The sequence below is a fragment of the Ambystoma mexicanum genome, chromosome 2q (genome assembly GCF_040938575.1).
Source record: "Ambystoma mexicanum isolate Mex_15411 chromosome 2q, UKY_AmexF1_1, whole genome shotgun sequence".
Taxonomy (NCBI): Eukaryota; Metazoa; Chordata; class Amphibia; order Caudata; family Ambystomatidae; genus Ambystoma; species Ambystoma mexicanum.
In genome coordinates, this window is record NC_090924.1 from 188,019,434 (window position 1) to 188,163,612 (window position 144,179).

The 144,179-nt window shown below is 44.9% G+C and overlaps 1 protein-coding gene across 1 annotated transcript; it reads left to right on the top strand.

The window, feature by feature from the left end:
• Positions 1–11,177: 11,177 nt before the first annotated feature.
• LOC138568929 (cathelicidin-related antimicrobial peptide Bf-CRAMP-like) lies at positions 11,178–93,809 on the top strand. The gene is made up of 4 exons (XM_069646701.1): positions 11,178–11,508; positions 74,930–75,034; positions 81,337–81,420; positions 93,279–93,809. The coding sequence occupies exons 1-4, from the start codon at positions 11,338–11,340 to the stop codon at positions 93,354–93,356; spliced, it is 438 nt and encodes a 145-aa protein (XP_069502802.1). The 5' UTR covers positions 11,178–11,337; the 3' UTR covers positions 93,357–93,809.
• The last annotated feature ends 50,370 nt before the right edge of the window (positions 93,810–144,179 follow it).

Here is a 144,179-nt window from a genome sequence, read left to right on the forward strand (position 1 = left end):
GCAAGGAGCCTCATACGTAAGCACTGGGACAAGGAAGGGGGGCGTGGAGGTAATTCTGGGCCAATTTTGGAGGTTGGGGTAGGGGATGGGAGGGAGAAGGGATGTGTGTGTGGGGGGGTGGGGTTGTGCAATAAATCATAATGGTCGTCTATGTCCATGCTAAGCAGGCATGATATGTGGTATTAGTGGCTAGAGAGGCATTTTGGTGCAGCCAGTCTAGTCATTCCTCAGTTTGGTATTACTTTTTTTAACTGGGCATTTCTGATAAGGCAGTCCTGCTAAGTGGAATTACCTGGCTAGACTGGCATTTTGGTTCTGCCAGTCTAGCCATTTCTTACTGCGGCACTGTATATTTTTCTGGGCATCTGTGATAAAATGATATGATATCATATGATAAGTCATATATAACGCACCTGTACACAAGTGTTTTTAGGCACGACAATACAAGAGAAGGAAAACTGAGGGAGGACAAGACAAATGATCTTACTAATCCTTGTGTCATTCAGATCGTGCAAGTGCGAGAACAAGAAGTGCAAGGGGAAAGGGAGGGGGGAAGTGCAATGGAGAGGGGAGGGGAAAACAGGGCAGCAATGCTCTGAGTAAGTGCCGCCAGGGCAGCGCGGCTCTGGGTAGTGCAAGGAGAACAAGGGACTGTAGGGTTACAGTTACAGCCCTTAACTGCATGGTAGGCCTGGAGGTAGTGGAAGGGTGACTGATTAAGAAAGAGCCTGGACTCAGTGAGACAGAGGGTAGCCAAGCAACCAGTTGGTACAGCGGACAGGTAGGTCAGGTAGGTCAGCAGGGGAGGGAGAGAGAGAAAGCAGAGGAGAAGAGGAACGTTTTGAGCATCTTCAGGAACTTCAGGTGGTCCGGCTCAAGTTTGGGAGGGTCAGGGAGGCCATTTCAGAGAGAGGCACCTGCAGGGGAGAAGGATCTGCCCCCCACTCTCTGCCTGGAGAAGCATCTAACCCTTAGGGCTCGAGAAGTAAGGTATTTTGGAAGATAGCGTTGGATGTAGTGTGGGTCCCAGCCCCAGAAAGCCTTGCGGACAATGAAAAGGGTCTTGAACTTGATCCTTGCAGCCACCGAGAGCCACTGGAGAGATTTCATGGCTGGAGAGATACAGTCCCTCGGCTTGAGGCTAAGGATAAGTCTTGCATTCCTGTTCTGGATTAGTTGCAGAGGGTAGTAGAGGAAGGCAGATTGAGAAAGTGGCTGTTGCAGTAATCCAGCCTAGAGAGAACCAGAGCTCTGGAGACAGTGAGCTTCTGGGGGAAAGTGAGAAATGGAAGAGTCCCTTTGAAAAGGTGCAGCTGGTAGTGGGACTTCTTGGTGATGTCCGAGATGTGAGGAGAGAAAGAGAGAGTGGAGTGGAAGATGACACCAGGAAAGAGCAAGAGTGGAGAGTAGGCTGAGCGGAGCCTAAAGGAAAGCTGAGTGTCACCCGCATAACACTAAGTTAGAGAAGAAGGTAGAGATCAGGTGGGTCAAAGGGGCCAAGTAGAGGTTGAAAAACCGGGGTGCAAGGATAGAGCCCTGGAGAACGCCACATGTAGAGAGAGGTGGCGGAGTGAAAGGGACAAAGTTGGACCTGGGAGGGGCAGTCCAAGAGGAAGGAGGTCAGCCACTCCAGGGCCTGGTCCATGATGCCCAGGTTCTCACAGAGTCAATTGATCAGGATGGCATGGTTGACCGTGTCGAAAGCAGAGGAAAGTTCCAGGATGATGAGGACAGAAGGAATGCTGGAATCAAGGTGAGAGATCAGATCTTCACAGGTGTTCAGGAGAGCAGTTTCCGTGCCTCTGGCAGCTCTTAAGCCAGACTAATGGTCATGGAGACAACTAACAGATTCAGTGTGGAGAGTAAGATAGCAGTTGGCCAGCTTTTCCAAGAATTTGGGTGAGGGGAAAGTTCCAGTGGCAAAAGAATGATTACAGAAATCAGCCAAGGCTGGATCGTGTCAATGTGGTCCTTGATGGTTCTGGAGGAGTAGACGAGCACCTGTTTCGACGACACTTCCAGAGATGGGACTTGTCTAGAAACCTTGTCAGGTGTTAGAGAGAAAGAGGAGAAAGGAGGAGAAGAGGGAGAGATGGCCAAAGGGGGCAGAGAGAGGAAGAGGGAGAGGAAGAGGAGATAGTGGACAGAATGTCCTGAGTTTTAGCTGAGAAGCGAGAGGCCAAAGCCGTACAGAGGGCCTGTTGAGGGAATAGGAGAGGTAGAAATCGCAACAGGATTGGCCAGTTCCTTGCAGATTTTAAAGCGTTTGGCTGTGTTGTTAGAGGCCGCAGAGACGCAGGCTTGAATGTGTGCTCTCTTCTTGATGAGTCTTATTGCTTCCACTGGCATTTTGGTGCAACCAGTCTAGGTATGTCTTAATGTGGCCTGGCACGCTTTACTGTAATGTTATTATGTGTCTACACTGGTCTACATTGTGCAGCCAGTTGGACATGTTTTCATTGTGGAATGGCATTTTTAATAGCAAAGCATTAATGTTAATGTGCACTGTTGGTGACTTACATGTTTTGAATTGCTGTTACCCTACACAACAATAGCAAACACTGTGGCTTTTTAGTCCATTTTTCTCAGAAATTGTGCTGTGTATATTGCATTAAAACACATATTTATATCTTTCTCCTAGTGCAGTGTGTGGCATATCCCTTCAGCAACACGTTTGTGCGTATTGCACAAGCATGGTAATCTAGGGCGGCCCAGAGTGTGGCGCGACTCGTGATTTGTTGCTGAGTTGGGGGGGGGCCCTCAGCATGGCTTGCAGGGGGGCCCCCAGAGCTTGTGTTACGCCACTGCCCAAGGTCACGTCCACCATGTTGAACATGGTGGCTATCGGGTAGGTGATCGTGGCCACTCTTGCTGTAACCACAATGCCGGTCCCATCAGCCTTTGTTATTTTACAGGTTAGATGCAGCAGCGTGTCGTTCAAATCCAGATACATCTCGGCTGACACCGATAAAAAGAATTCTATGGGTGATAGCAGAGATAGAGCTGCCAGGAGCAAGACCTCCATGTAGAAACTGTTATCGATGCTGGTCTGGGTCGGGGATACGGTGAAGAGATCAAGTTCTGATTTCACCTATTCCCCAGAGGCTCTGTGTAAGAAGGGCATTGTTCTTTAAAAATATCACCATCCGTGTGTCTGCTAGGGATAACACGCTTCTTCTTCTTACTCGGCTGTAAACTTCGGGCTTTTGATCTGCTTTTCTTGGTGGGTTTCGGGGGGCTGTGCAGCAAGGACGCTGACCTCTTCCTCTTAATGCTCCTACGTGGTTTATAAATGAGTCCTGATCTGCCCTGGCCCTCCTTTTGTCTGTTTGGTGAGATGCTCAGCAACCGCCGTTGTCACACTTCCCAAGACATCTTTTGCAATATTGGTGGCAGCCATTTTTACGTGCAGTTTTGCCAATTCAAATCCACAGCGTAGGAAGGGAATTGCGTGTCTAAAAAGACGTCTAAAGATACTGCCGAGCCCCGCAACGTTTATGACGGGGGAGCCACAAAAATATAGCTGATCGCTGTAACCGGCCTGGTTCTTGTGATATTCCATATAGGCCCTGGAGTCTCTGTAGTTCTTCACCACAGCCATTATAATGCTCTTTTATTAGTCTTTCAACCGGAGCGATCTGAAATGCAACCGCAGCCAGATTTTTCCATATTTAAAAGATACAAACTGCCCCAGGTCATCTCTCATATGTATGTTGATGGTGTCGAAATGGTATTTACACACAGGGACGAAATCTAGCTTGTTGTATTGAATGTTCACAATATCGTTTTTTTTACTTTAATCGCCACAGTTCTAAGCAGCGGGCATAGCTGTCCCCCACCCTTTGATACTCCACGATATAGCTGTAAAGCAGTAATCTATAAAAAATGCTGTTATTATCGGTGCAGGTAGTCCCACGGTTCTTTACATCCAATGTTTTGCATGCTTCCCAATATGTTACGCAATCTTTTCATTGCTGAAAACCTAACAGATGCGTGCGGCCCCTGTAAAAATGCCTTCTGCTGTTGCGGGTCTAGGTGTAGCTCCGTATAGTCGTACTCGAGTATGATTGATACGGCCTTGTTGATGACTCTGACAAGTTCCTGTATTTGGATAATATCCCTTGGGGAAGCCGCCCAGCCAGAGCATCGCAGGATTTGTTTGTTCTATGACAAGCATGGCTACTCCTGGGACTAAAGTGTCCCACGATCGGACGTACAGAACTTCAGTGAGCACCAACGTCCATTGACCCTGCAAATGTACAGGTTTGGCCAGCTTCACGGTAAAGTTGGATATTTTGTTCCCAGGGAATGTCTCGGCTGAATCGTTGCTGAATCGTTGCTGGGGAGCGTAATATAGAAAGGTGCATATTCTATGCTGCGCTGTTACACACCCATGACCTCTATGGATCCGGCGGGCGGCACCGAACGGTTGTATTTGTCAGGCCACCTCAACCACCTGACTTTCTGGATCTCCTCCCTGTAAAAACACCTTGAACAGCCACGCCCAAATAATCAATTAGCGTGTATATATAGAGGCCCTCCCTTTGAGTCATTCCATATACAATAAAGATCTTGTTGCTGTAGTTCTGCTCATATCCCTTTGTAAAGACGGCCTTGTGTTTTGAGATCCACAATTAATCCCCCTGTTAAAGTGGTAGAAGTGTTTTTTTTTAAAGTCTTTTGCTGTACACTTTTTTCCAGACCTCCAGGGAATTCTGCAGCGTTACACCAGCGGGGGTGGCTTTAATAGTTCTATGATGCGTGTTGTTATACACATTTATAAATGCGGGTAACACCTTCATATATATATACGGCTGTTTTTAGTTGTAAAAAATCATCAGAGCCATGTTTTAAACGTTTGTTTAAAATGTTCTACAGTAGAGGCTTTAACTTCGGAGTGGATTATCAAGTGATGCACCCTGTGTTGCTTTAGAAGACTCTGTAGCAGCTTATTTAAAAACTCCTTACCAGCATCTGTCTGTAGTTTAGCGGGGACTCAGCCTTTGTCAAATATGCACTTAAAAGCCATCGCCATGCTGTGACCTGTCTTGTTCTTTAAAGCCTCAACATAGGTGTATTTTTTATAGAATGTTGATGACGGCTGGAATAAGAAATCATCATTGTCTTCACAGAACTGGCTCAAATCCAAAATATCTGACTGCCCTTGTTGATCGATGTCAGATACCACAGTCATTTTTCGTTTAAAATGCTTTTGGGCTGGTTTGTGTAGCATGTAGGCCTTCTCCCCTAAAAACCACGTCCCCATGACACCTTCTCACAGTTCTAAGCAGCGGGCATAGCTGTCCCCCACCCTTTGATACTCCACGATATAGCTGTAAAGCAGTAATCTATAAAAAATGCTGTTATTATCGGTGCAGGTAGTCCCACGGTTCTTTACATCCAATGTTTTGCATGCTTCCCAATATGTTACGCAATCTTTTCATTGCTGAAAACCTAACAGATGCGTGCGGCCCCTGTAAAAATGCCTTCTGCTGTTGCGGGTCTAGGTGTAGCTCCGTATAGTCGTACTCGAGTATGATTGATACGGCCTTGTTGATGACTCTGACAAGTTCCTGTATTTGGATAATATCCCTTGGGGAAGCCGCCCAGCCAGAGCCTCGCAGGATTTGTTTGTTCTATGACAAGCATGGCTTCTCCTGGGACTAAAGTGTCCCACGATCGGACGTACAGAACTTCAGTGAGCACCAACGTCCATTGACCCTGCAAATGTACAGGTTTGGCCAGCTTCACGGTAAAGTTGGATATTTTGTTCCCAGGGAATGTCTCGGCTGAATCGTTGCTGAATCGTTGCTGGGGAGCGTAATATAGAAAGGTGCATATTCTATGCTGCGCTGTTACACACCCATGACCTCTATGGATCCGGCGGGCGGCACCGAACGGTTGTATTTGTCAGGCCACCTCAACCACCTGACTTTCTGGATCTCCTCCCTGTAAAAACACCTTGAACAGCCACGCCCAAATAATCAATTAGCGTGTATATATAGAGGCCCTCCCTTTGAGTCATTCCATATACAATAAAGATCTTGTTGCTGTAGTTCTGCTCATATCCCTTTGTAAAGACGGCCTTGTGTTTTGAGATCCACAATTAATCCCCCTGTTAAAGTGGTAGAAGTGTTTTTTTTAAAAGTCTTTTGCTGTACACTTTTTTCCAGACCTCCAGGGAATTCTGCGGCGTTACACCAGCGGGGGTGGCTTTAATAGTTCTATGATGCGTGTTGTTATACACATTTATAAATGCGGGTAACACCTTCATATATATATACGGCTGTTTTTAGTTGTAAAAAATCATCAGAGCCATGTTTTAAACGTTTGTTTAAAATGTTCCACAGTAGAGGCTTTAACTTCGGAGTGGATTATCAAGTGATGCACCCTGTGTTGCTTTAGAAGACTCTGTAGCAGCTTATTTAAAAACTCCTTACCTGCATCTGTCTGTAGTTTAGCGGGGACTCAGCCTTTGTCAAATATGCACTTAAAAGCCATCGCCATGCTGTGACCTGTCTTGTTCTTTAAAGCCTCAACATAGGTGTATTTTTTATAGAATGTTGATGACGGCTGGAATAAGAAATCATCATTGTCTTCACAGAACTGGCTCAAATCCAAAATATCTGACTGCCCTTGTTGATCGATGTCAGATACCACAGTCATTTTTCGTTTAAAATGCTTTTGGGCTGGTTTGTGTAGCATGTAGGCCTTCTCCCCTAAAAACCACGTCCCCATGACACCTTCTCACCATCGGTTCACAGGTTACGGCACAGGCTGTCAACCCCTCCATAACTACTACCACTTCATTCATTATAATATATTTCCGACAGCTTCAGGTCAGACATGTTCACCCCATAACCGCTCAACATAAAATCACAACCAGGTTTTATAAACAGATTTTTATTAACATTTAAAACATGTATTTTTATGCAAAATATATTCACATTAAAATACTAGAACAATCGGTCCTGATACAGGCACTGTAGTACATGCAATTACCGCACAGACACATTGCAATCCACCGCCTCGATAAGCAAACATGTCGGAATTCCATTAGGCATTCAATTAGATGTACTTTATCCCCGCCCACTCGAGAAATGTTTTCGCAACAGTGTTTCTAACAGCCATCTTACACAAGCGTCCAAACTGCTACTTTTCAAAATGGGGTTATTTGCCGATTCTGAAGCCCATAATGTTTTAGATACGCATTGTTCAGCCCCTACGTCAATCCTTATCTGTGTCAGTGGCTGCGTGAAGCGCAGCAAGTCTACCAGTCATTTAGGGCTCAACACATAACATATATTTCATAGCAAATTATCCATGTAAGATATTTCCAAACATTCGTGATCATCCTGCTGGGGATCATCCGTTTTATGTCTGTAGCACCATCTGTAAAAGTGTTGTTTTAAACACCCCCCAGCCACTATGGCTGAAAACCCCTGGATAGCTCAAAAATCAACACGGGACAGAGCCTTCATGTCTGTATCGGTCTCCATTGGCGAGATACATTCCTTAAACAGACTGATATCCACCGGAATTTGAATTAATTTTGAGCAGCACACACAATTAATACAAAAATGTTTTTTAATGCTATCAGTCTCCATTAGCGAAACACAGTACTTACATAGGCTATTATTACGATCCACCAGGTTTTCAAGTTGGTTTGAACAACAGCCACAATAACTATTGATAACCTCTGGTATAGCTTTGCGCTCCTCACCCCCGCACACAGGACCCTGTTTTTCATTAAGACCGCAGGTGGCGGGTTCAATCTCTGGCATCATCACCACCTCCAAAACCCTAGATTTAGAGCCCATGTCTTCGGTACCAACATTGGCCGTGGATGGTTGCTCCAAAACCACATCATCATTGTCCCAAAACTCTTTGGGTTCATAGTTGGCCATTAAATCTTGAGCATCTTCCATTCCATCATACACCGTAAAACAATCAGAATGATTACTATCGTCATAACCCCAGGAGCTTCCAGGGGGTGTTATCCCCTTGTCGTAACTGTAGCTGTTCATAATCGTTGTTTCCTGAATAGCACCTGGGAAGCTGAAAGAGCGCACATTTTTTCCCAGGCCTACCACAATCGCTAAACATCTGGTTTGTAAGCCCCACCTCCTTCGCCGTCATAGCCTTATGGCCATCCCTCTAGATCAAAATTGATACCAAACATTCTTGGGATTCTTAAAATATATAACATGTATATAGATATATTGGGGTTCTTATAAAATGTATGCCAACTTTATATGAAAATAATATAAAATGTATATAAAGTTTAATAATTATTGGGGTTCAATAAAATTGCTAAAAAAATCTTTCAGAGTCTTATCAATTTTATATAAAATTTATATCTGCTTCCTATCACCTCACGGCAGAGCCCCTCTGAGATGGCATCACTGTGTCACTCTCCAAAACTCTAGATTCACAGTCCCCGTCTTCAGAGATAACTTCACTCTCAGCACACGATGAAGCAACACCGCCGCCCACTGCTTCCATCTTTATATAGATTTTCTTTAAAAAAGAGATCAAAAACATTTTAACATCCCACTGATATTGATATAAAAAATGGTTGATATCTTTTTTATATCAAATATATGTTATGTTTATATCAAAGGGTATAAAAAGGGGGCGGGATAATACCGGAAACAGGGGCATGGCCACCTGTCACAATGTTGATGGAGACAAAAGGGGGGTCCTTCTACCACTCATCTGTGATAGTGGACGAGATATCTTTGAACCCAAGGAGTGATTCCAGGAAGAGGCCTAGTCAGGTGTCCGCAGTTCCAACTTCTTCATCACTGTGTCCACTTGCTCACTTAAGCCGGTGTCACCCCATTCACATACCCCTGTGTTGTTTAGTTGCAACACCCACTACACTTCTCTAATGAAACTACATCCATGCATTACTTTCATCAAGTGCAATCAGTGCAGAGAATGGGCTGGAACAAGACGGAGCAGCGCTCTGGCAAATAATGGGCCTCATTACGAGGAAGGCAGTAGAGGGTTAACGGCGCCGGTAGAGCTGCCGGCGCCGTTAACCCTCTCCCGCCTCATTACGAGGTCTGCTCGCGGGTCCCGCAAAGGATGTCTGGTAAAACCAGGCGTCCTTAGCGGGAGCCGCTAGCAGACCAGGATGCTAACAATAGGCCCGTCATTAACGGGCCCGTTGTTAGCATCCTCCCCATTCCCATTGAGCCCTATGGGTGCTCAAATGGGAAGGGAGATGGACCGGGTCCGGGTCCCGGGAAAGGGAATTACCGGGCCCTCCAAGGTCGGAATGGCCTGGTAATCCTCATTCCTGGAACCCGGACCCAGACCCGGTACCTGGTATGGGGTAGCCATGCCACTAAAAGCGGTATGGCTACCTCCATACACGTAACGAGGCCCAATGTCTTGCCGGAGAGCCGCTCCGTCCCCCAGCCAAAGGGACCAGCACATGATTCGCCCAGGGGCCAGCACATGACTCTCCCAGGTCCTGCTGCCTCACACAGCAGACCAGAAGACTCGGCAGGAGCTTTGCCTAGTCTTCTGAAACGAGTCTCAATGTTACATTGCACGCTGCAAGTAACCCGTTTTTCAATGCTTTCAGAAGAATCAGCGTTGTAGGCAGAAACTGACAAATTCTCACATACAGTGTTGCAGCTGTCCAAACTTGTGCGTATGTCCTGCAATTTACAGACATCTCTTTATTAGGGTGAATATTGTGACCAATTAAAACAGAAGAGTCCATTATTCACTTAGGGCTTCTTACTGAATCTTGTAAGGCATGTAACATTTTAAATTCAGGATATTATGATGTTCCCATAATGCCCTTCGCTTTTATGCAAATTACTAGGATTGGGATCTATGAGGAGATACTGTGTTGCTTAACCTGGCCTGGGGCCCCATCACTTGGCCTTGGCCCTGCCCCCTCCCTCACACAGCCCCGCCCTCCCAAAGAGGTGACAGTTCCCTCAATACATTTGTTCCATTTCCAGCCCTGAATGGACAAAGTTACTGAAACCTCATTTATTAACGGGCTGCCTACTACAGTGTAGCATTTCACAGCCCTGTTTCTAGGAATGCTACATCTGAGTTACCCTTTACCATACTTGCCAACCCAACAGATTTAGGCATTAGGCTACTGCTTTTTTAGCAGTCCTACCACCTACAGATTTTGATGATAGATCCTACTGCTTTTTATGGTGTCAGGTAATTTACGTGACTCTAAGGCAGGCTACAGGATAAAGCATGCAACGCATTAATTAGTCTGTACAGTGGGCTGGTAGGTGATTACTTTGATTGGGCTGAGAACAATAGACTGACCTGACAGCTAGTGACTCTGTCCTGCACTCTTGCCAGTACAACCCTTAGGTGAACCACCAGAAAAGGCAAGTGGCAGAGCATAACACCATCACACAGCATCTGCCTATCAGACTGAGGGGGGGTAGCAGTCTCCATGTTTTTCAGTGTTCAACTTGCAGTACAGGAATACATATGTATTTCCCATGCTGCTGCTACAGAGCAGTGGGGAATGTTGCCTACCAGCTCTGTGTTATTACCTTCTGTGTGATGGAATTTGATTTTAACTTACCATTCAGAATTATACATTTTTAACATTTGAACATCTTTCCATTTTCTGCTGTTTGAAGGGTTGTGTATTTTAGAATGATTCAATGGTGCCAACAATGTATGTTTTGTATTTTCCTGTGATGTCATTGTTATGCGAATTATTATTTTTGAAACTTGAAAAATCCTACATCTTTTTGGTCACAGAATGTAGGAAAGTATGCAGCTTTAACCATGCCTCATGGGCTGCCTTGTATTCCGTTGATGGTCTTAGAAATGGGAGCTGCATTCGCGCTGTGTTCACTAACGCCACCTCCCACTATGAAGATGGTTAGCATCTTTTTAGGTCGGCACTAAAAGGCTGCTACTGACGAAAACCGTCGCCGCCACCCCCACCGCAGTGTGCATACGGCGGTTGCCAACTGTTCCCGCGGTTTACATTCCAAAACGCCACTATCAGACAGGTTTAGAATTTGGTGGTTGCTGGAAACAAGTTCTTACCTCAGGACAAAATAGCAGCAGCTGAAAAAAACAACGCAATATGAAGCGAGCCTTGTGCAAGGCCCGACTCATTTCCCCACTGCTGCCTGTTGCAATTGAATGGATTACAAATACACAAAGAAAAAAAAAGCTGTATTTTGGCAACTCGCTCCAAGACTCCTGTTTGTCCATAGCTCCTTTGCAGTCCCTCCAGCAGAAGGAGCACCACCGTTTGGAGTAAAGGGGCTTGTTTGAGTCCGGTGTGCACACACAGGGCTCCCCGGACCTTAGCAGACCAAAATGGAGGTCTGGGTGAGAATCTTACCGGCGCTCGCTGTGGCTTCGGCAGCCAGCGTACCTTCTCTTCGAGGCGTTTCCTGGAGCGTTGAAGACGTGGCTGACGTCTACAATAAGGCCTCCACCACAAAATACATCTTTAAACTTTTAGAAAATGACGTAGAGTATGTTGTGGTAAGTCTTAAATACTTCGTTCAGGCCAACGCAACCCTTTAGTCGCCGCCAGGCTGATAGAGTAAGAACCGGCGACACTGGCACTGAAAAGACAGCTATTTCAAGTGTTTCCAAGCCAGGCATCTGTCTCTGAAATGACAATATAACAACTTTACTATTGTTTGGGAATCCAGCATTGCCATTCTATTGTGTGATTGAATAAAGGAAGGAATTAGTTAATTGTGTAGACGTTTTGAAAATTAAGAATGCAGAAATATGGGGGCATCTATGTTATGTTATGTTATGTTATTTGGCATTGATATAGCGCTCTATATATCATTGGTATGATCTCGAAGCACTGGTAGGTTGAACGCCCTCAGGGACTGCAGTCCAGGTCAGTAGAGCGAGTAGAGAGAGTTAGTGTCATAGGGTGGGTGGGTGCACCAGTTATGTGTGCAGCTGGTGTATTTGCCTGATGGTAGCTGCATCCGAGCATCAGGCGTGGTGGTGGAGATATCAGTTGAAAGTGTGCAGTCTGGTGGTTGGACACTCAGACATGGTAATGGCTGCGATAGGCCTTTAGGACGCTTATGTGAGCAGCTAGGCCGGTTTGTCATGGGATATAGCTGAGTTTTATTAGAGTGATGAGGTGGTCATCGGGTAGTCTTCGTATGTGAGTAGATAGGCCGAATTTATCGAGGGGTATAGCTGTACTCTAATTGAGTGATGGTGTAGAGAGTAAGAGTACTGATATGATATCATGGTTCAAGCATAAAGCGCCTAAGCATATCCGCTTTGAAGCAAGTGGTGAGGTACGGACCGTGGGGACATGACAGAACGGTACATGATGACCGGGAGGGCTGGGTACACATTGCAGTGAGCTGTGGTAGGGACAGACAGCCGGCATGCAGGGGCCTGGGTCACAGAGAGAGATATTGAGACCAGAGGGGCGGGTATACAAAGACATAAGGGGACTGGAGGGGCTGTACAGGCAGTCACTATGTGGGACTGATGCTGGACATCACGGGACAGGGAGGCATGCATCGATAGCACAGGGGCTGAAGTGGTAGGACACAAATAGGGACATTGCAACGACTAGCGAGCTGGTCATACAGTCACAGGGCCAGAGGGTTACGGGGCGGGGCCTGAGTGGCAGGCGTACACAGCAATAGCACGGGAGCTGGACGGTAGGGGCGCTCAGGGACAACACAGGGACCAGAGGGCTGGGTTTACAGTGACTGGACATGGGGCCTGAGGGATAGATAGCGACTGGAAGGATGGGTTTATGGCAACAGGACAGGGGCATGAAGGCAGGGTACAGGCGACACACGGGCACTGTGGGGCATACAGTGACATCATTGAGACTCGAGACGGTGGGATACTACAGACAGAGTTATAGAGATATCACAGGAGCAGGAGGGCAGGGGGACACAGGAGCACGCAGTGGTGGATGCTAGGCTTACAGCGACAGGTGTAGATAGCGCCAAACGGGTACAAAGAGGCACTGAGAGACAGAGGTCTGGGCTTACAGAGACAGGACGGAGGGGCAAGAAGGATACCTAATGACGTTGGGAAGAGGGCAGGGAACACAGCAACATCACGAGGACTAGGGTGAAGGGGGATACATAGCAGCATCACAGGAGCAGGGGTAGAGGTATACAGTGACACACAGGGCACAAAGAGACATTATGGGCACTAGATGTGTTTTCGAAGGAACTAGGGGGCATAGAGGTGTTGGGTATGATATGATATGATATGATATGGCATTCATAACGCGCCTATACACAAGTGTTTCAAGGCGCGATGAGGCAAGGGAGGGGAACAAAGTGAGGACAGACAACGATCCTACTAGGCCAGGTGTCATTCAGATTCTGCAAGTGCGTGGAAAGGAGGCAGGGACAGTGCAGTACATGGGAATAATAACAGTAAGTAAGTAATGGCCAGCAAGTGTCAAGTGCATGGGTAAGTGCAGACAGGGCTGGACTGGGAACTAAAAGAGGCCCTGGAAATAATTACTGGGGACCTAAAGAGGCCCTGGAAATAAAGTTCAAAGTGGCCCTATATGACACATTTTCAGCAAGCCCAATGCTTTTCCTATGAGAAAATTTGGAAATACCACAGAAAAGAGGCCCAGGGTGCAGAGGCCCACCGGGAAATCTCCAGAGTTCCCTAAAGGCCAGTCCACCCCTGAGTGCAGATATCAGGTGTCAGGCTGGTAGGGGGACTGTAGGGATACAGTAACAGTCCCAAGTGCCGGGGTTGCCAGGTGGGCAGTGCAGGAGTGTGATGCTGGTGGGGGAGGGACCTGGGCCCGAGATCAGAGGGTGTACAGGTAGCCAGTGCAGGTTCAGGTTACAGCCAGGAGGTCAGCAGAGGAGAGGAAGAGAAAAAGCAGAAGCAAAGAGAAAGGTTTTGAGCTGCTTCCAGAACCAGAGATGGTTCTCCTCAAGTTCAAGGGAGGAAGGGAGGCTGTTCCTGAGAGAGGCACCAGCCAAAGAAAGAGATCTACCACCAACTTGCTGGCTTGGAGAAGCGACTGACCCTGAGGGAGTTGGAGGCAGATGAGCGGAGAGCTCGAGAAGGAAGATATTTAGGGAGAGAGAGTTAAAGGTATTGCGGCCCAGGTATACAACAATAGCACCGCGCAAGGGGGATTACAAAGGATTTATGGGTAGTAAGTGGGCAGTGGACACGGGGATAGTACAGGGACAAAGGTGCTGGGGGAGACATCACGGGGACCATAGGGATGGGCAGACAGTGATAACCCGGGTAAAGATAGGTACAGGGCGACGGTGTGCTGGAGCGGATGGGGCATTTACTGGCAGTACTGGCCAGAGGGTACACAGCGGTCTCATGGGGATCCAGGGCGGGTCACATAGTATTTTGTCTTTCGGTGACTTGGAAATCCAATATTTTCTTTATTTTGAGGTTGGTGTTATGGAAAGAGCCACATTTGTACTACTTTGCGGAATGTCATATATTCTTGGGTGTGTCGAATATGTGGGGGAAGTGAGTTCCACAGGGTCGGGCGAAGACTGAGAAAGCTGACCCTCCAATCCTGACAGAGTTAGTGGTAGGGATCACTAAAAGGAGGGCAGTGCTTGATCTTAGGGTGCGCAGTGGGAGGTAAGGTTTTAGCTTTTCTTACAGGTATAAAGGGCCGGTCTTGTGCACTGCATGATGAGTGATGCAGAGGGTCTTGAAAGAGGCTCTTCGTCTGACCGGGAGCCAGTGGAGGGTTTGGAGAGCAGGGGAGGTGTGGTCTCTTGGGCCCAGGGTGAGGAGCAGCTTAGCAGCAGTGTTTTGCGCTCTTTGCAGTTTGTTAAGGTGGTATGCCTAGGTATAGGGAGTTGGCATAGTCCAGTCTCGACATTACAATCGACATAACAGCTGCAAGTCTGTTCGGGAAGGAGAGGTAGTGATAGATGCATCTCAGAAGTTTGAGATGGCAGTGGCATCATTTAAACACATTGTTGATCTGCCGTGAGAGGGTTAAACCAGAGTCCATAGTGCAGTCTAGGTTTTTTACTATCGGGGTTTAAGTGGAGGTGCTTTATTGTCATCCATCTGTCGATATCTTGGAGACGTACTTCAAGGTCAGGCTGGGGGTTGGTGTCTGAATTGTGGATTTTAAGGATGATTTGGGTATCGTCAGCATAGTTGCAGCGCGAGATGTGCGGGCGGATGATTCCAGGAAGGGTGGACATAAAGAGGTTGAATAGGAGGGCAGATAGACATGCGCCTTGCGGTACTCCAGTATTAACCAAGTGAGCAGCTGAGACAAAATGGGAGAGGAGGGTTATTTGTTTCCTGTTGCTGAGAAAGGAGGGAATCCACTTGAGAGCGGTGCCACGGATTACAAAGGAATGGAGATGGTCAAGGAGGATTGAGTGGTTAAATGTGTCAAAGGCTGCAGAGAGGTCGAGGAGAATTAGAGCAGCACATCCTTCAGAGTCTGCAGTGACTTTAAGATCATCCCAGATCGAAGTCAGCATGGTTTCGGTTCAATGCCGTGGTCTGAAACCTGATTGTGCGGAGTTGAGGAGGTTGTTGGATTCAACAAAGGCAGTTAGCTGTGAGTATGCTGTTCGGTCGATGAGTTTTGCAAGGAATCTGGTGTTCGAGATGTAGTTTTTGGGGTCGAGGGATGGCTTTTTAAGGAGAGGCTTGACATGTGCAATTTTGAAGGCATCGGGGAAGACGCCAGAGCTGATGAAATCATTCAGTATGGTTCTCACATGTTCCACATTGCAGGTGGACGAGCATATTTCTTTTAGGACAAAGGCGGGACAGGGGTCAAGGGGGAGCCAGATGGTTTTCTAGTAGATAGTAGGTCAAGGACTCGTCACTGGAGATGGGTCTGAACGAGTTGAAGGAGGGTGAATAAGGGGTTGCTTGGTTGTTGGGTGCAGGGAGAGGAGGGACAGTTTGTTGTTAAGGGCAGTCATCCTGTCTAGAGCGGTGGTGTAGAAGTGTAGCGATAGTGAGTCACAGAGCGATTGTGATGGGGCAGATTGGGTAGAGGCACACGTGGGTTTGACAAAATCAGAGATGATGGGAGTTCTTTGGTGCTCTGAGACTCTCAATACAAACAAAGATAGTACTCACAGAACTGGTCCCTTTTTCCCTTGGCTTCTGAGTTCGTTTCTGTAGTATCGAAGTTGTGGTATGCCTCCCAGAAGGCGCTGAAGAGACCAGAAAAATTGGCTCTAAGCGCCTCTTGGGCGACACCCTTGGGAAACCCTCCGGGGAATAAAACCCGATGTGCTTGGATTCCAAAAGACGTGCAGGTCTGGTGATGTTCCTAGTACAAAGTCCTTTGCACTGTTGGCCGAATTGTCCAGCTGAAGTAGTCAGGAAACACAGCTCCGTGTAGCCGAGTCTCGTGAAGGAAGGTCCGGAACAGGACAATCTTCTTGAGTCTTCTTGATGGAATCCAGGGGCAAGGAAAAGTAAACAGGATGCTCTATGGGGCAGGACGGTGCCCGGAGCAAGGTGTAAGGGAGCACGGAAGTCAAACAGGAGGTGGGAACGTAGCCCGTAAGGAACAAGCGGAGGCTCGCCGGGCAGCAAGAATTCCTGTGAGGAGGAGCAAGGAGGCAGAGCGATGCCAAAGCACAAAGAGGTAGGAGAGAGGAGGATACGGCAAGGAAGTACAGCCACGGGAAGGGAAAGGAAAAGGTGGATATAACTAAGAGTTAGGAAAAAGGAAGACCGTAGTCAGAAAGGCGGAAAAGATTGAAAAGGCAGGAGCGTAAGCTGCTATGAAGCTGCACAGGATGTGGAGCGAGTAGCGACGCACCTACCTGGGTCTCAACGAGACTGATATAGCATTTGGCTTGAGGAGGTCGCCATTTTGGAATAAGCTAGACCTACCCGGAGCATTAGGAAAAACGGAACCAAATAGCCGCCATCTTGGTTTCTGTTGAAGGTAGCGAGGATGGTGTAATTTCCATATTTTCCAGTATGAACGCTGGGATTTCCTAACAGGTGCTGTTTCACAGTTGAGAAGTCTTTTTTTGGAATAGGCTTTTTGGGCATTTCGGATTTTGGCTTTGTAGTTACGATGGCGGAAGGCGAAAGTGGATCTGCTTAGATCTGTTTTTGATGCTCGCCATTTGCGTTCCAGAAGTTTATTTTGTTTTTTGGCGATCCTCAGCTCTGGTGTGAACCATTTGGGAAATGGTTCATTGCGTGAGTAAGTGGGGCGTGAGGGGGTGAGGGGAATTAGTGATTCTTTGAGCCAAGAGTTGAAGGAATCAATGGTTAGAGATCTGTTAGGGGTGGGGGGGGGGGGCGTTGTAGGGGATCTGAGAAGTAGGGCTTCAGCAAAGTCAGGAAGGATCTTTACTTTATTCCAGCATTTGAGGTCTTGGGTGGAGGCCTTGGGGGGTGTAGCGGGAGGGACGGGGTTCAGTATAGAGAAAGGGATGACAAAGTGGTCAGACCAGATAAGGGGTATGGGGGGATAGATGAATCAGGTCATGGCAGCTGAAGATTTCATCTAGGGTGTGCCCCATAGAATGGGTTGGACCGTTCATATGGAGGGAGAGGTTGAGGGCATCAAGGCTGTCGACCAGAGGATGGGTCATGGGATTGGTGGGAATGTCCAACCAGATATTGAAGTCTCCCAGGAAAGTCAGAGAGGGGTGATTTACTTGAATTGTAGCTACAGAATCACAGAGGTTGTTTGAGAAATGTCTGTCGTAACCGGGAGGCCCTGTAGATGAGTAGGAAGCTGTGGGAGAAAGTCTGAGGTAGTGAAATTTAACTGGAAGGGATTCGCATGATCGAATGCATGTCTGTGATTCAACGATTAAGACAGAGAAGTGAGATTTGAAGAGGACCGCCATGCCGCCTCCTCTGGAAGGTCTGTTGAGCGGGATGAGCGAGTAGCCAGGGGGAACGCTTTGTGTGCAACAAGGGCAAAGTCATCAGAGAACCAAGTTTCAGTGATAAAGACTAGGTCTGGATTGTCTGAGGAGAGGAGGTCGAAGATGCTGTGTCTGTTTTTCGCTACAGAGCGGGCATTAAAAAGGATGCAGTTGACTATGGCATGGGGGTTGGTTGGGGAAAGGTGGGTGATGGGACATTCTGGGATGTTGAAACTGGGAAAGGAGGGGTGGTGAGGGGGTAGGCTGCCAGCAGGTTTTTAGAGGAGGGCCATGGGGTTAGATTGGTTACATTGATGGAGGCTAGGAAGAGTAGGCGGGTGGAGGAGGATATGTGAGGGGTGTGGGTAGAGTCGTGGAGGGGCAGGCTTGTGGACAGATGGTCTGTGGATGTGAGGCAGATTCAGGGGCTAGGAATTGGAGTGAGTCTCGAAGGGATTGGGGGGTCCAGTGTGCAGGGAGAGAAGTCGAGAGAGAGGGGGTGGAAGCAGGGCAAGTGCAGGGGGGATTGTGATGGGGTAGGCAATGGAGGGATTGGGAGGTCGGGTTGAGGCAGAAGTGGTGAGGAGTAAATAGCCGCAGAGGGGGACCAGACTAATTTTCTGCATTTCACAGGTTTTGGTGAATGGGGGTATGAGAGAGAGCAGGGGGTTAGAGTGTGATGGAGATGAAGCTACTGTTCTCACGAGGGTGCGACATGCTGCTTTTAGAGAGGGGAAGGAATATGAGGCGGGGTGGTTGTTGGCAGGGGTCAAGAGTGGGTAGGTCTGAGGTGCGTTTGGGGAGATGGGGGTCAGAGGAGGTTATGGTGGGGGGACGGTGTGGGGGATAGGGAGAGTGGTTCTATGGTGGGTTAGGGAGAGGCATTTGAGGGTAAGGGGGGGCGAAAGGGAGGGAGGAATGTTTGATGGGGTGCAAGGAAGGAGTGAAAGAGTATGAGGGTTTGAGCTGGTTGGAGCGCCATCAGGCTCCTCTGGATTGAGATTTTGATAGTGGGTGAGGTGTCTTGGCGTGGGGTATTAGGGAGTTCTCAATAGTGGTCAGAGGGGGTTGGGGGCGATGAGTCTGGATGGGAAGGGTGGAGGGGACTAGGCTTCTGCAGAGGGAGGTTCTTTGCGCGCCAGAATTCACCTCTGATTTTAGAGTTGGATGGGGGTGGTGGTAGGATAGTGGGCGGGTCGCGTTAGGCTGCAGTGAAGGGTGTGGGCAGGCTTCAAGGGTTGAGCTCGCGGCGGGAATAGTGCAGGGGTTTAAGAGGGTGGGTTGTAGAGCGTGGGTCAGGGGCCAAGGTGGATGAGTGAGGAGGGGAGGGCGGGAGCGGGGATTCTAGGAATTAGGACATGTGTGAAAGGGGGATTCCTGTGACCTGGGGTCTCCATTTGGTGTTATAAAGCTGGGATTGGTGATCTAACGGTGATAGATGGGCCCCAAATCTACTAATCAAGAAGTGGGATAGGCTAATAGGAACAGTTTATAGATAGGGATTTATAGACTAGCGGAATACAATACAGAGATCTCTTGGGGGCACTGTCTAGATGCGGGAAATGTTTACAGGAACAGTTTGTGAGTGTTTGAGCGGCTCAATATAACAGTAGTAGCTAAGGACCAACAGTTCTAGTTGTGAGTGAGTTAGAAACAAGACAGTAATCTCTTGGATTTACTATCTAGGTGTGGAACAGGCTAAGGGGGTAGACTGGTGGAATAGAATACAGTAATCTAGAGCGCACTATCTAGTTGTGAGACTTTATTAAGAGGGCAGAATACAACATAGTCATCTTTGAGCGCACAATCTTAGGAGGGCAGAATACAACGCAGTAATCTTTGAGCGCACAATCTAAATTTCAGGCAGTCTTAAGAGGGCAGAATACATTACAGTAATCTTTGCGCGGACAATCTAGATGTGAGGGAGTCTTAAGAGGCAGAATCCACCACAGTAAACTTTGAGCGCACAACAATCTAGATGTGACACAGATTTAAGGGCATAATCTAACACAGTAATCTTTTCAGTGCACAATCTAGATGTGAGGCAGTTTTAAGAGAGAAGAATGCAACACAGTAATCTTTGAGCGCACAACAATCTAGATGTGACACAGTCTTAAGAGGGCAGAATACAGCACAGTAATCTTTCAGCGCACAACAATCTAGATGTGACAGTCTTAAGAGGCAGAATCCAACACAGTAATCTTTTAGCGCACAATCTAGATGTGAGGCAGTCTAAAGAGGGCAGAATACAACACAGAAATCTATGAGTGCGTAATCTTAAAAGGGCAGACCACAACACAGTAATCTTTGTTGTGACACAGTTTTAAGAGGCAGAATCCAACACAGTAATCTATTAGCGCACTATTTAGAAGTGAGGCAGTCTTAAGAGGGCAGAATACAGCACAGTAATCTTTGAGCGCACAACAATCTAGATGAGACACAGTCTTAAGGGCAGAATCCAACACAGTAATCTTTTCTACGCACAACCTAGTTGTGAAGGAGTCTTAAGAGGGCAGAATACAACACATTAATCTTTGAGCGCACAACAATCTAGATGTGGCACAGTGTTAAGAGGCAGAATCAAACACAGTAATCTTTGAGCGCACAATCTTAAGAGGGTAGAATACAACACAGTAATCTTTGAGCGAACAATCTAGATTTGAGCCAGTTTTAAGAGGGCAGAATAAAACACAGTAATCTTTGAGGGCACAATCTAGATGTGAGGCAGTCTTAAGAGGCAGAATCCAACACAGTATTCTTTGAGCACACTATCTAGAAGTGAGCCAGTCTCCAGAGGGCAGAATACAACACAGTAATCTTTGAGCACACAACAATCTAGATGTCATACAGTCTTAAGAGGCAGAATACAACACAGTAATCTTTGAGCACACAACAATCTAGATGTGACACAGTCCTAAGGGCATAATCTAACACAGCAATCTTTTCAGCGCACAATCTAGATGTGAGGCAGTTTTAAGAGAGTAGAATGCAACACAGTAATCTTTGAGCGCACAACAATCTAGATGTGACACAGTCTTAAGAGGCAGCATCCAACACAGTAATCTTTGAGCGCACAATCTAGAAGTGAGGCAGTCTTAAGAGGGCAGAATACAACACATTAATCTTTGAGCGCACAACAATCTAGATGTGACACAGTGTTAAGAGGCAGAATCCAACACAGTAATCTTTGAGCGCACAATCTAGATGTGAGGCAGTCTAAAGAGGGCAGAATACAACACAGAAATCTATGAGTGCGTAATCTTAAAAGGGCAGACCACAACACAGTAATCTTTGATGTGACACAGTTTTAAGAGGCAGAATCCAACACAGTAATCTATGAGCGCACTATTTAGAAGTGAGGCAGTCTTAAGAGGGCAGAATCCAACACAGTAATCTTTGAGCGCACAATCTTAAGAGGGTAGAATACAACACAGTAATCTTTGAGCGAACAATCTAGATTTGAGTCAGTTTTAAGAGGGCAGAATAAAACACAGTAATCTTTGAGGGCACAATCTAGATGTGAGGCACTCTTAAGAGGCAGAATCCAACACAGTATTCTTTGAGCACACTATCTAGAAGTGAGCCAGTCTCCAGAGGGCAGAATACAACACAGTAATCTTTGAGCACACAACAATCTAGATGTGATACAGTCTTAAGAGGCAGAATACAACACAGTAATCTTTGAGCACACAACAATCTAGATGTGACACAGTCCTAAGGGCATAATCTAACACAGCAATCTTTTCAGCGCACAATCTAGATGTGAGGCAGTTTTAAGAGAGTAGAATGCAACACAGTAATCTTTGAGCGCACAACAATCTAGATGTGACACAGTCTTAAGAGGCAGCATCCAACACAGTAATCTTTGAGCGCACAACAATCTAGATGTGATAGTCTTAAGAGGCAGAATCCAACACAGTAATCTTTTAGCGCACAATCTAGAAGTGAGGCAGTCTTAAGAGGGCAGAATACAACACAGTAATCTTTGAGCACACAACAATCTAGATGTGACAGTCTTAAGAGGCAGAATCCAACACAGTAATCTTTTAGCAAACAATCTAGATGTGAAGCAGTCTTAAGAGGGCAGAATACAACACAGAAATCTAAAGGTGCGTAATCTTAAGAGGACAGACCACTACACAGTAATCTTTGATGTGACACAGCCTTAAAAGGCAGAATCCAACACAGTAATCTTTGAGCGCACAATCTAGATGTGAGGCAGTCTTAAGAGGGCAGAATACAACACAGAAATCTATAAGTGCGTAATCTTAAGAGGACAGACCACTACACAGTAATCTTTGATGTGACACAGCCTTAAAAGGCAGAATCCAACACAGTAATCTTTGAGCGCACAATCTAGATGTGAGGCAGTTTTAAGAGAGCAGAATGCAACACAGTAATCTTTGAGCGCACAACAATCGAGATGTGACACAGTCTTAAGAGGGCAGAATACAGCACAGTAATCTTTTAGCACACAACAATCTAGATGTGACAGTCATAAGAGGCAGAATCCAACACAGTAATCTTTTAGCGCACAATCTAGATGTGAGGCAGTCTAAAGAGGTCAGAATACAAAGCAGAAATCTATGATTGCGTAATCTTAAGAGGGCAGACCACAACTCAGTAATCTTTGATGTGACACAGTTTTAAGAGGCAGAATCCAACACAGTAATCTTTGAGCGCACTATCTAAAAGTGAGGCAGTCTCAAGAGGGCAGAATACAGCACAGTAATTTTTGAGCGCACAACAATCTAGATGAGACACAATCTTAAGGGCAGAATCCAACACAGTAATCTTTTCTACGCACAACATAGTTGTGAGGGAATCTTAAGAGGGCAGAATACAACACATTAATCTTTGAGCACACACAAATCCAGATGTGACACAGTGTTAAGAGGCAGAATCCAACACAGTAATCTTTGAGCGCACAATCTTAAGAGGGTAGAATACAACACAGTAATCTTTGAGCGCACAATCTAGATTTGAGGCAGTTTTAAGAGGGCAGAATAAAACACAGTAAGCTTTGAGGGCACAATCTAGATGTGATACAGTCTTAAGAGGCAGAATACAACACAGTAATCTTTGAGCACACAACAATCTAGATGTGACACAGTCTTAAAGGCATAATCTAACACAGCAATCTTTTCACCGCACAATCTAGATGTGAGGCAGTTTTAAGAGAGTAGAATGCAACACAGTAATCTTTGAGCGCACAACAATCTAGATGTGACACAGTCTTAAGAGGCAGCATCCAACACAGTAATCTTTGAGCGCACAATCTAGATGTGAGGCAGTCTTAAGAGGGCAGAATACAACACAGAAATCTATGAGTGCGTAATTTTAAGAGGACAGACCACAACACAGTAATCTTTGATGTGACACAGTCTTAAAAGGCAGAATCCAACACAGTAATCTTTGAGCGCACTATCTAGAAGTGAGGCAGTCTTAAAGAGGGCAGAATACAACACAGTAATCTTTGAGCGCACAACAATCTAGTTGTGAGAGTCTTAAGAGTCAGAATCCAACACAGTAATCTTTGAGCGCACATTCTAGATTTGAGGCAGTCTTAAGAGGGCAGAATACAACACAGAAATCTATGAGTCCGTAATCTTAAGAGGGCAGACCACAACACAGTAATCTTTGAGCGCTCAATCTTAAGAGGGCAGAATACAACACAGTAATCTTTGAGCGTACTACCTAGAAGTGAGGCATTCTTAGGAGGCAGAATCCAACACAGTAATCCTTGAGTGCACAATCTTAAGAGGGTAGAATACGACACAGAAATCTTTGAGCGCACAACAATCTATATGTGAGGCTGTTTTAAGAGGTCAGAATACAACACAGTGATCTTTGAGCACAGAATCTAGATGTGAGGCAGTCTTAAGAGGCAGAATCCAACACAGTAATCTTTGAGTGCACTATCTAGAAGAGAGCCGGTCTTAAGAGGGCAGACTACAACACAGTAATCTTTGAGCGCACAACAATCTAGATGTGACACAGTCTTAAGAGCAGAATTCAACACAGTAATCTTTTGAGCGCACAATCTAGATGTGAGGCAGTCTTAAGAGGGCAGAATACAACACAGTAATCTTTGAGCACGCAACAATCTAGATGTGACACAGTCTTAAGAGGCAGAATCCAACACAGTAATCTTTGAGAACACAACAATTTAGATGTGACACAGTCTTAAGAGGCAGAATCCAACACAAAATCTTTGAGCGTACAATCTTAGGAAACCAGAATACAACACAGTAATCTTTGAGCGTACAAACTAGATGTGACACAGTCTTAAAAGGCAGAATCCAACACAGTACTCTTTGAGCGCACAATCTTAGGAAGTCAGAACACAACACGGTAATCTTTGAGCTCACACACTAGATGTGACACAGTCTTAAGAGGCAGAATCCAACACAGTAATCTTTGAGCGTACAATCTAGATGAGTGGCATGCTAGAGTTGGAATTAATTAGTCTATGGTATATACTATTTTAACGTAATTTGGTCTATGATGGTTAGTAGGTGTGTCGGGGACTAATGATTATGTGATTGGATCATTTGTAGGGTTGGGGTCGCCTTGGCTATACTTGCCTTATTGGTTGTTCCTGGTTGGTCGCTGGCCACTGGCTTCCCCTGCTGACACCTGCAGACACGATCTGAAGCCGCCTCATTGGAAGCCGCCCTTTGCCTTGGGGTCCTTAGCCACAGGGGCTGCCAGGCAGAGGGCTGCCTTGGGAGGGTCAATTATGACCAGTTGAATGTACCAATCAGGGATGGTGGGCCGGCAGGGAGGCGGGAGGGAGAGGCAACCAGGAAGGGAAACAGCGAGGGATGCGGGCCTGGGAGGCTCAAGATTACCTTTTCAAAAACAAATTCCGGGCACAAATGGGCAAGTGGTGATGATCCAAGGACCGCAGCACTCACCTGCTTGTTTGTTTGTAAAAGGAAGCAGGATTAATTTACTAGTTTTAAGGGCTTTTGTTCATTAATGTTTTCAAAAATATGCATATTTCTGTGTAGCAAAGTTGCAGGAATATACATCAGGCTACCAGTTCATGATACCCATGTGGAACATGTGGCACATATTGTTTGACTAATTTAAAGCAAAGTCTACATTAAATAATGGGAATAACCTATGTTTATACTTTGCTTCAACATAGTATCATGTGTGCACTTTTATCTTGTGCACTATGAAGTGCAAAAACATGTTTAAAAATGACCTTAACTTTTGTTCACTTTGTCATGCCGAAAAGTTTAAATGGCCACCACAAGTTATACTTGCTGGAGACACTTAGAAAGGATTCCTAAGAAAAGTCACTTGTTTTTAACTAGTATTTTTTTTTTGCTATGTAGTTTGTCAACAAACTTTTAGCATTGTTCAGGATAGTAGCTGTTGTTGGAGTTGCTGATGATGGTCACTAGGCGACATTGCTAAATTTGATGAGTGAGCACTGTTAGGTTCTGGTTTTTGAGATATTGGAATCATGTTTGTTATTTTCTCCCAGAATTTCATTGTTCTGAAGATAAGTCGAAAGGAATGACCACTTGTGATCTGTTCCCATCTCTCAGACTGGTCGAGGTTGACGTGTTCTCTCGGGAGCACCTGGGCAAAAGTTTTTTGTGTCTCTGATAGAGAGGCACATTCCATGAAAAGGTGGAATAGTGTGTCATGTGCGGTGTAGTTTTTGCAAAATGCACTGCTTTTCCTCCAAAGGGATTTGCTGGGTGTAAGTGAGGTATTCTCTTGTAGGCAGAACATTAAATTGGAAGCGTAAGAAGATGTCTTGTATGCGTTTGCAACGAAATTTTGTCAGGTACTTTGGAAGTTCGTTCAGCACTCTTGTCTCGTAGAATGTAGGTAGTGAGAGTTTGTATTTGTTCTTGTTCTCACATGTCTGGATCCAATCGAGTTCCTGAAGTCTTTTATTTGCTTTGAAGGGATGATTTGTCAGCATATCGTTGTCTATTTCATGGTGTTTTAGGATTTGTTGGCAGAATTCTTTCCATCTTTTGATGGTTGGATTGTGGACGGTAGAGGGAGTGCTTTTTAGGAATTTGATCGAGGGGATGTTGTTGTCGATGATAGTCTTTCTATAGAATGAGATGTGTTTCCAGAGGTTACAGGAGTCAAGTGACTGTAGTCCTAGTTCAAAGCAGATTCTGGTTGCCGGGAAGGATTTCGGTAGTGCCAGTACTTTCCGACAGTATCTGCCCTCCATTGTTTCCCATATTTGTCGTGGGAGGTTAAGGAGGCTCTCACTTCCATAGATGAGTATTTTCGTCACTTTTTGCTTGTAGAATGTGAGAGTTGGAGTCAAGGAGAAATGAACGTTTTTTTTATGGATAATGGTGCTTTGTCATGCTAGAGCGAGGCATTTGTTTTTCAGATGCTCCATCCAGTATTTTTCTGGTTTTGACTGGTTTAAGTGGATTCCAAGATATTTAGTTGTTTTGACTGTTTCCAGGCATTTTTTGTCAAGCGTCAGACAGTAGGTTGGTGTTTTTGAATTTTTCTTTGCAGTTAATGACATTACGTGGGTTTTTGAGGCTTTAATCTTCATGTTGTTGTCTTTGACATATTTCTCTAGTGTGTTAAGTCTTCTTTGCAAGCCTATGCAAGTTTTGTCCAGTAATACCAAGTCATCAGTGTAGAGAATGTACGGCATCTTGGTGTTGTTTATTTTGGGGGGAAATGCATCCACATTTGCTTGGTTAGTCATGATGTCTAAGATGAAGAAGTTGAAGAGTGTTGCGGCTAGTGGGCAGCCTTGTTTAAGGCCTCTGGCTGTTGATATGGAGCCAGATACTATGCTAGCAGATGTGAGATGGACCTTTATTGAGGTGTTGCTATAGAGGGCCTTGATAGGTTCCAGTATCTCAGAGGGACATTTCCAGGTTTGTAGCTTGTTCCATAGTTTATTTCCGTTGATACTGTCAAAGGCCATCTGGAGGTCAATAAAGGCGGCGTGTATGTGAGTTCTGGTTCGATATGCTTCTTGTTTTAAGATATTCAGGATTGTCAGGTTTATGTTTGTCCCAGTGTGTTTGACAAATCCAGTCTGCCTTGGGTCAAAGATGTTGTTTCGGGTTGTCCAGGCATTCAGTTGTTTAAGTAGAGTTGAAGCAAATATTTTACCTAAGGGGTTGAGCATGGCAAGGTGTCTGTAATTTGAAGGTAGGTATTTTTCTTCTTGTTTGTATATGGGCACGAGTGTGGCAGTTTGCCAGGTACAGGGAATGTTTGTTCTTTAGATATCAGGTTGAATAGTTCAAGGCACAGATCAGTCCATGCCTCAGGATCTTGTTTGATGATGTGGTTGCTGAGGCCGTTGGGTGCGGGCGCTCTCGAGGTGTTGAGGTGTTTGATGAGGTAAAGTATCTCGTCTCGTTCCCAGCGATTAAACCACTCAGTAGATGTGGGGGTGGCATCTGGGGTCTTAATTAGGTCTTTGCAGAGGTTGGTGAAATGTATTGTCCAGGCTTTCTCTGAAACCTCGGAGTGGAGGCGTGCTTGTGTTGAGTTGTTATTGTTCAGTATTTTTCATAAGTCTCTGGTATTTCTGTTTCCCAGTATTCTCAGTGTGTTTTCGGCATCATTCTGTAGTATGATTGCTTTCGTTGATTTCATCCAATTCCGTTGGTTTTGTTTCAGGTCGTGAATTCTTTGCAAAGCATGTGTGGGTTCTGTTTTGTGGATATTTCAAATCTGTTTGTGCAAGGTTCTTTTTTCTATTGCGATCAGTTCGCTGTAAGCATGGTTATGTTCGAAGTGGGTCTTGGTGGGGGCTTTCTTGGTGGTTCGGTAGGCTATCAGGAGACACTCGTAATCGATTTTATTTTTGGTTGGCTTTAAGGAGAACTGGAGTTTTTCTTTTATCGTGACTACTTGGTTATTCAGGATTCGCAGTTGGTTTGTTCCCTGGCTGATTTCAATTTTGCCATGTTTTTGTTTGCATAGGAGTAGATGGCTTTGGGACCAGGTCACAGCTATTTTGTAGTAGTCCCTGTGTTTCGTATGAATGATGTTTAGTATTCTTGTGGCCGCTGCGATCACAGGTGAGGCATAGATGTAGTCGGTGTAGGCTATCGAGCTTCCTCTCCACCATGTGTGGTGGGGAGGTTGGTCTCCTTTGGTTTTTCCATTGAATAGGGTCAGGTTTCGGTTGTCGATCTCTTTGGTCTAAGTTCGTGTTTTGTGATTCATTTTGGAGAGATGGGTTCTTTCTCCTTGTGCGTTGAAGAGGTGTACATTCATATCGCCACAGAGGATTAGATTTGTTTTGGGATATTTTATTCTGGTGTTGTCTATGTTGGTTAAAAGGCCATCAATAAATGTGTCCTCTGGGATTGCTTTTGAGTTCCAGTATATGTTGACTACGGCAATTTGTTGAGTAGAGTTAAGTTTTCTGGAATCTGTGGTGTCTAGTACAGTTATTTGTATCCAGTGGTTAGGGTTAAAAGTTTCTACCAAATGTATATTGGCTTCTATTTTCCACATAATTAAGAGGCCTGCTTGTAGTCTCCTTTTTTGTCTGAATAGGGCCGGGTTGAAGGAGCTCAAGTAACTGTTGCAGAAGGGTTTCTGTGTGAGCCAGGTTTCTTGTAGACAGGTGAAGTCGTAGTTGTTTAGGTCTTCATTTCCTGGTTTGTATAGATGGGAGAATCCTCTGGTGTTCCAGGAGCATGAGTTAAGCTTCTGTGAGAGTTTTCTCGGGGATAGTTATAGTTGGGTTTGTTTTGTTAGTTGGCGGTCCGTTGTTGTGTGTGCTTCGTTAGTTGATGTGTACGAGCTGTAGATAGCTCTCTAGGGTCTGGGACTCCTTCTTGAGTTTTCAGGATGTTCTTTGCATCTAGCATCTTGTTTGGAAGAGGTCCTTTCATGTTTTGGTGCTTCTTCGGAATTTATAGGTCTTTTTTCCTTTGTCTTACGGTATGAGGAAGTGTTTGTTTTGGACATCGTGCAACTGAATCCTAGCTGGTGAAAATAATCTTTTGAGTCAAGTAGTTTGTCTAATGTGGATTGTTTGTACAGGCAGATCTTAATTGCGTCCATTTTGCTTTTGTTAGGAAATTTGATCAGTTTTATGTCGTCTGATCTCATCTTTCCTAGAGTGGGGATGGCATGGAGCAGGCGAAGTAGGTTTGCTTGGTTCATGATAAGGCTGTCATCGGGACCTTGTGTTCTTTTTTTTTATTCAGCTGTGGGGTCTCTGTGCTGACAGCAGGGGTCAAGAAAAATAGTGAACAAAAGCTGTTTCGGTGGTTTGAGGGCAGCATTTATCGATCGCCTGTTTCTGGATAAGGTTTTTGTGATAGAATTGCTTAGGGAGGGGTTGTCAGAATTCCAATTTCCTTCTGAATCCGAGATTTCCTCGCATGATAGAATATCGCCTGTACTTGAGATGTTTTTGCCTTCGTGATATTCATCAAGTATGTATAATGATGAGCTTTCTTTAGATGATAGAGAGTTGTTGGTATTTGAAAGGTGGTCACCCTCAGGAGTCGTGAAGTTTATCAAGGTTTCCATTATTTGTTTGTCTTCATTTGCTTGTTCTTCGGTGGATTTAGATTTCTGTGTTTTGTTGGTTTCAGTGCGTTTTAAATCAGAATTGGTTATCGCTTTCTCGTTCTCTTTCTGATGTTGTGAGTGAGTAGGCTTGGGTGGGAAAGTTATGTTTGTCAGAAAAGTATGCAATCCTTTGTTGTTTCTTTTTTTGGCCAGCTGTTCTTTTGTTTGTTTTTTTTGATTTTCTATTATCTTCCTTGAAGTGTCGAAAATTGCAAAGGATCTGGTTTCGTTGTTTTGAGTGAGTGGAAGGGGTATTTTCTGCTCTCTTTGTTGTAGGTTGATCCGGGTGTGGTTGTTTTCTTTTTCATTGGGTTGATTGTTTCATCTCTTTCCTTGTCTTGTTGCTCTAGCTGGTTCTCGTTTGTTGTTTTATGGAGACAGGTTTTGTCAAGGTGAGGTGTGTGAAGGATTTTCTCCTTAGAGCAGTTAGGCGATGTGCGGTTGGTCATTTTTTCAAGTTGTTTAGCAGATAGCAGTTTGATCAATGTTGCAGTGAGTTGCTCCTTTTCCGCGGGTCTGCTGTTGCTAAGTCGAAGAATCTGGCCTGCCATTGGGCTGATGCTTTTGCTTCTTGATCAAGACGTAGTTGGAGTTTGGCAATAAATGACTCAGTATGGACTTGCTTCATATGCGATAAGGCAATGAGTGTTGCCTGATCCTGCATGGTGTCTTTTAGAGTTTCATATAGTTTGATAAAAGGGATCAGTGCTTGGCTAGAAGCTGTGAATAGAGAGTTCTGGAGTTCAGCCATTGTGGTCGGAATTGGAATTTCTGGTTGTTCGCAGATGTGATTGCATTTGCATTTTGATTCTTCTGCATTGTTGGGGGTCTTAGGGTTTGTACATTCTCGTGTTGCTGGTACTTCGTAGTGCTTTGTTTGGTGTGGAACCTTTTCGCATAGATTAGTTGACTCGGCTGTGTTTTTCCCATCAATTTCAGTGTTTGATTTTTCTTGCTTGGGTGTGGAGGTTCCATCAGGATGGTGTAGATTGAGCCTAGCAGGGGTGAAGCTTCCGAAGATTGAGTCTCGTTTTTCCTGGTTAGATATTATTGACTCTACTTCGTCAGTGTCTAGGGAAAGTCTCGCTAATCTTTTTTTTTACTCGATAGCTTCCAATATTGGTATGATTTTGTAATTTTGAGAGGCTCAGGGCATATGTTTCTTGCCATAGTTTTTTTGCAAGTATTGCTTTTGTCTTTTGCTGCGTTACCATTGGCTTTTGGATGTTTGCATCATTGGTTTTTAGGTTGGGTTGATGGTGAACAGGTAATTTAAATGTATTGCTAGAGTTGGGTTCTGTATATCTCTCTGTTTTAATTTTCTCGCTGGTGAGCTTGTCGTTAGGAAAGAGGGGTTTTGTGCATGCGATCACAGGTGTAGTGTAGCAACTAGTTGTCATTTCCGTCTCTGGCGTTTGTCTTGTGTTAGGCGATATTCTGAGCTCTTTTGTTGTCATATCAGGGTTATGTATGTTAGTGGGTTGGAGTTCATCGTTTCTCGTTACTAGTTCCTTTGGGTTGCACTCGAGATCTTGGTGCTTTTGTCGAGGTTTATCTTGGAGTAGGGGATGTGGTCAGGTCGCAGAAGGGTGATCCGTTTGTTGATGGGGATCTTTGTTGTGCTTTCAATTGTGCAGTCATGTGCGTGGTTGAGGGTAGAGCTGTCGCTCTTGGTATTCAGGCTTTTCCCAACTTCTACGGTGGATTGAAGGCGTGCTCGGCGTCTTGTGAGCGGTCCAGTTGAGGCAACCATGTCTTGTAGTAGAGGAGAAGTACTTCTTTGGGTGCAGATGATTAGTTGATGAGTGTGGATCCAGAAGGGATAATCGTGTCAAAGGCACAGGGCCCGCAGTCCCCATTATCTGCGCAGTTGTTGCTACAGTTAATGCTGTGATAGGGGGGGTCGTAGCGTGTATCTACTGTAGATTTGACTTCCTAGATGTCTGGAGGTCGCTTGTAGATTTCGGTTCAAGAGTTCAGCTGCTGAAGGATATACGGGTCAAAGACATCAGGCCCACAGTCCCCGTTATCCTGGCTGCGCTGAGGCAGGTTTTTCTTTGTTGCAGAGTGGCGTCAGTGGGTGTCGGCTGTATGTGCGGAATGCGCCGTTGTTTTCTGGAGATTGGAGTTGAGGCCCCACGGGGGGGTAGGTAAATGGAAATCAGGTCAAAGCCGGAACGCCCGCAGTCCCTGATTTTGGTAGTTGCCTTGCCGGGATGAAGATTAAATAGCAGGTGAAATGGCAGTGACAGCGGCGCAACCTCTGTTGACTTGATGTAGAGTGTGTAGGCAGCTAGGGCAGTGGAAGGGGGGGAATATGTGCGTGTGGGATCGAAGCAAAATAATTAAAAAAAAAGAACTTAAAATTGTTTCGTATTCAAGATTGGGGATTCAATCTTACCGCGTTGCCTGGCTCAAGAGGCAGGGGTGGCCAACACAGTAACCAGCAAAACTGTGAAAACAGTACGTGCGCCTTTCACTGGCACGGGCTTAACGCTGCAAGGGCGGACTTTGTCAGCTGATGTAGAACTCCTTCCTGGAGTGGGCGGAGCCGAGTTGGGGGCTCGTTCTCTTAAAGTAACAGGCAGTGCAACCAAGAATTTCGTTTAGGCAGCTTGTGCCGTACTCAATGCAACAGTATCGCTGGTTGGAGGCGCAGGCCTGGTAGTATCAGGAGTCGCAGTGTTGATAGGTATATTTCACACAAATCACGCGGAATGAGAAAGAGCAGCGAAAACAGTACGAGCGCCCTTCACTGGCGCTGGCTTAATACCGCAAGGGCGGACTTCGTTAGCTGATGTAGAACTCCTTCCTGGAGTGGGCGTAGCCAAGTTGGGGGCTCATTCTCTTAAAGTAGCAGGCAGTGCAACCGAGGATTTCATTCAGGCAGCTTGTGCCGTACTCAATGCAAAAGTATCGCTGGTTGCAGGCGCAGGCCTGGTAGTATCAGGAGTCGCAGTGTTGATAGGTATCTAGTAACTAGTGTTAAATACAGGAGAATTCCCAAGGAATGCATTGGTTTTAAGCCAGCAGGAAAATGTCATGCTGGCTTTAAACTATGTGGATTTTGAAGGTGGAGTGGGGTTACATGGGTTCTGTTCCTCCAATCTGCCCTCAAAAACAGAAAATGCCCCGAGGGTGCAAAACGGGTGTCAAATGAGGCAAAACAGTTTTACTCCTGTCTTTTTTTGCCCCTCTTTTTATTTTTTTGTTTTAGCCCTGAGGGCGTCGACAATGAGGCCCTTGTACTTAATGATGTAAACGAATATATCCTCTGTGTTTTTTTGAAAAACGACTGCATGGGAAATATCTATGTGCAGGACTCACAAAACAGAGAAGAGGAACATTGGGTCCATTTACAAAACTGTTCGATGCAAGAGCAGGAGAAGTGTAGCATATGGAGCTCTTTAACTTCTGACCCTTACGTGCTTTTCCGTCTGTGCAGGACATGAGCAGTTTGAGCCTTTGCAATTCCTCCTAATTCTTTGTTGCTCCTCCGCTAGAAGAAAAAAGGGTACTTGCTGAGTTTTCACTGACAGCTGAGCAATGTAAAGTGATATCGCAACATCAGTAATACACTTTATTTGGATTTCTCCATTACACAATAGAAAATACACAATGCAACAATATCAACCCTCACAATATCTTAAATAATAACCTTATATAATACATGACAGCCTGCAATTTCCGTATAAGAGCCTGGAAATAATGTTCTTATTATAGGTAAGTTGTGACCTCGCAACTGACCAGAAATAAGAAAATAACATCAGAGCTGTTTCGTAATAAATTATTACGCTTCCGTTATGATATCGCAATGCCTGCTGCTTAATCCAGCAAAGAGAATTCCAGCTGTCACTGCAGCGCTTAATTAAAGCTGTGAAAACATGTTCAAAGTCCTTGAATGTAAAATAATGTTCGTGACACTTTACAATGATTAATTGCAAAAGAACGTTTTACGGTATAATGTTTAATTTGTGCATTGCTGAAGTTGGACACATGAGCAAGAAGATGCATAGTATTACTTATGTTAAAGCACAGAATTACAACGGCTGTTTAATGTATTTAAAACAAATGTTTCATGTGTTTTTCTGCAACACATTCAAAGCTGCATATTAGCTTTTTGAAACCCAAACGCGTTCTACAGGGATTATATGGATCAGTAAATGGTACATCCTTTACATTAGATCAAGACAGGGGCCAGGTATCAAAGGAGTGACAGTGAGGGGCCATGTATTACAAGTGATAAAATCCCCCCTACTGTATGTAAAAAGGATATTGCAAGTCACCACAGAGTTCTGTAACCCTATAAGGGAACTGGGCCTTCTGCCTCGTTCCTCTATTTGGTCACGGAACTCCTTAGCGACTTGCAATAAACCTTATGAAGTGTGTTAGGGGGTACTTTATCCCGAAATCGCGTCCTTTTGCCGACACCTGTTTTTCCGACGGGTGTTTTGCCGCAGGAGTTTTGCCGAAAATTCCCATCAAAATTTTTGGGGACGGGAGGTGGGAAAGGTGTCACGCTCACCTGATTCCCACGGAGGTGCCTGTCTGGCTTCGAGTGCTGATGCTTCTTTTATGGTGAAACGCAGGACTCTGAAGATGGACTCACTGGCTCGCAGGAATATTCCCCTGTGCGTGAAAAGGGAGTATTACCTACTGACGGAATAATGCTCAAACCTCCCACTCCCTTCCAGCCCTCCACGATACCCTTCCTCGATTCCCCGTGAAGTCTCACCTTAGGGTCTGGAAGGATGAGTTCTCCATCCTGCTTCTGAGGCAGGGGCGCGTTGAAACCCAGTTACTTCACTGGATTGAGGTTTGATGGGAGTTCAAATAAGCTTGACTATTCAGGTAAGGCGCTGTAAGAGTTCTGTAGCAAGTTCAAAAGTTCAAGCCTTATAATAATGTTCATTGTCTTATTGCAGCAAGCGCTAATCGCTTATGTCTTTTTTTGCCCTTAGGGGCCGGGGTTCGGAATGCCGGAGATATGGCGCCGACCCGAAGTGAAACGTGCAGTTCCAGTAAATGACAGGTAAGTTCTGGATGAGCGTTCGGGTAATGTCTTTGCATTCGCTCATTCAATGTCTTTGTCTTTTTTCCCCATAGGGGCCGGGGTCCGGAATGCCAGGAAGCGGCAGGACCCGAAATGAAATGGGAATGACCCAACAGGTAAGTCTTAGAAGGAAACAGAGCTTTTCCTATTCCCTTCCTTCTTTCACCTTGTGTTCTTGTCTTTTCTCTCTAGGCTCTGGGAAGTGGCTGCGGATCCGGATGATCGCTGCTGAAGATGGAGGTGCCCAGGAAAGGTGAGTGAAATGCAGCGCTGCAGCGATCGAAGCGAAATGCTTTTAAAATGATGTCTTCCCTTTCAGGATCGTCGGTGTGAAGTCTCCGTGATGCAGCTTTAGCAGGTAAGGTCTTCTTTCTCTCCAATTCTCTCTTAGCAGGTGACCCAGGATGCTGACAGGCGTGGCTGAAGTCCAGATGCAGGAGCTGACACGGTGAGCGTCCAGCTGCGAGGAGCAGAACAACGCGAAGCGTGAGTTGCTGATCGGGCGTGGTTTAAATAGCTTTGGAAGAAGTTCCAGGTATGTATCCTTCCACCGATCAGGTATGTATCCTTCCCTGACCACACCCAGGGGAAAGTAGGTCCACAGGTAAAGTAGTTCCATTCAGGCCTCTAGAGGGCCTGGATGTAGCAGCATGGTCTGCATCAGGTAAGTGCACCTTAAAACACTTGAACACATGTCTAGCTTTATGAGCCTGGCGCCTAAGGCGCCAGGACAGGGGTTCAACATGAGCCTGGCGCCTAAGGCGCCAGGACTGTGTCCAAAGGGCCCCAGCTTGGGCCCGCTGGCACTTCCCTGGTGGAAATGATGCCTGCCTCTGGGGTTGCTGGGTCGGACCTCGCTCCTTGGAGGTAGGCATCATGACAGTACCCCCCTCAAGGCCCCTCCCAAGGTTGTTCCCTCCGGGGGTTTTGGCTTGTTCGGAAATATCCGGTGGAACCTTTGTATTAATCGAGGTGCGTGAACATGGTTACTAGGCTCCCACGATCTCTCCTGAGGTCCATATCCCTTCCAGTCAACAAGATAGAAGAGTTTGGACTTTAACACCTTGGAGTCTAAAATGTCTTTAACTTCGAATTCTAATTCCCCTTCAATTTGAACTGGGTCTGGAGGCTTGGACAGTCGGGTCCCTGGTTGTACTGGCTTCAAAAGTGATGCATGAAAAACTGGATGAATACACATATTAGATGGTAAATCCAGTTTAAAGGCCACGGGATTGATTATAGCCTTGATGGGATAAGGTCCTATGAATCTGGGATTGAAAGTTCGCGGCCCTTGAGGGGTAAATGTTTCGTTGCTAGCCATACCTGATCTCCTACTTGGTAAGGAGAAGTTTTAATTCGGTGCAAATCAGCGTTTTCTTTATACTTTTTCTTGGCTTGCTGTAAATGAGTTGCAGCTTCTTTGAAGGCTTGGGTTATTGTGGAATGCAGATGATTTACTGCGGGCATTTCCAGGGTCAGAGGTGGATCTAGATCAGAGGTCTGAGGATGGTGACCATACAAAGTATAAAAAGGAGTTTGTCCGGTTCCAGAATGCACTGAATTGTTGTATGCATATTCTGCGATCCAAAGGATGTCTTTCCAATTTAACTCGGATTGGTGTAACATGCACCGAAGATATTGCTCGAGAGTCTGATTGGTTCTCTCGGTTTGTCCGTCGGTCTGGGGGTGGTGGCTGGTGGATAGCCGCACATCTATTTGTGCTAGTTGGCAACACTTCTTCCAAAAATGGGAGATAAATTGACTTCCACAATCCGAGACTAATATGGAAGGGAAACCATGTATGCGAACTATATTCTCCAGAATTTCCTTGGCCAAGTTGGAAGCTGAAGGCAAACCTTTTAAAGGGATAAAGTGGGCCATTTTGGAGAATAGATCCACAATTACAAGGATAGTGTTGTAACCAGCACAAGGAGGCAGGTCAGTTATAAAGTCCATTGACAAGGTGTGCCATGGTGCTGGTGGAATATCCAAGGGTTGAAGTAGGCCGGCTGGCCTTTTCTTTTGACCCTTGTTTTGGGCGCAAATTCCGCAAGACAAAACAAAAGACTTTATGTCTTTTCTCCTAGAAGGCCACCAGAAGTGGCGTTTGATTTTTTCCTCCGTTTTAGCGATACCAGGGTGTCCTTCCATTAATGATTCATGATGATGGGCAATAACAAGTTCTTGCAATTCTTTACTAGGCAGAAACAACCGCTCCTGGAAGTAGGGTAAGTCATCCTTAACGGTGTAATGAGGACCCTTTTGACTCCATTCCAGTAAGGCTGAAGAGTCTAGAAGTTGTTTAACTTGTGTTTGGATGTCCTCAATAGTTTGCAATGAAGTTAGGCCTAAGATTCTTTGTTCTGGTATGATTGGCACAGGTTCTAAACTCGAATTGGGTTCTTCCATGCCAATCCGGTATAAGGCGTCCGCTTTACCATTCTTGCAGCCAGGGCGATAGGTAATTACAAAATCAAATACCGCAAAGAATAGAGCCCATCAGAGTTGTCGTGAAGATTGAGCATTGGCTGTCTTTAAATACTGTAAATTTCTGTCGTCCGTAATTACGGTGATGGTGTGTCTTGCCCCGAGAAGGTAGTGACGCCAAGCCTTGAAAGCAGATTTAATAGCCAGTAACTCTTTGTCGGTAATTGTGTAGTTGATTTCAGGAGGAGAACATTTCCTGGACCAAACGGCCACAGGGTGTAGTTGGTTAGTTTCTGGGTCTCTTTGAAACAGGACAGCTCCCATGGCCGAACTGGATGCGTCGGTTTCCACAATGTAAGGGAGATCTGGGTGCGGGTGCTTCAATATAGGTGCAGAGGTGAATTTGGTTTTCAGGTCCTGAAAGGCTTGTTCGGCCTCAAGAGTCCATTCAAAGCGTTTGTTTTTCTTTAGGAGAGCTGTGATGGGTTGGACTGTTCGGGAAAATTCTGGGATGAATCTTCGATAGAAATTGGCGAAGCCGAGCGTGCTCTGAACTCCCTTCACCGAGCTAGGAGATGGCCATTTGAGGATGGCGTCCACCTTTCGCAAGTCCATTCGGACTCCTTGAGGTGTCAGGATAAATCCGAGAAACTCCACTTCTGTGGTATGAAAAACGCATTTTTCGAGCTTTGCAAATAGTCTTTGCTGGCGCAATTTCTCAAGAACTGCCCTAACATGTTTTCTGTGATCGGATTCTGAAGAGGAGTACACCAGGATGTCGTCAATATAAACAATGACACAGACGTCGATAAGTTCCCGAAGAACATCATTCATAAAGTACTGAAAGGCGGCAGGTGCATTGCACAAACCGAAGGGCATCACCTGATATTCGAAGAGCCCAAATTTGGTGCGGAATGCAGTCTTCCACTCGTCGCCTTCTTTTATACGCACCAGGTGATAAGCTCCTCGGAGATCTAACTTGGTGTACACACAAGCGTCTTTCACCTGGTCGATAAGCTCAGGGATCAGGGGCAGAGGATAACGATTCTTAATCGTTATGTGATTTAGGGCGCGATAGTCTATACATGTTCTAAGGTCGCCCTCTTTTTTCGGCACGAAGAACAGAGCTGAGGAGACAGGAGACTTGGACGGGCGAATAAAACCATTGGCTAGGTACTGATCTAAATACTGACGCAAATGTAGGTTCTCAGGTTCTGTAAGAGCATAAATCTTACTACAAGGTAGTTGAGCATTGGGTACCAGATCGATTTGGCAATCGTAAGACCGATGGGGAGGTAACGTGTTAGCCTGTTCCTTCTGAAAAACGTCTTGGAATTCTTGGTATTCAGACGGTAGCTGTACAGGGGTGGAAGTTGCTGAGGCTAGACCCATAACTGGATTTCTTGGGTAACAAGTTGGTTCACAATCAGGAAAACTTATCTTCTTTGCTCGCCAGTCGATTCTGGGATTATGTGTTTCTAACCAAGGAATTCCAAGAATTACTTGAAATTGTGGGGCCTTGATCACATCAAACACGATTGCTTCCCGATGTCAATCCTGACCCACCAGTGTCATTTCAACAGTGGAATGTGTTACAGGCCCTGAGGCAATTTCGGTTCCATCTACTGTAGTAATGACATCTTGGGTTACTTTCGGGCGGAGAGGGAGCTTAATCCTGGAAGCCAATTCACGGTCTATGTAATTTCCAATAGCTCCACTGTCGATGTATGCTTTTATAGCATGCAACAGCTGAGGCTGTTTTGTGTCCACTAGCACCATTGGCATGACAAAATGCGAGGTCAAAGAGTTTGTTTTCAAGCTCGGCAAGCGGACCCCTACGCTTGTCGGGCTAGGTCGTTTCCCGAATCAGGTGTCAATAAATCGTTATCAGTGGCTCCAACCACCTTCTTCGGTGGTTTAACTGGACAATTTCGAAGAAAGTGACCGGAAGTCCCGCAATACAGGCAAAGTTGCATTTTCCGCCTTCTCTCTCGTTCCTTCTGTGTTAATGGTCCTTTAACACCGCCGATTTGCATAGGTTCGGATACGTCGGTACTCTTGGAGTTAGCGTGGGTTTTGATCGGTACTCGGGTTTCGTACTTGAACCGATCTGCTTTTCTATGTTGAAGTCTGTGATCAAGTTGAACCACCAAGTCTATGTAGTCTGCGCAGACCTGGGGTGGATCTACTATCTGAGCTAGAACATCCTTAAACTCTCCGCGCAGGCCTCGATGAAAAATGTGATCCTTTTGTTTTCTGGCCATCCAGTTTCCACAACCAGTCTATTAAAGGTGGCAACGTAGGACAGAAGATCCTGATTACCTTGTCGTAAGGATAGCAGTTCGTTATCAAGGGCCTGTCCTTGAGAGTGTCGAGCAAACAATCTTTCCATGCTGGCCTGGAAACCCTGAAAATTCTGGAGAATGGGATCATCCTGATTTACCAATGGAATAGACCAATCGGCAGCACTGCCACTGAGGTAAGATAGTATAAAGGATACCTTGGTCTGGTCGTTAGGGAAGGCTCCGGGTCTGCATAGAAAGTGTAAACGACATTGGTTCATAAAGACGGCATATTTCTTGGGATCCCCCGCAAAACGTTCAGGCGGGGCCAAAGGCATGTGTCCAGGTAGATTGATTTGTACCGGGTTATTCAAACCCATTGATGTGGAAGTATCTCCGGAATTAGGTAAAGGAGTGTGCCCTGCCTGGGCCTGCAATAACCTTTTGGCCAGGTCATCTGTTCTTTCCTTAGAACGGATCAGTTCTCTTTTGAGAGCGTTAGTCTCCTGGCGGGCTGAGTGCATTTCTGCCCGTAATTCCCCCAAAAGCTGGGCCAGCTGATCTGTCTCGGAAGTCTCCATAGCGCCCGGGTGGGAAATTATGGGTAGGCTTTGCGTTCTGTCACGCTCACCTGATTCCCACGGAGGCGCAGGTCTGGCTTCGAGTGCTGATGCTTCTTTTATGGTGAAGCGCAGGACTCTGAAGATGGACTCACTGGCTCGCAGGAATATTCCCCTGTGCGTGAAAAGGGAGTATTACCTACTGACAGAATAATGCTCAAGCCTCCCACTCCATTCCAGCCCTCCACGATACCCTTCCTCGATTCCCTGTGAAGTCTCACCTTAGGGTCTGGAAGGATGAGTTCTCCATCCTGCTTCTGATGCAGGGGCGCGTTGAAACCCAGTTACTTCACTGGATTGAGGTTTGATGGGAGTTCAAATAAGCTTGACTATTCAGGTAAGGCGCTGTAAGAGTTCTGTAGCAAGTTCAAAAGTTCAAGCCTTATAATAATGTTCATTGTCTTATTGCAGCAAGCGCTAATCGCTTATGTCTTTTTTTGCCCTTAGGGGCCGGGGTTCGGAATGCCGGAGATATGGCGCCGACCCGAAGTGAAACGTGCAGTTCCAGTAAATGACAGGTAAGTTCTGGATGAGCGTTCGGGTAATGTCTTTGCATTCGCTCATTCAATGTCTTTGACTTTTTTCCCCATAGGGGCCGGGGTCCGGAATGCCAGGAAGCGGCAGGACCCGAAATGAAATGGGAATGACCCAACAGGTAAGTCTTAGAAGGAAACAGAGCTTTTCCTATTCCCTTCCTTCTCTCACCTTGTGTTCTTGTCTTTTTCTCTCTAGGCTGCGGATCCGGATGATCGCTGCTGAAGATGGAGGTGCCCAGGAAAGGTGAGTGAAATGCAGCGCTGCAGCGATCGAAGCGAAATGCTTTTAAAATGATGTCTTCCCTTTCAGGATCGTCGGTGTGAAGTCTCAGTGATGCAGCTTTAGCAGGTAAGGTCTTCTTTCTCTCCAATTCTCTCTTAGCAAGTGACCCACGATGCTGACAGGCGTGGCTGAAGTCCAGATGCAGGAGCTGACACGGTGAGCGTCCAGCTGCGAGGAGCAGAACAACGCGAAGCGTGAGTTGCTGATTGGGCGTGGTTTAAATAGCTTTGGAAGAAGTTCCAGGTATGTATCCTTCCACCAATCAGGTATGTATCCTTCCCCGACCACACCCAGGGGAAAGTAGGTCCACAGGTAAAGTAGTTCTATTCAGGCCTCTAGAGGGCCTGGATGTAGCAGCATGGTCTGCATCAGGTAAGTGCACCTTAAAACACTTGAACACATGTCTAGCTTTATGAGCCTGGCGCCTAAGGCGCCAGGACAGGAGTCCAACATGAGCCTGGCGCCTAAGGCGCCAGGACTGTGTCCAAAGGGCCCCAGCTTGGGCCCGCTGGCACTTCCCTGGGGGAAATGATGCCTGCCTCTGGGGTTGCTGGGTCGGACCTGGCTCCTTGGAGGTAGGCATCATGACAAAAGGGTAAATAAAAGGTGGGGGGCGGGTAAATACCATTTTTTTAATTAAGGGGGCACTCAAGGGGACCCACCCGGGACCCGCCCCAAAAATAATTTAAACTGATTTTCACTGAGAGCTGAGCAATGTAAAGTGATATTGCAGCTTCAGTAATACACATTATTTGGATTTCTCCATTACACAATAGAAAATACACAATGCAACAATATCAACCCCCACAATATCTTAAATAATAACCTTATATAATACATGACAGCCTGCAATTTCCGTATAAGAGCCTGGAAATAATGTTCTTATTATAGGTAAGTTGTGACCTCGCAACTGACCAGAAATAAGAAAATAACATCAGAGCTGTTCCGTAATAAATTATTACGCTTCTGTTATGATATCACAATGCCTGCTGCTTAATCCAGCAAAGAGAATTCCAGCTGTCACTGCAGCGCTTAATTAAAGCTGTGAAAAAATGTTCAAAGTCCTTGAATGTAAAATAAGGTTTGTGACACTTTACAATGATTAATTGCAAAGGAACGTTTTACGGTATAATGTTTAATTTGTGCATTGCTGAAGTTGGACACATGAGCAAGAAGCTGCATAGAAATAATTATGTTAAAGCACAGAATTACAACGTTTTTTTTATGTATTTAAAACAAATGTTTCATATGTTTTTCTGCAACACATTCAAAGCTGCATATTACCTTTTTGAAACCCAAACGGGTTCTACAGGGATTATATGGATCAGCAAATGGTACATCCGTTACATTAGATCAAGAAAGGGGCTATATCAAAGGGGATGACAGTGTGTGGCCATGTATTACAAGTGATAAAATCCCCCCTACTGTATGTAAAAAGGATATTGCAAGTCACCACAGAGTTCCGTAACCCTATAAGGGAACTGGGCCTTCTGCCTCATTCCTCTATTTGGTCACTGAACTCCTTAGCGACTTGCAATAAACCTTATGAAGTGTGTTAGGGGGTACTTTATCCCGGAATGGCGTCCTTTTGCCGACACTTGTTTTTCCGACAGGTGTTTTGCCGCAGGAGGTTTGCCGAAAATTCCCATCAAAATGTTTTGGGGGCGGGAGGTAGGAAAGGGTAAATAAAAGGTTGGGGGGTAAATACATTTTTTTTTATTAATGGGGTTTCGGGGGGGGACTCTGGGAGGACCTGCCCGGGACCCGCCCCAAAAATAATTTAAAATAATTTTCAATTAAGTTTTTCGGCAAATCTCCCAACGCAAAACACCCGTCGGAAAAAAGGGGGTCGGCGAAATTACATGGAACCTTTTATTCCATATATAAAAACAACACACACTTGAAACAAAGTCCACAAATGTAAAACTACAAATTCTCAGTCCCAAACAATCTAACATACAAAACATGAGTTAGACCGTAAAACCGAGATAAAACCACCTTGAAAATCCTACTGTGCTATCAGAATTGAGCTCCAGGTTTCATAGCTGATAAAACATATTCGGATGGATTATAAATTAATGTCAAACCATCATTTTTAATTAAAAAGCACATTGCTTCTTCACACGTTTTTTACTTTTTATAGTTAAAAAAAGTAATAGCCAAAGCTTTCAGCTGCTAAATACTGCCTCAAGTCTTCAGTGTGGCCAAAGCCGCAGGTTCATTTAGGTGTATCGGTTATCCAGGACAATCAGTTGTTGAGAGGTAATACATTCAGACAAAACTGTAGCTCAGTGCTTCGACTCACTGGAAATCGTATTTGATACAAATATCCCATTGGCAAAGGATAATGCCGTAACTCAGCATATGTGGACAGAGTTGCTTTTGGTACTCTTGTTCAGAGAGGAATTGCCATAGCATGTCGGTGCTGGACTGCCCATGTGGGTGGGACAAAGACTGATATGCAAATGAATATTTCCTATCTGTGAAAGGTACAGTGAGCAAAAAGCATGTGCTGTAAACTCTCATCTCTGAACAGGTTATCATGCCATGTTCTTTCTGGAGAGGAGCGCCTGCTACCTTTTTTTGAAATATTTGCAAGGAACTTGGGGTTGGTCACCCTAGGTTACCTGTGGGCAACCAGACGTGGACTCCCTGCTCACTGTGCTCAGAGAGGCACAGCTTCATCTCACTGATGAGGCCCAACAAGGCTGAAACACGTGTCTGGGGTTGCTGTTGGTACTCTTGTTCAGAGAGTAATTGCCATAGCATTTCGGTGCTGGACTGCCCATGAGGGCGTGACAAAGACTGATATGCAAATGGATATTTCCCATCTGTGAAAGGTACAGTGAGCAAAAAGCGTGTGCTGCAAACTCTCATCTCTGAACAGGTTATCATGCCATGTTCTTTCTGTAGAGGAGAGGAGCACATGCTACCTTTTTTTGAAATATGTGGATAGAGAGGACAGAGAGTGTATATGTTGCATGTCTAGATCCCTAGCCATCATGCTTTTAACGGCTGATTTGAGATGGATGAGTGCACCCGATTTTGAGAAATCCCACTTGGCTACAAGATGGAACCTGTGTGCAGAATGATGCCACTTATATTCGTCACTGCATGCAGAGAACTTTATTTCCACATTGTGGTTAACGAGGAAACCCAATAGTATTTTCATGAAATAGTTTAAATATCTTGCTTGAATGTACCATAGACTCCATCCTCAACAACCCAAACTGGGTCCTAAGAGCGCATCCTGGAATTCCCGGTCGAAGCCCTATTAGCTTATGTAAAAATATATCCTGGACTGTCTCCAATTGTTTACAGCTATGGTATCCCCAGACTTCACTGCCATTGTGCATCATAGAAGAAACCATACCTTTATAGACCTCCAGACATGTATCCAATATGTGTGCTCCATACAAATGATAACATCTATTAAGCCCCTTGAGTCTGAGTGAAGCTCTCTCCACTTACTGCTTTATATGCCTGACACAGGATCCATTTCTGCACAATAGAACCCTGAGGTACCAATAAGAGTCAACCTCCTTAATTAGTGCCCCATTCAAGGACCACCACATTGGTCTACCAGGCTTGCCAAAGACTACTTGTTCTGACTTGTTTTTATTAAGTCTCAAGCTACGTTTCTCTAAATAATTGTTAGCGTATTGGAGCTCCTGTTTGAGCCTTTTCGGGGTTATGTCTGTTATAACATTATCATCAGCATAAAGGGGTGCGCTGATCTCTACAGACAAGGGGTCTATCAGCCATGTTTACTCCCTAAAAATAGGCAAATACTCCAAAAAAATAAACATAAAAAAGTAAAAATACTCCCAACAAAACATAGGAACCAGACATATAGGACCTTGTGCCCCTGCTTTCACCCAACTAGCTCTGTGGATAGGTTTGGACTAGCAGTGAATGTAGTACCAGTGGAAGAAACTACTATTCTTAACCTTCTATCACAGGTTTCCCCTTTTCTCACCTGTTTTCTCTGTTTTGCGGAGTCCTTTGTCGGGGTTTTCTTCTGAGCAGTTCGGGTCTTGTACAAGCCCGCTCGGCCGTCTTCGGATTCCAGGATACGTTGAGCTTCTTCGTTCTTGATCTATAGAAACTCCAGGAAGCTTGGAATGGAGGCAGCACACGGAGGCGGTCTGCGCGGAACGCAGAAGAAACAGGATCAAGGAAGGTAGAAGGAAAGGAGAAGGAGGAAGGTCCGGGAACCAGGAAGCAACACAGTTCAGGAGAACGAACTACAGAGCACGTCAGGCCACAGCTATCGGTAGCGTTGAGACGCGCGGAACTGCAGGGGAGTGGCTAATTTATAGAACGTGCTGCATTGGACATAAAGGTCGATAGACCGCGTTCCGTGTATACGGCCATGTTGGGTGTACTACAGCGAGGAACCCCCGATGTATCAGGGACCAGGAAGACCAGACGCGGGCTGGGATCAAACACTTCAGCACGTGGTCCGTGGAACCTGATTGGCTCTGCCCCCTGCCCCGGGTGCTCATGAATGTTATGCTGTTCATTTCAAAATAATCTACAATACATATTTGGGTGAGAGGCTTGGTAAATTTGCTTTATATGACAATTGCTAATGTTTTTGTTTGTTTTTTTGTTGACAATGTATATGTTTCTCAAATTGTAGGTACAGATGTATAATTAGTGTTCAGGAGAGCTGTGTTATCTGCGTTTCCAACCTTGCCTGGTCCTGTGTATATCACCTTCTTTCTCAGTCGCCTCACTCCATCGTAGTGCCCACGTTGAGAGTGCCTGAAATAGTAACCACCTTAAGAAGTGCTACCTTAAAACAAAACAATTATTGGCAAAGCCAATCATTTTGGCTTTGGTATGCATATTGCAAAGAAGGTCCGTGAGGCATCAGGGAATGAGGGTTGATGAGTTGTGTAGGGAAGCGTGGTGAGGGAACCAAGGGTGTGACTACTGAGTAAAAGAGTGGAGCTTGCATGACACGGTCTGCAGATGAACGGACCAGTAGAGAGAGGGTTATGCAGTGCACTTGGAGAGTCTAAAATCAGCTTCTTTATTGTGCTTCAGGAGATGTACGACAACTTATATCTGTAAACAGTAAAGCAGAATTTCGAATAGAATCAAAAGCCGTCAAGTAAAGAAATGCAGAACGCAGAGATTTCTCACAGCAGGGTGTAATATTGCACGTGTGCCCGTGTAAACTGCGAGGAGCTCACGCTAGTGAAACCTCCAAATTACATCTGAGAAATTGTTTCTACTGGACCCCTTTTTAACATATGGGTTTTAATGAATGAATTCACCCAATACAATATAATCGCCCCTGGGACTTTCTTGATGTGAATTTAGGAAATGTACCCATGTGGGAGGAACTGGATGGCAGAAGCTATCACCCAAGATCTCTACTTATAAGAAATCAGGAGATCTACATACACACTTCTGTGAGCAAACGGATCCAGTATAAACCATTGTAAATAGACAAATGGACGTTATATAAGTTAGATAAGTTATATAAGTTATATAAGGGCACAATGTGTTCATGCAACAAACAAGATCCAGTAAAGTCTAATTACAGCATTAATGGGATATGTCAGTTGGCTTCTGCAGAAACCAGCTATAACATGATTGATTCTCCTGATAAAATCACCCCTGGACCTTTCTTGATAGGATTGAGCTTATGAAGGCTTTTTTTATGCGATTTGATATGCCCGGCGACTTGGATACTTGTTGTATGCCGTTACTTGTCACGTCTTTAGAGTATATCAGAGAAAAAACAATTCTGATAAATTAAATCCTCGTATGTGTACTCATCAAAGAGAAGCGCCAAGTTATGGTTCAAAACCTTTTCATTTAATGAATGAGTAGTTAGAGTGAAGATCATTTTTGCCCTGTGATAAAACGTGTTTCGGCTCAAGTGCCTTTTTAAAATCTGTGCATTATTGACTCTCTCATCTATGCCATGTCTTGACGTATGGTCTCTCATGTAATATTGGGATAATTCCCTCTTTCACATCAGTTTCTGCGTTGGCTCTCCTGTTTCTTGATAGGAGTTGAGTAGTTGAACAGACACCCATCTGTGGACAACTTTATCCAGAAGAAAGCATTTGGTTATGGTCAACTGAAATACAAGGGCACCCTGTTTTCGGGTCAAAAGCATGAGACAGCAGAGGCCAATTACACACAGAGTAGGATAGCTCATTCGATTCCTGCTGGATACAGTTGTGACATATGTGTTATGTGTTTCAAAATTGGATTTCCCCTGATAATATGAAATTATATCTGGACCTTTCTCCATAAACATTCTGGATATGTACAGACACCCTGTGAAAAACCAGACCCAGCATTAGTCATTTGGACATAGTCAACTGGAATGTAATAAAGACCACCATGATTTCAGGTGAAAAACTTAATACAGCAAAGCTAATTACAGCAATGGTGGGGTATCTTCTGCAGTTGTATTGTGGACCATAATAATGTAATTCCCAGTAATAAAATAGACTCACCCTTGGACCTTGCTTGATAGGAGTTCAGGAAAGGATCAAACACCAATCTGTGAGAAAATGGATCCATTGAAAGCCATTTCGAAATAGTAAATGGAATATATATATCTGTGCCCTGCCTTCAGGTGAAAATCTTGAGACAGTGAAGGACAATAAAGGAGAGCGGTTGGATATCTCAGTTGACTTCGAATGGCTCCAGTTGGTGACATTCACTTTGTTTGACACTCAAGCAACATATTCAAATGTCAGAAAATAAATAAGCACGGTTTTTATGCACACGCGCAAGAGAATGTTGGGCAACATTTGACATCCACACTTTGCTCATTAAATGCTGTACAGGCATATGATCATATCCTGAAACACGCTTATACAGTTCTACACTGAAAACCATTTCTCTTCCGTCTCATAATTTGAATGTTGCCTTTCCATGCATTTTCAATATGTGTATTACGAAATACATTGCACTTTATCTGCACTTACCTTGTGCCATTTTTGCAGATGTGTTTATGTTTAAATGAATGTTTCTGGCTTCTGGACTTTAATTTTTCAGTTTTGCTGTTTTTGTATAAAATGCAGCACAGAGAGGAATGGGCAGACATGGCATGGTTTATCTGGTTGCTATCAAGAGTTGCATATAGATGCAGATGTGGCGATTTTAATATCTTGAAATGGGGGCGCCGAATATTCTTTTGCACAGGGCACTGTCTGTGCACAGGGCAGCCTTGAACATTCAGGATGTGAGGTGCCACATATTGGGGAGGAAGGATAGATCAGGGGCAATGCTTTTGTCCTGGAAGCAAGACAGCACAGTGCAACACAGGTTTGAATCCCGATTCCAAGCTTAAAAAAACACTTTTGGTATTAAGCGCGTTATAAATGAACAATTATTACTATATTACAAAACAGCATCCTCCCAATATGACTTATGCATATTCGATGAGTCTGGCTATGGTGATGATGCAGACAAAGAAAGAGCGAAAGCTGTGCACAGCTTCATAGGTAGTATAAAGTACTGTGCATTCCATTTTCTTCAGAACCTCAAAACAATACAAGGTTTGCAGTGTTGGGGGTATATGGTCGTACAATGGGTGCCAGGAAGCAGTCACACAGTCTTTTTCTACAGCCTATGAAAGCAGCTCATTAGTTAATATGGAGTTCTAATAGTGGCTCCCTTAGCAAAATTGAAACATGCGGCAAGAGCTATGCTGAGGTAATCTTGCAAAGGCAAGAAGTGTTTCTGTGAGGGCAGGGGAAAGAATGGAGCGTTCGAATGAAGCAGAGAGTTTGGTCTCCAAAGACAACTCATCGTCCAATAGTAAGCCAGGATTCCCCAATGAAGAGACACAACTAGGATATGTTTCAGAACTTGGTGATGGCAAAGAGTTAGATCCGGTTTAGGGTCGGGAAGAAAACAAATATCTCGAGTTTAGATCGGTTTAGCCAGAGCCCAGTGGAGTAACTTTGCTGAAAATGTTGGGGGTTGCGGGGACGTCATCTAAATGAAAGGAGCCATGCCAAATGAGTGGGACAAAATGGCGTGCCACAAAAGTTTGGGGGGGAAAACACCCTTGCCCCCCCTACATTTACACGTATGCCAGAGCCTGTAGTAAAGGCAACCAGCCAACCCAGTTCGGTGTGTTCGAATATCTCTAACCCGCATATCATGGTTGGGTGTCAAAGGGACAACTAGAGGAGTGCCCTCACCATAGTTGTACAGTTTAGCGCTGACGGCTCAATGGTGGTAATCAGAGGAAGAAGATAAACGTTAAAAAGTCAGTGGGACAGGGCAGAATGGTACATGTTGACTGAAAGGGAGGCTTGCAAATTGCGGTTTATCTGCCTGAAAGAGGATATAGCCACCTAGCTTCAGGCTGACACAAGTATCCTACTTCCCACAGCACTTAGCCTGGAGGCGGCAAGAAGATCAGGGTATTTTTGATGTATAGGTATCGAGAATTAGGAAAACAGGAGAGATGATTAGGAAAAGTCAAGACGATAGGAAGGGTGATTTAAGAAATGTTATGGACTGGCTCTTCGGCTTCTGGCACGCAAACTAGTTAGAAAAGTAACACTATAAACAGAAAAGACACAATAGTTTTTACTTTAACTTGCTTCCCTGTGGTCACATGCACTTATTTTCCCCATACGGGAAAAGGCAGACATGGAAAAAAACACATTATGGGCCTGATTTTTAAAAAAGTGTTCTCTTTGCTGCTGGTTTTTGAGTGAACTAGATTGAGTGCATAATACTTATTTCTGTGACTTTTGCTAGAATATTAATCAATGTAGTATACGCTATTGAATCCATGGACAACAAATGCTGTCTGTCTGTGACTTGGATCTGTATAAAACAAGGGCTGGGTCAATAATGAATTCCACTGGGATCGGGGTGAGCCTCCAGATTGCCCACTGCCCCAAAACATTCCAAACCAAGCCCTATTTCTGAAAATTAGGGCTGCATCACATTTTCTGCTTGTGGGTTAAGGATTGAACACATATTGGACCCAATAGCAAGCTGTCATTAGCCTGATAAGACTCACTCAATGGAAAGCAGCACTGCTTAAGAGAATGTTTGATTGAGCACTGTGAACAATTGATCAGTGGCATTTTCATAACAATAACATGCTTATTGACCGTGAAGTGGAGTAAACTTTTTTGAGTTAACAAAATGAACTGAAAGTTGATGCTGTTTCAGAAGCTGGCTGCATGACGAAGAGGGCAGTTAGGAGATAATAATACCTTTGTGCTGTTCTGGGCGGTGTCACAGAATCAAACCAGGGTTCATGTAGTTTTGCAATCGAGTCAAAACAGGTTTGCGGCAAGCAATGTAGATCTAAGTGGTGAGCCGGCATCAAGTTGGTTGGAGTGGCGGCTCAGAGCAGTTCAAGTGCGGTGGTTCGAGTGATGCAGTTCGGAGGGCTTGCCCAGGTCAGTTCGAAGATCAGTCAGGTTCAAGACATGGAAACTGCTGGATGATTGCCGCTCAGCAGTTTGTGTCGATGTCTGTCAATAGTTCAAAGCTGTAATCTTGATGTTCCAATTTCAAGCAGGTCGAGTCCTAGGTAAAAACTGGTTCGGGTCGATGTGCATCACCATGCTTCTAGCCATTGAAGGCAAAAGTCTGGAGATGAGCAGTTGGTTCGAGCCAAACAGGTGACAGGCTCAGCTTGGGGTGTTGCAGTGTGGAGCTGCTTTGAAGCTACGAGCGGGTCAAAGTTGAGAGAGTGCTAAAAAGCAGCACTGGCAGGTCCTGTTGGTTCAATGGCTAGTAAACATTATTCAAGGGAGATTTGGAGAAGTTTGACAGTGAAATGCAGAGATCCTTGTGGTTCTGACTGTCATGATGCTGTGTGTTTTCACCCAGGGGATCAGGGTCAAGACAAGTCCTTACTCTAATTTCCCTCAACTTTGGGGGGACTGACAAACATCTGAGGGGGTTATTCACCTTCAGTGAGGTCATGGGCACCTTTCCAGCTGACAGAAAGGCACGTATTACTCTAGCAGCAGGCCATGCCCAATGTACCCTGGGGATCGTTTGGGAGCAGAGCTTGCCTCTGCCTTGGACACTCAATCTCCACCAAACTTGCAGAAGACTTTGGAAAGAATAACTCTCCAAAAAGAGGATCAAATATATTATTCCTCCTGCCTACGATGGTCAAAAAGCGAAACAAAGAACGGATGGAAGACCCCCTCTATTATAGAGAGAAGTCCAGAGGTGACTGAGCAAAAGCAAGCCTACCTTAAGGGGTTCAATCCATGTTACAGTGACAAGTGGCCTTTCCCTCCTTGCATCGTAATCAAAGTGCTTTGTGCTAAAGGAAGTGAAGAAGATAGGAAGGAAGTAGAGGTACAGGGAGAATCAAGATGGTGAAACTGTTCCCCACTTGTGCTGAGCTCCCTCTGGCTAGACTAACTCCACCCCCTTCTTACACCCATAGTTTCAAAGGCCCTTTAGTATGCAACACTGTGGTGTAAGGCTGGTCGTTTTGTTTAAGGGCTGCCCTTTGATTCTTGTTTTCCAGGAAAGCTTCTGCTAGGAGACTGTCCAGATGCAGAGCAATGTTAGCTGATCTCACAAAGGATCGAAGGAGAGGCAATATCTTTCAATCTCTTGTGCTGCTGGCTGGCAGGGACAGGCTGTCTGACCCTAATACATGCAAGCCTACCACAGCTGGTCTGGTCTCACATTGTTGATACTTGTATGATGAAAATCAGATGTGACTTCCTTTAGTTATTTGATTTACAATCCACCATATGCTAAATGCAGATATGAATTCATGTTTAAAGGTATGTTTAAAGATTAAACTGCCTCCAGAGTAATACATCCCCATACCTATATGGTTTTAGAACATAGGCACAAATGCATCCTCTGTGCTAAAGTGACTTGGTTGTAACAGCCACTGTCAAAGGGACACTTGTGACCTCTGAACCTGCCCTGTGCCAGTGGAGAGCAGGCCCTGCAGATCAGGTTACTGGTGCAGAAGGGCACATGTGTCACTATGCTTTTGGCATGGAGCTTAGAGCTTACAAGAGGGGGGGACTGATTAATAAACCACCCTTTCAGAGATGGAATCATTAAAAAATAAAAAAATAAAAATGTCAAGGCTTCTAGACCCTTGCAAGATGGCAATTCTTCACATCCCTCGCCCCCCAGCCAACAAGATTTAGAACCTACCTTCTAAGGATCAGGTTCAACCTCAAGGCGATAAAATATACTGTTGCCATGTGCACTGAAATGCTCAGATTCAGACTTAGGCAGCATGTCTATTTTACATTTCTGTAGAGATATGGCCCAATGTTCAAGAAGCGAAGGCTTCTCAACTGTGACTCCGTTTTCTGACTCCATCAGCTGCCTTTGAATGCAGGAAATGGGTTGACCAGCAGCTTATTAGCTAAGTTGACGCTGATTCCAGTTTTACAGGTCCCTTTCTGGCTATTAATTACTCACCCATAGTCTGGGATTTTTAGGTCTGAACATTCCAGTGCTGAAATGTTGTATGGCAGGAGGAGGCCTGCTGATTTTTTTGCAGTGTCTGCACAGCTACAGCTATGACATGTGGTGCCCTGTCAGATATGACAGCTTGGGGGGAAGTTCCAACTGAGAGAGTTACTACCCTCTCACAAAACCATCCAACCACAATTAGTGGATTTAAAAGGGCCTTCTGTGTCCCTCCTGTCTTGTGGGTACCTAGGAAAGACGGGATAGAGTGCATGGTTTGTACTATTTCTGTAATCAACTTGGGATTGTAAAAAGTATCTGACAAGCTGTCAGACGTCCTAGTCACATCTAAGTGACCAGCAAGTGTGTCAGGAGCCAAGTCCACCAGGAACCTCCTGGGGCACGGGTAAACAACTCCTGACTGTACCCCGCCTCAGAATTATTTGGGATCCATATCTTTCAACTGCTCAGGGCTTTTGCTCTGCGTCTGTTACTGGTTTTGGAAGAGGTCAAGGCTTCTGCTCTACACCTCGTTTGCTTTTTGGAGTAGCTCAAGGCCTCCTCCCTGTGCCTGCACCCCTCTCTACCTCAACAGACCTATGAGAGTAGGACAGTACCAACACAAAGTGAAAAAGAATTTCTGCTACTTATTGGTACTCCCAATACTACAGTAATTTGTTAGGGGTATCAAAAATCCAGGTCTGGACTCCACCTGATCCCGGTCACATAAGTATGTGTACAAATGTACAATGTTCAAAAACAAAACCACACAACATGACACTTTGGAAAATGATTGAAATGGTTATTATTCTAAATGTCTTGTATTCAAACAGCAGTGAACATCAAAAAATGTGTGACTGCAAAAAATGCAGACTACATGTGATTGCTGCATCTAACACTGAACAAATCCCTAGTATACATACATTTGAGAAAAATACATCACATTTACGGTTAATAGAAGAACACTCAAAATACTAGATTGCCCCACTGGGGGTTAAGAGTTCTCAAGGCAAATAGAGCAAATTCTGCCTGGGTTGAAAGAACAACTAGAAAAAAGAAAAAGGGGTGTGAATTTGGAGATGTGAAACAGAACTCAGTGTAAAGAGAAACTCTGCGACTTGAAAGTTAGTCACGTGTAATGGAAAAGAAACTGAGTGAATTAGAAGTCTGATTACAACAACCTTTTTTAAACTGATGTAGCAATTAGTAAATGAAACTAAAGCTCAGCACCCGTATTGAATAACACGAGGACTGCAATTATCTTATTTCTCAAACACTAGTTGTTTCCAGTCCTAACTGTTGCAAGGAGCTGAGTGAGTGGAAGTTCAACTGGGCCATTTTTTCGCTCTTCCTTTGATAAACAAGCTTCCGGCTCCCCAATACAGATGCAAACCAATTACGTTATTTGAACTACTTTTTGGTGAGAGTTCTTACTTCTCAAAATGGTGCTGCAGGGTCTTGAAACAAAACCAAGTCACTTGTTTTTAGACAAATTAAACTTGCAGCTCCTGTACTGGAGAATTCATAACCGTATGGTCCATGAACAATCGAAACTTTCATTTAGTCTGCCTAAATCACAAACCAATTGGGCCTCCTTGGGTCTGCCAAAAACAATGAGGCCTCATTGGGTCTGCCAGTACCCTTGTGCCTGACAAAAGTCAACCTGGCCTGGCACGTCAGCTTCAGACACCTCACTCTGTCCTGCCAGGACCTTCAGGTCTGAAACGTTCCTGTGAGCATCTCTGGTTCCCTTTTCTATAGGCAATTTTTAAATCACTAAATCTGGTGCTAATTCCATAGTCACCTCAGTGACTGCTGAGCCCTCTCTCACAAGAGTAGGCGCCTCAGGGGATTTCAGGCATGGACCAGGAGTAAACAGTGTGTAACGCTCACCTGGTATCCACAGGGACGTCACTCAGCCGGTCCTGGCCTCTTACGACCTCAAACCCTTCCCTGGAGGCTATTCGACTGGTGACTGGGCCTGAAACACAGGATTGGTAGGGTTTAACTCCCTATTGTCTCTGTGTGCTTGAACCCCTTCCTCCCCAGGGTCCAACCCTTCCCTTTGATTCACAGCTCACCTTGTTTTCTTGGATGGTGTGCTCTCCGTCCTGCTTTCAGTGCAGGGGCGTGTTGATTGATGCGGGCTCGTTGGTGTCTAGTTACTTCACTGGCGAGAGCCCGACTGGTAAGTATAATGAGTCTTTGAACAGTTCTCTAACTTCGTTCCTTTCCTTCTTAGATGATGGCCGGCGTCCGGGGATGGTGGCGTGCTGCTGAGATGAGTGGCACTGAAGGTGAGTGAGAGCGCGATGCACCCTTTTCGTATTTGTATTGAACTGTGTTCTTTCTCTTTGTCTTTTAGGTGCCGCGACGTTGTCAGCGTGGCTGCCGGTTATGAAGTACAAATGCGGTGAGTAAGCGCGGTATGCAGCACCTCTAGATGTTTCCACGCTAACCTGGAGTGTCTTTTCCCCCTCACAGATGGATGAGAAGTTCCGGAGACACAGTTCCCCCAGAGAGGCTGGGATTCAGGTAAGCGTTTGAAGCTTGTACTGTATTTGAAAAAAAATAAGCGAAGAGCTGTAGAATGCTTACTAATGCCTTTTCTCTGTTCTTTTCCTCTTCTTTAGGAAGCGGCGTGCCGGGATGGGAATGACACCGCCGAAGATGCCCGCAGAACAGAAGGAGCGTTGAATGATGGGCAGAAGGGCTGCAAGGTAAGGCTGTTCCTAACGGTGTTCTTGTTCTTGCAGGAGCTGAGCGCAGACGAAAGATGCAGGCCCACTGGAGACCGATCCGAACACGGATAGTGTCACGCTGAAGGTGCAGAAATCGCAAAGCATGCTTCTCAATCTGGGTGTGGCTTAAATAGTCTCTGGGTATCCCAGGTGCCTCTGGGCTGAACCACACCCAAAAGACTAGACCGCACATGCAGTTCTGGGAACCGAAATATGTGGGGGCATCCATCTTGTCCCCATCAATGCATTACATGTCCAATCCCCAATGTTATCCTATGGGAGTGAGTGAGTCTGGTGCCACAAGCGCCAAGTCTGACTCCAAGTGAGTCTTTGGAGGGATGCAGAGGCCATTGAGGGCCATGTAGGTGATCGTGGTCTGGCTCCAGCCTGACATCTTGGAGGGCTGGGGACAAGAGGGGCAGGAATCATGACACAGTGTGACTGCATTGTGACAGTCTCATTAAACACTTTGCAGAGGAAGAATAGATGCTGAATGTGGCAATAGTTGTCCAGGTCTTCGAGGTCAGGTGTGGCTTTCATCAGAGGGGGTGAACAATGGATGGATGTCATCAATGAAATTGATCTTTAAGTAAAGCTGCATGTCATCTGTGTATTGTTTTATCTCAACGTTATTGGCGAGGAGCTCTTCCAGAGGTTCTTCAAGAGGTTGAAGTTGAATGGGGATAGGATGGAGCCATGTGAGACTACACAAGTTAATGGGTTCTGCTGGGATTCTTTGGCGCCTATCTGGACATGTTCTCTGTTGGTGAGGTAAGAGGAGAACCATTGCAGGTCTCTTCAGTTGAATCCCATGTTTATGGTGAGGATGTTGAGAAGGGCTTTATGGTCAACTGTTAAAAAGGCAGAACATAGATAGAGTAGGATGAGAAAGCAAGGATCTCATTTTTCCTTTGTAGAGCATCATTGACGTCTTGGATGGTGGCACACTCCCTGTTGCACCATAGTTAGAAACCAAATGAAATACTGGCTACGTGGAAACAAGTAAACACCAGCCTCTGTCATTTCTGCTCACAACCAGACACAATCGAAACACGATCAAAACACTCAAGCATTTGCTTTTAATATGCAGAGGCGTGGATGCGGCGCGCACCCTCTCTTGGGCCGCCTATTTAGCAATGCTTACTGCTTCGATGAAGAGGAGAGATGGAACAACCTGATGAGTGGAGAAAAAACCAGATGGACCATAGCTGTGGTAGGATTCTACGAAGGCCTAGGTCTATTGAAATGCCCGGAACCTGAACAAATAAACCCCACAACCTGAGGCAAACAAATCTCTCCTCTAAATGGGAGAAGCTGGCACGATCAGGACTTACTGTTTTGACTGCAGACTGAGCGATGGATCCTCAAAGAGGAATCTTGTAAAAATTGTTTTTCTTTTTAACAATTGAATCAAGTAAAAAAAAACAAAAAAACAAAAAAAGCAAATTGGTAGTACTGAAGTAGATTTTAATAACTGATCCCTTTGTGCAACTGCATTGTTACAGTCTTCTGAATCACTTTGCAGAGGAATGGTATATGGTTGATGGGGCAATAGTTGCCCAGGTCATCTTAGTTGAGTGTGGCTTTCTTTGGCATGGGGATGATCTGTCCCAAATACAGTGCATCAGAGAAGGTACCTTGTGTGAGAGATGTATTGATGATGTTAAGAAGTGGTGTGAACTTGTAGCTGGGATGATATTCACATTAGAGGAGGGTGGATGCAGTTTTTGTGGGTGGAATTTGAAAGTTGCAAGACTGTTAGTCTAGTCTTCTAGAGTAAATGTCATGAATGATGTCCATCTTGATATTTTGTGGGCTATTAATTTTGGCAATGTTACTCAAGTACTATTTCTGTCTATGGTATGTTTGAGGCTGTTAGCGTGTTTCCTTATCCACTCAATCGTGTATGTGAAGAAGTTGTTGATGGAGTTGCATTTGCTGGTGGACTACTGTTTTGCAGGATCTGGCAGGGGTATAATGCAGTTTCATGGCATAGAAGACTGAACTGTTCCTGTTGAATGCTTCGATGCTGTTTGTTGTGTTATAGTTTTCTTTGTCTTTGGTTATGAGTGTCCTGCATGGTGAAAAAAGGGTTCTTAGGTTGATGAAGTCTTTAATGGTATTTTTGCAAGCACCTTTCTTGTCTGAATATGGTGCACCTGCTAACAATGTGTTACTATGCGTATGAAGGTGCTAAGGGATTCTTTTTGTTGAGAGTGGTGGTCTCAGTTAGAGTGTGGGTGAATGAGCTGACTTGGGTTTTGTCATTCTTCAAGGGGTTAGGTTTGGAGGAGAAGGTAATGAGGTTTCGTTCAAGTGTGTCTACAGGAAGATCTTGAAAGACTGATGAGTTATCTTGGTCAGTTTAGATTGGCCCCATTGGTCCAGTGGGGTGTGGTGGACCAGTGTGTATAGGTCCGTCTGGTATGACCAGTCTAAAGCTTGGTTGTGAAGACACACAGTGGCTGGAGAGGTGGTGAATACCACATCAGTTGCTTTGCCCTTTTGTGTGTTGATTTTGTGGGGTGTTGTTCGATGCCAATGGTATAACGTAGTTTCTTTGTGGCATGGCTCCCATGGCCTTGTTGTTTCACTGATCACTCAATGCACCTGGAGATCAAGCCAGTCTTCCCCATGAAATATGGCAGCATGGCTGTGTCTGCGTTCCTTAGGATTGGTGAAAAGAAGTAAGTGACCTGAATCAATCTAGAGCAGAGATTGCCAGGCCTTGCAATATATCATCTGGCCTTGTTACCACGTGGCCCTGCTTTGGGTTCTGCAGAGCCCTGTTGTTCCCCATGACTGTTTGCTTTCCAGGAGCTAGAATAGGACTTCCCAAGATGGCTACCTGGCTGTACATGTTCCCTTCATATTTACAGCAGGCACAGTGCAGATTGGTTAAAGAAGCACATGACCCACAGCTTTAGCTAGTAGGCATCAGAACAAAGGCTCACAAATAAGAGCGCTTTCTGTTATGGACCATTTGTGACCTGGTGGGATGCTGGTCCTTGCACTATACACCTTCAGTCCAGCGTATATAACCTGCTGTAGCCACTATGCAAATAAAAGTGCCTCCTAGCCTTGTTTGCTTGATGGATTTCATTCTCACATCCAGTTTCCCTCTTGCAAGCTCAGATCTAAAGAGACATTCTCCACCCTTGTCCTGTGCAGCACCTGCCTTTAAATTCCCACACATAATATAACAACCCCCTACAACATTACCAGTCTTGTGATTTCCTCCTGTGGTTCAAACACTTCTGTATCACTTGGTTTTCCTAATCCAGCATCCCTCTTATCCACCAATGTCCTGCCCCTCTGGAGGCCCTCTTTGAATTTCTCAGCCACTCTCATGGTGGGTGCTCCTTCTCACAGCTCTAATCACAGTCTGTGTTTAGTTGCACCTACCTTTATCACAATGTCTTCTACCCCAGTGCACAGTACACTTTTTTTTTATCTAGGCCATCTAAACATCAAAAACCTGGCCCATATTCCTCAAATCTGCATCTTTCTCATTGTATATCCCCGCTGCAAATGTTCTTAGCCTGCCCAAATGTATGACATGACAATGCAATTTCCTAAATTCCTTTTGAAAATCTAATTGTAGATAAATGTGCATCTATTATCCCAACCATGTAGCAATGTGTTTATTCATCTAAAGCGGCACACTTGTGTTGTATGTTAAGACATACAGTATCATCAGTGAATCCCAACAATATCTGAACTTAGCTGGCTGTGTGTTTTTGTGCCTATATGCTTCTCACAATACTTCTATCCAGCTTACTTTACAATTAAATAACTCTTGTGGTGCAGGTGGTGGCATAACCCATTATAAATGTATCCTTGATGCGTCTACTTTCGATCTTCTGAACTCTCACTTTACAGACTCCCCTGATGAGCTCACACCTGGAACTGAGAACATAGGCCTTGCTGGTTTTCTGACCCTCGGAGTCCCGTAGTCCAATTCTAAGTTCATTGGCCTGCCTAGTTTTCTTAGTAGTAGTCTTTTATATTGTGCTTTACCCCATAAATATGGTCTGAACACACTTGTGGTGGGAACGCCCTTGGGGACCAAAGTCCAGAGTGTGGGAACATTCTCTGAAAAGGCTTACAATGCATGGGTGCATTGGATCAAGATAAGGAATTAGATGGCCTGGTCGGGCTCGAGTAAGCAACCCAGGAGATCAGGCATTTGGAAGGGTGCTGCGGGAGGTCAGGAGAATCTTTATGTGTCCAGCTGGACCACATTTTTGTCGTAGGCCGTCGTTGTATTCTGAAGGCCGAGGTGTTGAGGCTTAGTCTGGTCTAATGGAGGCGAATTCTACGTGCCCAGTCAGGCCAGATTTTTCATAGGTCATTGCGCATTCTGATGTAAGAAGTCTGTTCCACAGCAATAAGAGTGTCAAACAATTAAAACCTTTATAGGGGATATGCACTGCCAAAGCCAATAGGATTCGGGAGGGGTGCCTTTACGGAGCCAGGACAGCCAAAGTCTGACAGTTCTAGTGCTGATGCAATCTTCTTAGAAAAAGTTAGTTGAACAGTCAATAGTTCATTGAAGAAAAATCCAGGAGCTCAAGTGAGCCTACCTGATGTGCACAAGCTGTAGGCCTGCACAAGTGAATTGCAGCAATTCAAAAGGATAGCAAGGAGCATTCCCCAAGCTAGGAAGCACTAGAATTGGCAAAAAGTGTTTAAACTTAAAGACCCACAGTACATTAGAATTGAAGCAGCTGTTCCAGCTGGATTCCTTCTTGATGCAACGATGCAGACCCTTGTTCCTGGACTTTGGTTTTGGTGAAGAATGGAAGGATGTCTGACGGGTTTCTGCAGCAGCACTATCAAGAGGGACTCTTCAGCACTGGATTCCACTTACTTCAGTGGCTCTTTGTGGATTTCGCACCTTTTTCTTACCACCAAAGATGAACGAATATCCCCAGTCGGAATTTCCTTGGTCCCTCAGTCCTGACCTCTAGTGAGGGGACTATGGACAGACACACAGAGATGCCTGCAAAGTTTCAGCCAGATGTGTCCTTCAGAAGACATTGAACTTGTCAATGGTCCGGGTACCCTGGGTATTGGAAAATTGCAGCCCAGGAAGGTCATAGAGACACAGGGGTTGGCCCAGAATGGAGCAGTTCTTGAGTCTAGCTGGTCTCACCAACCTTGGGGAGAAACTCATCCTTGGTGGAGCTTCTCCGTTGATGGGCAAACGGGGTCCTCACAGTTGCAAGGATTTACCTGTGCTTTCACAGTCTTGGAAGGTGCTGCTGGCATCTCTTTGTGTCTTCTTCCTTGGATTTTGTGTTCCAGTGGTCGACTTTGCCTGTAGTCCCACAACCCTCTCCTTATATACGAAATCCCATTAATTCACAGCACTCAGCTCTCAATCACGTAGGGTGGTTGTCTTCTAGGACCACCACCCATCCAGATAGAACTGGTTTTGTTCAGGCATGCCTGCAAACAAAGGCCAGTGAAGTTTCAGGGTCCTCCCTCACTTCCTGCCTTCCCAGACACAGTGGAGCCTGGGGCGGGGGGCTTCCGTGCTGAAGCCCGCCAAAGGCAAATCACACAATGGACTCAAACCTGATCTAAACAACAGACTAAAAGCCCAGAAGGAACTAACACAATAGAAATGGCTAAAAAAGAAGACAAGCGCCATTTTGGTAAAATTGTCACCCATGGGTGCTGTACTACAGCTGAGAAATCACCCTTCAGATACATTGCACAACAGGTAGTAAAAAAAAACACTTCCACCAGCCATTCAAGTTAGTTAGTGTAACAAAATGTTACATGAGAAGTGGGTTAAGGAGTTATTTTGTAACCCCCCAGCACTCCACATAAGGTGGTGTCTACTGGACCCACAAAGGAAAAAGGTAAGCAAGACAAATGTTTTCCTACTATTCTTGGGAACTGTAGTTCACACACGAAGATGTATTTTAGCATTTAGAGGAGTCCAAAGGACTCCTCAGTGGCACTGTACAAAGGGCGATGTGTGCCACTATATAAAAAGCAGATGCCTATGGAGTTTACCAGACTCCATTAAAACATAAGGAACACAAATTCTTAGTTAGAGGGAAAAGGCATGAGTGGGTGGCAAAAAGACCCACTCACTCAGGGGGTTAAAATAAAAAAGGTCCCAGATTCCACCAAAGGGCTGGGGGTTGCTAAGACTAAAGGGAATTAGCAGAGAAACTGAAGATTCTCCCTAACACATGTTGTTCCATTTTGTTAACCAGTGACGTCACAAAAACAAGTTACATCCCAAAAACCTAACAGCAGAAAGGATCGGTCAGTGAGGTAAACTACATAGAGGTTCTGTAAGGGATTATTATGATCATTGGGTAAGCCATATGGGGTGGCTCGTCCTGAGACCACCACTGTGTTTGACAAATACAAAGTTACAGGTTAGTATAAAGGTGATTGGCTGGTGCAACATACTGTATTCTTAGCGTGGAAGGTTTTTAGGGATTGGACAGAATGGATCTACTCAGCCTTGGAGCTTTGGACAGTTACCAGGCCAAAAGTAACTATTCAAGGTATTGGGTGCTGCATGTTCCCAATAAGTTGCCTTCTCCGATCTCCTAAGCCTCATCGCAGAACACTTGGTTTTGAACCTGTATAACTGTTGTATCCTTCTATCTTTGGTTTGATGGGAACACCCACCTCCATCTGGCTTGGCTGAATAGGCTCTGTCTTCATCATGTGTAGAGATACCACAAAATGGAGCTCCGTTGCTTGTAATTAAGAGGATTTTTGACTGTGTCCTTCGCAGGTGTCGTATCTCATCTGTTAAATTGAAACATTCCTTCCCTCCGTGCCGTTGGCAAGGCTGTGCAAGTGTCTGATCTGAAAGCCTGGTCTGCATGATGCAGTAGGATCAGCCTGTCAGCCTTTTCTGTGTTCTTAGTTCTTTCTTCCTGCTTTCCCCATTCACTTCCAATGTTCCTATAACTTTTAACTTTATTCGCATGGCCCTCCCTGTTAGTTGTGATTAAGCGCCAGCAAGCAGTTCATATGTATTCTTAGGCGCCTTGCAGTTTCCGTGTAGCAAAAGGTATATGTGTGTTCATCCTCTAACTATGTGGGTCATAAGCATTTGCTTCGTGTCTTTGAGCAATAAACTAAAGTGTTTGTTTAGCTTTGTACATGGATGCCTATGCGCTTCATGTCTAACATATCTATGAGATTATGTCCATTGGTGTTCTTTGAGGGTGAGGCCAGTTGACTTGTTCAATTGATGACAACTCTATCTCTTCAATACTATAATCCGGGTATGGTCTGAATAGTTATCTGAGTAAGTAGTGCTTCTCACATCTGCGATACATCAATGGCGGGGAGAAAGGGTCTAGACGTGATGTACACCTCTCATTTCTTTTTCGCCGGACTGAAAGTGGGATGGGTGTAATGGGAGCCACGTTTGGGTCTCCCTCTTCAAAAGGATTATTGATATCCTATTTTTTCAAAAACCACCCCAACACTCCCCCCTGCCTGACCTTTGTCCTCTACGTGCGCTCTGAGGCCCATGGGCATGTGGCGCATTATACAAATTAAAATAAATACATCAATCAAATAAACTTGAGTTCCCACCCTCCAGTCCAATTTCACCATTATAAAACAGTGTGATAAAAATAATGGGTCTAGGTGGGTGATCAGCTGTCCCAGTTAGATACCCAAACAAAACACTCACAAATAAACATCTACAACAATGGAACCAGTGTCTTAAGTGGGATGAGAAGGCTCAAACAAGGGGTGTGTCCTAAATTGATGGCGTGGCGTAAGGGCCAGGGGCAGCAGATTATTCAATGCATGTCTGCCGCAAAACACTCCATAGCCTGGCATGTTGTGGTCTGGGTCCTAGTGGCTCAGTCAGTACTGAATCATTTGTAATTTCTTGCATTCAAATGAAGACTGTACTTGTAAAATGCCTATTAAATTCTCATTCAGATTGCACCAAACTTGGAATATAAAAATGAAAAACCCAGTCACTCTACCTGCATCTACATGTGCCTCTTGTCTCCAATTTGAACGGGAAATCAGGCACTCTGTCAGTCTGTTCACTTGCTTTGCTGCAATGGGGAATAATGATTCCTGCGGCATGCAAGACCATACAATACATCTGCTGCCAGAGCCTGCTATGGGGGAGGGCGGGTGAAAGACTGTTAACACGTTCTCAACTGCGTACACTCAGACACATTTTAAAAAGGTAATAAGCGTTGAAGCACCGCAGGAAAAATAATGCTATTTTCAAATGTGGCTACAACTCTTCATAGAAAATTCAAACAGCATGTGGTACTAAGGCCCAAGAACAAGCCAAGTAACTCTTCCACATATTACAGGCACAACCCAGATGATGATAGCTGGTTTAAAAACGTTTCACTTTAAAGAGCTGGGAGGTCGCGAGTCTCCTTTCACATTTTTCACTGGTTAGACGAGAGAGACCTGAACAGTCGCCCACCGTCTCTATCCTCTTTTATCAAGATGGGTGAGGAGCCAGGGGCGCACAGCAATCATTGCTGTTTTGCGCCTTCGTCTCCCTTTGTCGTGTACCTGCACTTGCGCCAAACCTCCAGCATGAAGGCTTTGGAAAATGATGCGCCTGATCAAACAGAGGAACAGGCATCACATAGCATTCAACCGCACAATGCTTCTCGAATGCTTGCTGGGTCTAGTTTGGGGCTAAAGTGAGCCCCAGCAGGCCCCTGGCTCACTGCCACTTTATGGAGAGTACCGGGGCTCTGCCTCGACTAGCCATAACCGACTTAAATCCCTGTATGGAAGTATTATGGTTCTAGGAAATCACAAGAACCTGCTTGCCTTTGATGCCATAATCCGCATCTTCTAGTGTTCTCAGACCAGATCCTGCTCATCGGAACCTAGATCTTGTAGAGACCCCCTTCTTACACACTCTCCCTTTAACCCATGTATGTGGCAACACAGAGGCAACAAGTAAACAGGTGTTCAGTGGCAGTCCCCGACCACCACACAGGAGGGTCCCTTCACACCACTTCTCTTTTCCCCAGTTAAACAGTTTAAACCTACAAATATCCTAAACTGGGGTTCACTGAACCCCAGGTCTGCATTCAATCACGCCCCAAACATTCATGACCTTCTAGAGTGTGAGCAATACCTGACACTGGGACTACTTCCCACCAGTCCTCTAATCAAACCACCACCTTTTACTTTCTTCTCTCCAAGCACCAGCTTGCACATCTCTGTGGTGGCCCAGTCCCGCTCTATGGCAACCTTGTCCCACTGTTTCAGTTCCTTTAGTGCTATTCTCCTCTACTCCAGCAGGAGCTTTCTAGCCTCTACCTCATTAAAAGCCAGTACAATTACTGGGCCACTTAGAGACTGTGCTGAGGTGTGGGACCTGAGGGATGCCACACTAGCCTCTGACATCACTGACACTCTAGAGTGTTGAGGAACTGCGCTTGCCCCCAGTGGGATGGTTGCGAGAAACACTGCTCATGATGTCTTACTCGTCACCTTCCACTTCCCCCTCCGTGAAGGTCTTTTCCGTTTGGGTAGACGGGGCCTAGCCAGACCTTTGGGTTCTTCTTCTCAACTGCCCTCGCTTCTACCCAAGCTTGGAGGTTGGTCAGCAACTCATGTTTATTAACCTTAGTGCTGTGGGAAAGTCCCCTCTCTTGACATAGGACGAGAAGGACAACCTTGCTTCTCCTTTTCACAGTCTCTATGTCAAAATCCATGATTATTACAAATACCTAGTTGTGTAGAATGTTGACTGCAACAGTACTTTTATCACTGGGTGAATTAGCTGTGCCCAAGGCTCCAACTAGATCCGACCACCTGCCACCAATGTGACGAATCAACTTCCGGGGCAGCACTGGTCCTAGGATGAATATCAGTTTCTAAACCATCAATCAGCCCCACACCTCTAGTACACCATAACAGATCCAGACAGATTGGAAAAACAAGCAAATTATAAACCTCCTTGTCCAATTTTGGTAACGTGGATGAAACAGCAGGCTTATATCTGCAAGGTCGTGGATCATTGGTAAGTTGCAACACAGCGAAAATGCAATTATTACCCAATGATAAAAGGGAGTGTCCAGTCAAGGTTGTATGAAAATATCTACTTTATTATTATCACAACAGACAGTGGTAGCACACTACAAAATACAACACACCCTGTAAAGGAATGCAGAGGACAGACAGTTTCAAGAAGGAAAGGGGATGCACTCTGGATACTGACAGGAGGGTAGTCGGTATATTAATTAATCACAATAGTTCAATGATACTTGGTTTCAACACAAAGGGAGCAATGGCTCATAAAATGTCCCTAGGGCCCTTCAAAGTAGGACCAGGGGGACAGAACCACAATGTACCTTGTGCTTGCAGAGGTTCTTGGTGCTTGACATTGGTCGAGTCGGTTTCAGGGCCCTTTGAAGCTTCTGTGACAGAGTTCAAGATGGGAGACAGCTGCGGTTATCAGGCGGCAGGCAGTTGGGCCAGAAAGGCTGGATGGACAGCAGCAGGCTGGCCTACAAAGCGGCTCTGGGTCAGGAATCATCTCAGTGCTGGTCGGCGGGTCTGAAGCACTGGTCAAGGCATCTTGCTTGACATTAGCAACTGCAGAGTGACTACAGTCAGTGGTGCAGTTGGTTGCAGCTCGAGGGGCTCGACTGGCTCGAAAATTACCTTTAAGGCAGATGCTGGTTGATGATTGTCGATGTACTCCTCCTAGCTTCTTCTCTGGGCTTGCATCTTCCTTTAAGGCAAACGTCCCAAAGCTGAGGAGAGTGTTGCAGGCAACAGCCTTGTCCTTAGTTTGGTTCAGAAACTCTCTGACACTTCCCACCTAGGAAGCTTGCTTGCAGAGCCTAGCAGGGTACGCTGCGTGCTGGCTGTGTACTAGCTGTGTACTGGCTCTGGAGCTGCTGGAGGGTCCTCTGGATTCAGTATCCCCCTCTATTCCCTGGGAGATGTATAGAGGAGTGATCTTGCTTCCTTCTTTGGAAATTCTGGGCTTCCTAAACTGGCGGAAGCTGTAAGACAGACTGTACCTTCAGCCAGGGTCCAAATTAGTTCTTCTTGCTACTCCTCGCAAAGTCTTCAGATGATCTGCCAAAACAAGGGTCCCAGCCCTCTTTTAGAGCCCAATGGTCCACAGTGATTGGTGTAGGCTAAGCCTACCTTAATGAACCAATTATGGGTCCCCACCAACAATCTCATGCATGCATGAGGTCATAACAACAGAAAAGGTAAAGGCGTGAAAACATGTAATACTAAGTCCCACCCATCTTCCTCTCTTTTGTGGATTAAAGGGTCTCTCTAGTTAATTGAGTTCTGTGTGGTTCCTGATTAAAGCGGCATGCCTCCCTTAAAGCTGCGGCGAGACCAGACTTTCATTCGCTGCCAAACCTCATACTTCTACCTTGTGAATGGGGTCCCCCTGCAGGGTTTACTACTGTAAACAGCTGTCCCGGACATTACAGGTCAATGCCCTTTATAGAGAGAGGAGGGGGCAGGCTTCAGGTTGACACAGTGCATATCAAAAGTTTTTGGGATTTTCCTGTGCTTTGTTAGTCCTGCGACCAGGCCTCCTGTGTGCCTGCTTAAATTAACTCTGATTAGTATGAAAATCTGCCACCAGCAGCTAAGAAAGGGCAGGGCGGATGCATGGAGCCTTTGTTAGTTAATTGGGCTGGCCATGGCAGGAGGAAGGTTTTTCCCTCCCCCTTCTTGAGAAACCTTGATGTACTCTTGGCTGTCATATCCCAACTATATATGACAGGGGGGATGACACCTCTTGGCTGTGTCCACCCAGAGTACACGGGTCTATGTGTGTGTCGTGCGGTGAGCATAGGAAAATGCACGCGGATTAGCTCCACACATTTTCTGGAGGTTGATCTACCATCATTAAATTTCATTTAAAATGTCAAATAAGGCCACCATGTGGATAGTAAAATTCCTCACAGCAGTGAACCGCGATGGGGGAAGCAAGAGATTGCAAGGGCTCTTAGAAATTTAGGGGCCAAAAGAGGAGAAAGACCCACCCTTTTCTAAGAAACTTACCAGGAGACTCCACAGAATGGGTCCCGGAACACAAACATGAACATTGACCTTTCTGAGACACCAGCACAGTGAGCCTGCAAAGAGAAAGTGGGTGGGGTATAGCCCCTAACTTATGGCTTTTCACTACACACAAACGCTCTGTGTGGGGAACGACAGGGCCTGTTGGCTTAGGAAATAGGTCCAGTCCTGACAGACAACGCAGGATATAAGCATGGAGCAGAAAGAAGTGTGGGTTTTTCAGTGTGAGGTCAGAGGTGGATGTGGAGGATGGTCAGAGACCAGGAGGAGGAAAGAAGGAGCGGCAGAGTGTTAGGGCAATTTGTTGAACAGTTGAGGTATTGGCTGAGGAGAGAAAGTGGTTCTGCAGTGTGAGTGTGCGTGGTTCTGTGGCGAGTGGGTAGAAAAGTGAGTGTAATCAGTGATTGTGAAGCGACTGATTCACAGTGAAAAGAGGGCACTTGAGTAGTGGAAGGAAGAGTGGTGGTTTTGAGGGAGGAGTAGTGTTTTGGAGGGAGAAGTAATGGTTTAATGGGAGGAGTGGTGGTTTAGAGAGAGTAGTAGGTGTTTGGATGGGAGAAGTAGTGGCTTGGTGGGAGGACTAGTGATTTGCAGGGAGGAGGAGTGGTTTAGAGGGAGGAGTAGTGGCATGGAGAAAGGAGCAGTATTGCAAAGGGAGGAGTAGTAGTGTGGAGGAGGGTGTAGAACAGTGAAGGAGATAGCAGCAGCAGTGGAAGGAGGACTAGCATCAAATGGTGGTGGCAAACCCTAGGAGGACTGAGAATATCAAAAGGATCGAAGAGTGGTGGAAGGAGTGAGCCAGAGGGGATGAGACCAAAGAGTACTAAAGGGAGAGATGATAGTGAGTGCATTAGCCAAAGCATATATTAGAGTATTTGTAAAGCACCCTCTCAAATCCCATTAGAGCACTAACAACAAGATAGAGTAGCGAAAGTTAGGAAGTCCCTTAGGGAGTTTAGAAAACTGGTATTTAGATCATCATATCTAACACAAGACAGCTTTTAGAGAGTTTGGGCCTCAACATATGGTAGCACTAACTCAGGGTTACGGAGGAGGGTCATAACAAGGTGAGAGAGAAAGAAGAACAGCTCTAGGCCCCACAAATAGGTACCATCTCTGTGACCTGGAATGGTTTTTGTTCCATCTCTGACACATGCTTCAAATCTCAGTCTTGAGGTGTATTTGTTTTGTCTATTGCTTTTATCACTGAGACTGTTAATGCCAATACACACTGAAATACTTAATAAGACAATTCAACTGATGCATAGTTTGCCATGGCATAAACCTAATTTCCTTCGCAGTAGGATGGTCAACATATAGAATGACACACACACAGCTGTGTAATATAGGGAAATTAATAGTTGTGTAGTTCTCTGTATCCTATAAAGTACAAAGACGTAGGAGAGGCTTATCTAGAGGCACAGAACTATGAAGTAACTTTTAATATATTTACATGTACGTGGGAGCGTGTTATTCTTATAGATACCAAAAACAAAGAAAGTAGTGTAGAGGAGCAGGTAGATGCTATTGTGCCAGTTCCCACCCCCTCATCGCCATCATACTGGAACAGTTGGAGAAGAGCCATAGATGGGACCTTCCACATCGTTCCTATGCCGCATCGAGTGTATGAGCAATGTTATGCACTCAGACAGCCATATAGAATGTACCCTTGCACTGAACGTGTGGAAGGGTGCTGCATGGAAGAATGCTATATCGAAGGATGTTGCCTCTCAAGACGTCAGAAAGCATCTGTGGACATCATGGACGTACGTTATTATGAAATCTGAAAAGGACAAAGTGATGTCATGAAGCAAATATATGAACCTATGTTGAAACAATGTGAAAATACTAAGTAATGATCTACCAATCTAACTGAAGCACTAAGAGTAACATGTACCTAAAGCTATAAATATGCAGTAATGCAAGGTAGAAAGACACGGTATAGAAGCTTGCTATGGATGAATATATAACGTGGCAAGGACAGCCATATTAGGATAATGGTCCCTGACTCACGTTGAACATTACCAAGCTACCTCAGAGACAGGCCGAGGCTGTAAGAATCAGGAGACGCATGAAAACAGTTTTGTTTGCAGAGACGACAATGATCAAGATTAGTCTCGAGTTAACAATGCTATTCTCAAAGGATAAGCACAGAGCACAAAGGGAGCACATGGATACACTCTGACTGTGGGACATTCTTCAGTAGATGTAAGAAGACGAAAACATATGTGAGAGCCAAACTGTTAGTCAATTAAAAGTGTATTAAGTTCATATGAGATAGAGTGAGCATGTATCTAGAGGCCAAAAGGAGCAATAACGGTGTCCGGACATTTCATCGAAAACAGGACATTTGGTCGACGTAAATTTATTTATTTATATATATATTTTTAAGGTTGTAGTTTAGGGAAAAAAGGGTTTTTTAGAAAAAAAGGGGGTTAGGGGCGGGACCCCCCCCAAAAAAGGGGGTAAAAATAAAAAAAATAAAAAATTCGACCATTTGGTTTTCGACGAAATTGGTTCGACCAATTGTCCAGTCGATCAATTTTTTTCGATCAAATGTCTGGTAACCGCAATAACACCTTGCATAAATTGAATCAAAAAGCAGTAATGGAAGGATGGAATGGACAACTTTGTGGAATCTTCACATGTGACTCAGAAGGTGAAAACAAAGGCTACATTAGAGGGGGGGGGGTCCAAAATATTTTAAAGGCTTATACATGTGGTGCCATTTTATGAATCTCCAGAAAAAGTGTGCAAAAAGATTTTAGACCTAGATATGAATGTTTTTGGAAAGTTTGGTGGGATTTTGTCAAGAGGGCGCAAATTAAGAAGGGTGTCTGAACATTTTTCTATGACTTATAAATTTGTTGCCATTTAAGGAATGTGGACAAAAGCTTTCAGAAAGATTATAGACCCAACCTTGAATGTTTGTGCAACGTCTGAATGGATTTAACAAGTGGGGGCTAAATTATATGACTATTTTATGTACGTATATTTTGTATATTTAAAAAAAATAAAACATGACGGATTTGCAGCAAACTCGTGTGAGGAGCATTGTGAAGGATCTGAAAGCATGGTTTTGCAAACGTGTGTGAGTTTTATTTTTAGAAAATGTCATAATATAGGTACAAAAATATTGATATACCTTTTGTGACTGAGGTATAGTATGTGGCCATGGTTAGTGGCCAGATTGTCTGGGTCCCAAAGGCCATGACCCGGACAATCTGGCTAATGGCCTTAACCACGAGGGACGAACAATGGGGTTAAATTGGGCATGGCCACCAGGGACTCACTATGTGGTAATGTTTTTTGAAATTGGGATAGGTTTGAATGGTAAACAAAAATCTGCTCATGGAGACAGGTTGAAGTGCTGGATGGGATTGCAGCAAATATGTATGAGGAGAGTCAGAAAGAACTTCAAAGCATTGTTTTGCAAATATGTCCTGTGTTTATTTTTTTGAAAGTGCGAAAGTAAGTACACAACACAGTGATATATCATTGGTATCTGGACAATGGGCCTGGCTGTCAGCAAGGAGAAATGTGTACTGTAATCTTCTTATTGGGGCATGCAGCATGGCCAAAGCTGTAGGGTTGAATGGGAAAAAATATTCTGCTTGTGGTTCCAGCCTGAAGTGGTGGACGAGATTACAACAAACTTGCACGATGTTCCTGGACCTGAAATAATGTTTTTGGAAATATGTCTTGTGTTTTATTTCTCTAAAGTGTAAGAATGTAAGTAGAAAAACTAGTGTTATACATTTGGTATCTGGGTAGTGGGCGGGTCCCTCTGCAAACGCAAATGGGTACTCTGATTTGCTTATTGGGGAATGCAGCATGGCTGAAGCCCATGCCCCATGGATTTGGAGACTGGCCATGTCTGCAAGCCATGAGCACTGGCCATTGGATACATTATTATGGTATAGTGAACACTGAGCTAGGATGCAGGGTGGTTCAGTGAATACTAGGGGTGGTTTGGTTGTGCTGGGGGTCATGGTTGAGCCTTAAGCCGTAGACAATTGAACAATGATTTGCATCCCCAGCATGCGCTGCTGATAATGACAGACATACGTATGTGTTGCAAAAAATATGTTTCTTAAAGGAGGTTTATAGTTCTTTCATATATATGAAAAGAGGAATTATTAATAACGTACATACAGTGATGTAACACCATGAAACATTTCCACTTATAAAAACCTATTAAATTGACAGAACAAACTTTGTTAAACAGATGTTACAGTTATGATGCGTACCACCCTTGGGACTCTTCTGCTCCAGTAGTTAGCCAGTGGCGTCCCACCTTGGCATCCCTTGACATTTCCCTCCTGGGTTCTCATGAGCACTTGCCCATCCTTACTGCCCCTTCTGTTTATGCACTTCTCTCACTGCACAATGCTTATGTGCATTTATTTGAGCACTGTGTACAATGTTTTGTATAAGTGAGGGAAATGAAGATGCAAATGATTTGTAGAAGATTGTTAAGTGGCTATAGGTGTGTGGAAATGTAATATGGTCATAGGGTTGTATGGTTATATGTACAGATTTTGGAAGTGATTGGTGGATGGATGTGTCACTATTTGAAAGCAGGCATTGAGGGAGTATTGCAAATATAAAATTTAAAAGGGCAGAAGGGCTATCCAGCACTATTGTGTGCTCGTGCCATGCGGGTCTTTTAATGATCCATGGCCTGGAAAGGGGACTATGGAGACAGCGGATAGTTATAAAGGTCCCTCGATATTGGTCCTTATTGTGTGCTAGAGAAAGGTTTTTGGGACAGAACATAGTTTCTGTCCTATATTGGTCTCTAGTATACAATTGTCCATTAGTACCCGGCGAACCGTAAAGATTGTGTGTTCTTTTCACTGATTCGTTCTTTTCTGAGCCTTACTGTATGGTTTTCCCTCTGCGGCGAACATGCGCCGGACTCCTTCATTCTTTCACCTCCCCATGAAGGCGCTTGGTCCGCCATTGAAGGGGAGAAGGGACTACAAGTAGTCCCTTCTCCCATTCCATGGTGGTATTTCTTTGTTTACTATGGCCACCACGGAAAGAGAAAATGGACTACTTGTTCCTGTCCATGGTGGCCATTTTTTTTACTTTTTGTTTTTCGACTGGAAAGCGCAACATATCTTGCAGCTGAAAAGAAACACCATCAGTACCCCGATGTAACGGCCCGTGGTACTAATCGCAATAAGCCCCTTAACTGCGGGCCATTACTGCCTAAGGTAATGCCCCTGGGGCCTTCGTTAAGGCCCTCGCTAAGCACAGGCCTGTAACTATGGCCCCTGGGGCATTACCTTATGTGGTAATGGCCTGCAGTCAAGGGGCTTATTGCCTTATTATTACCATTAGCATAACACAACTTGCTATTGGAAATGTTGGAGAATTTTATTGAGTCTAATTACTTTACTGAGAAATGTAAAGTTGGTGGAGTCTATAAAATAATTATTTTTTAGGTATTTCTTTAACTGCGAAAGGTGTTACATCTAAGGTAGGGGGCAGTGTTTCTCATGCTCCTTGATTACAGCTTTAAAAGCACTTTGGAATTGCTCCCCCCTGCAGAGTGATATGTTTCAGTATACACAGAGTACTGTTGTTTTCGAAATATATGGCTCAACAGCCTCTTTTACCGCTTGCAAAGTTGCTGGTGGGATTTTGTGTCCCACAGAAGTAGGCTGTGGTTACAGTACTGGTTGATGAAGATGAGGTGGAGGAAGACAGCGTACTACTTCCTAAGAAAGTAACAACCTTTCTGAGAGCATTGCGGTGGTTGGATTTGGTGATGCGGCACATGGAGGTGGTCCCATAGTAGTACTGTCCAGGTAGTCCGTGACTCAGTACAACGTTGCACTCAGTGCATTTTGACTTTGGTAGCTTTAGCCTTTGGGACATTCCCAACAGTAGTAAAGAACTTCCACACCCATGATTCTCTCTGGGTGCTAGAGGCAGACACTTCCTATACCTCATCTTCTTGGTCCGCTTCATTGTCTTTTGAAGTACTGCACTTTTTTTGTTGTCTAGGTCCTCCAGCTCGTGGTGGTGGTGTTGGCTCTTGGGGAGGAGGCATGGAAACAGCTGATGCTATTTTTAAGATAAATAGCAGTTTTGCTAATATTCTTTAAAGTATGTGCCCTGTGCTGGATTGTTAATGGCTAATGACTAAGAATAGGTGTAGGAGCTGTGCAAGGATACATTTTCATTTTGAGCTTCTAAGTTCCTTCATGAGCTGAAAGGTGCAGTTCTGAACTATTCACGAAGCATGCACCCGTCCGCGAAGTGCAGACGCATTCGCGAACACGTCATCATGCTGCACGCGTGCAGGTGGTCATGTGACACTGTCCGAAAAGTCTGCGATGATGTCAGACGTTTGCGAACATCACCAAACACAATAACTGTGGAAAAAGTTGCAAAAATAGTATAGAAGTGTTACAAATTATGCTAGAAGGTGGGGCATGGCAGAGCTTTAAGGTGAAACTTTGAAAATTTGACACAAATTTTGCTATATTAGGTTAAGTATTATATTAGCAAGTTGTAGGAAATTAAGGGTGCACTGGTAAAAACCCATGAAATTCACTGAAAAAACTTTGTTAAAGGGATGTTATGGTTAAGTTGCACTAACAAAAACCTATGAAATTCACCGAAAAAACTTTATTAAAGGGATGTTATGGTTACGTTGCGCTAGTAAAACACTCTGTTAAAGGGACACTATGGTTAAGTTGTGTTAATAAAAACCTACGAAATTCACTGAAAAAAAGTTGCTGAAGGGATGTTATGGTTACAATTAAAACCAAAAAAAACCATACATTTGCCAGTTATGACAAGCTAAGCAACCGTAACTCACGCCACCACCGTGCACTGCTAAGACTCACACCCAGGACATGAAAGATGGCATCACATATTACATTAATTTTGATTAACAGTCTCTAGAAGGGGTTGAATTTATAATGTTGGAAACAAGATGTTAGGGGTGATTGGGAGACCTGTCCTTAACTACTTAATGTATTAAAGAATGTACTCATGCAAACAAATCATTACATTCTAGTGTTATTGTTAATAGAGGAACCTAATCATACATACATATAGGCCATGGTTGTAGTATGCACCATCGAAGTACAATATTTTTTAATCTAGTAATTGTCGGTCTTAAAATAATAAATGTTAAACATGGAATAAATAGGTAACAATTGTATTAGTTGAAAACATACATGTAAAAATGCACAATGCACAATGCAAAGAATTTAGAGGCACATACAGGGAAACTGAACTAAGGATAAAAGAAAGAACAGCACCAAAACATGACAATAACATTAGCGTTAATCATCATGTACACATATTAATTGTGTGTTTGAGGTGTGCTTATTGCCCCATGTATGTGTACTATGAGCTCAGATTAAACTCTAAGGAAAGTACTTTAAGAACATATAAAAAGGTTAATGTGTAGATATATAGCACCTTCTACATTTTGGAAATTCTCATTGTCCGTAAAAACCAAAAACTAGCCGAATCATGTCAGTAAACAAAAACAAGTGGCCCAGTTGTGTGATGTCATCAATGACATTTGTGATGTCATCTTTCATGTCCTGGGTGTTCATTTTAACAGTGCAAGATGGTGGCGTGAGTTATGGTTGCTTGAAATTTGCCAGTTACCATAACTGGCAAATTTCGAGGGGATTTTCGGTTTTACTTGTAACCATAACGTCCCTTTAACAACGTGTTTCAGTGGTTGAACAGCAACTATAGGCTCCCTACCCCTTAGGCCGATTCAGAGGTCTCTTTCCCCCTGTGGCAAGTGATCCATTCATGCTAAAGCGTTGCCATCACATCAGGGTCTACTGGACTATCAAGAGACTTCTAAGATGGTATGTACAGGCACTCCACTGATAGTGGCAAGTTCTATTGGTGCATCTTTGCAGGGCTGTCGACTTCAGAACAATATGTTATGTGCTGTCCAAACCATGAGGGCCAAAGAATGACTCACCCAACGTGCACCTATGAAATTCTTTAATCATTTATTTTAACATATGATCAAACGTATGCATTATTTTGTCTGTTGATGACCATTTTATATTTAAAATGTTCTCAGACTGAGACTACAAAATCCCAGCAGCTGAAGTTTATGATGATGGAGACCGAGTGCTTGAAGTCTGAGAACAAAAGCATTGAAGAGTGTGACTTCCAGGAGGACGCAGTGAGTACAACTGCATAACATGGCATTATGGTTGTGATTGCAACAGTGTTAGAGCAAAGCACAACAGGGAAACAGTATCTTTGTGGAAAAACATATTATTTCAATGCATTTTTGCAGGAAGACAATGTTTGTCCTTGTCCAACTTCTTTGCATTGTACCCAATATCTCCTTTCAACACAACAAGGGAGTGAGCCAGACCTTGCCAGGCTGATTAAGGGAGCCTCAGGATATCGGGTGGCCATTATCGAAATGGATCAGCAAATGGCAGGGGGGTCACTAGGATGGCAAAAGATCCAGGGCTACAGCCCTCACACCACCACCACCACCCCAGCAACACTTCCGGTTTTAGACACAGACAGAGTCGGACTGGAGCATAACATTGTCTTGGGCTCCAATGAAAAAGTAACCCATGGTTGCAAATGGCAATTCATTCCTTTTGTAAAAGACTGTTTGAGTAGTACCCAAGGGGTAGGTTTTTGATAAAATGTGATAAAATTGTGCATTTTAAAGAGTATTAATTCATTAACACTGGTTAAAACTACTAGCTGCATGGTGAAGTAACTTATCAAACTGGCACACATGGGCCAAAAAAGTGTCCCACTTTAGCTTAAAAAAGTGTCCCACACTAGCATTTTGCGTTTTTGGTTCAGCATTGCCCTATTATTGGTCACTGTTGCTATGCAGCCTGCAATGTTATTTTGATCACTGTTGCTCCGTAGCCTGCAATGTTATTTTGGTCACTGTTGCTCTGTAGCCTGCAATGATATTTTGGTCACTGTTGCTCCGTAGCCTGCAATGTTATTTTGGTCACTGTTGCTCCGTAGCCTGCAATGTTATTTTGGTCACTGTTGTTCTATACCCTGCAATGTTATTTTGATCACTGTTGCTCCGTAGCCTGCAATGTTATTTTGACCACTGTTGCTCCGTAGCCTGTAATGCTATCTTGCCCAATGCTGCTCAGTAGCTTGCAATGATATTTTGGTCACTGATTGCTCCGTACCATGCAATGACATTTTGGTCACTGCTGTTCCGTAGCCTGTAATGCTATTTTGCCCACTGCAGCCTGCTCTCTATGTGTAATAGTGGACCGTAGTGATATCTGCTCACTGCTGCCTGCCCACCGTGTTAATTGCAGCCTGCTGCGAACCCTGGCTTCTGCTTGCCCACCCGCACCATGCTGCCCAATCTCACAAGTAAGCTTGCCTGGAAGATACTCACGAGTCGCTCTACCTCCATCACCACAGCATTTGCTCTCTTACTCACTAAAGCCACCTACCACCATATCATTACACTCACTAACTCTCCCTACATTCAGTCACCACTGCACTACTACAATCCCGCTGCCCACCTTCAAGCCATCATGCCCAGCCTCATCACCACCCAACAACTTCTAAGCCCACGCATAGCCACCTCATGCTCACCTTCCACCAGATGCACCAGACTTAGAGCCAGAACTCAACCATTAGATCTCATTTACTTTGTCATGTCCACAGCTCCCCGTAATCTCTGCATAGGCTCCAGTTCCTCCCTCAATCACACCACACACCTCATGCACACTCACATACAAAAATTCACACCCACAACACACACTACACCTGACGCAGGCCGCATCCATGCCAGCATCAAGCCCAATTCCGCACCCACTTCACACCTTAAATGTGCCCTCCTCAACGTTCGCTCACTTTCAGCACACGCCCTAGAAATACATGATCCCTTTCCAACCAGAACCTCGACTTACTGGCCATCAATGGCTACATGAAGCATGCGCCTTGCGGTCGCTCTCGCACTCCCCCCTGACTACACCATTTTCAGACAAGACAGACCAGGTCGCCCAGGAGGAGGAGTAGCCCTCATCTTTAAAGAAACCCTTGCCATCAGACCCATTAGTCATTTCTGGGATAGCAATTCCGACATCCTATTTGTCAAGCTTGCACTGTCCCCCAATAACACCACCAACATACACATACTATAGAGCACCCCCTGGCCTCCCATCAGACTTCCAGGGACACCTCACCCACCTACTCAGCGATAACATCAAAGGTTCTACCAAGACCCTTCTTCTTGGAGACCTAAACTTAGGATTTAATGACTCCAATGACAAAGCCGCCACCTCCCTCACTAAAGAGATCACCGACCTAGGATTCACACAAAAAGTCTCAAGCCCAACACACTCCAAAGGCCGCACCCTTGATTGGGTTGCAGACCACAGTTGTTTCACCAATGTCACAGCCAACACAGCCTTGCCATGGACAGACCACAACTGTATTGAGTTCACCTTACCCTTTTCTTCCATGCCAAATATCCTCACACCGGCCCCCACTGCTCAAGTAAGAAGCTCAAACAAACTCCCACAGGATAACCTACAACCTTATCTTAACATACCAGCACTAGCCCCAACTTTCTCCAACAATCCAAACACCTTAGCGGACGTATACAAAGATACCCTCTCTACAGCCATCAACTCCATAGCACCACTTGAATACAAAAAGAAAAAAAAGTTGCTACACAAAAATTCATTGTTCATTGAAGAACTACAGTCATTACGCTCCCTTAAAAGGGAGGCTCAGAAAAGCTGGCAAACCAACCCCAGCGACAACACCAAGAATTGCTTTAACCTCATCTCCCGCCAGTATAAAGATGCTATTAGTAAAGCCAAAGCAAACTCCTTCAACGTCCGAATCTCCAGTGCCAACTCACAATCTAAGGAAATCTTCGCCACCTTCAATGAACTCATCTCTCCTCCAAACTCTCCAGATGAGATCATCAAAGATGAAGCAAGGTGTGCCAGTATCCAATCTGCCATGCTCAATAAAATGGAACTCCTCCAAAAAACAAAAACAAAAATTAAGGACCACTACAAAGCTCTACCTCACCATGCCGAGCCTACACTCACTGACCCCACCTCCCCTACACCAAACTGTACCAAACCTCTTTTCACTTTTAGAGACATCACTGAACCCAAAGTCATCAGCCTCCTCAAAAACCTTAAACCCTCCATATGCAAAGGGGACATCTGTCCACCCAAGCTCATAAAGGACTGCGCGGAACCTCCTTGCCCCACTCCTGACAGCCTTCATTAATGCTTCCTTTAGAACAGGCACCATTCCCACCAGCCTTAAAGAAGCATGGGTACTCCCCCTTCTGAAAAAGCCTACACTAGACCCAGCACAGCCCAACAATTATCGTGCCATACCTACTGTGCCGTTCCTCTTCAAGATCTTGGATAAAGCAGCCCACTGCCAAATCCAACAATTCCTAGTCTCACTCCATTCTCTAGGCAATCAGGGTTCCGCAAAGGTCACGGTACGGAAACTGCCCTGGTTGACCTCAAAAACCAGATCACCCAAATCATGAACAGAGGGAAGCCAGCCCTCCTACTACTCCTTGGCCTGTCGGCAACTTTTGGTTTGGTTGATCATAAAACACTCACCTCACACCCAAGCTCTAGACTCTATATACACCACCATTCAAGCCTGGATGGCAGCCAATGGCCTCTGCCTCAATGGGGAGAAGACCGAAATCATCATATTAGGTCAAAAAAACACACTAGCCAAGCTAGATAAACTGTACTCCAACTTCACCATTGACAATACGACCATCTCTGTCTCCACATCTGTAAAGGCTCTAGGTGTCTACATAGACTCAACACTATCTATGACCAGACAGGTCATCGCCATCACCTCTGCCTCAGCCCACACCACCAACTCATCAATGCAATTAAACCATTCCTATCAAAGCCAAACTGCCTATCAATAGCCAGAGCCACCATTGGCCCAAAACTAGACTATTGCAACGCCCTCCTGGCAGGTACATCCACAAAAAACCGAGCCTAGACACAAACATATGGCCAAATGTTCATGTAGAAGTGTTATTACTTAGAAAATACACTTCGACCAAAAGAAAAACTACAAAACAATTATTTCTTACTTTTCACTTTTTCACTTTTTTAGCCGCAGGAAGTTGTGCGCTCAAGCAACATTTGGAAACCGGATCAGCCAAACTCAATAACTTTATAAGAAAAAAGTTTGTTTCAATATATGTACTTGCCCATTAGGGCAGGAAGGACAATATGGATTTAATAATAAACCCGGCAGCAGACTGCAAAATACGAAAGATTATCTACCACACCCAACAGGCCCAAGGGACAACACAAGATGGAACATGTACCGTAAATGCTACATATAACATGTAATTAAAAATATACCATGAGAGGAAAACTCGATCCAGCAATGCACAAGATAAAATCCACTGCATCCAACACACACCCCTACCCACGCACAAACTCACACATACACACAAATATCCTTCTGCACACCCACCAAGCAGTTCAGGTGTGCGAACAACATGAAATTAAAAATATAGCGAAAAGTGAAAATGTATGCTTTGCAATGCACCACACCCAACGCACAAAAGAACAGAAGGGACAGCACACAATGAAAAATATACCCAAAATTAAAAATAAATTGCATAATGCACACAACAATCTGCTGAACCCAACATACAGACACAGGGACACCACCGGAGAACACAAGATTACACCCCCCCCACACTTGGAATGGTACTCTGAAAGCAGGTGTAATACATTTGTTTTACAATAGCCTGGCATTGAAAAAGTGGCTTTCATTAGAGAAGAAAAGTGTAAGAAAGAGTTCATGGTTATCACATATACAGTATAAGTCTACTAATGTAGGGAATGCCAAGGGCAAATGCAACACATTGTAAATCCTGCAAAGGTTGGGAATGCTAGGTTTAAGGTGCAGACACTGTCTAAGCATGTCCCTGAAACAAACACAGTTTACCACCCATGCTCTGGTCAAAGTGAATCCCTGAGTTGTTTCAGGGTTTCCAGAATGCCCTGCTCTCCTCCGAATCTCATCTCTGGGAGAGGGCAACCAAGGTCCATGATTCAGAGACAGGATAACGCTCCCCTTGTTTCACTGTGTTAGTCCTAAACAGGCCAGCAATGGTCGGTCACATTTAAGCGTGGGTGGATTGTACAGGTCCTCGAGGCCCAAGACACTTCTGGTGGAGTCCAGGTGTTCATGAAACAAACAAGTCATGCAGATCTCAGAGCTTTGTCTGGGCACCGACAGGTGCGTTTGCAGGTTCTCACCAGCTCTGTTGGGGACTATGTTGCTCATGTCATGCAGCACAGGACGGAGTACAGTACGCCAATGCCGAGATGCATACAGCCATTGTGGGCCATTGTTAGCATTTGGAGCACTTGCCATGCAAAGTGAAGTGGGTGGGGAGAAAGGGGTTGTGGGTGGGGAGAAAGGGGTGAGGGAGAGTGAGAGGACAGTCAATCTATCCCCAGAACTTAAGAGGCTGGGAAGATAAAATCAGTGGCAAGGAGGAGAAGTGGACGCACTTTAAAGTCTAGAGATAAAATATGGGAGGGGCCGGAGGTGGGAGAAACAGGAGGGAGACTGGTAAACTGTAGCCGGTGGCACACATGCACGCACTGCAAATGGCATAGACATGTTAGAGCTGCGGAGTAATAGGAGAACTGGAGTGTGCAGAAGAAATTTAAGCAATGGAGAAGTTGGAAGAACTGAGTGCTGTCGTTTGCCGAACTTGCCGGCTAGTTATTGTATCATGAAGAGTAAGAGAAGAAAACCATTGCATGTGAGAAAAGCTGCACAGAGCGCCATCCGGTGTCAACAACATATCTCTACATGTGTCTAGATGTCTCTACAAATATAACATGTGTCTCTACATGGCACTTCAAATATAACAGGCCTCATTCTATAGCAAATTGCAAATGCATACAAAGTGGCAGAATAATGTGGATAGTCTAATGTCACTACTTCATGTCACTTCTAATCAGAATGAATGATGGATAACTAGATCCCTAAATGGGTAATGATTCTCTAACAATGGGCAATGATTCTGTAATGATAACAAACCAGGCTTCTCCATACAATCAGGTTGCACAGCTGGAGACATTTACAATGAATTCCCATGGATTCTGCCAGCTTGTAGTAGGTGCTAAATGTAGATAGATTCTATAGGAACCCATTCATTTTGCATTTGCATGGAATTCCCATGCAAGCGTAAAAATGAAGTGCCCTTTGAAGATGAAGGAGGAAAGCATGGCAGCAACTTTGGTGCACCTTCTCCACCTTTACAGTGAAAGTAAATGTCCTGGATCGATATAGCAAGGCGTAAATGCATAGCACCTTTCTTTTATGCCTTGGTTTACCACCCTTTACATTAGAAAATGACCCCAGTGTGTTTTACTCATTAATACCCATGCAAAAGACATTTCATGAGTGACGCTTTTCTCCCATCCTTTGTAGGTAATGAAAATTTGCTCAGCGTTCTTCCCAATGGATCCCGAAAGACACTCCATTATGATCAATTGCAACGGCCCTATTCCTGTGGTAAGGCTCTCAATTGTTTTAGCTTATATTGGACATATCAATGTGGTTGCTTTTGGTGAGGTTGTGCAACCTCTTCATCTGGGCCCGGCAGGATAACTCAGGGGCAACATCTCTGTCTTGGTAGCAAGACAAAGCAGAGCCACACAGGTTTGAATCCCGGTCTTAGAGACTGGTCTCCGTTATTAAGCGTGTTACAAAAGATTACTTAATTAATTGACCTTGGCTGTATAGAGAGACATCTTGTACCATTAATACAGAACAAAATAAAACTACCAAAAAAACCTTAATACCCTGATGATTACTGAAAAGATTCAACATGTTTTCGTCCATCAGATTCTGTTAGTACCTTCTTTAAGTGACCCGAAAAGGGGTTAATATAATGCAATTACTCCAGCAGTGTCTTATGCATCATTGTGACAATGTAATTTAAATATGAAGTGACTCACTGTGTGAGTCAAAAAGAGTTAGTCCATGGTGCAGCTTCCTTATGGGTTGAGTTCCCCTGTAGTTCTCGCTATCACCTCTGCTCTTCAACATTGATTAGTTCTGCATAGCCAAAAACAATTTCAAATGTATGCAGATGTACACTGATTCCCTGCTAGTTTCCTCGAGTTTCTAAAACACCAGATACTGTATCTTAATTGGTCTTAAAGTGAGATCGTGTGTGATTCTTTTTGATTTAAAAGTCATAGCTGTGAATTCAGTCACTTAGCAGTGCCCCAAGAGGAAAAGGGTAACGGTTGGAGGAGGGGCTTCCATTTTCACAGCCTTGGCATATTCGGGTCAGGTAAGTGCGCGGAAAGGGCAATTTATAAGTATAGGAGTAGGCGAATAAGGGGCGCGCGTGGCAAGCGCAAAGTGAATTCAATGCAGACAAAAAAGCAAGTGCAGAGTGTTCCAGGTCTGTTCAGAGAAGGCTGTCGGGAAGGAAATTCAAGAGGGGAATAAGTCCATGAAGGCAGCAGCACAGTCCAGACCAAGATAAAAGACAGCAAGCCAGGGAACCCCAGAGGATAATATGCAGAGCAAAAAGGTTGAAGGCATTTGGAAAGAAGAGAGTCTTGAGAGCTTTACTGAAGCAAAGGTTGCTTTCTTCTGCTCATAGGGTCATCATTCTGTATATCGTTTTTGGTTTGCCAAGCAGAAAGTATTCTGGAGGAGTCGGATATTAGAAGTCATGAGGGGCAGTACCTAGACACTGTATACTGCAAGTACCCAGGACCAATTGTGTGATTGGCTGTACGAAAGGTGTAGATCACTTTGAAGGAAATGCAGTCATCAACTGAGAACCAGTAGAGTGATTTCAAGGCAGGTGTAATGTAGCCTGTGGGCTTCAGTGCCAGGACAAGTTTGCCCAGCTTGTTTTGTATGACCTGCAAATGGTGGAGTATAGTCTTGTGGAGGCCATGCTATTTTTATTTTTTTATTTTATTGGACATTTGTAGGGCACATATACAAAGGTGTTTTCAGTCACCACACGACAAAAGGTGGGGGGCATGGGAAATCATAAGAATACAACAATAAAGAAATGGTTATATTGGTCTTGTGACAATTCTACCGTGCAAGTGCAAGAACAAGGTGATAAGTGCAAGGGGATGGGGGCAGAGGGAGAAGTGACAAAGTGGGGAGCCCCCATGGGTGGTTGCAGGCAAGTGCTTGTTGGGCCAAGGCAGCACGGGCCAGGGAAAAGAGGGGTGGAGGAGTGCAGTGGAAAGGAGGACTAAGTTGGGACAGTCTTAGAAAGGAAGCCCAAGGGCAAGTGCTGGCGGAGGATGCTGGGGGGGACTGGTAGGTGGTGGCCTGGCCCTTGTATGACTCTGAAGGGAGCAGGCCCCAGTCCAGTAGCAGATGTAGAGTTAGCAAAGGATGGGGAGATGGAAGGAAGAGGAGAAAGGAAGGTCTTGAACAGTTTCCAGAAATTAAGAAGATTCGGTTCAAGTCTGAGTGGGGGAGGGAGGTTGTTCCACAGTGAAGCGCCACCCGAGGACAGGGATCCACCTCCTATCTCTGCTTGAAGAAACATTTGACCTTGCAGAGAGTTGGTGCCAGAAAACTGAAGGGCTCTGCTGGGAGGTATTTTTGGGAGAAAAAAGCTGGATGTAGAGCGGTCCAAGGCCCCAGACAGCCATGTGGATGATGCAGAGAGTCTTGAATTTGATCCTTGCAGTCACCGGAAGACAGTGGAGAGATTTTAGGGCTGGAGAGATGTGGCCCCTGGGCTTGAGGAGAGGATAAGTCTTGCTGCCCTATTCCGGATTTGTTGGAGTGGGCAAAGGCAGTAAAGAGGAAGGTTGAGGAAGAGGCTATTGCAGTAGTCAAGCCTAGAGAGAACCAGGGCTCTGGAGACATTGAGCTTCTGGGAGAAGTTAAGGAAAGGTAGAATGCCCCCGTGGGGATGAAGCTGAAACTTGGGCTTCTTGCAAAGGTACGTGATGTGTGGAGAGAAGGAGCGATTGGAGTTAAAGATGATCCCAAAGCTTTTTGCCTCACAAGTGGGTTAAGGGAGGGGATCCAGGGAGTCTAGTACGAGAGTGAGGGCAAAGCTAGGAGCAGGTGTCCCAATGAGGAGGATCTCTGTCTTAATGGAATTGAGGCAGAGATAATTGGCAGAGCACCATGCCTGAATAGCAGTCAGACTGTCAGGTATGAAGGAGGAGGAGGGGGAGTTGGAGGAGGGGTTAGGGGAGGGCAGCAGGAAAGAGGGTGAGACTATTGGAGTAACCTATCCAAGAAAGGACTAGATCCCTTGTTGTGCCTTCCCTGTGAGTGAAATTCAGAAAAGGGAGAATGCTCCATGCATTTGAAGCTGGAAAAGCAATTTCTAAGAAAGCTCTTGAATGTGTGGCGAGAAGGAGGACATCAAAATGAGCACCCAAGTTCCTGGGTATAGGAATCAAAGAGGGGAGCCCTAGCCAGGGCAACAAAAAGGACATAGAAGTGGAGGTAAAAGATTTCTATTTTTCCTGTGTTATGGGAGAGGTTGTCAACAGATATCAGATAGGGGACACAGACAAGGCAGGATGCAATGAAGCTAGAATCGCCACATAGTTAGAAGGCAATCTAAGGGGATCATTTTCAATTGAGTGGTGTATTTAACAAAGGCAAACAAGCAAGATGTAATGCTTTTATAGCTCTAATTAATGCCCCCCCCATTTATGTGCCTTTCCGAGTTGTGTGAGGCATGTAAAGAGGAGTTTGCATCACCAGTTTGCTTTCCTCCTCCCTCTAGGAAGAGCACCACGTTTTTACACCTGCATGCATTTTACACTTTTTACAAAAGGACCCCCTAATTATCACCAGCATAAGTATGGAAAGTTCCGGGCAATGGGGCAGTGATCTCCACCAGCTATTGCAGGCATATGTTGAAGATCCAGGGGGAAGAGTATAGAGCCTTGGGAAGCCCACAATAGTCAATTGTACATTCAAGTAGGAGTTGGCCTCAGCTGGAAGGATGTGTTGCACCCCAGGGCACTGCCTTTAAGGGATTTTATTGCAAAGGAGATAGGCTATCATCAACTCGCAGCCAAGCAGGCCTCAAACCCCATGATAAGGAAAGTAAAGAAACTATGCATGTGTTTTCAGTTCAAGACCTCCTTCTCTCGCCTGATCTTTACTGTCATTCTAAGAGTGTTGCCTTTGGGGGGCGTGGCTTGGCGCCATGGTGAACGGTCGGGTCCGGTGAGAGCGCCCGGCCGCGACCGAGTATTACCTAAAATGCCCCAGTAAACTGCCAGCTTAGGTGAAGGAAATCGTTAGCCTGCAAAGCCCGGAGGCTCGGGCTGCTCGCGCCTTAATTTTCAGCGGTCCGAAGTGGGGATTGTGCCGGGCCCGTCTTCTTTCAGTGGCGGACTCCGACGTGCGCGGCGAGCCAAGATGGCGGACAGCGGCCCGACATAACGAAAGCACCTCCGATGCCCGAGCGGATTTGGATCTAAGGGCGCCTCCCCCTCCGAAGCACACAACCGTGGATCTTCCCGGAAGAGACTGACTGGTGGCACTGCCTGCACCCCCTGATCGCGGAGGCGGGAGCCGATCTCGGCCCGGGAATCATCGGGACGGGATCTCCCCCCCCACCGGTGTTCCTGAGAGCCGGGGCACAAGTCCTACGGAGCCCCGCGACACCCACAGCCACCCTGCCGGGGAGAGAGGTGACCGGCGGGGGGCCCGCACAATACTCCGTCGACCTCAGAAGCAAGCTGAAGTCCCCCCCCCCCTCTCCGGCCCGAGAGTCCTGCTGTGGTCCCAGATCTCCCGCTCCCGCCACCCTTGCATAGTTGGGCCCGCGCCCGCCCCCCAATAACTGTTGGCCGCCGCCAGGAACACCGGAGAGGCAGCGGGCAACCGGAGGGCCGATTACACCCAACAACATTCCCGGACGAACTCCGTGACTCCCCCCCCCAGTAACCGCCGGCGGAGACCGTGGGTCCCGGCCTTCCTCCGGCCTTCCTCAGGGGGCTTGCCGGCACCCCTCAAGCGCAGGGGAAAAGAAGGCGGCCCCCCCCATCCAACGGCCTGGTGGGTTCGGGGCGGGAAGACCCTCGCAGCCCTGAATAGCGGAAAAGAGACTGAAAGGCCCAGTCCGCCAGCCTCCCGGGGGCGCGGACCCTGAAGAACGTGCCTGGAGGGAAGGTAAGGCGGCACCTGCCGCACTGCGGGGGTTTCCCTGCCCATTCGGCCTATCCTAGCACCCCAGGGGTGACCAAGCCAGCCACCTAGACGTGGCCCTTCTGAGGAGCGACTCCGAGACTTGAATTGGCTGGCCTGTAGAAAGGGCGTGAGGGTGGCCCGGAGAGAGGCCCAGGTGCTCTATAACAGTCACTCTACCTCCGAGTGGGTCGGGCCCCGGCGTATTCCACAAGAAGCAATGTCCAGAAACCCGAAAGTAACCAAACAATCAGACATTGCGACTCTGTTGTCTACTAACATGGGGGAAAAGAACAAGAAAGGAGACCGCAGTGACATGGGGGGTACCGCTCAAGAACCCAACGGGGGGTCCACAGTCCAAGCGGTGACTAAAGCCGACCTACAGGAGCTCCTCTCCGCCATAACCAAGGAATACCAGAAAGGGACAGAGGAACTGAAAGACAGAATTGCGTCCCTGGATAGGAGAGTGGGCGAGATCAAAACCAGAACAACAGAAATAGAGACCACCCTGTGCGAACAGAACTTTGAGATCGGGGAGGGGGCCGATAGACTCTCCGCTCTCGAGGCCAGATGTGAGTCCCTCGAGAATAAACAAGAAGAGGCTGAAAATAGGTCGAGACGTAACAATATTCGCCTGAGGGGAATTCCGAGCTCGGTCTCCGACGAGGAGCTCAACTCCTATGTCAACGACTTATTTCGCTTCATCATAATGCTCCCAGACGGAGCCCCTTTGGAACTGGATAGGGTCCACAGAGTTAGAGCTAGACAAAACGCAAATGTGGCGCCTGATGTCTTAGCAAGAATCCACTTCTATAAAGTAAAGGAAGAAATTATGCAAGAAGCCAGAAGTTCCACCCGAATTCTCTTCCGGGACGCCGAAATATCCCTATACCAGGACCTAGCGGCGACCACCCTCTCGAAAAGGAAGGCTCTTAAGCCACTAACAGAGTGGTTGCGCGAACGGAAAACAACATACCGATGGGGCTTTCCCACCTCTTTACTCTTCACCTGGGAGGGCAAATCTTGGTCCATCCCTTCCCCCAAAGAAGCTGAGAGGTTCATGAATCCCGAAAGCGAAGAAGGGGCCCCCCCTAATGCTGCCGAGGTCCCCGGAGGTACCCGCGGGGAATCCACCAGAGCCTGGACCAAGGTACCTAGCCGCCGTAGACCCCGCGGTCCCGCGGGCAAATTCAAAAGGGACAACAACCGCTAAAGGGGCAGCCTAGAACATGAAAAACACAAGCTCCCCCCTGGCCGAGCTCTCTGCTCCTCTGACGGCGGAGCCGAGCCTCTTCGAGATGCCTACAGTACTCAAATCAGTTAAGCTTATCCTGAACATTTACTGGCCAAAGGAAGAGGCAAAGTTTGCCTCCATGCCGAATCTACATACCGGTCCGGCCGTATGCCCCGTTGGTTGAAGGCTGGCCCGGAAACCTTGTTATAGTTTGATGGGTGGGGGGTGGGGGGATGGGGGGGGACGAGGGGCAGAGGACAGCATTGTAAAGATGAAAGAACGGAGAATTCTGTCACGCAGGAACAAGGAACAAGAAAGCTTCAAGGAACAATCCGAATCGACTTACACGAAATCCAAAAGATGGGTTCGCTAGACAAAACCCTAACCATTACAACCTGGAACGTGCAGGGGCTTAATGCACCCAGAAAGCGGAAAGCAGTGGAACACAAACTAGACCAACTAGCAGCTGACATTGTCTGCATTCAGGAAACCCACCTCATTGCGGACGACCAAAGCCGACTAAGATTTTGGCGCTACCCAAAACGTTACTTCGCCTCAGCCACACAGAAAAAGAGAGGCGTAGCTATCCTACTAAAAAGAGACCTCCCACTAACACAGATCACCATCAAAAGAGACCCCGAGGGCAGATTCCTACTCCTGAAAGGTCTCCTAGTGGAGCTACCGATCACCCTGGTGGCCGCTTATGCGCCAAACAAAGAACAAGACCAATTCCTCCTTAGCCTCCTTCCAATCATCACGTCCTTCGCAGAAGGCTGCCTAATAATCGGAGGGGACCTCAACCTCCCCCCGGATCCGACGATGGATAAGACGCTTCCAGCCTCAAGGGAGGACTTCTGCAAATCCCTCGCCCTGGCGAAATTCTTGCGGGAAACCGAAACAATAGACATATGGAGATTCCACAACCAAGGGGAAAGGGACTACACCTTCTTCTCGCACGTGCACAAAGGCTACTCACGCATCGACCTTTTGCTCGCCACGAATAACCTGGCCCCCTGCGTGGAGAAGATCCAAATCGGACCGATAGCAATATCGGACCATGCTCCAGTCACGATGGTGGTATCTATCCATGGGGCCCCGGAACCTACCCAGAGGCAATGGAAGCTGCAAGATTACATCCTGACAGATATATCGGCTAGCTCTGACCTCGCTGAAGCAATTCGGAATTACTTCTCTGAGAACACAACCCCCGACTCCTCAACAGCCATGGTGTGGGATGCCATGAAACCGGTGATTCGAGGGGTCGCAATGGACCTAACAGCTAGACTCAAGCGCCAAAACCTATTCAAGCAACAAAAGCTCGAGCAAAGACTCACAGCCTTGGAAGACAAACTCAAGGCCTGTTACAAGAAAATAACGCACCAAGAACTAAAAAAAACTAAAAGAGAGCTCGAGATCCACCTGGCGGACCGAGCCGCCAAAGCATTAACTTATACCAAACAATACTATTACCTGAACAGTAACAAAGCGAACAGACTCTTAGCATACAAACTGAAAAAGCTTCAGACCAGGAACCATATCCAATCTCTGCAAGACAGGGACGGCACCTTATTCCACCGGGACCCCGAAAAACTCGGGTTAATGGTGCAACACCACGAGGAAATCATGGCAGGGCCCCCGACAGCCACCACAGCCATCACCAAATTCTTGGCCTTAGCACCAAAGAAACAGCCACTTCCATCCCTAGTGAACTTAGAGGGCCCTATCTCAGAGGAGGAAGTTAGCGAGACGATCCGCCACCTGAAGAACACAACACCTGGCCCGGACGGGTTTTCAGCAAAATTCTACAAAAAATTCGCTCACCTGCTAGCCCCACAGTTGGCAAAGCTATTCAACTCATTCCTGTCCACCGGCTTCACGTCCCCCTCCATGAACGAGTCAATAACAGTGCTGATCCCTAAACCAGGAAAAGACCAAACACAATGTTCATCGTACAGGCCCATTTCGCTCCTAAACAACGACGCGAAAATATTTGCAAAAATCTTAGCAAATAGGCTATCCCCTTTCCTCCCAGAGCTCATCCACCCGGACCAGACCGGATTCATCCCGGGCCGGGGTACCCAAGACAACATTCGCAGAACTATCAACATCATTGAATCAGCGAACAGACTGGGCACAAAACTGGCAGTCCTCTCCTTAGATGCGCATAAAGCTTTCGACATGCTCGACTGGGGCTATATCAGGAACATACTAGAGCACTTCGGCTTCGGCCCGAACTTCGCAAAATGGGTTCTGGCCATCTACCAAAGACCCTCTACAAATCTTCGCCTCAACGGGACTAAATCTAGCAGAATAAACATAACTAGAGGCACGAGACAAGGATGTCCTCTTTCCCCACTTATATTTGCCCTATCCATGGAACCATTCGCTGAAAGGGTCCGCCGAAATGCATCAATATCAGGCCTAACGCACAAAAAAGAATCCTACAAAATCGCGCTTTACGCGGACGATGTGTTCCTCACACTCACCAGCCCGGAAGAGTCAATAAGAGCCCTATGGCAAATGCTCGAAGAATTCCGAGCAGCATCGGGATTCACAATAAACATCTCCAAATCCATCGCACTGGGCATAAATATCCCAAGAAAGACCAAGGCTCATCTCGAAGAGGAGTTCCAAATTCCTTGGGCTGGAAGCAGCTTCAACTACCTGGGGGTGCAGATACCCAATAAAACCGAGAAGCTGTACAAGACCAATTTCCCGGCACTCTTCAGAGACCTGAGAAATGACATCAACCGCTGGAAAAAACAGGAAATCTCCTGGTTCGGCCGAACGACTGCGATAAAAATGAATCTCACGCCACGGCTGCTATACCACGCCCAAGCCCTGCCGGTGTCGATCCGGGAAAAGGCCCTGCAAAAACTACAAAGAGAGGTGCTGAAACTAGTCTGGGAAGGAAAGAAATCTCGCATCCCAAAGCGCATTATGCTCCGAAGCACCGCCTTGGGCGGCCTAGGGGTCCCAGACGTGTCTAGGTACTGCCTCGCAGCCCAACTAGCCCCGGCCTTTGCCTGGAAGCTTCCAACCAACCGACCCCGGTGGTTAAACCTAGAGGAAGATTGGTGTCAGACCCCACTGGAATCCTTGCCCCACTCCAGGGAGCCCAAGGGGGCCAGGGACCTGGGCCCCCTATCAGCAACGAGAAACACAGTCGCCAGCTGGAGGGCCACAATGGGTCCACTCACGCCAATTTGGAACAACCCCGACTTCTCCCCCGGAATCACACCAAACCAGTTCACGGAGTGGCGAGCCGGCGGCTTAGAAACTATCTCCGATTTCTTCGAAAACGGCCTCCCCCTGAACTTCGAAGAGTGTAAAGCAAAGTTCAAGATTCAGGAAACAGAAAGGTTCCGCTACTCCCAGCTGAGGCACTGGCTATCACACCCTCAGGTTAGGAAACTAGGCAGCAGGGAGCTAACAGCATTGGAACATTTCCTCTCGACAACCCCCCCTAAGGGGAAAATATCAGCCCTGTACAAAATTCTAGACAGAACAGATCCCACAAAAAAAGAGCCATATATGGTGAAATGGGAAGAGGACATCGGGAGACCAATCGAGCTGGAGGAATGGCAACACATCTGGTCCCGCGCTCTGAAAAGCTCAAAATGTGTGACGAACAAAGAAAGTGCGTTTAAAGTTTGCTACAGATGGTACAGAACCCCGTCATTCCTCAACAAATGTAACCCGGCTATCCCAGCGCAATGCTGGAGGGGATGCCCGGACCGCGGAACTCTATTCCACCTCTTCTGGTCATGCCCCAAAGCCACCCTTTTTTGGGAAAACATCCTGGAACAAATTAAGACAATCACTGGACTCAACATCCCCTGGGATCCAAGGATCGTGCTCCTGGGGTCGACAGGAGAAGGCCAATTCCCTCTAACCGGCAACCTGGCGGACCTATGCTCCCACCTCCTGACAGCCGCCAAAATCTCCATCGCCAGACTCTGGAAAAACCCGGAGGGTCCATCCACACAGATGTGGTGGTCTAAATGCTGGGAAATCGCCGCAGCGGAGAAAGTCACAGCCATCAGGTCAGGCAATAAATCCAAATTCGAACGCACATGGGCGCCCTTTCTGGACTTTGGGCAGCAATTCCCTGGGGTGGCAAGGCAGCCACCTAACTTACGCTGGATGGAAACCCAAGACTGAAAAAGAAAGCACAGCCCCAAGCCAGACAGGCTACTGAGTTCCTCCAGTTCTCCGAAGTGCCACGAATGATCAATCGAGTTCCCCTGACTTGGAAGACCCGGCACTAAAGTACCCTGGCGTAATCCAGCGAAAACGCTACCTCGAACCCTTGAAATAGTCTCCTTGGCGAAATAGATAGTAACCTGTTCCTGTGTGAAAACAGCTCCTTGCGAAAACTGCTCCTTGTCTCTCACCCCCTCCCCCTTTTTCCCCCCCCCCCCATCCTGTTGTGGTTGCTACTTTTATTATTTCTTTTGCTCTTATTATCGAAGAGAACGCAAGACTAGCTAAGACCAAAGCACGCAAAGTATTGTTCTCCTAGCTATGCGTTCAAACAAGCTGACATACATGTAATAATCTTACCTCTGCACGACTTGTTATGTTGAAAACAATAAAAATAATTTTGGAAAAAAAAAAAAAAAAGAGTGTTGCCTTTGCTATGATCATCAGACTAAAGACACAAAGATCCTGATACTGGCCCACCAGAGTCTTGCAACATAGGCCCTTCTTACAAATTTGGTGTTAACAGGAAGGGTCTGAATTATACGAAGCCACGCAGACCCTGCATTTATCCTCCATTCAGTGGTTCCTTTAAACTCCATTGTGGCACCGTAGTATTAACTCAAGGATTAATATTGCATGAGTAATACCACATCCATTACATCATTTGTGTGGAGCTAATTACTGGCACACAAATGTAGGTGTATATTTCACATTTGGATTTCAAAATCCATAATGGACTGTAGGGGTAAAACATGTATTATTCTGAAATACTGCTTAATTTACTTTTCCTGCACTCACTACTCATGATGAGGCTCAAAATATGCAATTGTGGCAAGGAAGCAGATGCCAAAACTACAACGGTTTCAGACTCAAGCAGCCAGAACATCTCTTAATCTCAGGATTTAAACAATATTACACTGGTCTTAAAGGAGCTGCACTGGATCAAAGAGGCCCAAAGTATGACCTTTAAAACTATGGGTGCAAAGCTTTGCAGAGAAATGGCCCTGAAAATGTAATGACGTCTTCACTGAAAAATATCCTAAGGCAAAAGCTTAGATGTGGTAGCTCCAGACTTATCAAGCGTATCAGTTTGTGTAGCAAAAAGCACAGTGGCAAAACTTTCCTCTCAATGTCTTACCCAGTATCCACTTCTTTAAAAGATCCCCAAAACAACTCTTTCAATGAAGATTGACCGTCACCAGTTGGAGTTTGTTCCCCTATTCTCCTCCATGTACCTACTTCTTGCACCCAGAATCACACTGACTGAAAATTTGTAATGGCTTAGCATGAAAAGCCAACTCTGACAACCACCTTCTGGCACATTGTGAGTGAAGTCTTACCCATCGTTTTCCAACACTGAATTTGAATCCTTTAAGAACTCAAGAGTTAAATACGTAAATACAAAAAATCAGTAATGCCTCATTAAAATGGACACACAATATCTGCAGATGGTGAACTACTTGTTTTTTATAATCTTGTCCTTGCATTTGTGTTTATTTATCAAAATGAGAAAGGCATGACCCTTCTTCCATCTTACTACATTGCTTTACCTGTCCTGTCTCTTTTCCATGCTCCAGTATTGTTTGTGTTGTTTCCAATCTAGCCCCTTTTGAATATGGCCGCTGTTCTTTGAAAGCACTGCAGCTCATTTCATAGGGATAAGAATGAGTGGAAGAAGAGTTTCTTGCAGGACTACATGAACTCCATGTCAACAAAAAAGGTTGCCCTTGTGTTATATAATGATGGAAATGTTAACAATTTTTTGTTATTTCAGCGCAAAAATGCACGGAGGCGTGGTGGCAGAGTGCGGTGTCGGGGACCAGGCTGCTTCAACCTTTTAGGAATTGTCTGATAGAATGAAACCTTTCCAGAATCGTAAGGGGTCTGTGAAAGGAGCTCTCAAAACCCTGACTTGCAGCCCAGCGAAATGAGGACCCTTCACTCTTATTCAAGAAAGCTTCTCTACCCTCAAAGACCAGATCTTGGATTAAAAAACCATGATGAAAAGACAAAGATACAAAATAAGATGTATTACAAATTGTCATGTTATTTAGCCTTATGATAATATGTTTAACCTTTTTAGGCTTCAACTCTCCTCTTTAGTCAATTAATTAATGTATTCCTATATGTGTTTTAAGGAAGTGACTTTACAAACTACTTTTGGATATCTCTTTGAAAGTCTCTGATTTGGTGCGACTGGATAGCCTTTTGTTGTTGAATATAGTTACAAATGGCAAAAGTGTACACGTTATATTCCTTGGTTTGTGTCAATAAATGTGGTGTTGGTGAAAAAGCCATATTAAAACACATTGTCATACTTATTGGGGGGGGGGCATAGAAATGAGACAGTGGAGAACTGACCATTCTTGGAGCCTTTCAGAACTGCAAAAAGATTCTTTATTCTTCACATGTATCAATTTTCAGTGACAACATCAAAGCATCCGCTGGTCTACTGTTTACTTCTCAAGCTTTCTGAATAAGGTCCTAGTCGTTGTTTCTCAAAGTGATTACTACTATCCAACTAGCACTCTTGTTAAAAACGTATGTTAGGCTCTTGAGTTAACCTGTGTCCTAAAAATCTTCTAAAGTTACTCAAACTCTCACTAACATCTTCCCTTTCTCAGGGGCTAAATGTACCCCTATTACCTGGTGTGATGCCAATTGATGGGAGGCAATCTGTATTCGCAACAAGGTAAGGAATGTGTCCCTCTACTGCTCTTTTTAGACCTTTAGTTACCTTTCTATCCATCACAACATTATTTAGACCACTCACATTTCAGGTCAGTCGGCTTAGTTCAAATTGTCTCACCAATGTATTCTCTGTTCTGAGAAGCAAGGCAATCACACTCACAACTCTTCTGTACTAGTTCAATGCTGTGTTCTCCCTCCATCTTAATTGTACACTTATTATCAAAGGTATGTGTACACAGGTAACATTGCAGTGACAGAAAATGAAAAATGTTTAAACGTAGCCTAAAATGACAACCCACAACTGTCAATGAAAGCAAATATGCCTGATCTTTCAAAAGAACACAGAAGCAATTGCAGACAACAATTGAATACTCCTGTTTCCTCTCATCAGTGGAGTAACGTGATGCTCATTTATAGGCACGCATGTATGCCGCCTTTTGCCCTTCACATTTACACTCAGCCGTGCAAATGACAATTGGAGCAAAATGAGCTCTTAAGCCTTAAATTAGATATTTTTCAGCATTGGGACACCAGACAAAAATTCCACACTCTAAATCAGACTCTAAATCAGCCCCTTTATCTTGTTATCTCTTCCGCACCTTTTTTACTTTTAGGTATTTTCCACATGTTTTGGGCTTGATACCTCTTGTGTAGACAACGTAGGTAATTATCGCCCCATTACCCATCTTCCCATCTTAGGTAAAATCATCGAGAAAGTGGTAGCCGCACAACTGCAGCAACACATCAACACCAACAATCTCCTCCAAACCTACCAATCCGGATTCAGTGCCAGAGACAGCAACCATACAGGTGGTCGACAACACCCTGAAGATCCTTGACGACCGTCACCCCTGCCTTCTGGTTCTATTCAACCTCTCTGCCACTTTCGACAAAGTAGACCACCAGGCGCTTACAGACACCCTATTTCGGTTCATGGGGATCAGCAACCTTGTCCTACGCTGGTTTAAGTCCTACCTAGCCAACCACAAGCAGTTTGTTCAGATGGACTCCTTTAGATTTGCCAATGCTACCCTTCACCTGTGGAGCCCTGCAGGGTTCCATCCTCTCCCGAGTGATCTTCAATCAATACATAGAGCCACTGGGAGCCCTCCTTGCCACACACAACATCCATATCCACCAATACGCCGACGACACCGAGACATAACTCAAGATCTTCTCAATCAAGGACATCCATAGGCTCAAAACCTGCCTCTTGCTGATCCAGTCTTGTATTGATTGATTGATTGTTTATTTATTATGTGCTTATACACAAGTGTTACAAAGCGCAACCATGCATGGGAGGAGAAGACATAAGGAAGACAATACAAACAGTCTTACTAGGCATGGTACATTCAGATCATGCAGGTGCCCAGAACAGGAAATGCATGGGGGGCAATAGCTAGCAAGTGCGCACAGTCCTGTCAGAACATGGGTTAAGTACAGAGAGATACCACTCTCATGGGTTGTAACCGAAGTGTAGTACTGCTGCGGCAAGTGCAAGGCCTGGAGACAAGTGCAGGAGACTGCAGAGGGAAGCTTGGGACCTGTGTGGCTCTGAAGGTACACCAGGCAACCAGTCAGCAAAATTGAGCAGAAGTAGAGGAAGAGAGTGAGAGAGCAGATACAAGTGGTTAGCAGGGGAGAGGAAGAGTGAAGGAGGAGGCGAAGAGGAAAGTCTTGAGGAGTTTCTGGAATTGGAGGAGATCTGACCCAAGACGGAGAGAGGCAGAGAGACTGTTCCAGAGGGAGACACCTGCAGTGGAACAAAGATCTCCCCCGAGGAATCTGCTTGAAGAAGCTGCTCATGCACAGAGAGTTGGAGGAAGACGAACGGAGGGCTCGGGAAGGTGAGTATTTAGGAAGATAGCGTTGCAGATAGGGTGGGCCCAGGCCCCAGAAAGCCTTGTGGACAATGCAAAGGGTTGTAAACGTAATCCTTGCAGCTATGGGATTTCAGTGCCGGAGAGATACGATCCCTTGTCTTGAGGCCAAGGATAAGTCTTGCAGTTCTGTTTTGGAGGAGTTGAAGAGGACAGAAATTAGAAGAAGGAAGGTTGAGAAGGAGGCTGTTGCAGGGCTCTGGAGACAATGAGCCTCTGGGTGAAAGTGAGAAAGGGCACAATACCTCAGCGAAGGTGTAGTTGGTATTGAGACTTTTTTTTAGAGATGTCCACAATGTGGGACGAGAAGGAGAGAGTGGAGTCAAAGATGACCCCCAGATTATTTGCCTCGTTGATAGGTGGAGGAACAGGGCCAAGGGAGGCCGGCCAGAGAGAAAGAGGGAAGATGGGAGCAGGCGTCTCGATGAGGACAATCTCTGTCTTACTTGCATTGAGGCAGAAGTCGTTTGCAGCACACCATGACTGAATTGCAGACAGACAATAAGATTTGAGTGAGGAAGAGGAAGAGGCAGAGGGTAGGCTGAAGGAGAGCTGTGTGTCATCCACGTAACACTGAAAGTTGGAGGTGAAAGTGACTATCCTATGGGCCAGGGGTGCCATGCAGCCATTGAAAAACCAGGGGGATAGGTTTGATCCCTGCGGGACACCGCACATAGAGAGAGTGATAGGGGAGGGAAAGGACCCCAATTCCACCTGGATGTCTTGTCCAGTGCATGTCCAGTGTATGTCCAGTGCATCCTTGAAGCTCACCCCCTCCAAGACTGAATACCTACTCCATATTCCACTTGGATGGGGGATGCACTCCTCAAAGGCCTGAGGTCATCCTTCCTTGTGCCTATGAGAAGTGTCCTACACACGGCCGCACGCCTCATCAAGGGTATACGCAGATATGACCACATCACCCCGGCCCTCATTGACCTTCATTGGCTCCCACTTCACGCACAAATCACCATCAAGTCTTGCTGCATGATCTATAAGACAGTCATCCTCAAGTCACCCAGCTGCTTTGCAGAGAAACTCTGCATCTCCGGCTGACATTGCACCACCAGAAGCCAGGACACATGCAGACTTGAAATCTGCCACTGCTAAAAGAAAAGGACCAGAAAACAAGCCTTCTCTGCCAATGCCCCAAGACTATGGGACCTCCTCCCCATCGGCATCAGACCCGCCCCCACGCTCCTACAATTCAGAAAAGAACTCAAGACCCACCTCATCAAGGAGTCTCTCCTCCTCAACACATAGGCCATCACGTTGCCCCTCGCGCCACCTGACTCACTAAACGCCACCTGCCCCTCTCTTCCCCATCACCCGGTACAGCTGTACCTCTCCTCTGTCCCCCTCTGTATCCTACCTCCCGCTGTATATCTGTTCTGTTGCTACTACTGAAAAGCACTCCGTTTTGCATCTGCAATGTTGTACACCTCTGTAAAGTGCTCCGTTATGCATCTGTATTGGTGAATACCTCTGTAACGAGCTCTGTTGCTTCTCGAAGCTGGGTCTGCACTCAATGAATACCATAATAATAATAATAATAGTAGTCCCATTTGCCCAACTCCAAACTAAACCTATAGGTCTATTGATGGGCAGATTTGGCTGTTGACAACAGATTGCCACACTACTGCCCTGTAGGGTGATTAGAATACCAAAGGTGTGAAATTTAGTTAGGAATAAGGAATATACATTGTAGGAGAGGCTACATGGCTGATTGCCCCATTCCCTTTGATTTTGGCTGAGCCTTTGATTCTTTAGCTCAACCCCTAATGATGAGGGCCGATCAGAACGAACCTCCTCTCTCCAGCAAAAAATGTCCAACAGTGCAACACAATCTGCAGGAAAACATGCAACTCAGAAAGCTTGCATCACACCTGGTTGAGAGTGCGATAACTGGCACTAGCTATTGCCTACTTCTCCGTGGGGAGGGAAGGTCAATATCACATCAACAAGTGCTGCATGCAGGGTCAAAGCCACAGCAGCATATCAGGTAGGATGATTTCTAAGTGCCACTAACAGGAAGAAAACAGAGGCCATGGTTATATATTGCTAGGGACAGGGCAACCCATACACTCTGAGCTGATTCCAGGATCACCAAACACCCCAACTCTCTTCAGGTGCTTCCATACACCATTCACCAACCTCTGGCTGCACTGGGCACAACCTCAAATAAGATGTGGGGCTCTCACTTCACTGACCCACTTCAAAACCAAGTTAGATGAGCCTTCTCAGATAAGAGCCCTCCTCCAGATATCTTTGCCCCAAACCCACCGTCTCCAAGTGTCATGCGTCCGCAGTGGAGCGTCTGGAAACGCTGGAAGCTCCAGAACCGGGCACTACAATGACTCCGGTATCGGAGGGCCATAGAAGTCAGAGTGCAGGTCTAGACTCCTCCCAAGATGGCCGCCCGACTTTGGGATATCAACGCACTACGCATGTCACGTAGTGCGTTGTATCCGTTCCTCTTCCGGGTATCCCGCTGTTGCTCTCGCAAACGTTATTTCTCTATTTTCTCTCCCGGTATTTTGTCTCCTCTCCCTTTCCGCACTGGTTTTTCCAGCGCCTCTCCGTCTGTTGCCTTTTCCTCCCGCAGCGTACCTGGTCTTCCTCCTTTGTGTACACAGAGTATCGGCTAGCTGTTTCCTCCTCTGAGCCATTGCGGCAAGCCTGTTCTGCTCCCTGTTGCCTTCCTAGGGGATCAGGTATGCTGTCCTAGTTTTCCTTTTTAACTAATGTTCCAGGCTACTTCTATGACTACAGTTCTGTCTCTCTGCATACTTTTTCACCAGCCTAAGTACCCACTGAATTCCACTCTAAGCCCGCTCTCTCTGTGATTCGTACAAGGATCAATATTCTCTTGAGTGGAAGACTTCACAAACCTTTTTCGGAGATATACAGTCCTCAGAAGGTTTCCTGGAAATACAGGAGCTTGTCATCAGCAGGGTTTTTTGGTGCCTTCAAGCTTTTTCCCTGCGATTGGGGGCTGTCTCCCTGGGGTTCCCTTTGGCTAGGACTTTAGATCCTGTCAGGGTGGCCTCCAGCGGAGCCAGACCCTACCTACACTCCAAGAAGGACAAGAAGCCAAAGGAACCAAAAGAGCTACGAAGACCCAGACGCCGGAATACCTCAGAGACTACCGAATCTACTTTAGAAACAAGAGGTGAGAAGGGGTCACTGGAGGGCACACCCAAATCCGCCGTGCAGGACAGAATACAACACCTAGAAACAGAGATGGCCTCCCTCGAACAGTACCAGGAGATGGTAGCCGCCATCCAAGGGTTGACGGCTAAAGTACAGAGTGTACGAGCTGAAAATGCCACATTGAAGCAATTGGTGGCCAATCGGGATGAAACTAAGGGTGATTTACCGCATATTCCTCTACCTTTTGGTAAATATGACGGCAATCCACGAGCCCTTAAAGAATTCATTGATGCTTGTCAGGTTTATTTTGCCTTTAGGCCAAAGACTTATGTAAATGCCAGGTCCCGAGTAGGGTTTGTGGTCTCAAACTTGACTGGAAACGCACTGGCTTGGGAAACCCCCCTGGTAACCAGCAATGACCCGGCCCTTCAGGACTACAATTTATTCTTACAACGATTTTGTGTGCAGTTTGAAAGACCAGAGGTCAAATACTCTTCCTATGAAGCCATCTTAGATATCTGTCAAGGCTCAGCAGATGTTCAAACATATGTATCGCGTTTCCGACGGCTCGCCGTAGAGGCGGGTTGGCCGGATTCAGCACAACAGACTCTGTTCAGAAGGGGACTCCATGAAGACTTAAAGGATGAGCTAGCCCGAGTAGCGAGGCCTACGACATTTCAAGACCTAGTCACCCTAACCTTACAGATTGAATATCGTTTAACAGAACGCCGACAAGAAAGAAGAAGAGGTCGTACCTTTTCCCCAATGACCGACCTTCTCCCTCCAACTAAGGAAACGTGCCCTTCTGAACGACCCCCTGATGAACCTATGCAGATTGGTCTCACTAGAGGACCATTGACCCCGGAAGAAAGTCAGCGAAGAAGAGATGCAGGACTGTGCATGTATTGCGGTTCCGCGAAACATTTATTGTGCAATTGCCCAGAAGTACCACCTCGCAGAAAGGTAAACTACAGCCCCCGATCCTATGCAGGGGAGATATCGGGGGAAACCACAGCAATCCCTGCCGTCAAGCCCAACCTATCAGAACTGAAGAAGATGCAAGAATAATGGTTTTTACTGTGAATCTACAGATCAATCCCAATAGAACCATTGAAGTATTAGCTATGCTAGATTGTGGAGCAGCGGGGAACTTTATAGCTATCCACTGGGTGAAGGAACACGAGATTCCTCTGACTACCAAACAACGACCTGTACCAGTGGAAGGGGTCGATGGTACCCCTCTTTCCTCAGGGCCCATTATCATGGAGACTCAGAACCTTCAGCTACGGATGGGAAGACATCAAGAAGAACTCCGATTCGATATCATTCGGGCCGCGCACTTTCCATTGATCTTGGGAATCCCCTGGCTTTGCAAGCACAATCCTAAGATAAACTGCGAACAGAACGCTCTAAGCTTTGACTCTACCTATTGTTTTCAACACTGTATTCAGACTACGGAACAGGATGTTCACTTGGGTCAAGAGATCCTCCTGCAGAATCCCGTAATTTCTACCATTCCATCCCACTACTCAAGGTTTTCAACTGTGTTTGAGGATAAGAAACCCAGAATTCTACCGCCCCATAGGGCCGAAGACTGTTCAATAGACCTATTGGAAGACTCGACAGTGCCTTTTGGTCGCATGTATCCCCTCTCTCTTGCAGAAAAGAAGGTGCTTCAAGAATATCTGGACGATAACTTAAAGAATGGGTTAATCACGGAATCTAGATTCTCAGGAGGAGCATCACTCTTCTTCATATCAAAGAAAGGTACCACAGAATTGAGGCCTTGCATAGACTATCACGGTCTCAATAGTATAACCAAGAAGGATCGCTACCCAATGCCACTCATAAGGGACATACTAGAGGCAGTACACGGATCTGTGATCTTTACCAAACTAGATCTACGTGGAGCTTACCATCTCTTAAGAATCAAAATGGGGGACGAATGGAAGACAGCCTTTCGCACTCCCTTGGGTCTCTTTGAATACAGAGTAATGCCCTTTGGACTTGTGAATGCTCCCGTGATCTTTCAGAGATTTATCGACAAGATTTTTTTGGATCTCTTGTTCCAATCTGTGGTAATATATCTGGATGATATATTAATCTTCTCATCATCAGAAGAGGAGCACTATGGTCATGTGACGGAGGTCTTACAACGTCTTCAAGATAACAACCTCTATGCCAAGCCAGAAAAATGCCAGTTTCATGTTTCCACAGTTTCCTATCTGGGGTACATTCTGTCCAAGGACGGTATCCAGATGGATTCTAGTAAGGTAGATGCTATCACCAAATGGCCTATACCCCAAAGCGCGAAGGAAGTACAAAGGTTTTTAGGCCTTGCAAACTTCTACAGACGCTTCATACCATGTTTTTCAGAAATTGTGCTACCCATTACCGCTTTACTTAAGAAGGGAGTGGAGTTTCATATGGATCCGGAAGCTATAAAGGCCTTTCAGAGACTAAAGACATTGTTTACTATAGCACCAATTCTAGTCCAACCAGACCAATCTCGCCAGTTCATACTGGAGACGGATGCTTCAGAGGGAGCTTTAGGGGCAGTGTTACTCCAGAAAGCGGAAGATGATCAAGAACACCCTATTGCATATCACTCCCGTACTCTATCCCCTAGTGAAAGGAACTATTCTGTACTAGAAAAGGAACCATTGGCGATGAAACAAGCCTGTCAGGAGTGGAGACATCTCTTGCAGGGTACTGTGCAGCCTTTTTTGATCAGAACAGACCACAGTAATTTCAGAGTGCTTCAACAGATGGAATGCACTAATGCAAGACATGCTAGGTGGGCTTATTATTTTTCTCAATATGGTTTCCGTCTCACATACATTCCTGGATCACAAAACAGGGTGGCCGATGCTCTTTCTAGAAGCCTAAGATTACCCAGTGAGAAGCCTCGAACAAGAGAATGAATTTTACCAGAAAGGATATTCATCGCTCATGTAACCTCTTTCCTTCAAGAGGTCAAGAACCACACGCATGATACAGACACCTCTACCCTTGGATTGACCCCCAAGGAGGGTTTATTATTTCATGAGTCTGCGCTATATTTGCCTACCAGAACTTTACAAAGGACAGTACTCTCCTGGTGTCACGAGACTCCCTTAGCTGGACACAAGGGACAAAAGGGTACGTTGGAGTTAGTGAAGAGGAACTTCTGGTGGCCTATGATAACTAAGGATGTTGCAGAATACTTCTCTTCATGTCCCATTTGTGCCTCTAGCAAGGTAGCAAGTGGACGTCCTCTTGGTCTATTACAACAACCTCCTTTACCCACCTGTCCTTGGGAGCATGTTTCCACTGACTTCATAGTGGATCTTCCATATTCCGAAGGGAAACGAGCTATAATGGTGACTGTAGACTCTTATACTAAGATGGCCCATTTTTCTGCTCTACCAGGTTTACCCTCAGCTCAAGAGATGGCAGCCGTGTTTCTGAGAGACATAGTCCGCCTACATGGCCTTCCCAGGATCTTACTGTCTGATAGAGGATCCCAATTCACCTCCAAGTTCTGGACAGCTTTATGTAAACCATTAGGCATTCATCAAGCGCTTTCCTCAGGTTTTCATCCCCAGAGCAACGGTCAGACAGAAGGCCTCAATGCCACCCTCGAGCAATATTTACGTTATTTTTGCAATCGAGAACAAGATAACTGGTCCTCATTATTACCACTAGCGGAATTCTCATACAACAATACTTACCATACTGCCATCCGCATGAGTCCATTTATGTCTACTTTCGGCTTTCACCCCCAACATCTTCCTTGGGAGAATGTAACCTCTACTAATACACCTTCGGTGGACCAATTGCTACATGAGATTCAGAGAGTACATAGAAAGGCAAAGACCTCGTTGGAAGAAAGTAGGAGGAGATATAAGGACTGGGCGGATCTTCAAAGACGTGCTAACCCAGATTGGGGTCCAGGTACTCTGGTGTGGTTGTCCACTAAATACTTACCCCGGTGGGTACATGCTGGGAAGTTCTCCCCTAGATACAATGGTCCATATCCCATCACAGCTCAGATCAACCCAGTAGCATTTAAGCTTCGACTGCCAAGGTACCTGCATAGGGTTCACCCGGTTTTCCATACCTCTCTTCTTAAGGAGTATCGGATGGATCCCTATCAGAGAAGGAAAAGGAGGTTTGGCACCAAGGTGTCCGAAGAACCCGAAGAATACGAGGTTTCCCGAATTGTGGACTCTAGATATCGGAGAGGGGTATTACAGTATTTGATCCACTGGAAAGGGTACCCCATCTCTGAACGAACATGGGAACCCAGATCACATGTACATGCTCCCAAATTACTACAGCAATATCATCGTTTATATCCAGCTAAACCGGGAGGGGTGCCTGGTGGAAGGAAGCATACTGTCATGCGTCCGCAGTGGAGCGTCTGGAAACGCTGCAAGCTCCAGAACCGGGCGCTACAATGACTCCGGTATCGGAGGGCCATAGAAGTCAGAGTGCAGGTCTAGACTCCTCCCAAGATGGCCGCCCGACTTTGGGATATCAACGCACTACGCGTGTCACGTAGTGCGTTGTATCCGTTCCTCTTCCGGGAATCACGCTGTTGCTCTCGCAATGTTATTTCTCTATTTTCTCTCCTGGTATTTTGTCTCCTCTCCCTTTCCGCACTGGTTTTTCCAGCGCCTCTCCGTCTGTTGCCTTTTCCTCCAGCAGCGTACCTGGTCTTCCTCCTTTGTGTACACGGAGTATCGGCTAGCTGTTTCCTCCTCTGAGCCATCGAGGCACGCCTGTACTGCTCCCTGTTGCCTTCCTAGGGGATCAGGTCTGCTGTCCTAGTTTTCCTTCTTAACTAATGTTCCAGGCTACTTCTATGACTACAGTTCTGTCTCTCTGCATACTTTTTCACCAGCCTAAGTACCCACTGAATTCCACTCTAAGCCCTCTCTCTCTGCGATTCATACAAGGATCAGTATTTTCTTGAGTGGAAGACTTTGCAAACCTTTTTCGGAGATATACAGTCCTCAGAAGGTTTCCTGGAAATACGGGAGCTTGTCATCAGCAGGGTTTTTTGGTGCCGTCAAGCTTTTTCCCTGCGATTGGGGGCTGTCTCCCTGGGGTTCCCTTTGGCTAGGACTTTAGATCCTGTCAGAGTGGCCTCCAGCGGAGCCAGACCCTACCTAAACTCCACGAAGGACAAGAAGCCAAAGGAACCAAAAGAGCTACGAAGACCCAGACGCCGGAATACCTCCGAGACTACCGAATCTACTTTAGAAACAAGAGGTGAGAAGGGGTCACGGGAGGGCACACCCGAATCCGCCATGAAGGACACCAAGTCATTTGATGTATGGGGTTGTAATAGAGAAATGTCCTGGGCTGCTTCCAGGCCCAGCTTACTATGAAATGCAAAATGTCCTGAGAGTGGGGAACCTAATATGGAGTGCCCATTCACTCGGTTATGTTGTATTATTGGTTGAAATCTGAACAAAGGATACTGGATCAAGGTTATGCTGCGGTAGAAGAGGAGCGGGTGGCTTCCCTAAACCACCATTCAGGTATAAGAGAATGGATATAGTTCCCTCTGCTTTCCGCGCTTAACGCTATATTATCAGTACAACATTTAAATTACACAAGTATTTCCAAGCGGTTTTTGCCTGTGTCACTGTATTTTCTGAAAGTCTAAATTAGCCAATTTGAGATTAACAAACTGACTTTTTTGTCACTCTCAAGCATGTATATTCATTGACTGTCCACCTTATACAAGTTTGAAATTAACAGTCGATTCAAGTCATGTACATCTGACTAGCAAAACAAATATATTTCTCTTATCTAACACAAAAAATAATAAAATTGTAATAGGAAATTTGTTCTCACAACTGATCCATTTGGTATAACACTGACCAACGATTTGTGCAAAACTGACTGCTGACACGTGTTTCAACCCACTGGGGTCTTCATCACGGCTAAATAAATTCAAACATTTGCTATATATGCCCAAATTAATGTGGATGCGTCCCTGTCAATTTTTGCTTAATACCTGTTGTTGTGTCCTTGGTGTTCTGAGCGTTTTATTCTCAAAGTTGGCATTAGTATCTCTCTAAATACTATTTAAACAATATTCTCCCTGAATACTCGCAGGTTGGTTGTGTATAGCTTGGTTTAGCTTTTACTTAAAGTTACACAATAACTCCTTGATAGGTTGTAAAGTTCCCGAACACCTTTTGCCAGTGTTAAGGAACTTTGGACTGCATTCTACACAGTTTATCGGGTTTGAGCAATGAAGCTGTGACAGATTGTGAATCACCTCGAATTTGGAATCAACGCGTAAAAGAACTAGACGCGTTCCAATTTATCAACTGTCCATTAGCTCCTTTGTGTTGCAGAGCCACCCCTGCCTCGGGTGGCCCACACGCATAGATACACGCACGCACACACTCAGAGAGACACGGGACGCGATGCTGCCTGCTGCGCGTCCCGGCGGCAACTGCCCGCACGGTAGCGGTTTATTAAAGTGTGCATGCGCGGGTCCCAAACCAGGCTCGCGCATGCGCTACAACTGACTGGGACGTCACATCCCTTTTTTTTTTCATCAACAAAACAGTACAACAATATGGTGCTCTAACAACGCAAAACTGGTAAACACAAACTGGATACTCCCATCACTGGTGACGGCCCGTTGGGACCTCGGCTCAGTCCCCTGAGTCCAGGACATAGTCCTTGAGGTGAGCAGGCAGTCTCCGGTCCCTCCGCACGGGGTACCTCGAGGGGCCCGGCAAAGTTCCACTGGTACTGACGTCTGCAGGGGCGTTGGCCCTGGTGGGATCCTCGTCTGGAGCCTCGGGGATCGTGTCCTGGTGTGGCATCTCCTCTAGACCTGTGGCCTCTGGTGATGTGTCCACTTTTTTGAAGAAAGATCTGTTGCGGGTGACAGTGCCGCGTTCACAGGCCGCTGTCACCATAGTTCCTTTCACGTGGGTGACCTTCCACCGGCGAGGCTCGTATGGTAGAGACAGTTTGCCCTCGGGGTGCCGGTTCCGAACTAACACAGAGTCTCCGACACACTCCTCGGTGTCGTGCAGACCTCGTCTCTCGCTCTCCTTCTGATTGCGCATGGCGCGCTCCCCTCGAATTTTGTCATTGTCTATGACAACTGGTCTCCTGCCCTCTACTTCTGGTATCATTCCCCGAGGGTAACGCCCGAACAGCGCCCCTGCAGGGGCAACCCCCGTCGATTGGTGAGGCGTGGTGCGATATTCTCGCAGAAACTCCACAAGCTTTTTCAGAAGGTCTTCACCCCCACTGGCGGAAATCCTCAGTACCTTATTCAAGGTACGCATCATCCTTTCGGCCTCTCCGTTCGCTCGAGGCCATAGCGGGGATACCCTGCGGTGACGGATCCCCCTATATTGGAGATACTGGGCAAACTGGCTGCCGGTAAATGGCGGTCCATTGTCCGAGCAAAGTATCTCTGGGAATCCATGCGTCGCAAACATTTTGTCTAGGGCCCTCGTGGTAAACTCCGTCGCTGTGGATTCCACCACCTCCACCTCTGGATACCTCGACCATTGATCCACCGCCACCAGAAGATACATGCCCCGACCAGTCGAGCCAAAGTCCACGTGGACGGTTCCCCACGGCTTCTCACTCCGTTCCATAGAACTGATAGGTGGGGCCTTGTCTCCTGGGTTGGCTGCCTGACATGACAAGCACTTTCTCACGAAACTCTCCACCATCCCCTCCAAATCAGGAAACCAGACCTTGGGCCGAAGTCTTGCCTTGGTCTTGACGACCCCTTGATGCCCGATATGAGCCAGCTCTAACACGCGCATCGTTAACGCCTGCGGGATCACAATCTGCCTCCCTCGTAGAATCAATCCATCATCTGAGACCGACAGTTCATCCTGTACCTTCCAGAGTGCCTGCAGGTCCTTTTGGGCATCTGACTGTCGCTGTGAATTGTTACGCAGCACCTCTCTCCAGTCGCCACGGCCGCTTTGATGATGCCGAACACCTCATCCTTGGATGATTCCGTCGCTATAGCCAGCCTCGACAGTGCCACCGGTAGTGCCCCATCCACCACGTGACAGAGCAACCCTTGGCAGTCGGACACGCCACCGTCCTTGTCCGTATTCTCTGTGTTGGGGTGCCGTGAGAGATAGTCTGCCGGGTTGTTGGTTCCCGGTCTGTATATTAGTCGAACCCCATACTCCATTAGGGTGCAATAGTACTGCCCCAACACCCACGGGACTGGCATCCACAACAATCTCCGATTCCACGGAAGGGTTAAAGTACGCCATGGTGTCCCCATCGGACAGAGCATTCTTGAGGGCCTGAAATGCCTCCTGTTCCTTGCTTTCCCACCTCCACACGGCGTCGTTCCTGGTCAGCGCCCTGAGGGGTTCAGACAAGGAAGCCAAACCCTTGATGAAGCGCCCACAGTAATTCACCATCCCCAAGAAGCTCCTTACCTCCGTGGGGGATGATGGTGCCGCAGCTTCTCGATTGTCTCTGATCTTAGCTGGATCCGGTGACACTCCAGCGGCGTGAAAAATAAATTCAAAAAACCCTATCCGGTCTTTAAAGAATTCACACTTTTGACGGTGTAGGGTAAGTCCCAGATCACTCAACCTTTTCAGCGTGCTCTCGAGCCTCTTCATGTATTCTGCTTCCGAGTCGGCAAATACCAAGATGTCGTCACTCATATTCAAGATGCCTTTAAGGCCTGCCAGCGCCCCCCTAATAGTGTTCTGGAAGACTTCGGCGGCCGATGAAATGCCGAAGCTCAGGCGCTTAAATTGATAAAGGCCTTCGTGTGTGGTAAAGGTCGTGATGAATCTCGAGTCTGGGTGGAGCTCAAGCTGGTGATAGCCCGCCCCTAGATCCAATTTCGAAAAAACTTTCGCCCCCTGCAACTCCCCAATGATATCATCGAGGGTCGGCATTAAGTGTCTCTCTCTCTTAATTGCGGCATTGGGGAGACGCATATCTACACAAATTCTCACCGCCCCAGGCTGTTTTGGTTTGGGCGCCACCACAATGGGCGAAACCCAGGGCGTCGGTCCTTCCACCCTCTCGATAATGTCCATACTGACAAGCGACCGGAGCTCTTCTTCCACTTTCTCTCGAAGATGAAACGGAATCCGCCTGTGCTTGAGCGCTGTTGGTCTGATCGTGTCGTCAATGTGCAGACGTACCGGGGGCGCCTTCAACTTTCCAACTCCTTCAGAAATGCCCGCAAACCTGTCCAGCAGTGTCTCAATATCCACCTGATAGACCTCTAGTGCAAAGTGAACCAGGTTCAGGGCTTCGGATGCCGCACAGCTGAGTAGAGAGTGGGGACTCACATCTGTAACGAAAAATCGGGCCTTTATGGTCTTTCCGCCCCTGGATACAGGTGCTACAAACACACCCTTGATGGGGAGCAGAGTGTCTCCGCCAAACGTGAAAATCTTCGCCGTCGAAATGTTCAGCGCGGGAGGGCCCGGAATCTTCTGGTAATGTTCCGAGGCCAGCACGCGTACTGAGGCCCCTGTGTCAATTAGCACTTGTGTCGGCACCCCTTGAATGTTCACAACACATTTGGGCTGTCTTTTACTCTTCGCCCCGGTGGCGATGCTCGAGATGAAAAATACTTTGTCTTCCTCCTCCTCTTCAGCTAGCTGAAGTCTCTGTATTTCTTGCTCCAAAGCCGCAATGCTCCCCTGCCTTCTCGAACCACCCCCCTCGTACCCTGGCCAGGCCCCTCTGTTTTGACACAGGAGCTGGGGCACGACACATTCGGGCGTAGTGTCCTGGTCCGTTGCACCGGCCACATGACCTCGATTTGGCCGGACACTCTTCAGAGTGGGGCAAATCATATCCGCAATACTGGCAGATAGATCCAGACCCTGTCGCGGAACGAGTTTCCTGTCGTTTCTGACCCCACTTGTCTTTTGACGCAGTCTGTTTATTGATAGCAAATGCCTCTTCCGATTTCCCAGGGCGCACTGCTGCGTCCATCTTGGCACCTCTCGACTCCGCCAGTTCATAGGTTCTACCACTGTCTAGGATTTGTTGCAGGGTCCAGCCCGGTTTCCTCAACACTTGCCTTCGTAGTTTGCCTGAGCCACACCCTTGGAGTACTTGATTCCTAATCATCGATTCCTCATTGTCCCATCGACACGTGGTGGCCATGAGCCGCAGTCGCGCGCAAAACTGATCAAGTGATTCCTCCTCCCGCTATTTTTCCCCACAGAAGAGAAACCTCTCGTAGTCGACGTTAGAGAGCGGTATAAAGTGATTTTCCAGAGCAGTTTTGACGGCATCATAGGTGACTACCTGCAGGTTTAGGGATTCATATATGGTAGGACATCCAGACCTGCCGAGTACAAAAGAGTGGCCCTCTTCGCATCGTCATTGGTTATCCCAGTCGCTGTAAACTACATATCAAGTTTTTTTATCCATAGCAACCATCTTGGGCCCACCTTCGAAGGGGGACCGGACACATCAAACTCTTGCATGGGTAACAACGATCCCTGTTGTGCTTTCACCACCACAGTCGCAGCTTCCGCCTCTCCGTCACTTTCCGCCATGTTTGCAGGTCGCACAGGCACCTCCTTATGGCTCAGAGGCCGCAAACCTGACTTGGGTGGGCAGTGCACGTACCTCACGTTACTGTACGGTGGAATTCAGCATGCCATTGCTCCCCTCCAGCTGTTACGCTCACCTGGTTCCCACGGCGGCGTCGACCGGAACTGGGCCGCTGTTATTTCCACCAGCGTGACGTGTAGCGCTGAGATGACTGACTGGACTGGCCCGCTCAGCCTAGTTTGTCTGGCTCGCAAGAATATTCTTCTGCAAAGGAGAAGAGGAATTAACCACCCGTGGAATTGAGTGTCAACCCACCTTCCCCACTCCCGTCGTCTTCCCACAGATCACTCTCGATGTCCCCTCCTTAGTCTCACCTGATGGTTTGGAAGGATGAGCTCTCCATCCTGCGTCGACCACAGGGGCGCGTTGATGACCAGTTACTTCACTGGCGCAGAGGAATTGGTGAGTTCCAGTATTGACTCTAAAGTCCAATTGTTCATAAGAGTTCAAATATCTGCTCTTTACTCTGTCCGATTCCTTGCAGGTTGCCGATTAATCCACTCGAAGATTTCCAAATGGCACTCGGTAAGATTCAGGTAAGTCTATTGTGGTTTTCCCCTTAGGGGCCGGGGTACGGCGATGAAGCAGAGTTGACTGCGCCGACCCGAGATGAGGTGAGTACCACCCGTGGTAAATCAGGTAAGTCCTTGGAGGTAGCTTGTATAGCCTTAAAGAGTCCCCTTGCTCACCTTGCTGTCTTTGTCTCCTTAGGTGTCGGAGGGCGGCCGCGAGATGGAGAGAGCGTGATGGAATGCTGAAGTACCGCCAAGCAGGTGAGTTCAGCGCGGCGCCGTAGGAATGCGAAGCAATGCTTCAAGATCTGTCTTTCAGTTCCGTGGTGAAATGGATCAGGATTCAGGTAAGGATTAAAGTTAAAACTCCTGTTCTAACCTTTATCCTTCTTTTCTTCTTGTTTCAGGAGTCCCAGGACTGAAGCGGGCGTGGCTGAAGACTGGAGCTGCTGAAAACACGGTGAGCGTTACACTGCAGCAAGCAGAATAACGCGAAGCACGTGTGGCTGTCCGGGCGTGGTTTAAATAGCCTTGGAAGAAGATCCAGGTAAGTATTCTTCCACAGCCCCATCCAAGTAACAAAATAGTCCCTTCAGTAAAATAGTCCCTCCTAAGCCTCATTTGGCTTGAGTCTTCATGCAGCATGGTCTGCCTCAGGTGAGTATGCAGCATGGTCTGCTTCAGGTAAGTTATCAATAATGAGCCTGGCGCCCATGGCGCCAGGACTGACTTTATCTTTATGAGCCTGGCGCCATAGGCGCCAGGACTGTACCCAAACAGCCCCTAACTGGGGCTTTTGGGCATGCTCCAAGTGGCACGATGCCTGCTTCCGGGGCTGCTGGGCCTGGTCTGGTCTTCCGGGGGCAGGCATCATGACACCAGCTTTGTGTGTCTTCCTTGTTGCCAGTTGTGCTTTCCAGCCACCTTTTGTGCGGTAGCTGTGCGATGTGGGCTGTCCTCTGGGTTGTAGAGGACTGCCAGAGTTCCAAAAATTCTGTGAATGTGGTATGAGCAGCGCACGAGCACCTTTTCAGGCCACTACTGCTGCATACCAGACGCTAGGACACCATAGATTTCTTCCCGCCGGGTCCGTGACTCACCACCATGTAGCGTCGCTGATGTAAAACACGCCGTGTTCATCGAGCGAACGCTGCGATGGTATCCCGCCTCGTCGCCAGTTGTTGTATAGCCACCCGTGCCTCGGGTGGCCCACACGCATACATGCACGCATGCACACACTCAGAGAAACACGGGACGCGATGCTGCCTGCTACACGTCCCGGCGGCAACTGCCCGCACGGACGCGGTTTATTAAACTGCACATGCGCGGGTCCCAAACGAGGCTCGTGCATGCGCTACAACTGACTGGGACGTCACACTTTGCAGGTTGGCTTCCATGGTAGTGAGGGAAGGGTTTCTGCCGTCTTCCTTTGGCCATTGTTGCCAACCTGCCTAAAGAAGTCTAGAACCTGTTTTCTGGTCACATCTTGATTATCACAAAGTTTGCACCCTCACAGCCTTATAGTTACATTAGAGATAATGAAAGGTGTACTGAAGGATCTTGATGGCTGAAGCAGATGGGAGATGGAACACACTTCAGGTGCAGAAGTTTTGGTGTCAAGCTCTGTGGTGGCTCCCATATTTTATGTTTTTTTTAGATACTTCAACATCTTCCACCATTTGCTTGAAACATTCAAGCCATTATTGCTTAAGTAGTTTCACTTACCTGTTTAAGCGATCTGGTTGTCGGAAATGGCATGTGTTCAACACAACAATATTATGATGTAATGGAAAGTTGCATTGAGTGCACCTTTTTGCCATGTGACAATTTTTTAGTCTATGGCTCTGATTGAGAGAGGGTAGGGGGAAGAAGGTGGAAAGCAAGGGGGGGTAAGTAGCTCATATGGACGTGTTGAAGGGTGCAAATCAGAACATCTTCTGTGTGTTGGTATGTCTCTAGGTGGTTACTGCTGAGAACACATGAAGTGGCAAAGGCGTTAGTCTTCTGCTCAACCCACTAGAAGCAAGGTCTGCCAGGAGTGTGGGAGGTTCAAGGGGATTAGGGGTGTGGGTGGTGTACAGGCAGAAGTGATGCAGCGTTATTTAGATTTAAGCCCTTCAGGGCTTCCCTGTCATATTAAAATCGGGCAGGTCTCAAGAGGAATGCCCAGTCCTTCCAGGCATCTACACTGTCCAAGGATGGAGGGAAAACCCAGTTACAAGTGGGAACCAAGATGAAGCAGTGAATGGGGGAAAACACACTCTATTCAGAATAAAAACCAGGACAGCAAGTACTTCAAAGGTTCCGTGGACGTGGAGTAGTAAGTAAAGTCAACTTTTTAATGTAGGTCCCCAGATAAGAAGGAGAAGAAGGACTTGGAGTTAATGTGTAAACGCCAGGTAGTGCCAACAGCCTGGTAAGGATGTGGGACACACTGTGGCTCTGTAGGTAATTAGGAAGATAACCAGGATAAACCGGAGAAAGACCACTATTTCCAAGGGACCAAAAATAGGAGAAAAATCAGTGAAGGGCTATGGTACAAAACAAAGGAACAGGGAGGCTTAAGTGCAATGAATGCACAGGATACAAGGAAACAAAGCATCTGCTCCGTACTCATGAAGCATTAAGATGCAAAGAAGATGCTACGCTGCCTGATGTTAACTTCCTGGAATTACGTTGATTGGCAGTGGCGAGCTTGGTATGGGATGGAATGTGGACCACAGCAGTGGCCATCTTGGATTGAGACAGAGAGTTCCATTTAGCCCTGGAGAAAAGGCTGTAATGGTTGTGTTAATTCCAAGGTACCTTTTAGGGTACCGTAACAGTAGGTTAACGGTACTAGAGGGCATTTAACTCCAGGTTGTGTTGTGAGCTGCATGTGTAGCGTAAGGTTGAAAGAAGAAATGGAGAGCAGTTTACTGGGGATAGGATCCTGCAAGCTTCCTGAACTTATGATGTTCAACATCCCAGAGGGCCCTGGCTGTCCCTGGTAATTTATTTTGGTGATAGTGGAGGGTAGAATTTAATTCAAAGTTGTTGTCCTTCTCAGTGTTCTCAAGGAAAGGTCTTAGTATACCATGTTCATTATGTAGGGATCATGGATGAGACTGACCCAATTGACACCAGCATCTGGAGCGAAAGTGTCAGCGCTGTGTCCCTTATTGTAGCCTGGTGAACACCAGGTTTTTAGAAATTTCCCATAAGACATGTAGTAAACAAAGTTTAGAGTCCCTTGGGTATGTTGTTCCGAATGTTGGTTGCTAGGACTGAAAATGCATGATTTCTACTACTGTTTTTAGAACCACTTTACTGGACGGAAGCATCCTCCCAAGCACTTTTGGGATTAACTTCTTCATCTTGGCTTCTGGGACTCTTTCAACGAAGACATGGTGACAGATGCCAAGGGTTTCGATGTGAACTGGGTTTGGCAGAGAGCCAATAGATCATTTGGAGAGCGGGTATGATATGCTCACATTTTTCATGTCCAAGAAGGAGTCTGGCTTCTAAGCTTTGCATTCTTTGTATGTTGCTCAAAATGTAGTTCAGAAGACCTAGGTGAAGACGTTTAGAGTTGTCAAATCAGGAGAGTACCAGGATAATGACTGCCAGGTTCGACAGGTAAGGCATGATGAGGTGAATCGATCTTAGATGTTGAAATCAGCTTTAAATTCCATTTCCAGGTTGAGTGGATTATCAATGAGATACAGTACCTGTCATCGACAATTGTAATATCAGCTGACAAACGATGCATTCTTTGCTTTGATGCAAGACTTGTGGTCTTGTTGAGGGCCCTCTGCTTGTTACATTTATTTTTTACCATCACCGATAACTATAAAGATGAAGAAACTGCAAATCATCCCTCTCTCCAAGGTGTGGTGCTTGAAAGAAACCACACTACCCAAGCGCAGGATTGTGCCCACAGAGATTGGACAGTGATGGGGTTGAGGTATTGCTAATCTATGATGGATCTGCAAAACACTCTTGCAGTGTTCTAGGGGAACAGCTGATCTCCCGGTAATCACAGCTAGAGAGGCACAGGTTCAAATGCCCTTACCATCCAAAGTGCTTTTAATCTCATGTTCACACTTTTTTCTGTGCCTTTTTCATATACCTACTGTCACTTGTATGGTCTTCAATTTTATTGAATTTAATTTTGTTGCTCATTTGGAATTGCAGCTGGCATGGTGCATCAGGGACTGTGCAGCCATGTGTATTTTTATAGAACTACAGAATTAAAATATTGTTAAAATATGCAGACTTCCTGACTAAAATGCACATCGTACCTTTAACACAATTATATTTATTTTAATTTTATTACAGCAGAGCGCTGTACAGAGTGTGGGTAGCCAGCATTTGGATTGGATTTGGAGAGGTCTCTGCGTCCGTATGTGTGTCCATTGGAATTAGTCCTTGTTCAGTTGTTGTTGAAAGAGCCATTCCGCTCTTGCTCACCCTTCTCATTCCTCTCTCCCTTACCCTGATCACCAATTCTACCTCACTGAGCTCACCCACACACCCTCACACTGCTTACCCAATTGTACATTCGTGCTCAAGCTAGGATGGTACATGATTCTCGATCTACATCAACCTGCTCACTCCACTCTTGCTCACCCCACTCATTCCTCTCTCCCTTACCCTACTCACCAATTGTACCTCAACCACACACCCTCACACTGCTTACCCAATTGTATTTATTTATGTTTAACTTATATAGCGCATCCACTGACCTTGAGTCTTAAGGGCGCTAGGCGTACAAAACATGTGAAGAAAACAACATGGCACATGGACGGAACATCCTGGCAGCTGGCTCTAAAATCCAAAGATATTAGTTAAACAGATGGGTCTTTAGTCCTTTTCTGGATACCCTGATGGAGGGTTCTTCTCTGAGCTTAGTAGAGAGTTTATTCCAAAGGGTTGGCGCTGCCAAGAAGAAGGCTACATTTTTGGCCTGTGTTAGCCGACAAATGGCAACTTAAGAAGGGAACAAATGTTGGATCTCAAATTGTAATTACAGGCTTTAGGGACCATGTCGTCCCTAAAATAGGAGGGCCCAGAATTTTTCAGGCAGTTTGAGATGATTGTCATTAACCGAAAGCAGATTTTTTCTTTAATAGGAAGCCAGTGTAACTCCTTTCTTGTGTCTGAGATATGATCCCTTCTGTTTCGGTCGACCATGACTCTGACTGCATTGTTCTACATCACTTGAAGCCTTTTAATCTGGCAATTAGTTAGACCAATCAGAAGGCTGCTACAATAGTCAATTCTTGAACCAATTAAAGCAAGTGCGAGCACTTCCCTGCTTGACTTAGAAAAAAAAGGCCGGGCATGAGAGAGGAATTTGATATCATATTCAGTGGAGGCAACTAAACTGCTGACCTGTGGCTTTATGTTCAAGCTTCTGTCCAGATAAACCCCCAATGTCTTGACCGGTGTGCAGTCATAATGTCGACATCAATAATGTCGACAGTCAAAATGTCGACAAATTAATGTCGAAAATCAATAATGTCGACATACAAAAATGTCGACATTTTACATTAATGTCGACATTTTTTCGAAATGTTGTATAAATAAATAAATATATATTTATTGTTGTGTTGTATGTGTTGAGTATGAGGGGTGGGGGGTGGCAGGGGGTATTGGGTGAGAGGGGTTGGGGGGGACATCCCCATAGTAAATGATATTCTTTTTATTTATTTGTTTATTTATTTATTGAATAATAAATAAATAAATAAATATATAATTACTATGTGTTGGGAATGAGGGTGAGAGGGTGGTTGGGGGGGGTGTGGGGGGGTGTCAGGGGGGTGTTGGGTGAGGGGGGGGGACCCCCCCCCATAATAAATTAGACTCTTTTTGGTTATTTATTTATTGAAAAAATAAATAAATAAATAAATAAATAAATAATTAGATTGTGTTGAGTATGAGGGGTGAGAGGGTGGTTAGGGGGTGTGGTGGGGTGGCAGGGGGGTGTTGGGTGAGGGGGGGTTGGGGGGGGGACCCCCCCATAGTAAATGATACTTTTTGTTGGTTATTTATTTATTGAAAAAATAAATAAATAAATATATAAATAATTAGAATGTGTTGCATATGAGGGGTGGGAGGGTGGTGGTGTGGGGTGTGGGGGGGTTGCAGGAGGGTGTTGGGTGAGGTGTTGATAGTGTTAAGGGTTTATAGTCATATTGTCGAAAAAAAAATGTCGACATTTTTTTTTCGACATTATGACTTTTTACATTAAAAGTATAGAATGTCGACATTATTATTTTCGACATTATTTTTTCGACATTTTTGTCTGTCGACATTTTTTTGTCGACATTATGACTATAAACCGTCTTGACCTTTTTTTGAATTCAATAGTAAGACCACCAATCAAAATTGGGAGTTCTGTCCCTCCAACTTAAAAACTTTCCTTTCAGTTCCTACAAGCATCAACTCTGTTTTATTCACATTAAGCGAAAGACCATTGGTGTCCATCCAATTTTGGATGAGGCCGTAGATCCTATCAACATTTGCTTCATCAACAGAGAATACGCCAGTGAGGGGGGTGATACATTGAGTATCATCAGCGTAGTTAGTGAACTCAATACCATTGAGATCCAAAAAGTCCAAGAAAGACAGAGTAAAAATGTTATAAAAGATGGGGGATAATCAGGCTCCTGCAGAACTCCCTGTGTCAGTTCTAGAGGATTGGCATCAGCCAGATCACTGCTCACTCTCCAGTACCGACCCCCAAGAAATAAATCAACCCATCAAGCTGCAGAGGGAGACAAACCAGCTACCGCCTCCAACCTGGAGACCAGCGCTGCATGGTCGACCAGGCCGAAGGCAGCAGACAGGTCCAGTAGCATCAGCATACTTGTGTTTCCCTGATCCATATGGCAGAGAAGTCTGGATTTTAAATCCAGCAAAGCTGTCTCTGTGCCGTTCTTCTCTCTGAAGCCGGATTGTCTCTGGTTAAGGATGTCCACAGTTCTAAGATGGGCAAGTACCTGTGTATAAGCTACCCTGTCCAGAATCTTCAGCATGAATGGTGAGGTAGAGGTAGGTCTATAATTAAGTGGGTCATTGGGTGAGAGAATGGATTTATTCAAAAGCGGTGTGACTCAGGGTTGTTTTATACAGGCTGGTACAGAACAATCTCTAAAGAACGCATTCACAAACTTACAGAGTATAGGAATCAGGGTAGAAGAGCAAGCTTTAACAGCTAGCACAGGACAAATGTCCCCCTTACGTAAGACAGCTTAAGCTTCTCGATGATCAGCGTAAGTTCAGCTTTGCAGATAGGTTTAAAAGAGAAGAGCTCTTCTGGTTTCCAGCTCTTAGGTGTAGGATTGAAAGCATTGGGGTCTGTTTTGGCTATAGTTATGTTAGAGAGCATAATACCAGCTTTGATCTTATTGAGTTTGGTATCCATAGCCTCTTGGAGCAAATTACACCAGTTGGCATCTCTGGTGATTCAGTCTGAATTGTTGTTTTTGGTGGATTCCAACTCCTTAAAATCTTTAAAAAGCTCATTGGGTTGGGATTGAGCTTTGGCTATACGATCGTAGCTCTCATAGCCATAGTAATAGCCTTTTTATAATTATTCACATGAGTTTGGTAAATTTCTTTATCCGAGTCTGATAGGGAATTTTTCTACTTGTAAAGGGCTTAATTGTATTACTTTTCATAGCTTGCAAGTCAGAGGAAAACCAGGAGTTAGTCTCTCTCGGCACTATCTTCTTAAGTCGCAGAGGAGCTAGAGTGTCAACTGCCATTTGGATAGTGTCTTGGTAGATATCTGTGATTTCCTCTACAGAGCACTCAGCGTTTAATTTGACCTGCATGTCGCGAGTCCACGAATCTAAGGATTCTGGGGTCAGCTTTTTAAGGTTTCTACAAAACATGTGGATGATAGTGGGTTTCTTATTTATAACAGTTTTTTGAGACAAGATATTGAAGTAGATAAAAAAAAGTGGTCAGACCAGGGGCAGGGACTAATAGACTGATTTGAAGGTACAATATTCAGTCCTGCTAGCCAGGACTGTACCATTAGTACTCAAGCTAGGATAGTACATTATTCTCAAATGGTACATAGGTGTATACAAAATATTTTAGCTGTTTTTGTTTTTATTGTTTTCTGCATGTTAAGTGAATTACTTGAAAATGAAAAAACAAAAGAGCCAGAGCAGATTTGTATAAAGACAAATTCCAAAAGGCCTTGTTAGAGGTGACTGTTCTACTGCATAAAGTGATGATTGCATTGTTCCTGGCTAGAGTACACAAGGCTCTTTGGCAATCTCGGCATTGCTGTTTCCATCACAGTGGGTTAAGTGCCAACCCTGTTACATGGAGATGTTAACCTCATGCAGAGTGTCTGGTGCTGCCTTTAATATTTACACCTTTCCACATGGGGGATTTCTGTATGCCCTGGCTGAAACATTTTAATAGCTCCTAATTTCCGTGCCAAAATGGTGATGTCTGTAGATAACATGTTATGCAATGAAACAAATAAAACTGCAGACTTTTACATGCCCTGTGTATCCCTACTCTCACCTTTGTACCCCTTTTAAAAGGCCTTGTTCTGGAGATGACTGAACAGTTATTCATCATGCATCGGAGCATGTGAGCTAACTCATCCCTTGTACCTTCTACCTGTATAAGCGCGGCAGTCCCTGCAATACCTGAATTCATGATCCCAGCAATGCCTAAAGACATTAGGCCAAAGCCGAATGCCAAACTCAGGGAGCTTTATAATGTTTGCTGGCTATCACATTACAGAAACCCTGCAAGGGCTCATCACACCATCTGCCATGTATAACCATGCCAGTGGCAATGCCACCCCACAGAAGATAATTAAGCATCGAAGAAAGTTAGCATTGTAGAGCAGGATTGTGCCATAGTAGGCACATTGGAGATTTTGGATGAACAGTACATTATCACATATACCTGCCAATAGATTGGATTGTGTGAACGTAGGTGTTCTGTAGACATGAATGCAAAGAATCATGTAGCCACACTGTATAGAAATCTACAAGTAAAGCCACTGTGGATGTAAGGTGTCTCAAAGTTGCTTGACCAAGGTATCAAAATTCGAAGTTATAGAAGTTTATGTTAAAATTCCCATTTTCTATCTTTTTGTTTACGCATCTGTGCATTATCATAGGTGAGCTGCTACAACAAGTAAATGAAAGGACAGATTAGCAGCGAAATGCAATCCCTTTGTGTGATCACGGGATCAAAATCAGTATAAGTGTAATATACTGTGCCCACCAGGCTCTGGGATGCACACTGATGACTGCAGTGCCAGTTCCTCTATTTTACTCTACTATAACTCACTATACTCACCCACTCTACGTCACGCATACTGTCTCACCCCACTCACCCACTCTTGCTCACCCAACCCTACATCACCCCAATCACCCCATCTGCATCAATTTGCTTACCACACTCTTGCTCACCCTGCTCATTCCTCTCTCCCTTACCCGGCAAACCAATTCTGCCTCATAGAGCTCACCCACACACCCTCACACTGTTGTACCACACCCTGCTGTTCCTCACCACACTCATACTTTATCCCTAAATTCACTCACTCACTCTACCTCAGCCTGCTCACCCACTCTACCTTGCCCAGCTAACCCACTCTTTCTCACCCAACTCATCCTGCCATACCTCAGAAAACGCACCCATTTACCTCACCCCACTTACCCTTCCCCCCCTTAGCCCACTGACACAATCTCCTCACCACACCCTACATCTCCCTGCCAATCCACATTCCCACAACCCAAACACACCACTCGAACTCAACCCATTTTCCCACTCTCTCACAACCTGCTACAACACTGTTTCTCTCCATGCTCACCCTACTCTTCCTCACACCACGCTCTCCACCCCATTCAACTCACTATTCTCATCCCACTCACTGCGCTTGGCCTCACCTTACTCACACCACTCTACCTCATACACTCACACTAATGTATCCACTCTATGCCACCCTGCTCTCGCAGTTTCCATAACCCTACTCACCCAACTCACTCCACTCTATCAAATTCCACTGTAACTGTCCCCACTCACGCACCTCACCCTACAGTGCATCACAATGCTCACTCAACTCTACCTCATCCCACTCATCCCTCACTACCTCACCCCACTCATCCCTCACTACCTCACCCCACTGTCCCTCACACTACTAAGCCACTCTGCTTCACCTCACTCACCCACACTCCCTCAATACACTTTAACATGCCCCACTCTAGCTCACCCCATTCACCAAATGTACCTTGGTCTGCTCACCCAATTCTATCTCCCCAGCTCACCAACTCTACCTCTTTCCACTCACCCACTAGAACCTGCCTATCTGATCCCACGCTACCTCACTCTGTTCAACCAATCTCCTTTAACCTGGTTACCATACTTTATTCCACACCATTCACCCTGTCTTCCTCGCTCCACTCACTCACTATCCCTCACTCCACTCACCCTCTCTGCCTCAACCTGCTCACTCACTCTCCGTCGACACAACCAACCCCGATCTACCTTAATCGTCTCATCGACTTTCCCTAACGCAGGTCACCCCACCCAACTTCCCCCCTCCAAAGATAGTGTACATTTTGCTCTATTGTATACATGACTTGTTCATGGCGCACAAACTCTGTCCTTTGCTCCAAAACACTAATTGTGAAAAGTGGGTAGCTCACTTGACAATATGGATGGACATAATGGAAGATGTTGATGATATCCTGTCCATTGTTGCCCATGTAAGATCCAACAGGATGCCATTCAGACGTAAAGACCAAAATTTCAAGCAAGGCCACCCCAAAGCATCCAATCAATGTACATGGCTGGGATGGCATCTCCAAGGTGGGCCAAGGACTTGTGATGTTCTTTAAGGCATAATGTACACCGTCTTCTTTACACATCATCTGAAGTTCACCAGAAAATGACACATCATGTAGGACAATGACCACAAGCACTCCTCTGCAGCTGCCTTTACAGTGGGATCAGAACTAACTATGGTTCAAACTCACCAGGAATCAACTGACCTAAAACCTATCAAATTGATCTGGGCACAACGTAAGGGATAGTATGTCCACACATCCACCAAGAAGGAAGAATTCTAGGACAGTATAGCAATGTTTTCATGACAGATACTTACCCCAGATGCATGTGCACAAACCACATTAGGAAGCTGCCCTTCATGGTCTTGCAGTACAGTGCTGTCACAACAAACATGTGCATGCACTCTATGCTCCCTCTAAATGCTCTTTCGAATAGGTTATCTTACTCAGGTACTCAGCTTTTAACCTGTGCTATTAACCCAATACATGAATACAGAACAATAAATAAGTACATGCTAGAACTGTTCAAACATGTTTTATTACAAGAGCAAGAACGCAAGTGCAGCACAGTATGGCAATGTGTTCATTAAAAACATAAAGTGTAAGTGAAGGGGGGAAGGTGAAGTAGCAGTCAATGTTGGCAGAGGAGGAGGGTTAATGGTCAACATTAGTGCTGTTGTTCAAGGAAGGATAGGCGGATGTAGTACAGGGAATGTTGACAGCGTCCACTGATATCAGGTTGCAAGGGAGTAGAGGTGGGTGCGGTAAAGCAGGAGAAGTTGTACAGCTACCGCTGGTGAGCAGGGTGAATGTTAACTGCTCCAATTAGTGTTGTAGGGCATAGTGGGGGAATGGGTGGGATACAGGGGGCAGGTTAATGGATGCACTGGCCTGGTGGACTATGATGGGAGTGATAGGTCAGTTGAAGGAGGGAGTGGGGACCCAGTTTCTGCCTTTGTATCTACAGGAATGGTTATTTATATTGTTGCAAAGCTGGATGTGGTTATCCTTGAACCTTGCATGCATAATGGCAAAGATGTTGGTCCACAGAAGAACAGCAAGGTCCACCATGTCTGTTTCATGAAAGTCCCCTTTCTACATCAATGCTCAGACTGCTCGAAATTGACCAAATGTTTGAACCGGATGCAGGTCATATTTCTTGAGAACTGATTACATGTATTAATATTCACTTGTCCATCGTCTGTTGAACAGGTTTTCTGTGTGTAACCAGGTAACGGGGGACCAACAATGTTCTTTCTGAGAGCCATGAGGTGGGGAAAGGGATGTGTGGCTTGTGGGACATCAAACAGGAAAGGTGGGGGAAGTCACTATTGTAAAAGGAGCCAGTGAGAGCTGCATGGGTTTGACAGAAGAGAAGGTGGGGCTTAAATGTTGGTAGCGGCTGAGAAGAAGGCAACGGGTGCAAGGGTGGTGCGGGTGAGCAGATGGTTGGGAATGTAAAGGTGGACATGGGGGAATAGAATACATGGGTTTCAATGATGCACACTCCAAGGTCATCCCTTTGATGTTCCCAGCTTGTTCTCCAGTACCATGACCAAATTGTGCAGATTCAGTGTACTCTATGGACAAAATGTCACAACATCCTCCTGTAAACCTCTACTTTAGAGAATATCTGCCCCATATCAGATGCAGCATATGGAGCGCAGCCGACAGTCACGGATTTGGTCAATTTAGCAATTTGGGTTGATGACCCTTTTACAGTGTGGTGCAAAATCAAGAATCTCCTCGACATCCTTCTCCAAACGCATACCTTCTTGGGTCGCCTCTTTTAAGAAAAATCATATTATGATAGAAAATGTTAGCACATCACAACGTAGCAGAACACATTGCAGGATGTTATGGATGAAAGGGCAAGATAGAGAGGGAGAGGGAGGCAGTCTCAAGCAGTTTAGAGTGATAGGGAAAGAGGCCACGTGATTGCCATTGTCAGTGTTGTGTGGTATACACTGTCCAGTGACAGACAGTAACAAAACATAATGAAAACAGGTTGTATGGAGGACCAATTAATTTCTGTAAGGGACTAAGATGTGTTTCATAAACCCTAATAACAAACTATGTGTTAAAATAATATGATAAAAACAGAATGTACTCTTGCATTTTTTATGCCCCCTCGATAGTACTGGATAGTACTCTCAAAGACGTCCTTCTGCAGGCAGGTGATAGTCAACTCTTGGGGGTTCTCTTTTAATGAAAATAATATTATAGTATTAAGTTAAAAAATGTTAATACCACGCAGCAGAACACATTTACGGAATTTACTTAAGAAAGGGATAGTGAGTGAGACACATACTGTTGAAAGATATATATATATAGAGAGAGAGAGAGAGAGAGAGAGAGAGAGAGAGAGAGAGAGAGAGAGAGAGAAAGAGAGACAGAGAGACAGAGAGAGAGAACGCTAGAGGGAATGTAATTTGCGTTATCAATGGTGGGGGTTCACACTGTAGAGTAAGATAACAAAATGAACACAGGTTCTAAGCAGGAAAACATTGAATTATTGTTAGCACCATAAGTGAGGGGGCATACTGTCGAGGGACAGAGTGAGATAGAGAGACAGAGAGAGAGAGAACAAGAGAGAGAGAGAGAGAGAGAGAGAGATGTGGTGTAAACCCCAGTAACATACTCTACAGTAGTGGAACCTATGTTAGCATAGCATAGTGTATTAGACAGTAATGAAGGCAGCCTCTACACAGAATACATTTAATCAAGGTAAAGAGGATAGAAAGATAGTTATTTTGTGGACAATGCACTACTGGGTGGACAGTACAATGCTACTTGCTGAATACCGAGCAGCTTGTTTGTCCATGCACCTTAGCAGGTTTGGTGGTAGATGTGTGGGGGTCTTGGACATCAAGGCATGTCTGTGCCTCTAAGAAGGGTAACCTTTGACATTCTGGGAGATCAAAGTATCGTTTTCATAACAGGGCACACATCATGTAGTAGTTCTTGACTTCCATGCTCAGGGGATAGTCCAATACCGAGATCAACAGTGATACATTGAAATATTGGCTGGGTTTTTAAACACACTCTGGCCGGGCCACAGAGACACGCCTATTAATTTCAGTTTCCCCCATGCGTGAGCATATCTGAAAGCAAGGTGCGAGCAGAATAGGCAAGAGGGGTTTTTGAGTCAAAGGGAAGTTTGTGTGTGCAGTATCCGTTGTTTTTTTATTTGGTCTCAGGGTGCAAGTGCAGGCAGTGCTTGTCTCTTCTTACACTATTCATACTGTCTGAATGTGAGGGAGGAGAGGCAATGTATTGCACTTACTCTTCTAACTTGATGAAGTGCAGGTACGCCCCTTGTACAAGCTAGCAGATGGCATGGATTTGCAACCTTCAAACATATTTCTTCTATTTAATCACATTTTTTCAAGCTGCAACCCAACACTGGTTTTGACTTTGAAAGACCACTTTATAGTTCCCACAAGCAGGTAGGTCCTATGCAACACACGATGCTGCTTGTTTCCCAGCCATTTGTTGCCTATCTCCCATTTGGCAGTAAATGCACGCATGCACACATTATACCGCTCCTTCCGCTATAGGTCTGCTCACACAATGGTCTTTCAAAGGGTGTTCTTCCACCATAGCACTTCGAGGCCATACCAATGGCAGTAGGCACTATACAAATATCACTAACACAACATAACATATGACATTACTGCAGCTATGTGTACAGTACGATTCTATTCTCTTTCTATAGTAGCAATACAGGTTGAGGTCTGCAACCTGCTTCTTAACAGATGCTTTGGCCTAAAACTCCCATGACCCTTCACCTTTGACCATTCTTGCTGTAGCTGATTGTTGCTGTAATAAGATTATATATACATGATTAGTATAATGGCAGAACACTCCTCCTTAATGTTAGGGTATTTGTTTTTAATGATTTCAGATATGATTTCTATTTTGTGAATGCAAATAACACTGAGTAGTGGTATATTCTGCTATGCAGCAACCATGCATCTGTGAAATGGAGCCACCATACTCGTGTCTTTTGAAAGAAGAGTTGCTGTCTGCTTCCTAGCTCATCTTGCTATAATCCCCAATTCAGTATTGTTAAACACTTTAATGTGAAGTGTGCATACATAATATGGGACAACAGACCCATGCAAAAAAAAAAAACTGTTGTAGTCTATAAATGTTGCGTTTTTAATGTTGAATTGAACATACATACAAACGTATTGGCAGCTCCCAAAAGGCCAGCACTATCCGTGACCTCGTGAGCTGACTAAGAGCAGCCATTAAACATTCAGCAAGGAGTTATTTAGTAATTACAGCAACTTAAATGTCATTGCAGGTAGGGAATTAACAGTGTTAATTATGCCTTTTATGCAATACTGATGTGAAGGTCTGGTTTGATTTTAGTTGGGTCGAGAGCACTGATGCACAGTGTATGATGGTGGGAACATAATCATCCAGAAACTAGGGTGCTATTGAAGGGCTGTTACCTAAGATGGAGAGTGGCTTCAATGTGCCGCTTTTGTTTTAAGTGCAGACAGAGGTGGAAAGATGAGAGAATTCAAGTGGGAGGTCAGCAGGGTTGGTGGAAAGGGTGGGATTCAAGAGAAAAGAGACAACACATTATCACATCCTCAGCCATGAAAACAGAGAAGGTGCTAATTCAAAAACAAAAATCAATAAATGCAACAGTAATACAATGTACTATTTAATGCATACTCTAAAAGTAACAACAGTGTGGCAGATCACATTTTGGAACCCAGTTGATGAGGGTTAACCCAATTGATGAGCTGTACACCCACGCATACAATCAAACCTACAGGCATCACTGGTACATAGAGTGAGCATCACCGGAATGTCTATGTGCTTGAAAGTATGTCTGTCACACTCAACTCCCACTAGCAACTCACCCATGGACAGTGGCGGCACATCAAAGATTGTGTTCTTTTTCCTGCATCCATTGACAAGGAGCCATATAGTTGTGAAAAAATAAACATTGGGCCTCAACTAGCTGTAGAATTTTTTAATAGGGGCTTAACCGGAGGCGTTGCTAGGGTGGGGTAGCTGAGGAGGCTATAGCTCTGGGTCTTTTTGTTGTAGCCCCGGAAAGAAGCTAAGAGGATACAACCAAAAGGCTAGCTAGCCCCGAGTCCAGACATTCCCAACATTAGCGTAGCCCAAGATCGTTTCCAGACCTAGCAACACCCCTGTGCTTAATCTATGTAGATTTAAAGGCCTGCAGAATGCTTCCTTTTTCTATGGATGAGTTGAAATGTGATTGTAGGGGTGGAGCCAAGTACCCCTACCCAAAGCTCCTCCTCCATGCTGCCTATTTGTTGGGTGCCAGAGTGTGAGACACACGCAGTGTCAGTGAAAATACCCATACCAAAAAGAATCTTGGAAGCAAGGTTCCCATTGAGGAAGCCATACATGCATTCACGACAATAATATGGCCATTTAAATGAAATCCCGGAAGAAGTGTGAAAACTGAGCAAAAGAGAAGATTGGTGACGTAATGAAGAGCAGAGCTGACACACCTAGAAAAGAGACAAGTAGCAGAATACCGTAGACATTCTATAGACTCTAAAGAGTAGGTGTTTAATGATGAGCAACATTTTGGGCTCATGTTGAAGATGCTCATGCTATAGAAATAATGAAGAAGATATCAAGTCATTTTACAAATGTACAGATGCAGGAACGCAAGTAGACAAAGTATTCTTAAAGGCTGGCTTTGTAGTGAATAGATTGTGGCGATCCGCCAACGTATATACATAGGAATGTATGGACTATGGACGATTCCACAATGCACTTTAGCAGAGCTGGATCCCGTGAGCAGAAAGGCTTTTCAGTGTGTCACAGTTAGAAATCGAAAACATAACCACAGAGGTGAATTGAAGAACGGCTTAACTAGCCCAGCACCAAGAAGTCAAGGCCACCTTGAGCCTTAATATTCATACAGCAGTTACAGAACGTGTGAAAAGAACAAAACCCCTGTCTTAGGTGAGGAGCGAGAACATTGAAGACGTCAGAGGTTCATCATTTAATAGTATTTTAAATAGAGAAAGACTCTGAAACATGGTCTGCAGTCACCTGGATGGATGAAAATAGACACTGGGACGAGCTATATCGAAACCAAGAGACAGAGTATACCTATACTCCCTCGTATACTGCAGAGCAAAGAACATTTCCAAGGCCAAGTTCAAAGCCTTAATTGAATGGTAGGCTGCAAGAGTGATGATGGATAACAGGCTAATTGGTGGGAAGCTATGGTTATGACCAGCCCACCAGCACCTGGATGCCAGCCTGCGTGCTGCTTATGTGTGTGGAATATTACAGAGCGGTACAAGGGTGCCAACCAATTATAGAGGGCCATGCAATAGAGAGCCCTATAGTTTGTATAACCAATGGGACGTTGTGTATTTGATGACGTCCGTAAAAAACCTGCACTAGAGGAGGGCTTAGTTGCCTCACCTGATGTTACAGACCCAATCATCTACCCTGACAAGTATGGAACGTATACCCAGATGTTCCCTGTAAGCCAATCAGTTTCCCAAGTAGGTTTTTGTAGTTTGCCACATAGGTAGACGTCAAATGCATTGAGTGAGAAGATCGAGCTAGTTTGTTGATGTTCCTTGTAACTCCCTGTATTAGATCATTGATATTAAAACAGACGTATTATGCCAACTTCCTGAGTCTGTTTGATTATTGATGTTTGAGTATATTCTGAATCTCGATCCATCTTAAAGTATTGCTATCTCGTCTTAAAGGGCTAGGTTGGATGCCCCAGTTCATGATGGTAATGGGGGGGGGGGCAAATCTTGGCTGCAGTGCTAGCTTTAAATGTTAGGAGGGAAAAGGGCCACTAAAAAATACTGCTGGGTTGCTGGAGTTGGCTACAATTGAAAATGCATGCACTCGGAAAGGGACAGAAAGTAGGTGCTGAGTCCATTTTATAGTTGAGAATTGCGGCAGTGTATTTTTATCAGACAGTCATCTCTAAATATATATTCAGTAAAATAACTTTGTTAAAGGGACCTTATGGTTAAATTGCGCTACTAAAAACCTATGAAATTTGTAAAAAAACTTTGTTAAAGGCACGTTATGGGTCAAAGTAAAGCCGAAAACCCCCTGAAATTTGCCAGTTATGGTAAGCTAAGCAACCATAACTCGCGCCACCAAAGTGCACTGCTAAGACTAACACCCAGGACATCAAAGATGACATCACAAATGTCATTGATGTCACCGGGATGTCCGTAAGTGAAAAAAATGGGGGTGCCCTCAGGACACTATACCTGTCCGTACCATTCGCAACCAAGATGGAACTGTTCTTAGAACACACTCGGTGTCTGGGATGTCCCTAAATGAACAAAATGGGGGTGTCCTAAGGACACTATACCTGTCTGTACCCTTCGCAACCAAGATGGAACTGTTCTTAGAACACATCTGGTGTCCGGGATGTCCGTAAATGAAAAAAATGGGGGTGTCCTCAGGACACTATACCTGTCCGTACTGTTCGCAACCAAGATGGAACTGTTCTTAGAACACACCCGGTATCCGGGATGTCCGTAAGTGAACACAATGGAGGTATCCTAAGGACACTATACCTGTCTGTACTGTCCGCAGGCAAGTCGAAACTGTCAGAAGAACACGCGCGGTGTTCGGGATGTCTGTAGTTAAACGAAATGGAGGTGTCCTAAGGACACTATACCTGTCCGTACAGTCTGCAGAACATCTACGCACATGTGCACCACACCCGTAAATCCTGCGAACATCGCTGCTGTCCGTAACTGTCCGTCTCACTTGTGTCGCACTTTTAATTTGTTTGAGGACCCGAACACTGTACGTAGAACACCCGCGCGCAAGTGCACGACTGTTCATGTGCATTTGGTGCCCTGCGGACACCCGTTCCCTTCGCGGTCGTGTTCCCAACTTGATCATGTGACCGCACCCACGCTGAGCATGTGTCTTAATTTGCAGACACTATCTGGTTCCCCAACATTTTAAAAGAACTTTTTCAGACAATCCAAATTATTTTACAGTAAAAATTCACCATTGCAAATGTCCCAGAAAATGACCCTGGCTTTCCACATAGTTTTTGGAACTTTTTGAACCTTTTTGGGGTGTTCGATCTGTCCGCGAAGCGCACCCCTCCACCCCTATAAAAGGCCACACCCCAGAGCTGATCTTCATTGTACTTCTGGCTATTGCAGATTGACTTTTGCTGCCTTTGCTGCTCTTGCTGAGATTACCTCATCAACCCTGATGACATCCTTGGCTGCTGTTGCTACATCTGCCGCAGCACCACCCCCAAACCCTCCACCACCACCATCTCCCCAAGGGCCTGTAGAGGGTAAGAGGTGTGAGGATGTAGAGAACGAGGATGAAGAGGATGAAGAGGATGAGGTAGAGGAACTCCCTACTACTAGCACTCGCCGGGAGTCTTGGGTGTGGCGGTTGTTTACTATTAATAGTAACGTACCAAAAGCATGTGCGAGCAAGGTCACCTGCAAACAGTGCAAAATGGTGCTAAGTCGTGGGAGACATGGTTCGTACAGCTTTGGTAACACATCCACTAAGCGACACCTAACGTCGTTCCACAGAGGGGCCAATCGCAAGGTTGTACATTGTGATCAACGTAGTAGAGACACTCCTGTGGGAGAGCGCATCCCTCCAGCTGCCTCACAGGCCATTCACGATGCTGTTGACCCTTACCTTTCAAGGGTCATAATATTGTGTATGTACTGCAACGCAGTACTCTGCATGGGGGAGAGTATTCGAAGTGCTTTCGAGACTATGGTCACGGAGCCCCACAAGACCTGCTACCTACCTAAGTAAGGCCCACCCTACATCTTCCTCTCTCCACCTGCCCTTCCTTATCCCCGTGGTTGGTGGCCCTTCATTACCCTCCTTTCCCCTCCTCTGCTAGTGTGTTGTGTGTAAAAAAACAAAAAAAATATAAAAGAACAAACAAAAAAAAGGCTCTTTTCAGAGCCACCTTTCACAGTTTAAAAATAGAAGTGGCAAATAAACAGTGCAGGGCCCTGTGCATTTTTTGGAAGTCTGCGACATCTCTTAGAAAGGCACAAACAGCCTTATTGACATTGCGCCTCGCTTTCTCCATTTGTGGACCAAATGAAGAAGAACGCAGCCATATTTGTCTTTGCGCAATACGAGAAAAAATGACTTGGTAATTTAGAAACATGTCCATGACCTTACCAAGTCATTCTTTCATTGCGAATTGCAAAGGAATTCCAGACACATGTCCTAAACTGTTCCCTCCACAATGAATTATAATTATGTCTGGATGATGCTCTCTCTCTAAAGTAGCACAGAGAGGTGCCAAGTCCAGCCACTTCATTCCACACACTCCATGCCAGTGCACGTCCACATGAGGGAATCCAAGATCTCCAGCTACTCCACAGCGTTCTGCATGCACCTCCAACCAATGTATCCATGAGTCTCCCAAAATCCAGATAATCTGTTTAGGAAACACACAGCCATAGCTATCTGTTCTTCTCTCAGGAAAAACACGTTCTGACAAACTCTCTCCTTACACAACACACCCAGTAAACTTTACTGACAAATCCCTAGCTCTGCTCATTCTCATTTGCATGTCTCTCCACCTCAAAACCCCTGTTTGTAATACGCACTGTCCGCGGACTACCGCCATGTTCGCGGACATATCGAAAATCTGAGCGTGGTGAGTGTAAATTTAAATAGTGTGCCCCATTTCCCCTTTGAGGTTGGCTCTGAAATGAGGCTTTTTTTTGCAGATGCTTGACAGACACCTGTTACTTTGTATTTTTTTGGGTTTTTTCTTCTTACTTTACTACTAAAATCTTCACATAACCTTCTCCAAAGCAACCCTTATATTCCAAAACAGCATGGCACTTCCCAAAAAAGATGAGGAAATGCCATCTACTTTAAAATAAATAGCATTACTGGAATCAATATTCTCATTATTACAGAAAAACATACCAGCTCTAAGCATGAAAGCACACATGCCTTGGTTGATTGCACACCTACCAATGTTTTGCTGACGACAAAAAACAGAACTATTGTCCCATATTGCCCTAGGTAGTAATCCAGAAAAAATTACTTTGGCATTTGGAAGGATGTTCATTACTGCTTGAACCAAGTGTTATAAATCTGCCAACAAAGTAGCGGCACTGACGTAGCCCAAATGGAAAGCACCATAGTGCAAAACTACCAGATGCGGACTGTTCATCCTGCCCATACCTTCACAAACTTGTACAATTGCCTGTACATTGCAATCAGGCATAGTTCTCCACACCACCTCCACTACTTTAACATTGAAATTGTTTGCCACATGCCTGCATTGAGCATACTGCTGTAAACCATGCACAAACATATCTCCAAGCCCCAAACCCTGACTTTCTCCACTTCTGCCATCTTCACTACACACAGTCTCTTTCAACACAAATCCACAACCTCACCATCTGATTGGCTGAGCCCTGCAGTCCCCTTTCCATGCTGGATTTGGTGGAAAACCCTGGATGTGGCATGCCCGTTCCGCGGACAGCCGCAGTGTCCACGAAGCACGTACCTCTTAGCAAGCCCTTCTACCCTTTCTACATCACTCTCGGTGCCATTCCCTCATTGGATACAACTAAGCAGTCACACAACCATCCACCAATCACATCCAAGACCTCTACATCTAACTCCATCATCAGAGTTCTGTACTTCAAATGTACTGTTGATCACTCTGAGTACAAGTCTCATTTCATTGGAAAGCATGTACTACAAAAACTACTCTACAAGTCTCCAAGATTTCTACTTACAGCTGCATTCATATCCACATGCATGAATACAAACTACAAGTATGCATATTTTATTTACAGTACATGTACAACTCTTATGAATGCATATAAACACAGTAATGCCACTATACCTGCATAACCTATAAAATGAACTTATTGCAATTGTTCCCATCTACTATAATCAACTGTCACTTCGAAACCAGTCTGCTATCTACAACACAGCTTTCAAAAACCAAGTGAATTTCATACACTTAAAATTCTACTCATTTGCAAACCATGTTGAACTAACATATTTTAAATAAAATATAAAGGCTGCACATAGTCAAATGAAATGCATGCATACACTATGTTCGGATATGAAACAAGAATACTACTACAAAAACATAAAAATCAACGTCTAAATTAACATCAGTGCTATAAACACACGAAATTACTAACTTCTTTCTTTTACAATTGCAGTGAAGACCACACTCCTGAGAATCAGCAGCATCTGAACTACAAACAACATATTCGAAGAAACCTGCTCATTCCACAAAAAAGAGTAAGTACAATACTACCTTAATATTCTTACTGTTACTCAAACACACTGTGTAGTTCATTCATGAAATGTGCGCACCAAAAAAACTGAGATTTCTGAACCATTCTGCCCACCAATACCCATTTATTAAACAGGGATTAGCAGGCTGAATGGCACACAAATCCCCATTTTTTGGAACACAAATAACATAACTCAACCCCTAGAATGTTAGTGCTACAAAACAAAGAACTGTTTTAATTTTATACAATTAGATTTACTATTAGTGCTTCTCCTCACCACTAGCTCAGTTTCTACTGTCACCTGAACCGCAGTATAGTGACACACAAATAGAAGTATAGCCTTCCCAACTAATTGTAGCTGCCAATGCACAATCACACACCACCACATACATCTTTACCATCATACTCAGACACTCATGCACAAAGCACCCATACATTGCAGAACGACCCAACCCATACCTTCTTTTTTTTTCAACAGACCCCAAAGAATGCCTACCAAAAAGCAAGTCCGTAGAAAGCAACGCAGAAATAGAGCAAATGAAAATAAAAGTGTCCAAAATAAGCATCCATCTCTAGCAGAGTTTGTACAAAAAGTTCAAACAAAACAGCTAATACAGTCATTTAGCGAAACAAAACAAGCTTCCAGTACAGAAACTTTGCCTCCTCCATCAAAATGTAAAACGACACAGAAAATGATTAAAAAGAATTCAGCTACCACTACTGCTAAAACTGCTCCTATAAATCTTGATGTACTAGCAAGTAACCATACCATATAAAGTATTTTAGCATAAAATGTTTCTCCACAGAGTCCTTCAGAATCTTATAAAATCAGGAGACAAATCATGCACAACCCTTAAAACCTACCATAGAAAATTAATCTTGGAAGCTTTGATAGACAGTGCAACCCTTCTCAAACGAAAGTTATTTATTTTAGTGTTAAACAGAATGAAACCACTAACAAAACAAACTACTAAATTACAAAAAAGACTTCTCAATAAACGGAATGTCAACAAAAATAACTTCTTAAATATCTGTGGAGGTGAGTGGAGTCACACCATGAGCGCAGAACCATATTTTAATGAAGAAGCATACAAACAAAACCAAACCAACACAATTGCCATACATAGCAGTGGACGAGGTTATGAAAAACTTAATAATACCATAATGCAACAAGAAATACTGCTTACAAAAATATCCCCAGAAAACTCAGAATTACCTCTCCATTCAACTGAACCAGAACGTCCAGTATACAAATGGCCATGCACGTCAATGTGTAACATTCGCAAAAAATCTTTCAAATCTTTACGCCAGTTCCTCAATCAGTATGTGAAAGGCAATGACAAAATCAAAATGAAAGTGCTGCAAAATATGGATACCTGTCCAGTGCGCAAATACTCAGGACTACAAAGACATTCATTAGCCTGCATTTCAGGACCTATTTGCAAAAGCACCTTCCATCATATCAAGAAATCTAGTCTATAAACTGTACTATGCTAAAAGTCCTGCTTTAGCATTAGCCAATTTAAATAACAATCTTCTACATGGTACAGCCAAAGACCTACTCAAAGAAATCGAGCATATCCAGAAAAAATATTTTGGAAGTGAACGCCACTTACAAAAAGCAATAGCTTTACAACAGACTAGCAAGAATTCTACACATGGCAACCTTCTACTACACACATACAAAAAAATAAATACTAAAATGTAAAAGTACATCCACTGAAGTACCAAACCATTTGTGTGTGTGTTGCCGCAGAACTTTTTATAAAAGTAACACAAAAAATGTAGACGTAACATTCAAAATAGAAGACAATGAAGATTCCAAATGGTTTGAATTAGCGCTCTACATTATAGCAGAAAACAAATACGAAATAACTGACCCCTTAATACTTTGCAGTTACTGCACTACAAAACTTGACAACAACCAAACTCCTTCACGTGCTATCACAAATAACTTGGAATTATTTCCACTACCAAAACCGCTGCAACAACTCAATTTATATGAGAGCATCATAATTGAAACAGTGCACCCATTTCAAGCAATAGCATTTGTGTCAAAGTAGTTTATTTACCATTAGATCCGAAAGAAAATGTGCACACTCTGGGAGTGCAACGTCCAATAGAGCAATCTTTAATTGTATTAGTAAATGGTGTACCTACAAAAGACAAAAGAATTTGGCAACAACTCGTAGACTTACATAATGTTAGACAAGCCTTGCAATATCTAAAAGACAATAATGAATACTACAAAGAAATAAATAGTGAAGGAAACTTAAGGCAAACAACTGAAATAATTCAAGAGTCACCAGAAACTGGTCAATTTGAACTTCTAGATCCTGCTACAGTATCCAATATTTTAGACCATTATACAATTCATCCATTACACTCTAATGACACCATAGATGATGCACTAGAAACGTACCAAATGCACAAAACAAAGGATCACCAATCAGCATATGGGAAAATAGTATAGAAGCACATGCTTTTCCTCTACTCTTTCCTAGTGGCAAAGGAGGAAGGTACGATGATAGACCTATTCAGAAAACAGCATCAGAATACCACTCGAAACAAATGTATTCTGAAGATCCCAGATTTAGACAAAATGTGGAATACATATTCCACCTACTCTTTGAAAGTGAACTAGCAACTCTATGTTACAGAGTTGCACACACATTGAAATCAGGAACCCACTATCAAAATATGTCAGCTATGCAATTAATACAAAAAGTGCAAGAAAAAGATGAGGTTTTACAATTAATCATTACAAATCTGTTAGCAAACATGGTATGAAAGAGTACTGGTTCCGACGTCACAGAGATGTACATTGTATGATAAGAAACTTTGGCCCACCAACTTGGTTTGTTACATTAAGTTGTGCTGAATATACATGGGGAGATTTACATGATTTCCTATGCATATCAAACAAAAACAAAACAAACATAGATATACTAACACCTGGAGAACTTTTCTCTCTAGATCCTGTTAATGTTTCAAGATATTTCCATCATTGTTTCATTGCTATGCTACACTTTATTTGTAATAAAACTGTTGCTCCCCTCAGAGAAGTGCAACACTTCTTTTGGAGAAAAGAATACCAAAGATGCTCCTAAATTTGGTCAAGACAGTGATGCCACTGTTTTACAGTTTATCAAAAAATATGTCACCTGTTACTTGTCACTTGTGAAATTCCATCCGGAGCAACAAACAGTGATCTTCATGCACAAATTGTACAATTTCAAAGACACAAATGTGGAAAATATTGTTGTCACAAACACAAAAACAAAGGGAAAAAACTACACAAAATGCTGCTTTGGTTTCCCTACACCAGTTACAGAAAAAGGTGAAGTAAACAACTTCATGTCTTCAGTTAGACATAGTGCCTGATCACGACTTTGGCGGTAACGCCGGTGGTATTACTGCCGGCGGTATTAGCCCTACCGCCGAACTCCCCGGCGCTAATAGCACTGGATCACAAGTTTGGCAGTAATGTAATTCCCCATTCCCCATTGAGCCCATTCGGGAATGCCCCATTCCCCATTGGGCTCAATTTGGAAAATTGTGCTCTTACCGCTGGCGGTAATAGCGCCAGCGGTATTAGTGCAAATTTTCAGCGGATTTCCCCCAGCTCAGAGCTGGGGCGAAATCCGCCGAAGTCTTGATTTGGCGGACCCTTAAATCCGGCGGTAATAGCGCTACCGCTGGATTTAAGGGTTACCACCAAAGTCGTGATCAGGCTCATAGTGTTAAAGGTAAATCACCTAAGAACACATATTACATAAAAAGAACAGAAGAAGCAAAATATATCAATGATTACAATGCAATCATTGCGCTCTTATGGAATGCAAACATAGATGTGCAGTATATTGCAGACAATTCGACTGCAGTTGCACAATATGTTACAGTCTACTTAACAAAAGCAGAAAACACAGAGCTCTAAGACCTCTGGAATGACCTATCATCGTACAAAACAATATCTCAGAAATTGTACAGCTTAGGCATAAAAATGCTCTCTCATAGAGAATGCGGCTCCTATGAATCTGCAGATCATTTAACCGGTACTGCTTTGTATGGAAAATCTGAAAATATAGTATGGCTAAGTCTTGGTCCTGCTAAATCTAGAAAAAGAGTTCTCAAATCATACAACGACATAAAAACAATAGCCAAAAATGATCCCAACAGCCAAGACATTTTGAAAAACAATTTACTAGACACATCCTACCCAAACAGGAGTACCACTTTGGAAACCATGTGTCTATACCTCATAGCCCAAAACTTCACATACAAAAATAATATAAAACCCGATGAAAAAAAAGCTAGATATAGAGTGACAAATTGTGAAGGCAGCTTAGTGAAACTTACCAAACGAAGTTTAATTAATCATATCAAATTGTCATTAAAAACTCCTCAACATAAAGAACTATATTACATGTTCCTGCTACAACTTTTTAAACCATGGAGAAAAGAAGAAGAGATACTAGAAAAATATTACTCCTATGAAGACGCTTTCAAAGCAAATGAAAGCACTATCACCGATGTAAACTTTACACAGTACAAAACAATGTTGCACAATGAACAGCAACACGAAGAAGAACTCGTGGCCCAATTAGATAAGGGCACTCCCGACAGTAGTCAACCTTCTGTAACAGGAAGCCAAGAACCACTGGGACAGCCACTAATAGCAAATGAGGCAGAATTAGATATGACAGAAGTAGAGAACACCATGTGCCACTATGAAGAAGATACAGAAGACTTAACTGTACTACAATCAAAATCGAACAAAGAGCAGCGTACCATTTTTCAAGAAGTAACAAAACAAATTGCACATGGTGTACAACATAAAAATAAAGAATGTACCTGCCAAAATTACAAACCTATACTACTATACGTCAGTGGTGAAGCTGGTTCAGGCAAAACATTCTTAATCAAAATCATCAGCAAGTTCCTTCAACAGTTGACAAAGAGCAAACTGTCAGCTGTTGTAACTGCCCCCACAGGTTTAGCAGGCTACAACATAGGCGGTGTCACTTTACACCGATTACTTTTCCTTCCAGTAGAACACCAAAACAAATTAGAATATTACAAACTTTATACAGAAGCTGCAATGGAACTATGCAGAGTGTTATAACACATGAAAATGCTACTAATATATGAAGTGAGCATGGTCTCCAACCTAATGTTGGCTTTGATTCTCCTCAGATTGCAAGAAGTACTTAAAACAAACTACGAAGAGCTCTTTGCAGGAAAACACATTATTGTTTTCGGAGATCTTCTTCAATTGACACCACTGAAAGGTGAACCTATTTTTGAAAACTTAGGACACAAACTCTGCCGTAAAACTGTTGGCAGCATAGGAAATGTCAACATTTGGCAACATTTACAATACAGAGAATTAACAGAAAACATGTGCCAATCTGCAGACCTCACTTACGCCAACATTTTAAAAAGTATTAGAGTTGGTGTACTATCTCAAGAAGCACAAGCAATATTAAAAACCCGGCACATCCATGCACTTTATGGCCATAATTCATGTGCTACTGATGTCATGGAACAATTAGCACACAAAAATGTCAATTGTATATCCTTAATGCCAACTCTTGCAAGCTGTTCCAAATTCAATTAAACAGTGTTGAAAAAAGAAATGCAACCGATAATTGAAATTTGCTCCACAGACAAACTGGACGTACATGGTATGACACTAAACATGTGTCAACAAGCCACAACAAGACTAAATACCTTAGAAAATTCTATCTCCAACACAGCTGGTTTGGAGAAAATATTAAAATTATCCTTAAACTGTAGAGTAATGCTTAAACGTAACCTTGACGTGGAGCAAGGACTAGTTAATGGAGAAATGGGTACAGTTGTTGGCTTTCAAACATACCCACATGACAACAACATTTAGTTTGTCAATATTCTCTTTGACAAACTTTCAGAGGTAAAAAGGATAGGGCGCTCAACAGCTTGATTACTTCTTTTCAAAGACATGTTTGTACGCAGAGAACAATTTTCTCTAACTCTAGCATACGCAGTCACCATTCACAAATCACAAGGTCTTACCCTAGATAAATGTCATGCGCAGAAGGAAGGTTACCCTGAGGCACACCGTTTTACATAACACTCATACCCCCGGGGACTCCCCGACATATAACACAGCTAGACTCCCCAAGTCACAGTCAGCCCCTCATAATGTCACGCTACATATGGTGCGGAGGAAGCGTCATCAGCTCCAAGGCTCTGTCAGAGGGCGACTTTGTTTGTTCCCTCGTTTCCAGTGGCAACTGCCATGGAGATTGTGAACGGTCTGGAGCAGCCGACCACAACCACTTCCTGGTTTCGGGTCGACTTCCCGATCACGTGCCCTGAGCTCCGCTCACCTGATCGGGAGTCGGTAGACATAAAAGCCGCGCATTTTGAATAATTTGCCGCTTCACAGCTGTTTTCACGACCCTGTTCGGCGTTCTTTGCATTGCAGAACGACCCAACCCATACCTTCTTTTTTTTTCAACAGACCCCAAAGAATGCCTACCAAAAAGCAAGTCCGTAGAAAGCAACGCAGAAATAGAGCAAATGAAAATAAAAGTGTCCAAAATAAGCATCCATCTCTAGCAGAGTTTGTACAAAAAGTTCAAACAAAACAGCTAATACAGTCATTTAGCGAAACAAAACAAGCTTCCAGTACAGAAACTTTGCCTCCTCCATCAAAATGTAAAACGACACAGAAAATGATTAAAAAGAATTCAGCTACCACTACTGCTAAAACTGCTCCTATAAATCTTGATGTACTAGCAAGTAACCATACCATATAAAGTATTTTAGCATAAAATGTTTCGCCACAGTGTCCTTCAGAATCTTATAAAAACAGGAGACAAATCATGCACAACCCTTAAAACCTACCATAGAAAATTAATCTTGGAAGCTTTGATAGACAGTGCAATCCTTCTCAAACGAAAGTTATTTATTTTAGTGTTAAACAGAATGAAACCACTAACAAAACAAACTACTAAATTACAAAAAAGACTTCTCAATAAACGGAATGTCAACAAAAATAACTTCTTAAATATCTGTGGAGGTGAATGGAGTCACACCATGAGCGCAGAACCATATTTTAATGAAGAAGCATACAAACAAAACCAAACCAACACAATTGCCATACATAGCAGTGGACAAGGTTATGAAAAACTTAATAATACCATAATGCAACAAGAAATACTGCTTACAAAAATATCCCCAGAAAACTCAGAATTACCTCTCCATTCAACTGAACCAGAACGTCCAGTATACAAATGGCCATGCACGTCAATGTGTAACATTCGCAAAAAATCTTTCAAATCTTTACGCCAGTTCCTCAATCAGTATGTGAAAGGCAATGACAAAATCAAAATGAAAGTGCTGCAAAATATGGATACATGTCCAGTGCGCAAATACTCAGGACTACAAAGACATTCATTAGCCTGCATTTCAGGACCTATTTGCAAAAGCACCTTCCATCATATCAAGAAATCTAGTCTATAAACTGTACTATGCTAAAAGTCCTGCTTTAGCATTAGCCAATTTAAATAACAATCTTCTACATGGTACAGCCAAAGACCTACTCAAAGAAATCGAGCATATCCAGAAAAAATATTTTGGAAGTGAACGCCACTTACAAAAAGCAATAGCTTTACAACAGACTAGCAAGAATTCTACACATGGCAACCTTCTACTACACACATACAAAAAAATAAATACTAAAATGTAAAAGTACATCCACTGAAGTACCAAACCATGTGTGTGTGTGTTGCCGCAGAACTTTTTATAAAAGTAACACAAAAAATGTAGACGTAACATTCAAAATAGAAGACAATGAAGATTCCAAATGGTTTGAATTAGCGCTCTACATTATAGCAGAAAACAAATACGAAATATCTGACCCCTTAATACTTTGCAGTTACTGCACTACAAAACTTGACAACAACCAAACTCCTTCACGTGCTATCACAAATAACTTGGAATTATTTCCACTACCAAAACCGCTGCAACAACTCAATTTATATGAGAGCATTATAATTCAAACAGTGCACCCATTTCAAGCAATAGCATTTGTGGCAAAGTAGTTTATTTACCATTAGATCTGAAAGAAAATGTGCACACTCTGGCAGTGCAACGTCCAATAGAGCAATCTTTAATTGTATTAGTAAATGGTTTACCTACAAAAGACAAAAGAATTTGGCAACAACTCGTAGACTTACATAATGTTAGACAAGCCTTGCAATATCTAAAAGGCAATAATGAATACTACAAAGAAATAAATAGTGAAGGAAACTTAAGGCAAACAACTGAAATAATTCAAGAGTCACCAGAAACTGGTCAATCTGAACTTCTAGATCCTGCTACAGTATCCAATATTTTAAACCATTATACAATTCATCCATTACACTCTAATGACACCATACATGATGCACTAGAAACGTACCAAATGCGACAAAACAAAGGATCACCAATCAGCATATGGGAAAATAGTATAGAAGCACGTGCTTTTCCTCTACTCTTTCCTAGTGGCAAAGGAGGAAGGTACAATGATAGACCTATTCAGAAAACAGCATCAGAATACCACTCGAAACAAATGTATTCTGAAGATCCCAGATTTAGACAAAATGTGGAATACATATTCCACCTACTCTTTGAAAGTGAACTAGCAACTCTATGTTACAGAGTTGCACACACATTGAAATCAGGAACCCACTATCAAAATATGTCAGCTATGCAATTAATACAAAAAGTGCAAGAAAAAGATGAGGTTTTACAATTAATCATTACAAATCTGTTAGCAAACATGGTATGAAAGAGTACTGGTTCCGACGTCACAGAGATGTACATTGTATGATAAGAAACCTTGGCCCACCAACTTGGTTTGTTACATTAAGTTGTGCTGAATATACATGGGGAGATTTACATGATTTCCTATGCATATCAAACAAAAACAAAACAAACATAGATGTACTAACACCTGGAGAACTTTGCTCTCTAGATCCTGTTAATGTTTCAAGATATTTCCATCATTGTTTCATTGCTATGCTACACTTTATTTGTAATAAAACTGTTGCTCCCCTCAGAGAAGTGCAACACTTCTTTTGGAGAAAAGAATACCAAAGATGCTCCTAAATTTGGTCAAGACAGTGATGCCACTGTTTTACAGTTTATCAAAAAATACGTCACCTGTTACTTGTCACTTGTGAAATTCCATCCGGAGCAACAAACAGTGATCTTCATGCACAAATTGTACAATTTCAAAGACACAAATGTGGAAAATATTGTTGTCACAAACACAAAAACAAAGGGAAAAACTACACAAAATGCTGCTTTGGTTTCCCTACACCAGTTACAGAAACAGGTGAAGTAAACAACTTCATGTCTTCAGTTAGACATAGTGCGTGATCACGACTCTGGCGGTAACGCCGGTGGTATTACTGCTGGCGGTATTAGCCCTACCGCCGAACTCCCCGGCGCTAATAGCACTGGATCACAAGTTCGGCGGTAATGTAATTCCCCATTCCCCATTGAGCCCATTCGGGAATGCCCCATTCCCCATTGGGCTCAATTTGGAAAATTGTGCTCTTACCGCTGGCGGTAATAGCGCCGGCGGTATTAGTGCAAATTTTCAGCGGATTTCCCCCAGCTCAGAGCTGGGGCGAAATCCGCCGAAGTCTTGATTTGGCGGACCCTTAAATCCGGCGGTAATAGCGCTACCGCTGGATTTAAGGGTTACCGCCAAAGTCGTGATCAGGCTCATAGTGTTAAAGGTAAATCACCTAAGAACACATATTACATAAAAAGAACAGAAGAAGCAAAATATATCAATGATTACAATGCAATCATTGCGCTCTTATGGAATGCAAACATAAATGTGCAGTATATTGCAGACAATTCCACTGCAGTTGCACAATATGTTACAGTCTACTTAACAAAAGCAGAAAACACAGAGCTCTAAGACCTCTGGAATGACCTATCATCGTACAAAACACTATCTCATAAATTGTACAGCTTAGGCATAAAAATGCTCTCTCATAGAGAATGTGGCTCCTATGAAGCTGCAGATCATTTAACCGGTACTGCTTTGTATGGAAAATCTGAAAATATAGTATGGCTAAGTCTTGGTCCTGCTAAATCTAGAAAAAGAGTTCTCAAATCATACAACGACATAAAAACAATAGCCAAAAATGATCCCAACAGCCAAGACATTTTGAAAAACAATTTACTAGACACATCCTACCCAAACAGGAGTACCACTTTGGAAACCATGTGTCTATACCTCATAGCCCAAAACTTCACATACAAAAATAATATAAAACCCGATGAAAAAAAAGCTAGATATAGAGTGACAAATTGTGAAGGCAGCTTAGTGAAACTTACCAAACGAAGTTTAATTAATCATATCAAATTGTCATTAAAAACTCCTCAACATAAAGAACTATATTACATGTTCCTGCTACAACTTTTTAAACCATGGAGAAAAGAAGAAGAGATACTAGAAAAATATTACTCCTATGAAGACGCTTTCAAAGCAAATGAAAGCACTATCACCGATGTAAACTTTACACAGTACAAAACAATGTTGCACAATGAACAGCAACACGAAGAAGAACTCGTGGCCCAATTAGATAAGGGCACTCCCGACAGTAGTCAACCTTCTGTAACAGGAAGCCAAGAACCACTGGGACAGCCACTAATAGCAAATGAGGCAGAATTAGATATGACAGAAGTAGAGAACACCATGTGCCACTATGAAGAAGATACAGAAGACTTAACTGTACTACAATCAAAATCGAACAAAGAGCAGCGTACCATTTTTCAAGAAGTAACAAAACAAATTGCACATGGTGTACAACATAAAAATAAAGAATGTACCTGCCAAAATTACAAACCTATACTACTATACGTCAGTGGTGAAGCTGGTTCAGGCAAAACATTCTTAATCAAAATCATCAGCAAGTTCCTTCAACAGTTGACAAACAGCAAACTGTCAGCTGTTGTAACTGCCCCCACAGGTTTAGCAGGCTACAACATAGGCGGTGTCACTTTACACCGATTACTTTTCCTTCCAGTAGAACACCAAAACAAATTAGAATATTACAAACTTTATACAGAAGCTGCAATGGAACTATGCAGAGTGTTATAACACATGAAAATGCTACTAATATATGAAGTGAGCATGGTCTCCAACCTAATGTTGGCTTTGATTCTCCTCAGATTGCAAGAAGTACTTAAAACAAACTACGAAGAGCTCTTTGCAGGAAAACACATTATTGTTTTCGGAGATCTTCTTCAATTGACACCAGTGAAAGGTGAACCTATTTTTGAAAACTTAGGACACAAACTCTGCCGTAAAACTGTTGGCAGCATAGGAAATGTCAACATTTGGCAACATTTACAATACAGAGAATTAACAGAAAACATGTGCCAATCTGCAGACCTCACTTACGCCAACATTTTAAAAAGTATTAGAGTTGGTGTACTATCTCAAGAAGCACAAGCAATATTAAAAACCCGGCACATCCATGCACTTTATGGCCATAATTCATGTGCTACTGATGTCATGGAACAATTAGCACACAAAAATGTCAATTGTATATCCTTAATGCCAACTCTTGCAAGCTGTTCCAAATTCAATTAAACAGTGTTGAAAAAAGAAATGCAACCGATAATTGAAATTTGCTCCACAGACAAACTGGACGTACATGGTATGACACTAA

Coding starts and splice junctions, on each gene's coding strand:
- LOC138568929 (XM_069646701.1), top strand. CDS start 11,338: ATGGAGGTCTGGGTGAGAATCTTACCGGCGCTCGCTGTGGCTTCGGCA. Junction 75,035..81,336: donor GTGACTTCCAGGAGGACGCA/GTGAGTACAACT, acceptor CATCCTTTGTAG/GTAATGAAAATTTGCTCAGC. Junction 81,421..93,278: donor GCAACGGCCCTATTCCTGTG/GTAAGGCTCTCA, acceptor TTGTTATTTCAG/CGCAAAAATGCACGGAGGCG.